The sequence below is a fragment of the Vipera ursinii genome, assembly GCF_947247035.1.
Source record: "Vipera ursinii genome assembly, chromosome: 8".
Taxonomy (NCBI): Eukaryota; Metazoa; Chordata; class Lepidosauria; order Squamata; family Viperidae; genus Vipera; species Vipera ursinii.
This window is the reverse complement of record NC_139519.1, coordinates 2,094,660-2,237,151: the sequence shown is the minus strand read 5'-3', so window position 1 is coordinate 2,237,151 and position 142,492 is coordinate 2,094,660. Positions and strand designations below refer to the sequence as shown.

Sequence of the window (142,492 nt, the reverse complement as noted above, 5' to 3'; positions counted from 1 at the left end):
TGTCAGCTCTTGCCAGTGGTGGGATTCAGATATGTGAACAACAAGTTCTCTGTGTGGATGCCGCTTCCAGAAGTCCATTCTGGGCCTGGCAACAAAAATTAGTTACCGGTTCTGCTGAACTGTTGCAAACTGGCTGAATCCCACCACTGATTCTTGCCCACATTTAACTAACTTGCTACTCAGAATATTATGGGGCATTTTGTGAAATGCTTTGCTGAAATTAAGATGCATTAAGCCTACAGCTTTCCTAAATTTAATCAAAGAAGATACTAGATTAATAAGCAACTTTGGCAAGACCAGTTCTTTAGAGATCTGTGCTGCCATCTTGGCAGATCCCCATGAAAAAGGAGACATCTGCTCTCCTCCAGTCATCTGGAGCTTCACCTGTTGTCCAGGCCTTCTCAAGATAACAGACAAAGGTTCTGCCAGGGCAACAGCCAGTTTTATCACCTGAGAATTCCATTCATCAGACCATGGAGATATAAAGTCAAAATTACTAATTTATTTATGATTCAAATTTCTGGGCTGCTCAACTCAAAGGACTCTGGACAGCTTCAAAACTTAAGAACACAGTAAGCTACTTAAAACAGTACACTATGTAGTATTAAATAAGCATGGCAGTTGAGGGGAGGGAACCATCAGAACACAACATGACCACCACTAGCCGCCCCCCATCCAAATCAACCAGCCCCAGGCCAGGAGAAACTCCAGGTTTTTAGCACCACCAGAAAATGGGCAGGAGGAGGTGGCAGGCTGTCTTGGGGGTGTGTGCTATTCCCCGGGGGAAGTGCAGTGACAAGAAGGCCCAACTCTGACCCCACTCGATGGCCTTGTTTAGCTGATGGCACTCAGTACCAGATGTGCTACGGAGCAGACATCGCGAGAGACAAGCTTACACTCTAGTCTAGGCCATGCTGGCCTTTCTGGGTAACAGCCGGCATCTATCAGGATGCTCAGAAGCCAACCGGCACTCAGCGCAGCTCACGCAGAAGGGCTGCTGCCCGGCCACAGTGAGATTTGCCCATCGCTGCCCAGGCTGCCACGTTCTGGATTAGTTGGAGCTTCTGAGTGGTCTTCAAGGGCAGCCCCATGTAAAGCTTGCTGCAGTAGTTCTGACCACAGTCTCAAGATTCAGTCCTGCCCTTTCATTTGGCTCTTCACAATCACCTGCTGAAACCCACACCTGTGGTTGGAGCAGACTGCAGTGAAGGAGGAGGTGACTAGTTTTCCCTTTGAGAGTTTTTGCCACCTTTGCTGAGCAGCTGATCTTCCTTTTCTTTGGGGCACATCTGGAGAAGCCTTGTCTGCTATTTTTAGAGTGTATGCACACGTGCCGCAAGCGCGCACACACACACACATGGTCCATTGTGAGCATTAGGTTTCCGTACATTCCTGCTACAGCCCCAAGCTAGCAGCATTACATGCGGAGTATCTTTTTGGAGATTCGCCCCTCTGTACACCTGCAATGAGCGCCCTTCACTGGCGCTGGGAGCAGCCGCACATGAGAATCTCCTGCCTTGGTTTGACTCCCGGTGCAGAGCAGAAAAGCTTCTCCAGGCTGCAAACAAACTGGACCCAACTGGGTTCTGCACGGAGGCTCTTCATGGCCCACCAAAAATGGCTTGAGTCAAGATGTCTCTGAGTAGGCGCCGGAGACAGCCTTTTCGGGCTGCCCGCGGCTCAGCTGTGTACTTTTCACCCGAAAACAGCGCCGATCAGCTGTTCGGGTGAATTTGAAGCCCCCTCCTCGGGAGAAGAGGAGGGGGTGAGGCCCCAGGTAGGGGTCGAGTTCTCCGGGGCCGCCTGAGCTTAAAGCTTGGGCGGCTGAAGGATCGAACTCCCCCGTAGCCTGGGTCGCTCCCAGCTGGTCAGTGTCTCTGCTCCGGATTTCTTGGAGCAGAGCCAGGCGTTTGCGACCACCCCTGCCTGAAGGAAAGACTCTGGAATAAAAGGAGCAGGCAGAGCGGTACAAGAGGAAAAGGTGAAGAGGATTATTATATTTTACTCTCGAGCTTAATGGACTTTTTAAACTTAAAGTGAAAGTGCGTCACAAGTGAAAGTAAAAGATGGCGGCTAAACCTCCCTCAAAAACTCTTCGGAGTGCTGGAACTTCTCCGGTGCAACAGACATCGTTGCAAGCCTTGCTTCCTCCTGCTGCATTGACATCGAAGGATTTACAAGATGCTCTTGAAAAGCATGCCCAGGTAATTTTAGAAACATTGGGTGATAAATTGGCAAAAATGGAGGAGAGAATAGAAGAGAGGATGGAAGAGAAATTTAGTGCGATGAGGGTAGACATTTTGTCTACAGTGGAAAGTGTGGCTGAATGTGTACAAGGTTTGGAAGAAAAAGTGGAAGATTTGACTCAAAAAAATGCTGTACTAGAAGTAAAGGTATTGGAGAATGAAGACAAAGTGGACAGAGAGTTAAGCCTTGTTCAGTTTCACCAGATGCAGTATGCTATCAGAATTAGGGGCTTAAAAGAAAATATTAAAGAAGATTTAAAGCAGCTGATTTCTGAAGCCCTGGAAGCTGTATTGGGTCAGCCAGCATCTGAAATAAAGGGATGTATGGATAAAGCTTTTCGTGTAAATTCATGGATTGCCAGACAGAGGAAGTTACCTAGAGATGTGGTGGTTTATTTTACAAAGAGAGAAATCAGAGATGAAGTTATTCAAGCTGCCTATGATACTAAAGTAGTAGTTGCTGACCAAGAAGTTTTGGTTTTAAAGGAAATTCCTCCAAAGATTTTAAGGAGAAGAAAGGATTTTGCATTTCTTGTGCAGGAACTTAAGCAACGTGATATAAGGTTCAGATGGGAGATTCCAGTTGGGCTGGTGGCGATGTATGAAGGTAAAAGATACCGTCTGGTTACTGTGGCACAGGCGCGTGAATTCTACAATAATGTCTTAAAAGCAACCCCACTATCACTTCTGGAAGCGGCAAAGGGATTTGGTGAAGAAAAACCTCATGAAGCTGAAGATGGTCAGACAGAGGAGGATGGTGCTGGAGGGGATCAAACTACAACTTTGTTGGCTGATGTTGGAGAGCTAAGGGTGACGTGTGCTGCTTTAAAAAGAGCAAAACAAGTAAAAGAACAAGACCAGCAGAAGTTTATGGAACTTTCAAAGCGCACTTACAGCGAGGCAGTGGGAGGAGCACGGCCTAAAGGAGACAGGGCCATTGAAGAGGTGCTCCAAAAGCTTCGGGGCGACAAGAATGGCAATTAAATTTTTGACTTGAAATGTTAATGGATTAAATTCGCCTCAGAAGAGAAAGAAAGTTTTTTTTATATTTAAAACAATTTAAGACTGATGTTATATGCTTGCAAGAAACGCATATTAGGGCTATGGACCAAAAGTTTTTACTGAACTCAAGACTGGGTACGCAATTTGTTGCCTCTGCAATGAATAAGAAAAATGGAGTGGTTGTTTATGTTAAAAGTGCTATAACAGCGGACTTAATTGAAGCAGATAAGCATGAAAGATACGTAATGATAGATTTGTTGCTAGAAGGTAAAAAAACGCTTTTAGTTGGACTGTATGCTCCTAATCAACAACAACAACAGGCTGACTTTTTTAGCTTACTTCACACAAAGCTTACTCAGTTGGATTACAAATCGTTTATTTTTATGGGGGATTGGAATGGCGTTTTGGACGTACAGATGGATAAGGCTGGTTTTTTTAAGCGTATTCCGTGTCATGCCAGACTGCCTAAGTCTTTTTTTGAAATGAAGGATGATTTGGAATTGCGAGACATTTGGCGTGACACACACCCGCATGAAAAGGATTATACTTTTTTTTCTGATAGACATCAATCTTTTTCTAGGATTGACTTTATTTTGCTGACTAATGATTTTTTTTCTAGGATTAAGAAGGTAAAGATTTGTGCAAGAGCTATTTCTGACCATAGCCCAGTATGGTTAGAGATTAATAAGGATAACAGAGATAGGTGCTCGTGGCGTGTAAATGAGAATTTGTTTAGAAACCAGAAAAATGTGGAAGAGTGTAAACAGCGAATGAAGGATTTTTTTGAAATTAATATGAATAAGGATACTTCTATGGATATGGTCTGGGATACTAGCAAGGCCTATATGAGAGGAGTGTTGATATATATGAACAACAAACATAGACGTACTTTGGAAGCTAGAAGGAAAGAATTGGAGAATGAATTTAAGGAAAAAGAGAATGTTTTGACTTTGAATCCATTGGATGTGAAGACTAAGGAGGCTATTAAGCTATTAAGAGGACAATTTGATAAATTAATGGCTGATCAAGTGGCAACCAATTTGAGGTTTGCCAGGCATAATACTTTTTGCAATGCTAATAAGCCAGGTAGATGGCTAGCTTATAGATTAAGGAAAAAGCAGAGGGCTTCTAACATAGACAAAATTGAACACAAGGGAAAAATGGTGTTTCAACAGGATTTTATTAAGGAAGCCTTTGTGGATTTTTATTCTAAATTATATGCTAAGGAGAAGATTAATGAAAAAGACATTGATGAATATTTGGAGAATGCTAGCATCCCGGTGCTTACACAAGTACAAAAAGAGGAGATTAATCAACTGATTACAGAAGAAGAAATATTTACAGTAATTAAGGAGTTGAAGGTTGACAAAGCGCCAGGTACAGATGGTTTGACTGCGGCCTACTACAAAAATTTACAATTAGAGATGGTTAAACCGTTAAAGGAATTGTTCCAGACAATCCAGAGAGGGGGAAAGGTGCCTCCATCTTGGAGAACTGCCTTTATCTCTCTGATTCCAAAGGAAGACCAAGATGCTACTCAAGTAAAAAACTATAGACCGATATCACTATTAAATACAGACTATAAGATATTTGCTAAGGTGTTGGCTAATAGATTGATGAGGGTTCTGCAACGGGTGATTCATGGGGATCAAACTGGGTTTATTAGTGGTAGGCAAATGAAAAATAATGTGAGGCATATAGTAGATGTGTTGGAATTTTTGGAAAGGAACAACCAGATCCCTGCAGCGCTAATTTTTTTAGACGCTGAAAAAGCTTTTGATCAATTGAATTGGCAATTTTTGATGAAAGTTTTAGATAAAATGAATTTTGGGGATAAATTTTTGCAACCAATTAGGGCATTATATCAAAAACAAACAGCCCGAATAATAGTTAACAATAGCCTGACAGAAGTATGTAATATTGAGAAGGGCACAAGGCAAGGGTGTCCGTTATCGCCCTTGTTATTTGTGTTAACATTGGAGATATTATTGGTAAAAATACGAAATTCGGAAAGAATTAAGGGTATACAGATCAGAGATCAGGATTATAGATTGAGAGCGTTCGCAGACGATCTGGTTGTTACAGTGACCCAGCCGGAGAGCTCTGTTGTGGACCTGATGGAGATAATAATGCAATATGGGAAGGTTTCTGGATTTAAAGTTAATGTACAAAAAACTAAAATTTTGGATAAAAACATGACAGCATCGCAAAAGGCCCTTTTAGAAGGGTTAACTGGATTTAAGATTGTCAAAAGGGTTAAATATTTGGGGGTGTTTTTGTCGCCCTCTAATACAAAATTATATAAAAATAACTATGAAAAATTATGGGGAAAAATCCAAAAAGAAATGGAGAGTTGGGAAAAACTGCAATTGTCTTTGTTGGGGCGAATCGCAGCAGTAAAAATGAATGTCCTGCCTAAATTTTTATTTTTATTTCAAATGATACCGGTTCTTAAGAAAGATTCTAATTTGGAGGAATGGCAGAGAGGTATCAACAAATTTGTTTGGGCAGGGAAAAGGCCACGAGTTAAACTTAAGATTATGCAGGATACTCGTGAAAGAGGTGGTCTTAAAATGCCTAATCTTAAATTATATTATGAAGCTGCTGCGTTAGCAGGTATAAGTGATTGGATTAATTTGACACAAGAGAGATTATTAAATCTTGAGGGCCACGACTTGCTGTTTGGCTGGCACGCATATTTGTTGTATGATAAGAAGGTAGATAATGTGTTTAGAGTGCATATTTTAAGACAGGCATTGCTGAGAGTTTGGAAGAAGTACAGACATAAGCTAGATTGTAAGATACCATTGTGGGCAATTCCAAAACACGCAATAGAAAATATACATGCTGGTTTCAAACATGATGTGACTACGTACAAGGAGATTCTAAGCTTGGAAAGAAATGTTTGGTGTTTGAAGCCATACAGTCTCTTGCGAGACGAGAAGATTGTTCAAAATTGGTTTCAATATACTCAGCTATGGGCCAGGTGGAAAGAAGACCAGAAAAATGGTTTCACAATGACTGATGAAAATCTGATAAAGCAAATTAGAAATCAGGGACCAGCACATATTAAACGGATATATCTTGCATTGATAGAGATTGATTCAGAAACAGAACTTGTTAAGGATTGTATGATAAAATGGGCCCAAAACATTCAGGAAGTTATCACAATGGACACGTGGGAAAAGATTTGGGTGACGAACGTAAAATTTACACAAGCTCAAAATTTAAGAGAGAACTTTTATAAAATGTTTTATAGATGGCATCTAGATCCTAAAAAGCTTGCAAGTATGTATCCGAATTATCAGCCAAAATGCTGGAAGTGTGGTGATGAAGATGCGACATATTTTCATGTATGGTGGACTTGTAAAAAGATCAAGGTTTTCTGGATAAAAATTTGGTGGAATATGCAGAAGATTTTTAAGCAAAGGATAAAGTTTTGTCCGCAACTCTTCTTGTTGGGAATAATCACGGATGCTACGGTTGTGGACACTAAGTTGATGTTAAATTTAATTACGGCAGCAAGACTTTTGATAGGTCAGTATTGGAAGAAAGAGGAACTGGCGACCATAGAAGAATGGACTTTAAAGGTTTCTGACCTGGCAGAGATGGCAAAGATTTCGGCTTATTTGAAAGATCACTCGCAAGAACGTTATATTATGGAATGGAGAAAATGGATTGAATATATCCAGAACAAGTATAGGGTTAAGAAGTTTCATGTAGCATTTGAATAAGTCTTCTTTCTTTCTTTTTTTTTTTAGCTTCTCTATATATATTTAATATTACTAAGGTTTGTCTTATCCTATATAAGCTAGAGAGTGATGGATTTTAGAGTTTATGGTTGTTAGTATATGGTTGTTTACGATTTTTTTTTCTTATGTATACCTTGTATTTAGCTCTGGGAAGTCGGGGGGGGAGGGGGGAGGGGGGAGAGGTAGGGGGGGAGGGAGAAGGGAGGGGGGGACTGTTAAAGATAAACTGTATGTTAAAACTTTTCAATTAAAAAAAAGATGTCTCTGAGTAGGAAGAAAAGCAAAAGTTTCCAGGGGCTGGAAGTTGTTCCTTCTGCTCCTGCTCCTTGTCTGCCAGAAGGATGTTTGCCAGTCAGTGTCCCCCACCCCCGCTCAGGAATCCTGGCTGGAGATGCACATATTCAGATCAACTAACTAAAAGCAGGGATGGTCCCATGAGCCCCCATCTTATGTACATGTGAGATTATATAGGGCTCCCTCCATCACTCTGCCAGGGATCCAGCATGGGCCAGACACAAACCAAGTGGCTGGGTTTGTGAAACAGGCCAAGATGCCACCCCATTCCGCAACACTCCCCAGCCAAGTGGATTAACAGTTGGCTTGCACAAGATGCCCAGTAATCTGCCCCCAATTCAGCAGACCTGGTTTAAGCATGTGGCGTGGCTAAAACAGAACAGTACATATTAGAAGAGCGGGGTGGAGGTGCCTGGCGGGGTTGTCCAAAAAGCCAAGATTGTGGATGCAGAAATGATGTCAGCCTCCATCTTCGCCTGCTTGCTGTCAGCTGCCATGGCAAGGGGGGAGGAATGGAGGGAGGGGAAGGGAAGCGTGCTTCAGACTCTGCCTTTTTACATAGTGGCAGCACTTTCATTGCATCCATGTGACTGCCCTCTTGGTGATTTGGACCACCCTCCACCGACACCACTGAGATCTGAGCAAAGAGAAGGAACTTGATCTGTTCATAAATGGGCCGCCAAGGACTCCGTGGAGTTGAGACGGAGTCAGGGGCGTCTCCTTTGCTGCAGACAGGGGCTCCTTCGGGACCTGATCCGGGGGAGTGGCGGGAGAGAGAACAAAGGGAAGCTCCAGCTTTGTCTCTCCCTGAGGCCTTGAACCAGCTGCAGAAATGGGAAATCTGTCCTTCCCCAAACTGGTGCTCTCCAGCAGGGGCATCCCAGAGGGGTGGTCCGAAAAGTCAGCATGGACAGATTTGCTTGGAGAAGGTGGCTTGAAGAGCCACGCCAAGGTGCCCTCTGGAGCAGGACTTCTCTGTCTCAACAACTCTAAGAAGCGTGGACCTCACCAGCGTCCGGTGAGGGAGTTCTGGGAGCTGAAGTTCTCGCCTCTTAAAACGCTGCTGAGGTTGAGAAACGCTGCTCCAAAGAGGGCAGACGGGGACATTCAGAGACCCCATGAATAGACTCAGACTTGGGCCAAAGGAATAGTTTTGCCATGACCGTTTCTCCCTCTCCCTAACCAGGGCGGGACGGGTGGGTCCCACGGAGCATGAGACAAGGCTCAGAGCAGCCACGTTGGGTAGGCAGGCACTTCCCTGTGGAGAGACCGAGGCCTCACTCAGCTGGCTCGGAAGCTTCAGGACTTCCACTGACCTTGCTCCTCTCCCGGAGGGGCCCTGCAGATAACAGCCCAGCTTTTCTGCCTGGGGTTTTTTCCTTGGTCAGGGGCCACTTCCAGCAAACAAAGTCCTCTTCGCTTCCTTGACAAACCCTGATTGCAGAAAAAAGGCCTGGATGGTCATTCTGGAGGCCACAGGGTGGCCCTAAACGCTGGCCAGACCAGGGAGGCCAACGCAGGGCAGCCTTCAATCTGGCTCTGGCTGGCAGGAGATGCACAGATACCAAAAGGAAATCTGTCCTTTTCTGGAAGGAGCAGATGCTGGGAGGGAGGCAGGGGGGGTTCAAGAGTCAGGGGCCAAGGATGACATCCGTCTGCTAATCTCTGCCAAAACAGAATCCTAACCAATGGGACCTGCAGGCTTATTGGGGGCGCTCTCCATGAAATCCTGCAGGGTTGGGCTCATAGAGATCAAGAGGGCGGCCATGATGGCAGAACTGAAGTTCTGCCAGCTTTTTGTGTGCGCCAGGTATGCATCAGGCAGAGCTTCAATTGCTCCTTGTGGCTGCCATTTTGACTTTTTTGATTTACTCTGTTGTCACCCTAGTTGCCACAGTGTTTGCATTGCTTCCCAAATGGCTGCCATGGATTGAGTGGCCAAGAAACATCCATTTAGCAGAAGGCCAAAGGGGGGTACCTCCCTGCCCCCCAATCTGGGATGCTCTATCATCCCAGTTTATCTTTTTGTGGGGTCAGAAGGTACATATCAAAACAAAACCACCAGGCCACACACACACACACACACACACACACACACACACACACACACAGAGAGAGAGAGAGAGAGAGAGAGAGAGAGAGAGAGAGAGAGAGAGAGAGAGAGAGAACCACTTTGCACAAACTGGGGAGTCCCAGTAGCATCCCGCTGGAGGCTGGCTGACGACTTCCTCTTGCATGATCAACCACACCATGATTCAAGGGCTGTCATTCGCAACCACACTGATGTTAAAACAGCAAAACACATGTTGTGATGTCACAACCCTATGCCCTTCCCTAGTATCTCAGTGTCAGAAGTCCCATTTCATCACTTGCCCCTCGTACTCTCTCACAGCCCCCCATGAGTCACGGCCGGTGGGCTGCAGCTATGCAAACAGGACTGAAAAGCCCAGCTTAGCTTCCAGCGTGGATCTGCGCAATTAAGAAGTGTGAGGTTGTGAGCTCTGTGAAGTCTTGACTTCGCCCTCCCCTGCCTTCCGATCCCCGCAACGGGGAGAGCACCACAGAGAAGGGGGGGTATGGCCCCCCTGCCCCCCCATGCAGGAAAGGGGGGCCAGCAAAGGGCACCTGGCAGACCTCCCCCAGCAGCCCGGGGGGAGCAGCAGGGGGCAGCCTCGGGCGGCCAAGAAGGAGCCTCTGAGCTCCTCTTGCTGGGGCTGGAAGCGGGTTTTGTGTTCCCACCAAGAAAAAGTACAGGTCATCCTCAACTTACAAGAGTTCATTTGGTGACCGTTCAAAGTCACAGCATTCCTGGAAAAAGAGACACGACCGTTTTTCACAAGACCATTGCAGCAACTTCATGATCTTGTGATCAAAATTCGGATACTTGGCAACTGACTCACATTTATGACCCTTGCAGTGTCCCAGGATTGTGTGGTCCCTTTTTGCGACCTTCCGACAAGCAATGGGGAAGCCAGATTCACTTAACCATCGTGTAACTAACTTAATAACTGCCGTGAGCCACTTAACTGTGACAAGAAAAGTTGTCAAATGGGGTAAAACTCCCTTAAGTAATGTCTCGCTTAGCAACATACATTTGGGGCTCAGTTGTGGTCATAATTCAAGTAGTCAAGGGGAAGGAAGGCAGCCAGACTGAACAGAGTTCACACAGCACACAGCCACGACTCAGGGAAAGAGAAGCTGCCATCCTCTTGGGAAAGGGGAAAGTCTAATCTAGTCACACAAAAGCTTGGTTGCATTAACTTCCTCCCTTCCTTCCTTCCTCCCTCCCTCCCTGCACCTCCCTGCTCTCCTGTAAGCATGTTGTATAAACCAAGCTGTTGAGTTGTGGTTCATAACCATTTTTGTTCTAATAGTGTGCAAAATCTAAAACTGGGTTAATTCAGTAACCAGGTTAAGCATGTCAGATAAATTCGGTCCTAGTTTGCCAAATCCCAAGTGAGAACAGAGCCCTCGGGGTTACAGGAAAGAAACTGGCAGGTCACAGGCTACAAGTCCTTTGACTCCATTGAAAAGGCCATGGTAAGTTCTATAAATCTGCTCCTAGAAATCCCATATTGGTCGCAGAAATAATATTTTAGGCCCAGACAACGCAAGTGGAGGAATGGGGGCACAAAACAAGCTTCTTCCCCAGGGGCCTCACCTGGTACGTGTTCCGGTTGTGATCACACAGTGCATTAAGCTAGAATATGGTTCACACAACTGATCTAGGCTGGAAAACCCAAGAGAGCAACTAGATATTTGCAGCCTGCCCAGGCAGCCCCATGGTTGTGTGAACACAATGATTGGGCTCTATTTATCACTTAATTGTACAAATGGTATTGAGGCATGTTGTACAAACGTGGCCGCACAAGGACTGCTTGACACAACAGCCTCCAGATGGGTAAAATTAGGCTGTTAAACTCGAATGTCTATAGAACAATTGCAGTGTTAGAAAGAAAACACAGATGCTGAAACTGCACCGGAAGGACGGTTGGAAATTCGTTCCTTTCTGAAGGGCCTGAAAGACCCTGCAGGGCTGATCCACTGGCTGGGATCCAGGACCCCCCCTCCCCCCTGACCTTTTCTGAATGGAACAGAATCCCCCTTACCTCTTCTTTCACTCCAAGCCAAAAAGGGCTTTGTGGAACCTGCCAATCCTGGCTCCAAGAAACATCATTTTGAGACAGGATTAAGGTCTTGCACTGCCCCACTGCTTTGGCCCCCCTTTGAGGACACTCTGTGCTGGTGTGTGTGTATATGTGTGTGTGTGCGCGCACGCGCGCGCACAGTTTTACCCAGGCCAAGCTGAGCTCTTCTGACACTTGACAGAGACCCTTCATTCAGAACTTGGAAGGGGCAAAAAAATATATCCAATGATGGTTCTTTGCCCCAACAGTGAGACTGACCACCTCAGCCCTGAAGAGGGGATCCCTTTGCACCCCAATTATCTGCTCTGGAACTACAGTTCACATAACTGAGCCCAAGTGTGATTTCTTTGATGTTGGCTTAGTGTGATGCATGAGCTATTCAGAGCTGAAGAACTTAGGCAGCAAAAAGTTTAATAAAAAATCTAATCAATAATGGTTTACTTAAAAATATGGTTTGAGCAAACCATTAGCATGAGAGCCAAAGCCGGGCACAGCAATAAGATACACATGCTTCCTTTTACTCATCTGAAAACTGTCACGATCCCATTCTAGGCATCTCTACCTCAGTTGGTTTGGATGGAGTTCTACTATTTTGTGGAACATCTTAGATCAGCCCCTTCCACAAAGGCTGCCCAACTCATCTGGTTCCATCGGCCAAGCGATCTGTGCCCACCACAAAGGATGCAAACAATTTTGATTAACAGATATATTTTGGACTTCCAAAAATTCCTGGGGGGGAAATGATGGTCAAAATTATTTTGGGGTTTCCCCCTAATGAAACCTAGCATCACCTTCGGTCAAATAAGATGCCATTAAGTTCTCTCACGTCATCTGAGAATATAGTGTGGTATCCCAATGGCTTGATTTTGATTGTTAACCCTTTTTGCCCAGTGGAGAATTCTGTGGGATGGAAATGTTTTTAGCTGTCTTGTGACCTGTTTGCTTTGCTTGTTTGTATTTATTATTTTCTTATTTATTTATTAAATTTATGTACCATCCATCTCATCTATTTGCCTAAAATGGATTGCTTCTGGAAGGCTGTTGAATTGTGTACATTCATGCAGGTCTTAAATGTGGAGGGTCAGGTCAGAACTGTCACCTCATGAAGCCTCTGACTAAATAAAGGTCTCTGACTACATGAGCTCTGACTTAAAAGAAATGTGTGATGAGATGCACATTGTGGCCCCAAAAGTTTCCCTGAGGTTGTTCCAGCATCAACATGTGGTGGGTTTGTTTTTGTTTTGCTGCAACCGATCCTGAACAAAACACAGCAAAGTGATTTTTACAAAGGTCATTAAAATTTAAATTATTACCATCAACAAAGCTGTGTGATGTAACAAAGCTAAAATTAAAAAACAGGTTTGGACAGTAGAAACCCAAAATTAAAAACAGAGTAAACATCTCAAAAATAGAAATTAAAATATGCACTGGATGAACACAGAAACCCAAGTCCAACCAGGTGCAGCTTCGTGTCTCTCGCAGTTTCGCCAGCCAGAATGGCCAGGAGGAGAAGCTCCCCCGACCAAGAGCCAGGATTCTGCATTGGCTGCAGCAGGGTTACTCCATCACAGCCGTTTTCAAATTTCAAACTTTAAGATGTGCAGATTGCAATTCCCGGAACTCCCAGCCTGGCCTAGCAGGGCAATTCTGTGGGTTAATGTTTACACATATTAAAGTTTGCCAGATTTGAAAAACTCTGCTCTATTATATCACAGCAGCCACAATGGTTTCTGACAAAGGAACTTTAAAAAAAATGCACGTTATTCTGACCAATCACTTTTCATCTCCTACTTCAATTTCAGTCAGCGTTGCTCTGTAAGTGAACTTTCCCTTTCCTTATTGGAGAAGGAGTTTGTTGCAGGTAACCTCAATTTAATGACCATTGGTTTAATAACTAAAAAAAGTGAGTCATGACTGGTCCTCACACTTACAACCTCCAGCAGCATCCTGGGTCATGGACAGCTGGCCAAGCACGGGTAGCTCTCCAACCAGCTCAGATATGAAGGACCCTGGCCCACCCCAGACGGTGAGAAAGGACCGCTTTGGGGATGAGCCTGTCCGTCCTTCAAAGCAAAGCAGGAAGACCCTTGGCTGGATGCTTCACCTCCAGATAAATGCCTCCCCCCCCACACCTTAGCTCAGGTGTGAGTATCCACAGAGGCCTCTTTGTTAGGCAGTTTCTGCCTAACAGTTTTTATGATCAAGGAGGGAGGGAGGCCTCATTGTGCTAAGCTTTGCTTTCTGATTGTTTATTTAATGTAAATGCCACCTGGATGCTCCATTCTTTTATTCATTATTTGTGCAAGCCAGAAATAGTCTGTTCACACAATCCACCAAGTCAAAAGTTCTGCTCTGAAGCGACCATCTCCTCTTTGGCCTGACATCAGGTTGAAGTCAGAGCATTGATCAGACACGTGATATCGTGTCCCCACCGAGGTCCCACCCAGAATCAGCATTACGGGATTTTTGCTGAAGGAGCTTGGGCAGGAGTCCCCTGAGCTGCCCTGGTACCTGCAATTTGTATCCCAAACTCTTCACTTTTTCTGGGACCTTGACCAACCTTTCACTTCTTACAACAGTGGAACCTCTGTGAATGTTTAAACATTAAAATTTTCTAAAAGAGGCTTCTCATTTCCTTTTTGTTGCAAAGCTGACCCAACCTTAATTTTAACTGAATGCAACTTGCCTTTTAAGATGAGTAAAAAGCTCAGATTTGTTTTTCTTTTATCAATTCCCTTAGAATGTACCCCACTGACAAGCGAAAAATCCTTGAAGATTTTTCAAGTGGGGCATAAAAGCCAATTCTATCATGGCTACTGCACCGCTTGAGCCTCGTGAGTCTGATGGCAGAGTTGGGATAGTGCTGGTGTTGTAGAGGAGAACAAGGGAGACGGAATTGGCTGTAGAAACAAGAGAAGAAGGCAAAAACAGCCATTTTATTTACCTTTTCTTACAAGGACTTTGATGCCTCCATTCAAGAGCTATTCAGCAAGTCTGCCTGCCTGGAGAGAGAAAGGGGAGGGATACGAAGGGGTCACATCCTTTATCCCACCTGGGCTCAGAGACCATCGGGGTTGCCCAGAGACCGAGTAACTCCAGGAGTTGCACTTTCATGGGAGCCAGTTGGGTGTCATGCTGAAGCCACCAGGCTAGAAACCTGGAGACTGGGAGTTCTAGCTCCACCTGGGAGTGGAAGCCAGCAGGCGACCCTGGGCCAGTCATCTTCTCTCCTTCCTGGCAAGGAGGTGATGGCAAAGCACTTCCGAAAAACCTTCCTAAGGAAACCGCAGGGACTTGTCCAGCCGGTCTCAATGTGACTGAATGGAAGAAAAAAACGAAACCCTGACTTTGAAATTGGAATAAAGATGAACCAGGCAGAAGAGAAGAGCGGGACTCAGCCTATCCCGCCAGCATTCGCTCCCTCCCGCAGGGGGCCCCACCAGTGGCCTACTGAGAGGAGATCCGGGCAGTGTCCTCACCCATGGTGGCTCCCCTGAACATGGATCAAGGTGGGCTGCCCAGTCCTCAAGCCTTGTGGCCACTGAGTGGCCTGTCCTCAGGGAGTTGCTCTGGGCTCCTTTGGAAGCCCGGTAAACCAGCAGCCAACCCCAGGTCCTGTGACAGTGTGTTCAGCTGGCAGGTCACACCCTGGGTGGAGAAATACTTCCACTTATCGGTTTTAATCTTCTCCTAGTCAGTTTCCTTGGGTGGCCTCCAATTCTAGTACAATTGCAGATGGAGAAAAACCTGTCCGTTCTTTTGCCCTCGGTCTGTTGTACACATTCACACCTTGCCAAGGGGCAGGGCTGGCCTTAAAAACAGCCTGGAATATGGATGAGTGTCCAGCTTGGGAAATGAAGCTGCTTGCTCAAATGGGGCCTCATTCTGGCCACGGGAACCCACAGATCTCCTTTGGGACACACGCCCACAGGTGGATGATTCCCTTGGAGGATTTAAGGAAATTATTGTTTATTGCAGCTGCACCTGACACCGAGGCTTGAGATTCTCAGCCTCACACCCAGTCCTGTGCAGATGTCTCAGCAGCCGGTCAGTTGTTCCTCTTGAAGCAGATCCACCAGGTTGACCCATCAGGGAAAATAAAACCAGGGCAACAGCAAAATATCCAACCAGATGCAAGTGCAGCTTTGATTTCTTTTTTAACACACCTACTGAAATGAATTTGGCATCAACATTCCTTCCCCAGTGGAAAGGGACGGTGGGAGTTGCCGTCATCTCTTGTTTCTTCTCCTGCTCAAGGAGCGAGCAAGTCTTGAAATCTGGAGAGAGAAGATCTCTGTGACCTGCTTAGCTGAGCCAGCCAAAGACATTCGCCCCGAGGATCTGGGAAAGATAGTTTCCAGAACAAATCCACTACTTATCCTTTCCAGGATTTTTCCCAGGTCAGGCTGATTGGTCTGTAGATTCCTAGATCCATTTCTCCCCCCCCCCCCCCAGCTCTTTTCCAGTCCTCTGGTGGTTCCCTGGTGCTCTTTGAAAGAATATTGTTCAGTGGTTCCGAGATCACGTCCGGCAGCTCTTTCAGAACTCTGGGACGTAATGCATCTGGTTCTGGTGATTTGAACTCATTGAGAGCGAATAGGTGTCCTCTTGCCATTTTCTTGCCAGTTTTGACTTGCAGTCCTGTTTTGTGTCCTATAGTGCTGCTTTTGGTAGGCTGGGCTATTTTTTCCCCTTTTGTATGAAGACAGACGCTTCTCCCTGCTACTTGTCACCACCTTGCCATCTTCTCATTAGTGAACCAATCATTTACCTGAACATTTTTGTTTTTTACGAGCTGAAACTTTTTTATCGTTATTTTTGGCATTTCTTTCCAAACTGTATCCTTGAAGTTTCAGGCTATTTGCTGGTATTGTTTAATAAGTTTCCAATAGACTTCACCACCTGTTTTATTTAAGAAAAGAGAAAGTTTCACTGAGTCCCTTGGAAACATGATAGGTCCTCAATTATTTTGGTTTTTTTTTCCTTGTATGTTTATGTGATTCATAAATATTCTCAGATGCAGCACATTTAAAATCTCCCATCTGAATTTTGAAGACATTCAACTCTTTTACATTCCTGCACTTCTTATTTGATCTGGGTTTCAAATGCGTTGGTTTGCTGAAATAGCCAACCTCTTCTCAACTTCCATTCCTTCCTGACTGCGAGACTTCTAGGGCTCACTGATATTTAGTTGCATCCCTACTTCCTTCCACCCACACAATATTTCCTGTGCAACTGGCTGCCATACAACTCCAGAGTACGGTAGAGCAACCCCCAGGCTCAACAATTGACAAAATATTGTTTTGCGACTCTCACTCCCCCCCCCAAGTGTATCATGAGTAGTTGTGGCTGAACAGTTCAATTTTTGTCTCATCAGCCCAAAGCACTTTGTTCCAAACTATTTCAGGCTTATCATGGTCTCCTCTTGCATGTTTTAGATCAGTGTTTTTCAACTTCAGCAATTTAGCATGTGTTAACTTCAGTTCCCAGAATTCCTCAGCCAGCATTTCCCCAGCCTTGACCTCAAATTTTCCATGTAACCTCCATTTCTTAATTAGGTTTCTTATAGTTGAAATTGCCTGCTGGCAGCCAGGAAACACTTAAGGCTCTCCCATGTGGTAAGAGATAATTATATTTGCTTTTCAAGCTTTCAGGGAATCTTGATGGTTGTCAAAAGTAGTCATAAACGTTACAATCCGACAAATTAGAAGGATCAGGGTTCCCCTTATGGAATTGCCTTCTCCTGTCTAACTGTCGTCCCAATCAATCACCTTCGGGTGCAATAGGAATCCTTTTCCAATCACTCTGCACTTACCACACACACTTTCCAATTTTCAGTATGCAAACAATGCACATAAATGATTGAAGTAAGCATTCAAATTTGCAGAAAAACAGGATAATTTTATATCATAGAGAGGCTGGTCAGATCACTGAAAGGTACCACTTGTTTTGCCTGCATGAGTAATTTGGTTGGTTGGTTTGGTTGTGGCTTACAGCAATGTGTCATCCAACTACTGTAAGAATGGAGCCATTATTGTTTGTGAACTGTGATCCGTGGCTTACTCTGTTGTGTGAAGCAAGTCTCTGTGGCTCATCCAACCACAGTTCATACAATCACCCTGGAAGAAGGGAGCTGGTACGCAACACAACACATGGCTTTGGGCCAACCTCCTTACACTCACAGCCACCTGGAAAGAATAATCGTCCGTTCAAGAGAAGAGGTAGCATTGCAATGAGACACAGAGCGCTAACATTTGCATAACAAGTTCCTTATTTAATTCTTCCTTTTTTTAAAAAAATACAACAAAGTATTATGAAAAGTGTATTTCACTCATTTAAATATCCATTAACTCAGCATATTAAGGAAGAAATAGCAACCAATCACATAAACATCTTACATGAATCAAATTAATTTATCCACACAATAAATTAAAATATTAAATAGTAACCTTCAGTGCAACATATACAGAAGAAAAAAGTGTAACCTTGGCTAAAAATAAAACTTCAGTTTGGCTATGGACCAAATTAAACTTAAATTGTGAAGACAGAGTGTTAATTTCTGAGTCAACACACAGAATTAGGAAGAGGCATTTAGTGGCTGATAATTCAGCCTAATTCAAATGCACTTGATGAAAAATGGGCTGTTTTGCCTCAGCAGAAAACTTTTGAGAATTTTACTCCCCCAAAGCCTTGATACTTCCATGCTGAGCTTAGCATTGATCAATTCCACAAGTCCAGGTCGCATCAGCTTAAACAATTGCTAGCTGAAAGGGTGCAGTTTATTTCTAAACAGCATCACAGAACAGAAACCTGGAGAAGCAGAGGCTCTTTCCTCCCCTCGAAAGGGAAAAGAATCCTGTCCTGGACAAACTGGTTCACCATTCGAAGTATCAAAAGCATAATTCAGGACAAACGCAGCCTCTCTGCCACGGATGCCCTCTGAAACTGCAGCATCGGGAGCTCCTGAACTGGGTCTGGTAGGAATCAAGGTCTCCTCAAAGGCAATTCTCAGCTAAGCCAATGTGACTTTGATTATGCCTTGAGGGGTAGTGCAAAAGGCCGTGCTCTTTGGAATGCCTTTCTTTCTTTCTTTCTTTTTTACTTATTTGGGAAACTCCCAATTTATAGATTGGTTGTTGAGAAGCAAGGCTAGGAAAGAAGGGGGCGGGTTTAAAACCTCAATTATTTCCCCTTTGAGAAAGGTCAAAGAGGGAATGCCATTATAATAAGGCAGAAAAAGAATTGATCCACTAAAAGTAACGGAAGCATTTGTCAGCCAGACAACTTGAGAAACAAAAATATTTGTCCCTATTTCATTTCTTTGTCATATGGCCACAAAGTTTACGGCATGAAGCTTCAATCAACATGCCAAGCCATCCGTTTGGGAAAATGGAAGCTGAAATCCGGCAAATATGTCTTCTTTCCATCAGCAAAAGAAAGAAGGTGTAACTGGTGCTTCGCAGTGGAAGTTTTGGCTTGCATGTAAATCAGAATTAATTGATGGCCAATTCAGAATGGCTTTTTAAACATTTCTTAGATCTATTACCATCTTTCTCACTTACTTCTGCCCTGGAAACTAGGGCATTTGTCCTCACAGGCCCAATCCTTTACACCTTCATGCAACTGCCAAAGGCCTGGCTTCAGAACAGAACTTTCCACAACATCAGGACTCCTCAACACCCTCAGGGCTTCTCAGCCTTCACGAGAAGAACTCAGCTTCCAAGATTCCCATCCTACCTCACACTCGCACTGCTTTCCCAGATCTATCTCACTCTTGGAACCAAACCCTTATGTCGTGCCTGGAGGTCAAAACATGCAAGCAACTGCACAATTGTGGAGTGTTGTCCGCAGTCCTTGTGACTTGGAGGAATCTTCTATCTCCCAAGACACTGCAACACTTAGAAATCCCCTACAAGCATGTAAACCTAGAAACAGTGCAGTGTTTTAAAAACACCCCTGCTAAAAACTGATTTTAATTAAACTTCTCATCTAACTCAAAGGTGTTTAAGTCAGTATTAAAAAGAAGCCCAGACGCACCTCTTTCAAGATCCCATTTCTACCTGTCATGTGATAACTAGGGCTTCTATGGTCTGTTGTCTTGTTGGAAAAAAAGTAGCAAAGCCGCCACCCAGTTACCCAGAGACCCAGGGGGCTGGGGAGGCAAAGAGGCTTTCTCACTTGGCCAGCAGCAATGGCTCATAGGGATGGACGGAGGCGAAGCACTTTTGCTCTCTTCTGGCTGAAAGACGGTTGGCCAGTCTGCCCCCCCCCCACCCCCCACCCCGCTCATTTTTTTTTATGCTTCAGGATGCTACAGAGACACTTTGGGAAGGCTTTTTCCACTCAAAGAACACTTGCAGCTCACAGGGAGGGTGGCACTACAAACACGGAGCATCCTTCCGTTGGAGAGGAGTCAAAGACGTAACAGATGTGCAAATCAAAGCCAGCCCTTCAGGTTATGTTGGATCAGGGCTCCATTAAACCTTTTCCAAGACAAACCAGATACATTCCCTTCCTTGAACAAGCTTGTCCTTTGGTGCTTAAAGTAAATATAAAGCTGCCAATTGTCACTATTCTCTATTTCGACTAAAGAGAAGTCTTGGAGATTTGCTGGTTGTCACAAACAACGCAGAAGTTTAGTCAGAAGCTACAGCAACCGTGCTGCTCCTTTAGCAAAGTTCTGGATGACCAGCATTATGGTGGAAGATTAGGAGAAGGCCTCAAAAGTTGCACTAAATTGGCTTTCAGGTTAAATCCCTGGAAACTGTCTTGTCCGTATTAAAGTTTTTCTCAGAATATTGTAGGCCTCCCAGGTAGAGCGCTGCACTGTTGCCATCCGTGGAACTACAGGAGACCTGATTTCTGTCAGACAACTGCAAAACAAGCAATTAGGTAAGTTCATACCAAAGAAACCTCTTTATTGTGGACTAATATTTGCGCAGCAACAGAATACTGACCACACAATGGGAGGATGACCATCGTGCCTTCAAAAGGGATTATTTAACAGAATAACATAGTTGGAAAAAGACTTTGGAGATCTTCCAGTTCAACCGCTTTGCTCAAGCAGAAGACCAGACAAAGATGTGGCAAGCAGGTCTTCAGACAAGAGAGCAGATTTTCCCATTCAAAAAGAATCTCCCTCCGAAGAACGTTGGGTGGAGCAGAAGAAGAGGAGGCCACGGTATCTCCTTCCCCAAGAACTGTTCAGGCCATTTGGCCGACAGAGGTTTGGCTAAACCATAAAATGATCCAGTGAGGAAAATCTTATTTTCTCCAAAGGAAGATATCAGATGCTAGTCAAGAATTGGGTCAGGGACTAGGCAGGTTAGCCCTGCTTACAACTGTGCCCACCAGCATCGATGTCAAAAGAGTCTCTACAACATTGCAGGGCAAGTTAATTCCCAACTCGGCACCACCCCACGACCAGACCTCCCCCCTGCCGGAAGGCTGTTGCCTATGGAAGCCCCATCTGTAGGAAGACTGTCCCCTCTGGGGCAGGAGGGGGAAGGCTGGGGCTCCGTCCTCTCCAAGCCCCCCCCCCCCCCGAATCAGAAGGCATCCTGGTCTGCTCACTCTGCAGCATTCGAGGCAGGGCCGGGAGATCTGGGATTTGGACGAGCCCAGCGCTCTGTGCCTGAAAAAATGTGAATTCGGCTCTTGGGAATTCCTGTTATATTCCAGTTCTGTCGATCAGAGGAACAGAACTATAAAACAGGGACAGCCTCGTGGTCTGCTGAGGTGTGTTTTGTGGGCAGGGATTGGGGACTGGTGTTTTTCATACTAAGTGTTACAAACCACGATTCTGTCTCTGTCTCTAATCCATCCCTCTCTTGAGCCGAGCACTACTCCTGGGAACTCCACCGATACTCTCTCGGCAGAGCCGGGAGGGGGCTCCCCTCGGATGGTCTTCCCGACCTCCCATCTGGCCTTGCAGGCCTGGTGGTCTCTCAGCCAGGAGGGGGTAGACTTGGCCCTGCTTAGCTTTTAGGCTCAGCCAACATGCTCAGGTGCAGGGAGCCCTCTGAGGACTCCCCACAGAGAGCCCCCACCCCCGCCCCCCAATCCCCTGCCCTGCAAGCTTTGCGCTCCTGCCTGGAACACCGCCGGATCCTCAGGGCTTTCCTTTCCCTTCTGCTTCAAAGCCAGAATGCTTGAGTGCCAATCTAATTCCTTTATTCTAATTCTTTATTCCCACCAAATAAAAGAACCAGGATTTTATTGTCTGATTTACCTGTCTCTGAGTGGCAGCAAGACGTGGCCCCCTTCAGGAGCCCGGTGGGTTTCTCATGCCTGCAAACCATCGTCCTGCACCACTCGCAGTGCTTCCGTATCCTGCAGCAACTAGAGAAACACACACAATGGTGGGTTAATCAAACAAAGTTTGGGCCAAGGACGGGAATGGCTGGCAGGCAAGGAAGGAAAGGAAGGAGCAGAGAATCAGTTTCCGGAGCAGAAACAACGGGGTACTTGTCGGGAGGCAGCCTCTGCAGGGCTGGGGACATGTGGCTTCAGCCTGTCTGAAGCAAGACTTGTGTGCAGGGTCCCGCAGCCCCTGAGTCTGACAACAGCATGAAAGCCCTTCAGTCCAAGACTGGAATCCCAGTCTTTTCAGCAGTTCTTCAGCTAACCCAATACTGACAGCCAAATTTGGTGGACTGACCCCAACCCCCCCCCCCCAAAGAACTAGGCTCTCTAGAACCACTTGTCCTCCCAGACTGCTCAAGGAAGCCAAGCTGCAATCCTCCGAAAGCCGAGGATTCTGCCACGGGCTCTGGCCCAAAAGAGAGCTCTGCTGTACACGGAGGTTCGTGCCAGGCTCGGCTCTTCCTCTTCTTTGCCAGCCCCAGAGAAGCAGCCAGCCCAGGATGTGCTCCAGCAGGCAGGCGCCGTTGTGGCCAAGAATACTTCAAGAGGGAAGCTGAAAGGAAGGGCAGGTGGCAGCCGTGGCCAGGAGGGCCAACTTTGCCCAACTCCCTGTTGTGCGCCAGTGAGGCCTTTCCTGGACAGGGAGGCTCCATCACTTGTCATCCCGTTTGGAGTACTGCAACGTGCTCTACATGGGGCTACCCTCGAAGAGTATCCAGAAGCTTCAACAGGTACAAAATGCAGCCCCGCAGGCAATTTTAGGTGCCCAAAGAAGGGTGTGTGTAACACTCAGCTCTGTGAGCTGCACTGGGTGCTGCTTTGCTTCCGGGTCCACTTCAAGGTGTTGGTTGTGACCTACGAAGCCCTACTTGGCCTAGGGTGAGGTTACCTACGGAACCATCACACTGGCCTGTCCCACCCGGTCAGGAGGGAAGGTGTGCTGCAGACCCCATCAGTCGAAGAATTTCAACTGGGGGGTCTAGGAAGAGGGCACTCTCTGCCGCTGCCCCCACATTATGGAATATTTCCCTCCCCGCAGAGATGAGGCCGGCCCACCCCTCTCCTGGTCTTCTTCAAAGGAATTGAGACACAGCTCTGCAGCCTCACATGGAGAGCCCAGGGGAGCACCCAGCCAAGGGGCTGGTGAGTGCCCTGAGACCCCTCCCTCTGCCTTCATCAATCTGTTTTTAAAAACAGTTAAATTGCCTTCTCAAACATTTTTTTGCCAATTCAAAATTTCTTCTAACTTTATAATCTTATAATTTTAAAGTTTTAATCCCAAATAGCAATAGCACTTATATACCGCTTCACAATGCTTTACAGCCCTCTCTAAGCGGTTTACAGTCAGCATAATGACGCCCCCCGGAACAATCTGGGTCCTCATTTTACCGACCTTGGAAGGACGGAAGGCTGAATCAACCTTTGAGCCACTCAGGATCAAACTCCTGGCAATGGGAAGAGTTCAATACTGCATTCTAACTACTGCGCCACACAGCTAATATTTTAATTCTAATTTTATGTGTTGTTTTATTTGCCACTATTGTACTGTACACCGCCCAGAGTCCCTCCTTGAGGGAGATGGTGGTCTAGACACAAAAAATATCAAGGAAGAGTGAAAGAGGTCAGGCGTCTCCTAAGATGAGACCCTCAGACTGGGAAATCAGCCACTTCAGCCATTCTTCCGTATCACACGGCAGAGACTTTGAGTTTAATGGAGGCAGTCCAGTTGTAACACACACGTTGCCATCAGAACAAAAACAACCTAACTCACAATGCCACCATGAGAAGCTACTCAAGGACATTTGGCTGGTTCGGCAGGGCAGGCCTGAGAGGCCATTCAGCAAACATCCCCTTTCATTCATTCACAGAGCAGACTGAAGAGGGAAGCCACCGGGAACCAAAGGCAGGCCCACAGACACACGCTGCCCCTCTCCTCTCGTCCTGCTTGCAGAAAATCCTTGAAATGGCTTGCAAATGACTTACGTTTCCAGGAGCTGTTCCTTCGGAAGGACCCAAACTTTAAATGCCTTGACACAGGGCGCCTACCTCTTTGTCAGCAAAGGAATCTGTCAGAATCCATTTATATTTCATTTCTAACTATCTCCTCTGAGCTAACCCCAAATCTCATCTCCCCCTGGATTCTGCCATTCCCAAGGAGGAGAGGGAACAGGCATGGAGCTTTATGGCTTTCACTTCCTCCCTTAAATGTAACCTATGTTTATTCTGCCTGCCTGCTATCCATCACAATATAATCAATTGCTTTCTCACTAAGCATTCCCTCTCATCTTACGGGCAACTAGGAAAGGGGGTGGGAAAGGGAGAAATACAACCCTCCGGAATCTGGTTTCTTTCTCGGAATGAAGTGTGAGGGGGATGGAAATGATCCTGCTGCAAACGGATTGCTTACTCTCCCACGATGGGCTTTCCATCTGGAGCTTGGCTGATCCAGGACTGCCCAGATGAACTGTGGGGTGGGGCTTCCTTGGGGACACTTTAAAAATATCGATCTGTGAAGGGATTCCTCAGATCCTGTCTATTATGCCTGCTATCTCCTACTTCTTAGTAAAAGTTCCTACTTGGAAAACCTTGTCTCCAAGAGTCCTACTTTCTTAAGATGTGGGCTGAAGGGGGTTCTGACAGAATTACTTATCATTTATATAATGGACACCAGTGGAATGAAAGCAGAAAAATTCACACTGGCTGCTTAATCTCCCAGCCTGCTGTTCTCTCTGCAGAATGTCCTAGCTCTGTGATTACCTAAAAACACAGACTTGATCCATCTCTAGATTACCCTTTGCTAAATATTTTAGTTCAAGCAGGAAGTGAGAACAGAGACGCCTGCGTTTTGTGCACTTCATAGCTTATTAAATGTTGCTGACAATTACAGCCTGGGTTTAGCATTAATAGGCACTGCAGCATCTCACACAGCTATTCCTATCGAGAGAATTAGAACTTCTAAGTACAAAGTAAGATTTCCAACTAAGAGTTTGTGACTTCAAGGAGATACTTCTTGTGGGAGCTGATCAGCAGCCAGTGCCCAAGCACAGGGCAACCAAACATTCATTTCATGCAATTATGTGCACAAAATATTTTGAGTTGCAAACACTCCTCTGCAACAGGCTATCTTGAGGGCCAGTCTGGCTGTTTGGAGCATTTTGGGATGTTTTATGCTCAGAAGGGCTGCTTGGCCTCCCAGAGCCCTGCCTCAAGCTTGAAAGCCACATCTGCAGCTGTTTTGCCCTCCAAGCAGCTGGAAATTAGAACAAGCTGCATGTAGCCCTCTGCCCTCCCCCTCCTGCTGCAGGCAGATTTTAGTCACAAACCAGGGTTCAATGTAGGCAATGCTTGGGAAGACAATCACACAGTAGTCTGCCCGATGCTGCATTTCTCCAGGTCGAGCCCCTCTTTCTCCTGCCCCCTGGCACTGTGGGGTCTGCCCTGTGTCAGAGGAGCCTCCTGGCCAGCAGCTCTTGCAAAGAGGTTTCGGCAGATGCAAATTCAAATCAGCATTCCACATAACTATACTTACTGTATCAGGACACAGACCATGATAACGACAATGGAGGCGACGACAGAAACCACCACCAAGGCAGTTATGGTTTGTTTCTTCTGGGCGGCAGCCACCACTGCCAGGAGATCGGCATGCTCGCAGCGGGCTCCCATGTACCCAGAATGGCACCTGCGCAAGGAAAATGGAAGCCAAAGCCTCATCTTAGGAGGGGAGGGAGGGGAGACCACCAGCTCAGCTCATTCCAACTGAAGTGGGATTTGGCTGCCTTCGCTGGCCACGGAGCAGGCAGACGATCTGGATTCCAGGCCGCAACAGTGTGAGAGGCTTTGGAGGGGATCAGGCCCCCCTGTTGCTCAGGGCCCCGAGCCAGATTTAAGCAGCCTGAGGACCTCTCCGGTGAGGGAGAAGCAGCGGAAAAGCATTTGCCATCAAATCTGTCCTCAGCCTGAACGCCTTTTATGAGACTCCATTTCTGTGTGGGCTCCTCTCCTCTGGTCAGTCTTTTTAAGTCTTAGAAACATGTAGTCACAGGACTGGAAGGGACCCTGGAGGTCTTCCTGTCCGACCCATGGCCAGAGACCTGATGTCATCCTGGGCAAATGGCTGTACGGGATGCTATAATCCAAATGTTGAAGATATACAGTATTGTCTAGGTGGCGTTTCTCAGCCTTAGCAACTTTAAGAGAAGTGGACTTCAACTCCCGGAATTCTCTAGCCAGGAATTATGGGAGTTGAAGGCTACACCTCTCAAAGTTGCTAAAATTGAGAGGCCAGGGGCTAGCCCAGCTGCCGAACATCAGAGTTGGAGAAGCTGGTCTTAGTTAACAAGCCTGTTTTCCCTCCTGCCTCAAAGTGATCACGACAACCTTTTTAAGCTGGAAGCTGAGAATCTTTGGTCATCTCAGCAAACATCCAATGCCAGGGCAGTCTTGCAGGGGGTCCCGTGCAACAAGTAGGCAAGTCCTTCCGTGCATCCACAAATACACACAAACTGATTTTCAGGGCAAGGGAAGCAGGAGCCAGGCTGCTTCCTTTCGTCCCGGGCGTGAGGTTTGAAGGCTGTTGCCTCTGCTGAGCCTCGAGAGAAAAAGAGGTGGGCACGAAGGGGAAGGCAGAAAGGAGGGGAGAAGCAAGGGACCCCGTGGTCAGAGCAATGTTTAATTAGCTTCTTAATTAGTGTTTCTCAAGAAAAAGATTGGACAGATGTTCCAATTGGAGTGTTAACTTTTGGTGCACAGAGATAAATTAAATTGCTGAAGGAGTATTATGGATCAGGCACAAACCAAATTCCTCAGCAGTGTTGGGCCATTTCTGCTGTGGGGCGCTGTGGGGCCCTGAGTGTCAGTGAAACTCCCCTTTTAGGGTGCAAGAGCTGCAGGTAAGTGGCCCTTCTCAGGAGACCCTCTTTCCCTCCCGCAGGGCCTCGGCCTTCTATGTCCAGGGGCCTCTGAGCTCTCCACAATGAGGCTCCTGGGGCTCTTTCCATTCGCTCTGCTCCCCCTCTAAAGCTCTTGGATGCACCTGCGCAGGCACTTCAGAATGCAAAAGTAAACACTTACACACAGGTGGGTTCTTCTTCTTGCACCAGGAATCTGCAAGTCCCGTGGAAACAAAAAGTACTGTGGGCATCTGGACAGTTGTTAAAATGGGACCTCACTGCAGCTGCCACCGGGGGACCTAAAAGTCCAAAAGGATTTATTAATTTTCACATCTATATTAAGACCAATTCAGAATATCTTAAAAAAAGCATTCCAACCTGTTTTCTTGGGACATTCTTAATTTCTTTAGAATATTTTCAGATTGCTCAGAACGTTTTATTCAAGTGTACTCTATGATAAACAGTGAGGTTTCTTATTACACCCATTTTATAGTCAGGAAAATAAGACCATGTGAAACCCCAGCTCTTTCAAGGCCAAACCATGATTGATCTATTGCAAAGATGGTTTTCAACCCAAGCACTGGATGAAAGTCTTCTCCTCTGTGCCAAGAAAATTCCCCTCTATTCTTAAAAACATCGCTGCTGCTGCTGCTGCTATTGTCACTCCATGATCAACTACAGTCTGCTGCTTATAATGGATTCATATTTTCATCAGCATAACACAAAATGAAGACTTATATGTAAATCAGTGTAATGCCCAATGTTGGGGCATTCTGGCAAAAAATAATCTGGCTTTTTTTTAATCCCCCAGAATCTTAATGCCCATCAAGCTGATCTTGATGCAGAAGACAGACTTAAAAATGATAGCAATCTGAGCCCAGGAATTCTTCTAGAGGATCAAAATGAATAAAACTCATAATTTGCCAAGCAAAGATCCTGCTCACTTCATTTTGGTGCTTTCGTTCTGTAGAGATCTAAGCAGGGAACGCTCAATTTGTTGCTATTTAAAACTCTTTATTAATTTATTACCAATAGCTAAGAGATCCACTACTAGATCTAAATCTATACCTTCTTCCTGTTATAACTACCAAGAGCACATAAAATGCCGCATCAAGTATATTTTTGTAGTAAGAAACCTTACTATTAACTAAGAATATTATCTAGATCTAAGGAGAAATTTCTTGACAGTGAGAACAATCAACCAGTGGCATATCATAACTCCAGACGTTGTGGGGGCTCCATCACTGGAGGTTTTTAAGAAGAGACTGGAATGGTAGAGGGTCTCCTGCTTGATCAGGGGGCTGGACTAGAAGACCTCCCAGACCTCCCTTCCAACTTGGTTATTCTGCATCCTGTAACTCTAACTTTTCTGTGTATAAGGAAGGCTAGAGTCATACAAGACACTCGATCATATACTATAAGAATCAAATTTGGTGGAGTGATTAAAAGTATCAGGCTAGAAGCAAAGAGATCATGAGTTCTAGTCCTGCCTGAAGCACGAAGTCAGCTGAATGATTTTCGGCCAGGTCCTCTCTCTCAACCCTAGCAAAAAGAAGGCAGGTGCAAACCACCTCCAAAAGTCCTAACCCTAGACAACTGCAGAGGCTGGTTCAGGCAGTCACCAGGAATCCAATCATTGTCATCATCACACGACCGCATTTTGGGCACCTGGCAACCTGTTCACACTTACAACCAGTTGCCAGGCACCTCGCAATCATGTGACCGCCATTTGCTAGGTTCCCCAGAAAGTCAGTGGGGAATTGCAGGCTGTTGCTGCGCCTCCGAGTGGACTCCTCTCATCTCTGGGAACGGGCTGAGTCGCCTGCAGGTCTGGACCCCGCTCCTGTATCTCACGGAAGGAGTTCACCCTCACATGCGGAGGGGAGTCGGCCTCTCCAAGAGAGCAGAGGACGAAGGTCCAAGCAGCGGTTTTCGCTCCATGCAGAAAGGCCGTCTGAGAAGGGAAGACGCCTGGGTGCCTCAGGCCACGCACGGGTTTTGAGAGGGAGGATTTTCGGCTTCTGAACAGTGAGGCAGCCCGGTGAAGAAGGGAGCCACGGGGTGTCTCAGGAGCCAGGCCCGAGAGCCTTTCCCTCCAGGGCTGAAAATCCTGCTTGGATTTTCAGCTTCTCTGGCTTTTCCCCACCCTCCCAGAGTACTCCTTATTTGGGGCTCTGTCTCTTAATGGCATATGTCATTGTTTAACGACCACAATAGAGAGTGTCAGAATTGCAGTCATGAAGTGAAGCAGTCATGTGGGCAGTCACGTGGCATCTCACTTCACAACCAATTCACTCAACTATTGAAATTCTCATCCAAATTGTAGCTGTTAACCGAGGACTACCCGTACAAGAAAATGGGGTTATATCCCAGCTCAGACTGCCTCGTGTGAATTGAAAACAGAGGGTGTCTTTGGGGAGAAGGAAAACGCCCTGCAGGCACCAGAGTCCAAAGCCCGTTTCATCTTGCCTGCCTTGAGACCCGGTAGCTATGAGATGCTACAGTGAGGTTAAACTTTAGCATCCCAGGAGCAGGAACAGCTGCTCAGCCCAGGAAGGAACTTCCCCATATTTTTCTCAGGCCAGTGGGCTGAGAAAGAATGCACTGCGATCAAACCACATCCATTTGCAGGAAGAGGATAATGGAGCGTGACATCAGTCCCAGCCCTAGAAACCATGTGTCTTGAAACCCCATTCTGAATTACTTCCATCTTCAGCACTGCTTTCTACATCAGATCACCCAACTGCCCTATCAGGAGCCACCTTCCCAACCCGTGAGTCAGGCATGCCGTTCCCTTTGCAGGCATTACTTAACTCTTCACGAAACACTCCAGCAGGTGCAACCAGGTGTTATGCAATTACCCAAAAGTTGCACCAGGCTTCATATTTCACAGGAAGAAAGCTGCCAAATGGGGATCCTGAGAACTTGAGCACCGCTGGTGGGCGGCTCTGCCTCCCTTTTTATTATCCTTGACAACTGGGAGAGACAAACCTCACCCAAGCGGCCTTTGGGGAGCACATGTTCAGCAGTCAGAGCCTAATTCCTAAATGCTCCAAGTTGCAGATCAGAGACATTTGCAGTCAGAAATCAGTCAGTGCTCGGTGGCGATAATTTCTGAAGCCTAAATTCTTGACTTCCGGATTCCAAGGAGGAGCAGCATTAATCTTTTCTGCCGGGAGCTTGTGATTTTCTTTGATTTGATTGTGGCTGTCCCAGTCCAAAGGACTCCCACTGCACAAGCTTTTATAGATCGCAGCCTGTTTCATCAGACGCATCCAGAACACAACACGGGGTTTGCGAGACCCACCTAAAGCAGCAAAGTCTCAGGGTGAAAAAGGAGATGGAGGCAGCCTGTCCCTCACCCACCACCCACAGCCGAACAACGGGCGTCCCCAGGAGGTCTGTGGGTGCAAAAAAAGCAAGACGGTTGTTATGGCAACACACAGGCAGGGCCTTGACTGTGCTCCCCCAGCCACGGCCGTCTCCCTTTTCCTTCCGGGGATGTTTCATGGCACCCTTGTACCGGCCTGGGAAATGTGCGGCTCCTGGCTCAGGCTGGAGGAAGCTGCACCATCTTCTCCCCTCATGGCCATCTGGCAGCTCTCAAATCTCTCTGCTCCTTCCCCACCACACTTCAAATCCATCAAAAAGACAGCACCCCTTTAAGAACAGGGAACATCCCACAACGGGGGCTGCAGTGGGTACAGCACAGTCTCATGGGAGACAGATGAAGAAATCCGTAACTCTCCTTTCTGCCCATTTTTGGGTCTCGCAAGGATACAAAGCAAGCGAGGAACGGGAAACCCACCAGTTTCAAGCATTCTTTCTGTTCCAAGCTAAATTAAACATATAGTGGTAGCTCCTGACTTATGACCACGATTGAGCCCAAAGTAGCAAGTTCTGCTGCTAAGCAAGTCAGTTAAGTGAGTTTTGCCCCATTTTATGATTTTTTTTGCCACAGTTGTTAAGCAAATCACTAAGTTGTTAAGTGAATCACATGTTCATTAAGTGAATCCTGCTTCCTCCATTGATTTTGCTTATCAGAAGCTGACTGGGAAGATCCCAAAGGACAATCACATGACACCAGTTGCCGAGTGCCTGGATTTTAATCACGTAACCATGGAGATATAGCAACAGTTATATGAAAAACAATCATTTCACTTTTTCCAGTGCCGCTGTAACTTTGAACAGTCCAGTGGCAGTCTAGTCTACCCTACTGTGTTTCCCTGAAAATAAGGCCCACCCAGAAAATAAGCCCTAGCATGATTTTTTTCGCATGCACCTAATAAAATCCCTCCCCCTCCCCCCAAATAAGCCCTAGTTAAGAACCTGCCCACTCCGTCCCACCATCTGGTTGCTCACTGCCACAACGGGGCAGGAGGCTGTGCGGCGCACTGGTGCCGCCACAAGGTGAGGTGAGGCAGATGGTGTGTGTGTGTGTGTGTGTGTGTGTGTGTGTAGCTGCTCCATGCACCCTGCACCTGTGCACCTCAGGGCCCCCGCAGCCAGGCCACTCCCCACTTGGTGACCATTTCAAAGACGGGGGGAGTGACAGCGAAAGGCCTCTGCCATCACTATGCAACAGCCGCATCTGCTGTGCACAGCCACAGGGCAGTTGGCAGCTGGTCACAGCAGCACAGGCTACGGAGCGTCCCTGCCGTCAGCCCTGATATAAATCTCGTGGCTGTATGGGCAGAGCCGTGAAGGGGGCCAGGGGGCCGAAACCACCAGCCCAGGGATTTGGCAGAGCTGCTGCCATTGAAACCATACAATACAGGTTACAAATGGCGAGCAGGCAGTGTGAGGCAGAAGCAGAACTGCAGAACCCAAGCGGCAGGCCAAGGAGGCAGCAGCAAAGCAGAGGTGGCAGGGACCGTCACTTGCCGTGACTCCACCCTGGCTCCGAAACGGTGGAGGGGGACCTGGTAAGGGGACCAAGCCTCCTATGCCCATCCTCCGTAACATGGCAGTCTGGCTCAAGTGGGGATTGAAAGGGAACAGGCGGCCAGGTCACTGAATGGGCGGGAGGTCGCCGAGCAGGGAGTCGCCTGGCTGCGTGGGCCCTGAAATGCACGGTATGGAATGCCGAATGTCATGGTGGCAGCATCGACCTACCGAACATGCTGCTTGGCCCCCTCCCTCTGCCTGCCAGACACTCGCCAAAGCCATGTAAGACAGGGGGGGCACGCTACACCCAGCCTGCAGTGCGGGACCTCCACCATTCCTCGAAAATAAGCCCTAATGGGTCTTTTGAAGCAAAAAGAGAGACCGGATCTTATTTTCGGGGAAACACAGTACTACCAAAACCCAAACCACAATACGCTTGTCAGAGCACTTAATGTTATATCTATTTATGTAGTCTACTTCAGTGGTTCTCAACCTTTTTTTTAGCCACAGACCCCCTTTAGACACCTTTTGTGGACACAAACCATAGCCACAGAACTCCAAAACTCAAGATTTGTGTTATAACATTTCTTCAAGCCTTCGAGGACCCCCGGTGCCAGATTGCGGACCTCACGGGTTGAGAACTACTGGTCTACCTTGCAGCCGTTTATTCTCCAGGGAAACACGAGCAGGGAAAGGAACGAGCCCGCTTTGTTGCAAAGCAAAGGGAGAGGATTAGCCTCCCCTTCCTCGGGGATTGCGACAACGCGTATCGCTTACTTTTATTCATGTGAGAAGTTCTCCTATGCCCGTCCCCAGCCCCAAATATCCCCGATTCTCCCCAAAGATTTGCAAACAATATTCTGCCTTGCCTATTAACCCCTCTGGAAATCTCTGTTCCGTTTCTAAGCCCCCTCAAGTTCCTGTTCCCATTAAGGGGGAGCAGACCAGGCAGCAAAATTAATTGAAGCCATTTCCAGCACCCGGTTGAATGTCGCCTGGAAGAGATTAAACGGCTTTGAAAGGGGCATCTTGGAAAGTCAAAGGGGGGCTTGCGCTAACCCTGGCCGACAACCCAAAGGGTCCCCCCAGAACCCAGGCAGCATAGCAACACGGGCCATCAAAGGCAGAGGAAGGATGTATTTTTCCACTCAAGAAACCTAATTGGAAGATGAAAGATTAGTCCAAGGATGGACTTGAGTTAACATTTATTTATTATTTATTTTTCACATTTTTGAACCAGCTATCTCCTTTAGAGAGGGTCTTTGGGGGGGGTGCAATAAAATGTTAAAATATAAAATAGTATAAAGGTAAGAAGGAGGCAAGGATGATTAAACTATTACAATTATATAAAAGGCGAAGGGAAGCGTCTCCAGGCACCAATGAGCCACACAGCTGCCAGCTCCTGTAAGAACCCCTTGAGCCACGTCTCAAGTCTTTTGCGGAGGACCAGAAGAGTGGGGGAAGGCTGCCTCACCTCCAAGGGGGGTGTAGAATATTCCATAGGGCAGAGAAGGCTCTCTTCCTGGATCCCCCAGTCGGAGTTCTTTCACTGATGGGGCCTGCAACATGCCTTCCCTACCTGACCAGGTGAGATGGGCTGTTGTGATGGGACAAAGACGGTTCTGTAATACAGAGCTGCATTAAAAGGAACTGCTTGTAGGAGCCCTTAAAAAAGAGATGTCCCACTATTTGGGGTAGAAAAGAAGAAAAAGATTAAAAGAGAGAGACCTGCGTCAGTCTGTAGATGAAGCTTAAGCCACCTGATGCTCTTGCACGTCATAGCAGGGAAGCACAGAAGCAGTAATCTAGCACAGGGCTTTTCAACCAGTGGTACGGGTACCACCTGTGGGACATTGGCACCTGGCAGGTGGTATGCGACCATCCTAGAAAAGTGGTAGCGGGGGAGGGGAATGAGCTGAACCGGTGGCAGCACTGCACAACCCTGAGCAAGAGACAGCTGGAACTGCGGGGCTGTCGGGGCTCAGCGGAAGCGCCAGGATCAGTGCCAGGATCCAGCTGGAGCTCAACGCCGATTCTGGTGCTTCTGCTGAGCCCAGAAGAAGTGCCGATCCGCTGGAATGTTGCAGCATCTCCAGGTCTTGTGATTTACATTCAGATGCTTGGCAACTGATTCAAATTTATGACGGTCACAGTGTCCCAGGGTCATGTGAAGTGACCAAAACCTGCTGCAACCACCCAGCATATGGGGGGAATAAAAACCAAACACCCCCACCCCACCCCCACTGCCAATCCTCAACAGAAATGCTCACAATGAAAACCTTGGACAAGAGGAAGAGCGCCGCCGGGGGGGGGGGGCAGGCAGGTGTCTTGCTCGGCTGTGGCTTGGGGGGCACTTTTCTCAGTGCCATTGTAACTTCGAACAGTCCTTAAGCGAACTGTTGTAAGTCGAGGACTACCTGTACTTCATCACTTTTTTCCTTTTTTTTTTTTTTTTGGTCATCAATTTTTTGACACCTTGCTAGGCGACTGGTGGTACTCGGATGTTGCCATATCCTAAAAGTGGTACAGTGGGTGAAAAGTTTGAAAAGCCCTGATCTAGCACATTGGCCAATAGCCTCCTCCAAACCTGTTGGGCATCAAGGACTCCTCCTGAAGCACATAAGATGCCCAAGGCTGGCTTAGTCACCTGCCAAGCCGGGTTCTTGGGAGAACCACACGAAACCAAGCAGGACAACTCAGGCACACCGAGCTGCAGCTCTTCTGCGGGTTTGATCAGCAACATGAAGCTCTTTGCATTCTAAAATTCTGTTCATCAGATATTTTTTTTAAAAAAATCCATGTTTATTTTTATAACTTCCTAGAACAGCCAGCCAGCATGCTGACTGGGGAATTCTGGGAGTTGAAGTCCACACATCATCAAATTGCCAAAGCTGAGAAACACTGTTTACACAAATGAAATAGTTGATGTGTTTCCCCAAGCAAACAATTCCTGCAATTTACCTTCATTATTCCATGTCCTCCATGCTGAGATGAGAGAACAGGTCTTATTCCACCTGTCTGACATCCTTTCAGGTGTATGAGGCAACGGGGAAGTAGGTGGGGTTGGACCAAAGCAGGATGAAGTGGGGCAATTATGTCCTGATTTAAGTGCTATTTTGCTGTATCTTAAAGCTGCAAAGCCCTTCATGTTTTTGACATACGTAGTTTGCTGTCAAGGACACTGTATTTATCTGCTACTTTCAGCCTATCCTTATCATTTATCAAAATTATTTTGAATTTTATTTATTGCAAGTCCTTGAGGTGTAGTTCCTATCCTACAGAATTTAGGCTCACCTGCAAATCTCACGGATCTTCCTTCCATCTCTTCATCCAAGTCAGGAACAACAGTTCTTAAGAAAGGGGTACCTACGACTGAACCTCATGGCACCCCACATGACACCACTCCCCAATTGTATGCATGACCACCAATCAGGATGATTTTCAAGTCAGCTATGGGCCACTTGATTCCTGTGCCATCCCGTGCCCAGGCAGTTCTGGAAACGGGACCCGGAGTTAATATATCAGGTCAAAAATGTACCTGTCTAGATAGTTGTTCCAAAGGTGCTTTTGCTTATGGACATTTTGCTTCTCATCCAAAAAGCTCCTTCAGTTCAGTTCAAAAACCAAGGAAGTCCAGTTGCCTTTTGAAAAATCACCTTTGGCACAACCATGACCTGGATGAGTGAGAATCTCCATAGAATGTCTACATAGTTGCAAATTCATACCAAGAAATGGCTTTTAAGGTCCCAAAGCTCCACTTCAAGGAGAAATCACACAAGTTTTGTCAATGCTCAGCCTGAATCACAGGATCACAGAACAGAAATGAGAGGATCTTACTGGCCATCTAAGCTTACTTCGCCATAAAGCTGGGGATCCCATGGAAAGATGCGGCCGGTGATATGGCCATGTTGTTCATAATATGTTGGTGGGCAGTCTTCTGCATTTTACATTTTCTGGCTTACTGTCTTTAATTTGTTTTGTTGTTGTTTTGATACTCATGAGCTTTGTTTTTAATATTTGTGAGTCCCCAGAGACCCACATGTGAGAAGGGAGACCATATAAATGAATAGTTCGAAGTGCGTTTAGTGCAACAATGCACTGGAACAGGAGTTCTCAGCCTCTGGGATGTCTATATACTACTAAAATTCTTGTGTCTGTTTGATTGTTTGTAACCTTCAGTTGGGCAAAACAGTGCATCATGGGGCAACAATTTTTTAATCAACGTATCTCAGATGAGCTAACTTACAGAAGCTGCCCCAAATCCAGGACCCATCACTCACACAGGATTGAAAATGTCACCGTTGTGGCTGTCTCAGTGTTGCTGTCACGCCACCCCACTGTCGGGATCCCCATCGTCAGCCTGGCGCCTTGCTGGCATCCTGCCATCCAGGGGGAAGGGGGAGCCATTTGGGGCAATCCACACCTGTGTACCTAATGGGGGGAAAGGGGAGGGGGAACTGGCACGTGAAGACCAGAGCTGTATGTGTGCAGGGCATCTTCAAGGCCGCCTGGCCCAGGTGTGAAATTCTAAACAGCCTAAACTCAGATGTTGAGTTTCCCACAACACTGTGGCGATCCTGGCTTGGGTGCTAACGGATCGGATGTCGGGGGGAAGGATGGGGAACGGTGTGTTTGGCTCTTTGTACTGGAGAGTGGGAACCTGTTTCCGCCTCACCTTCCTGCAACCAGCGTCTTTAGAAAAAGTCATTTTTCTAAAAAGTCGAGAACCTGCTTCCCTAAATGATCATCTTAGGGGGGGGGGGCTGAGGCACAGTCAGCTGCAGTCACATGACCACCATTTCCAATGCTCTCTGCCAGCTCCCTACAAGGAACATCAATGGGGAAGCCAGCACAGTCACAATTCGCTCTCACTACCACTGCTTTTTGGCCCGCCCCTGGTCGTTCTGTTTTCTGTTTAGGCAAAGAAGTACCTCTGAAATGATGACCCAAAGGGTCAAAGGTCTAGTTGTCATCTAAAACTATGAATTTAATTTGTGTGCTCCCCCTATCCCCAAAAAGCCCCTGTAGGACCATGTTCTGCTATTGCTGACCATGCTAGCTGTTGGATGGGGTTAGGGTTGGCAGCCCTCGAGTTGTGCACGCGGAAACCAGATCTGCACACTCAAAGCTGGCTTGTTCACTGAACTTGTTCCTGGGCCAGGTGCTTCTCTGGTGGCAACTGATTGTGAAACTGCCCCAGATTATGCTTGAGTACTGCCCCAAGCAGCTCCACCAGGATCCGCTGGCAGCTCCACCTGGGCTTCTCTGCAGTTTTGTGTCCCACTTTGGGTCCTAGGCCCCTCTAGACAACCTGAGCATGATGGCCTTTCCTCCATTTTCCTAAAGTGGCATGTACTAAATGGCACGCTGGAAATCCCTCCCAACAAGAAGCCACTCCCTAATTCCCTGGGCTTGGAATGAACTTGGATGGCTCCTGGCCTCATTTGCGCAAGCAATCAGGCCTGCAACACAAAACTGGAGCTCTGTCAGAATTTGCTCTGGACATCGGTCGGACAAGCTGGAAGCTGGTTTATCTGTGCAATCAATGTGTTCTGATGGTAATCCTGGTTTGCTTCGATAGATCTAAAATGGCAATCTGTATTAAAATTGTTCAGGATCTCAGGGAATGGTAACCTTTGTTCTAGTGATTCTCAACCTCAGCAACTTTAAGATGCTCGAGCTTCAAGCCCCAGAATACCAGCCGTGGCATTCTGGGAGTTCAAGTCTGCATATCCTAAAGTTGCTGAGGCGGAGAAATGCAACTCTAGAATAGATCATTTATAAAGCACTACACTAGGAAGAGCTCAGGGAGAGAGACCCCATGTAACTCTTCCCTCCTGAGTATTGTTCCCAACCATTTTGCAATAAACTTTTACTATTCAATGATCTCGCAGACCAAACACAGCCAAAGCCAGAAGAAAGACCTTCCAAGCAGATGCTGCCAGCAGCAACTCTGCACACTATGTGCGGCTCAGCAAAGACCCTCACAACTGATTGCCTCTAAAATCTGTGTGTAAATTTATTAAACACACAGACAAGATAAACTCTGGCCCATGGTCCAGAAGAGCCACGTGAAATGAATTCTATCAAGACCCCCATTGCTTCATGCTCAGCCAGACAGGAACTAATAAATATAAAACCCAGAAAACTCCAAGGCCCTCTGTCTGCATTATTCCCCAACACCAAACAATAATTGAAGTGTTAATAGATATTTGATAAACTCAGTTTGGTTAAGGTGCTGGCCAAGAAAGCAAGATGCTGTGAGTTCTAGTCCCACCTTAGGATGCAAGCCGGCTGGGTGACCAATCGCGCTCTCTCGCTTCTCTCTGAGCTCAACCCACCTTACAGAGTTGTTGTTGTGGGAAAATAAGATCAGGAAGGAGCATTAGCTATGTTTGGCACCTTGAGTTATTTATAATAGTAGTAAAAGCAGGCTAAAAAGCTAATAAATATATAAGGGAATAAATATATTGGCTACGCTGTGTCAACATAGCACAGGAACAGGCACAAGGAGAGCTCAGCAGAGCCCATTCATGCAGTTCGTTTCCAGGGCCTAACATAAGCAAGAGAAAGTGACCGTTAGAAGAAACTTCCCATTTTAGGCAGGTCAAACAGACGGAGAACTGAAAAAAATAAAAGATACAAGAACTGAAGAGAGAGAGGAGATGAACCATGGGCTGTGGGCCAGCAGGAAGAAATTCAATGTTGAAAAAACAACGTGCCCATGGTCACACCCGCAAAAGACGTGTGACTTCAGAATCACCTTTCAAGCATCAGCAGCTTGTGCTGCGCAGTGGGGAGCTACAGGGCGATAATGTGGAGGTTTCTTCTTTGGCCAGGGAAGAGAAGGACAGACGCCTTTCAGACAGCAAAGCTGGTCCGGCAGATGCTCTAGTCTAGTTAGGAAAATGCACCCCTTCCATTTGCCAACGGCCGTTTCCACCCTGAGGAATTGGCACTGAAAATGAAGAAAAACAGCCCCTTTGATGTGGAGGTTGCAGAGCCTCCCATATTTTTCCCCTTCGCATCCAAAGTCAAGCTTAACTGCTAGAAAAGGGGTTTTATTCAACTGCCAGAAAGGAACTGCCCAACAGACACAGGCTGCTTTTCAACACGGAGCTGCATAAATAACGATGGTGCATGAATTGAGCCCTTGCAAGTCTCCAAGGCTCCTTTTCTTTGAACCTGGGCAAAGCACGAACCCCCCACCCCACCCCACCCCTACGTACATCGATTGTATCAAGTTACCAATATTTCTGTAGCCCTGGCCAGAAAAGGAAAAAGCTGAGAGGCTTATGGCCTCTCTTTCTCTCCCTCAACTGCCTTTCAATTATATCCTTTCATAACATCCACTAAACATCAGAGGGACCTTCGGCAGTGGAATAATGTCACACTTGTGGGCCACTGTACAAGTCAGGAGAAACAGTTGCCAAAGCGTAAGCTTGTGGGCAGCTACAACCACACGAGACAAAGGATGATTCAGGACTGGGGGGCTCCGATTGGAATCAGCACCACAGCTGGCATTTCTGCACATGCTCCCTTCCCCTATTTTTATTTCCTATTTTAAGGTATGTAGTACTTGGGAAATGACTTTAGTATATTCATGTATCTGAGAGTATCCCACAGTAATATTTGCAGAGGACAGAGCCAGGCCCTGGGCGGGGGGAGGGGATCAAAGGCCTGGAGACCTGCAACCCTGAGTGGGTAGATCTTGCCCAAGAAAGTGACTGGGAAGATAAAGAAGGGCAAAGTTAAAGAAGGAATTTTTAACATTCAGAACATCTAGGGATGCATTTTAATTGTGAAGACATTAAACTCCATATAAACACAATATAGCAATATTTAGTCCTAAATCATTTCTGATTTGATCCTGAACACATACACAGTTTCCCACGTGCTTTTTTGCAATATCGCAAGATTATTAGTCTCTGACTTTTCTTGAATACCAGCTTGGCAGCCGCCACCTGAGGAAGGAGGGCAGGGCATCTCTTGCAGCTATTCACTGAGAAAAGGAGGCGCCACCTGCTCCCTTAAGGCCACAGTGGCTGGGGAATATACATTTAGTTTGAGCCCCCTCTTAAACTGCAGTAAGGAAGGAGTTTACTCAGTAAGCCTCTCCCGACGTTGGCCTCACACAGACGTAGCAGAATTGGTTACTGTGGCCTCGGCTGAGTATTTGTGGCCGAACTATCACTTCCCCCGAAATCCCCAACACCACCAGATAGATTGTTTGGCAGGAGATGCTTATATAAAAAGTCTGTGTGATACTTGATACACCCTCAAGGGATCCTTCCATTTAGCCTGGAAAGCAGGAGACAACAACACTGTTTCAGACAGTCTTCAAGGGCCATCTCACAAAGAAGGCACTGCAACAGTCAAGGTTTGAGGATGCCAATAAATTGGAAAAACCAGATTTCCCTCATTCAGGAGTGCAACCAGAAGTATTTTTCCATTCTGAGTCCAGCCTCCAGATTCAGTGTCTGAATGATTCTGGAGATACACAGAAGCTTTGATGATGCTACTCTGAAGTCTGTAGAAAGGAGGATTGTTGAATGTCATTAAATATATTTGTAATCCTCCCCAGATTTTTCACAATATGGAAAATAAGAACTGCTCTGGGCAGCTAATTTTAAGCACTGTGCCATTGACAGGTTATCTGGCTGGTGATGTTTTACTGAGTCTTTATAAACAAAGTCTTACATTTTGAGTGTGTTCATGGTTCCTCGGGCACATGCAAAGTGCCAAGCGTAAAGTGGACTGCACATATCAGAAGTCTGGAGAATTCAATTTGTTTTGGGCGGCCTGGTATACCTGACAGGATGGAGATGCACTGACAATTCTTTACTACTGTTAAACCTCTCAGTTATAGAAGTAGATATAATATCTCAGCGCAGACGAAAAATTAAGGACTTTCTTCCTAGACTTGTAGACATGGTGGGAGGGTGCACAAAGACAGCCCCCTCCCCAGCTTGCTCTCAACTTGTCTGTTCTTTACAGTGGGTGTGGGTGTGAAAGAGAGAGAAGGATTATAAAAGGTATCTATAATTGTCTGGGTTCCTGGCTTTTGGCCAGAGCAACACACCCCTCTTGCTAGCATTGTTAGCTGCCAAGCACAGACTCTGTTTCCACACACACACACACTGAATAGGTTTTGTTAGCTTTTGTTACACACGGAATAGGTGACCCATTATTCGGGCACATCGTTTGCTGCTGCCCAGCCTTGCTGGGTTTTGCTCTGCTTCTCCTTCTCCTCTCCTCTGTGCTGGTGTGGGGGAGCTTGGGGAGGGCCATGAGAACAAGGTAGCCTTCATCTGGGAAGACAGAGGCACTCGCTCTGAGGCACTTTATGGGCAGGGAACTCCGTGCCTCCGATCCCAGCTCTGCCCAGTCGGACCTGGCAGCCAAGAGACCATTCGAGAAAGCAACGGACTAAAACGTGCAAAAGGGCCTAAAGCAGCAATCCAGGACCTGTGCAATTTAGCTTTAAAAACAAACAACAACAAGGGGAACCCAGGACATCCAAGCAACTTCAGATGGATGGAAAGGCAGAGAAAGAGAGGAAGGGGAAAACAGCTTCAGTTGCTGGGATCCTGCGTGGCCCCTCCCCACAACCCATCCACCCTGCAATCTGCCAGCCAGGATCTTCCGCTGAGGCTACCACCAGCACTAGGCAGGGAGCGCAACAACCGTGGCTCCCCATGTCTTCCCGATAAAGAATCCCTGAAAGCCGAGCCCATTGCCCCAGCTGGGCCCCGGGGGTGGGGGGGTTGAGGAGGAGGAGGAGGACAGGTTGAGGCTGCAGGACACACCCGCCCCAGCTGGGCTCGGAAAACCGCCCCTCCCTCCACCCAGAGCAAGGGGCTGAGAGGTTGATTAACTTGGTTTTATTTCTATTCTGTCCCTGAATGCATTATGTAGAAATCTACTTAGGAGCTTTTATGCTCATCTGCCAACTGCACGGAGACACTGAAGAGCCAGTTGGTTGGCACCTGAAGTCGACTGAGGAGGACATGCAGCTGACAAGTGCAAATTTAAATCATAGTGGTGTGGTTCCTTCAAGCAAAATTCATAGTTCTAAAAATAAGAGAAAAAGACTCAACTACAGAGGTTGAATTAGTCCCCTGCTAGAGCTCAAGGTGGGGAACCCACTCTTTCTGCACGATAGCAGCCCTGTGGGTAGGCTAACCTGAGACAGCGATAGCAACCTGTGAACCTTCATAGGCTTCGTCAAGGCTTGGTCCACTCAGGGGGTTCCCACGGTGTGTGTGTGTGTGTGGTGAAGTCAAGCTGGCAGTTGGGACCCCAGAGTCTGAGCAGCCAGCAGAGTCACCTTGTAGGGGAGATGGGTGGCATAATAAAGAGATGAAGCCAAACAAGGCCGCCCAGGCATTCAGCCTCTCCTCCCAGCCCCCGCCCAGCCCTCAGTCCAAGGCCTGATCCGACACCTTCACCCTTCGACCAAGGCGGCCTTTGGGGCCTTTCTAGAACATCCAGAGTGAGGCCAACCAAAAACACGCCTGGGCTTCAACGTCTGTCTTCTCCACCTCACGAGAGACCCCCAGGCCAGGCCACAGGGCAGCAGCACGAAGCTCCAGGCCTCCGGCCTAGGGACCCCCTGAAGCAGATGCAGATGGCCTGCAAGCCACAGCTAGAGCCGGGGGCTCTCAACGTTCCTCTCCAAGAGCCAGAGGCAAATCATGTCTCCAGGGGCAGAGAGGACCCTTTCCTTAAACTGCGCGTTTGCGCACATGCTTCTGCATCAATGTGTGTATTATAAAAAGATGCCATCGGTCACAGGCCAAATCTGCCGTCTTTAAACGTGTCCGGTCCTTCACTCCACAGGTAAAGCTCAACTGGCTACAACTCAACCAAGATTTGGGGACGGGGCGATCCTGCCACCCCCATCCTCAGTGCGGGCAGAACCAAATCAAAGTGTCACAAAGGCCAAGTATGCGTGAATCAGTCCTGAGCATTTTTGGATCAAAAACTCTGGTCAGCAGCTCAACAGAGACGAGCAGTCCTGAGAGGTTTGGGAAGGGAAGCCGTCCAACAGAGCAACAAGAGCTGGGGAAAGGCGTGCCCCTCCCCTCGGAGCAAACCCACATCCAGAGCATGTGTGGATGGGATGGCTGATGAAGGCTGGACATTAACTCTTAGCAAACACACAGATAACACTTCTGCGTGACCATCTCTCCCCAACCCGGCTCTTCAAATCTTCCAACAGTGCACCCATCCCCACTGTGATCAAGTCCAGCCAGGGTGCTGCTCCCCATTCTTCCCTTTTTCCCTTGAGTAGTCTGTAGATGCAAACAACCAGAAAGTCTGACCCCACCTTCGGGCTCTGCCTGGTCTTCTCTTACACTTTTAATGCTATGGAAAAGTGGAAGTAATGATAAATATATAACTCTACCGTATTTTCCGGCGTATAAGACGACTTTTTAAGCCATGAAAATCACCTCAAAAGTTGGGGGGTCGTCTTATATGCCGGGTCATCTTATACGCCGGGAAAAAAACCTTCGGATCTTTTCTCTTTTCTGCTGGGCGGCGGGATCACTGGGTGAATGGAGGTAGGCATGGCGACCCGTGGTAAAGCGGCTGACGGCAAACGGTGAATGGGTGATGGAGGGCAAACTCTCGTCAGCTTCTGGGGTGGCTACTGCAGCTGCTGCCGTTGCTTTCTCTAGGACTGGCCGTGCTAGCGCTGACAGGTCCCTGATGAGAGGAGCGGGACTAGCCCGCGCCCGTCGTCTCGGGCAGCCGCTGCCGGGGGTGACTTTGTCATCCTTCCCCAGCAACAGGAAGTTTTCTTGAGTCCCTTGCCGCCGCCACGGCCGCCGCCTCTTCGCAGAAACACGACTCCCGCTCGGCTGGAGCCCTGGGCTGAATGGAGGCAGGCGATGGCGACCCGTGGTAAAGCGGCTGACGGCAAACGGCGAAGGAGGGCAAACTCTTGTCAGCTTCTGGGGCGGCTACTGCAGCTGCCGCTGTTGCTCTCTCTAGGACTGGCCATGCTAGCGCCTCCAATGCTGGCCATCAGGTCCCCGATGAGAGGAGGGGCAGGCAGTCCCCAGAGGCGCCCCGCTCGACCGTAGGAAGGGAGCACCTTTGCTCCCACCGAGGCACCACCTGACTCGTGCCGACCAGAATTGCTTGCCCGGTCACACCTCGGCTTCGCGCACTGCCGCTGCCCGTGAATTGTCTCCAGCGCACGCGGCGCTCTTTTCAGCGTGGTGAGTCTGCCAATCAATCTTCGGGTTTTGGGCGGCGGGAGGGTGGGGGGAAAGAGAGATGGAGCGCCTCTTGTCTGCAGCCACTTGGCGCCCCTTGCCCGGAACTGAGAGCAGCAGCGCACCAGGCGAGAGAGCTCAGAGAAAAGAAGGCGAGGCGCCCATTTGGCGGGGAAGGAGCAAAGCTGGGCAAATCACAGAGCAGGCAGAGCAGAGAAACGTTACAGGGGAAAAGGGGGCGGGGTTTAAAAGGCAAGGCGGGCAGGACGTGGAGACGTTCTGCAGTTAGAAGTAACGAAGGAGCCTCCGGGCGCTTTCTGGATCGGATTGTGCAAACTGAACGTGCCACTACAGTCCTCGTGTTTCCCAGGGTTGCCTGTCGTGCCAGAGGTATTCCCTGTAGCCCCACATTCTTTAGCTCCCCACTTTCCTTAATTCGGGTGAATTTTGTGCTCCGTGGAGAAACATTAATACGCAAATGCCATTTGTTTAACCGCGCAAAACTCGGGGGAAACCTTGGTATTTGGGAACGGAAAGGCTTAAGCCTTTTCATTTCTGTTTTATGCACGGGCTGGGAGGGTCACGAAGTTTACCTCTTTTATTTATTAACGAGTTGTTAATATGCAGATTGTGTGCCAGGAAGTGAAATATTAAGTTATTAGCCCAAACCCTATAATTTAACATGAAAAGTAGGGGGTCATCTTATACGCCGGGTCGCCTTATACGCCGGAAAATACGGTAACTCTAATCCAGACAACCCTTGTTTAACAATCACAATTAGGACTGGCAACTTAGTAAAGTGAAGCAGTCACTAAGTGAAACATTACAATTTTACTTCAGTTTACCTTTGTGTTACTTTTGTGAAGACTGCAAATGCAGGCATTGGTTGCAAAGTTGCTTTTTCATCACCATCATAACTGCAAACAGTTTCTCTCAGAGGCAGTCACTAAATGAGGACTACCTGTATTTATGTAAAACATTACATTACCACCCTGAATAGCCAAGGGCAAAATTGGCATTTAGGACAGTAAAAACTTCCCACATATATTTTAACAATGCTGGAATCTGTGCCAAACGTCACCATTACCACACATTCTTCAAATGAAGCAGGCAAAGGTTTTCCAAGATCTCAGACTGTGCTCAAGGGTCCAGGTACTCGGGTCCCCAATCCCTGGTCTGTGGACCAGTAGCGGGCCATGGCATGCCAGCAACAGTCCGCACAAACAAGCAAGCCCCATCTGCGGAATGCAGGCATGCAGCAGACAAAACCACGCACCCTCCGGCCTGTGGAAAAACTCTCTCCCTGGTGCCCAAAAGGTCAGGGAACTCTGTGCTAACATATCAAGGCAGAGTAACAAGAAATTGTTTCCCTGTGAAAAACTGACTCACCTATTTTTACACCCCACACTGACGACCAAACGTGGGCTTGTAAGGAGTCCTTTGACATCTCAACACTAAGAAGTCTAAAGGCGTCATGGTGCCCCAATCCTGGGATTGCCTGCAAAGACTCCTCCCCTGGGCAGTTCAGTCCCTCTGGGGCAGCAAGAGCAAGGGCGGGCCACAGGCACCTTCCCCCTAACCCCCGTTTTCATCCCATCTGATATAAAAGGCTGGGTTCACAGATCTCTCCAAAGGAGGAGAGAGCCTCGAGGACACGCTCAAGGACCAAGCGTGGCATTCTTGCACTTATTTAGTGATGGGGCGGGCAACACTCCGTTTCACTGCACACTCTTCTCTCTAATGGCCTAGACTTTGCCTGGCTTCCCACGCTGCCATTCATGGCTTGCCCAGAGAGCATGAGGGCTTCTCCTTCAGAGACCCTTCCAAAGCCCTTTAGAGCTCTGGCTCCAGGAGTGAGTACGTGGCCCCATACGTGGCTTCCTATGTGGAAAGAAGAGTGGTTGGACTCAAAGTGCATGAGATACAAAGCAGTAGCATCTCACATATCGCACAAGAGTGTGGAAATCAATGGAAGAATAAAATAACAATTGTATTTCCTTACTACTCATTGAAGTCCCTCCTCATCCCCCCTCCCCTGCCCCAGCCTGACTCGGCAGCTGCAGCACAGCTTTCCCTTCCCATGGCTGCAAAACATCAGCAGAACCACTACTTGATGAGTAACAGAGAGCCATTTCAGCCAAAATTAGTGCTCCCTTTTGATCTTCTGGCTCCTGGCACTCATCCTAATCCTGCCACCAACATTATCAAGCAGCCCAACAAAGGCTGGCCAATTCAGACTCAGGAAATTGAGCTTGGCTTGCAGGATCAAGAGCGCCAATCAAACCTTTCCCTTCTAGGTGATGTCCCCAATCAGTACTGGGAGGGGGGGTCAGGACCCTTGAGTGTTGAAGTCAAAGAAGGCTGGGCTGAATCTATAGGCTCAGAGCTCGGGCAAACAGTGCGTGAAAGGACTATGAGGCAGGCAGGTGTGGGTTATCCCACCCCAGAACTCAGGAGATACCCTCAAGGCACCATTTGGGCAAATCCTGTAGTTCAACTGGAGTGTCTGATTTTCCTCTATAGGAGAGGAGGATAATAATGGAACGGAACGGAACATGATAGAATTGTAAGGGACCTTGAAGGCCTTCTAGTCCAGCACCCTGCTCAAGCAGGAGAACCTATACCATCTCAAAAAGGTGACTGTCCAGTCTCTTCTTAAAAACCTCCAGTGATGGAGCACCCACAATTTCTGTGGGCAAGCTATTCCACTTATTAATTGTCCTCACTGTCAGGAAGTTTCTCCTTAATTCCAGGTTGCTTCTCTCTTTGATCCGTTTCCAACTGTTGTTTCTCGTCCTGCCCTCTGGCGCTTTGGAAAATAAATTGACCCCCTCTTCTTTGTGGCAGCCCCTCAAATACTGGAACATTGCTATCATGTCACCCCTATTTCTTCTTTTCTTTAGACTAGCCAAACCCAAGTCCTGCAGGCGTTCTTCATATGTTTTAGTCTCCAGGCCTTTGATCATCTTAGTTGCTCTTCTCTGAACTTTTTCCAAACTCTCAACATCTTTTTTGTAGTATGGTGACCAAAATTGGCTGCAGTATTCCCGATGTGGTCTCACTAGGGTTTTATAAAGCGGTACTAATACTTCATGTGATCTTGATTCTATGCCTGTTTATACAACCCAGGATTGTATTAGCTTTTTTGGCTGCTGCTGCACACTGCTGGTTGAGGATGAGGATGAGGAAGTTAAGGCAGGCCTGAGAAAGACTCTGCCACAATTTTTCTTTAAATGACAGAGGACCACCAACTACTGACCCTCTCCCATTCACAACACTTTGAACTGCAAAACTAGAGGACCTGGTACCTTCAATTCCCATAAGCTCCAGGCAGTCTGGTCACTGGAAATGGATTGTGGGCTTTGTAGTTTAAGGCACTACATCACCTCCCACAGCACTACTGTATTTCCTACACTGCTGATTGTTAACTTGCGCTTAACAGAACAATTTGTGCTGCCAGATGTTTCGGTGACTGCAATTTAGTGACAGAAAACACAAGAGTCCAGAGAAGTGAGGGAGAGGGAGGGAGGGAGGGAGGGAGGGAGAAAGGGGGAGGGAGAGAGAGAGAGAGACAGACAGACAGACTCATCCTATGATTACTGTATGCACCAATATGATGTGAGGATCTTTACGAAAGTTGATGGCTACTTCCAAATCACGGGTTTTTTCATCCTAAAGATTCCAGATGTGGAGGCCCAATATGGGGATAGCAAAGATCCTGATGAGAGACAGGAAGCTGCCTCCTTCCTGTCCCCGTCAGCTGAGCCGTAAAGACAACTTTCACAGCCACCCAGAGAAGGGACATCATTGTTTCTTGGAATCGCCAGTGCTCAACTGGAGATGCCGCTTCATAGAATGACCAACTTGAAAGGGGCCACGGAAGACACTGAGTCTCACGTTATCATCCTTCCCAGAAAATGATTCCCTGGCTTTGCTTGAATGCCTCCAGCAAAGAGGTGCCTGTCCCCTTCCTTGGTCACTGATCCTACTGTTCTTATTTGTCTAATGCACGGCTTTTCAACCTTTTCACAGATTGTACCACTTTTAGGACATGACAATATTGAAGTACCACCAGTGCTTAGCAAGGGGTCAACAACTTGATGACTAAAAAAAGGGGGAAAGTACCGGTTTTAATTTCTTCAGTAATGGTTCCTTTGCTGAATCACTTTCCCTTTGCACTGACAAATGAATAACAAATTTACCCTTATGTATTAATATGCATCACTACCTTGCTATTCAGGTGGCTGGTCAGCCCTTCTTCCTCTCTCCCTCTCCTCTCTCTTTCTCCTCACTGCTGCTGGGCTCTCCTTCACTTGATCCCAGAAGCCTCTCCTCTTCCCCCATCGCCTTTTTCTCTCTCCCTCTCCCGCCAAAAACCTTTTATATCCTCTCCTCTCTCCCGCCTCGTCCTCCTTTTCCTTCCCGGGTGCGCCACTCTCTGGGGCCCAGGCAGAGTTCCAGGATCAGTTGCTACCCCAGTCTCCCTCCCCTGTGCAGCCACCCACTCCCTGGCTGGCTGGGGCACACAGTGCTGCTCAGTTGGAGCTGTGCGCACCAATCCTGGGCCCTTTGCTAAGCCCCGGCAGCTCCAGCTGAGGCTCTCACCCCAGGCCTGTCTGCTGCTCCCTGTGATAGCCGAGGCTGCTGGAAGCGCCGATCAGGTGGAGCTGCGTGCTCCAACCCAGGCCCTCAGCAGAGCCCCAGCAACATCGCAGCTCCAGCTGACTCTCCGCCCAAAGACTGCGTGCGGCTGCCCGCCACCCCCGAGGCCTCCGGAAGCACCTGGAGCCACGCGCGCTGATCCTGGGCCCTCAGCAGAGCCTCAGCTGACTCTCCCCCAGGCCTGTGCAGCGCTGCTGTCACTTCAGCTCATCCCCCCGCTACACTTGTCTAGGTTGCGTACCACCTGCCAGATGCCAAAGTGCCACCAGTGGTACACATACCACTGTTTGAAAAGCCATGGTCTAATGGACAATTAGAATCTTCTTCCCATTCCTTACATCCGCCATTCTACGTCCTGCACTCTCAGATGCAACAGAAGAGAGATCAGCCTTCTCGAGCTCTCCTTTCTGGATCCTTCTGCAATCACCTTTTTCACTCGGCTAAACATTCCCAGATCTTTCAAGCTCTCCTGGTCAGTTCCTGTTCTCTGACCATCTTCACTTTCCTTCTTTGAACCAGCTCCAGTTTCCCTGAACCCTCCTTAAAATGTGAGGTCCAGAAGAACCTGGTCAATTACTTAGTGGAAAAAATAACAACTTCAGTACATTAAAAGCAGAACCATCAACAGCAGAGTCGTGTTACCAAGTGTGTGAAGGCCGTGCCATGATGGAGGCAAACATACAATTAAAACCAAGTTGAAAGACAGGAATGTCACTTGTTCTTCCTCGCCACATAACTGCCAGTCCTGATGAAGTCATTCTGCCTGGTAGAAATGAGGACAAGAAAAGAAGGCGCTCCTTTCACAAGGTGGCCCCAGACGCTGCCTCCTCCGTTAGCAAAATGCTGCCAGAGAAATGGTGATGGAACAAATGCCGACACCGAGCGCTTTTCTCAGCAGCATCAGCTGGAAGCTGCCAAACAAGATGCCACTGAAGGCTGCTGTGAGAAAAAGCAACCACAGAGATGTCTTGAGCCGCACCTGCATATTTTAGCAATTAGTAAGCGGTGCCCTCCAAAAGTATGTTGGAGAAACTGCTAGAGTTTGTTTGGTAGAGATCAGGGAGATTAAGAGAGGAGGCTACGCGAGAAGCTGGAGGTTAGTGAGGACGCAGAAGCCCCTTCCCCAAATGAAATATGGGAAAGCTTCACTTGAGCATCAGACAGACTCACAGGTCTAAAGAGGTTGTGCAGGCAACAGCTGGATCTCTTGCTTTGCCCCTGACTGACCCTCAAAAGAGCCAGCCTGCTGGCTTTAGAGTGGCTTTATTATGGGCTGCTGGCCGCATAAGCCCAACAAAGTTCTCCGGGGCAGAGGTCTGCCACTGCAGCATTTGAGACCGATGGACATGAGACACTCTGAAGCATGTCTAGGAGTTTTCAGACAACTGCTGGACACGTGTCCTGAAAGGCTGCAATCGGATGCTGAAATTGTGGGAGGGGTTTTTAAGCACATGTCCAGCAGTTTTTGGGAAGCCCACTGCCATCTTTCTAATCCTGCAGGTGTGACTCTACGAATCTGATAAAATGTGTGTACTTCACTAACACACAAGTTTGCCTTGGCAGAAATGTACAGTAAGAGATATTCATTTAAGGATTCAGAGGAAATCCAATTACATTGGCCACAGTTCTTATTTAGAATAGAATAGAATAGAATAGAATAGAATAGAATAGAATAGAATAGAATAGAATAGGATAGGATAGGATAGGATAGGATAGGATAGGATAGGATAGGATAGGATAGGATAGGATAGGGTAGGGTAGGGTAGGGTAGGGTAGGGTAGGGTAGGGTAGGGTAGGGTAGGGTAGGGTAGGGTAGGGTAGGGTAGGACAGGATATAAGCTGGAAGGGACCTTGGAGGTCTTCTAGTCCAGCCCCCCACTCAAGCAGGAGAACCTATACCATTTCAGACAAGTTGACTGTCTAGTCTCTTCTTAAAAATCTCCAGTGATGGAATAATAATAATAATAATAATTTCATTATTAATAGAAGAGCTTTTTAACTTAGGATGACATTCTCTCGTAAGAGGCAGGGAGTGCTGCTTAGCTTCCGAGGACCACATATTTCTGGAACAAGAAATGTTATTTTCAGAAAGATGAGATCCTCAAAAAGATAAATTCCGCTATGGACAGCAATAATAGCCTCAAGAAGAACACACACTTGCTAAGAAGTAAGGCAAAGGCAAAAATGAAACAGTACCGGTAGTTCTCGATTTATAACCATACATTTAGTGACCCTTCAAAGTTATAACAGGACTGAAAAAGTGACTTATGACCATTTTTCACACAATTCCCATGGCCAGGTGTTCAGAGTTCAGGTGCTTGGCAATTGGCATGCATCTGTGACAGTTGTGGTGTTCCGGGGTTATGTGATCACCATTTGTGATCTTCCCAGATGGCTTTTGACGAGCAAAGTCAATGGGGAAAGCCAGATTCATTTAACTGTGGCAAAAAGATTGTAAAAAAGGGCAAAACTCACTTAACAAATGCAAAAGAAATTTTGGGCTCAATTGTGATAAGTTGAGGACCGCCTATACGGAAGTCCTCGACTTATGACTACATTATACTAGTCCAACTCTGCCCAAGGCAGGAGAGGCGTCTTTATACCATCCCAGACAATGCTTGTCCAGTCTCTTCTTGAAAACCTCCAGCGACGGAGCACCCACAATTCCAGGAGGCCAGCTGCCCCACTGGTTAACTGCTCTCACTGTTACTTCTAGGTTGGATGTCTCTTTAACAAGCTTCCAGCCACTGCTTCTTCTCCTGCCCTCCGATGCTTTCTCCCTTTTCTCTGTGACAGCCCCTCAAGTCCTGGAAGGCTGCTATCGCGTCACCCCTAGTCCTTCTCCTTCCTAGACCAGACATACCTAGTCCCCTTAACCATTCATTGTACAGTTTAACATCCAGACCTCTTATTTTTGTTGCTCTTCTCTGCTCTTCAAGGTCTCAATATCTTCTTTGTATTATGGTGACCAGAAATGGATGCAGTATTCCAAGTGTGGTCTTATCAAGGCATTACAAAGCGGTGCTGTCACTTCGAGTGATTTTGATGCTATCTGTGTTGATGCAGCTAGGATTGCATTGGCTTTTTTGGCAGCTGCAGCACATGGCTGGCTCATACTTAAGTGGTGATCCACCAGGACACCTAAATCCCTGTCACAGTTACTGCTGTTGAATGGACCAAACAGTCCATACTGTGGGAGCAGAAGGGGATTGTCTGGTCCCAATCGCTTGCTGAGATAAAAGCTGAGTTCCCTCAAGTTGCTGATTTACAAATGATCCAGAGGAAATCAGCTGCCCCCTAAAGCACATGGGGTTAAAGTCTTCTCCACCCACAAGTGGCCACAAGCCTGGAAGGCCTCTGGCTAGAGAGGACCAATGGGGAGCTTCAAAAGCTTGCTCTCCTCCATGCATCCAAGCCCCAGAGTGGCTGATGCTTAGCACACAGTCCCACCGGAAGATAAGAACAGTCGCTGGTGAAGTTTTAAGGTATCAGATCTTTTGATGCAATAAACTCACCCCTCAAGGCTGATGTTGTGTTCTCTAAGGCATGGCACACCGCCAACAAAACACCTACAAGAAGAAAACATCCAAGTTAAAAATAATCAAGCAGCTAATTGGAAATACAAGTTGACTTTTAAATTTTGGTTGTATGACATCACATTTTGGCAACATATTTTAAGAGATGCAATTTGGGTTTGTTAATGGCCAGACACATGTAGAATTCTGGGAGTTGAAGTCCACACATCTTAAAATTGTCAAGTTTGAAAAACCCTGCTCTAGAGCAAGTCCCATTGGCTGCTGTGAGCAGAGCAAGATAGACTACCTATTTCCACATCCACATGAAGCAGATGGCAATTCCATGACAGCAACACATTCTCTTCCTTTAAAATACTGATGAGGGGAAAATTATATCGGCATTCGGCACTTGAGCAAATCTGCTTTAAGTCCAAACAGCAGCTCTTGCTGTGACTACTTTCCAAAGTGGCCTCATATTTGCAAAACCAGTATAGTTATGTGCATATGCATACATTCCAACCATTTTTCTGGGCCCCATTTGCAGTAAGACAACAGACTTGTAATTTCAGCTGGGGAATGAGCTGGACTTGAGGGGAGGGAGAGATCTGGCAGGAAAAAAGAGAGGAATGTGGGTCAAGAGCTGTAAGCCACCCTCCGTGGCTACTTGCTTTAGAAAAGACATGCAATCTTTATGACCCACCTGACTCCTGGCTAGTAATGCAACCCACTTTTCTCAGAATCAGCAGCTTTTAAAGCAGTGTTTTTCAGCCTTGCAACTTTAAGATGTGTGAGCTTCAACTCCCAGAATTCACAGCCAGCAGGCAGCTTTTAGTAGATTGCTGTTCTCTCGCAATTTGGGGGTTGGATATTTATCAACATTTATACTTTGCTCTGAGGATCTAGTTGAAGTGGAGACATCTTAAAGTTGCAAAAGATTGAGAAACGCCATTTGAAAGAATCAGAGAGGCCCCGATCTTAAGATTCCCTCCCAGTCACCCACCCAAGGGCTTTCTTCTTAAAAAAATCCTGTTAGAACTTTTGTTTTCTCTGTTGTTTCTTGTCCACCAAAGGCAACAGCCTATAAACAAAATGGTCAGGGGAAATCCAAAATGTTGACATCCAAGTCCCAAGAGCAATTTCAGGTAAGGTTCTTCTCCCCTGGAGGAAAAGTATTTATTCATCTGACCTTCCCAAACACGGTACCATCCCTGGAGGAATCTTCCATGTCAGAGGATCTATTTTCCTTCCTCCATTTATAAATGTTCTGACACAACACCCAGAATTGAATCTTCAACACAACACAAACAACGTGGCCTAATTTGAGACTGAAGCCAAAATCTCTTCACAGGTTCTCCCTACCTTGCTGCAGTCTGCTGGAACTCTGGGCCACCCGTGCATTTTGCAGTTGCCACAGTTGGTTCTGAATGCAATTACTGAAAAACTGTTCATGCAATCTCCTACATCTTGCAGGGGGAATTAAAAGGAGCCCCTCGTGCAGGGTGTCAAACTGCCAGCCCGCAGGTCAGTTTCATCGTACTGAAGCCGCACCCACCCCACTGCAGGCAATGCAAAAAGAGTTGCAATACGTCGTGACACGTCACATGATGTGGCGAGTTTGACACCCGTGCCCTAGTGCAAGTCCTCAAAAAGGCAAACCAATTAAAGAGCGAAGGACCTTCCCACAATGGCCCTCTAAAATCAATATGTGCAATACAGCTTCCTAAGCTTGTCCAATTCAGGTCCTGATGAATTCTCTACTCAGCCAAACTCCAATCCTCAAAAAACTGAAACATTTTAAGAGATCTTGTTAATTAATAAAATTACTGAATGAAACTTCAACAGCAATAGCCTTAACTTCTGCTGGCTAATAATGGGGCTTTCTCTTTTATGGAAGGGCTTGGCCTGCCGGTGACCTCAGGGCCAGCCTGGAGTGGCCTTGCCCAGAGTCCCCTCTGACACGACCGCACAAGAGAAACCAGCGTGACTGCCTAGTGGAGGAGAAGGAAGCGGTGCCACAAAGCCATCGTCCAGGCTGGCATATTCTGGTTTCCGTTTGGAGAGTGGAGAAGCTCTTTCCACGGGGGTGTGGGCAGACGCTCCGCCACGGGCTGAAAGAACTTGGCCAAGGCCGCAGGGTTAGGCTCCAGCTACGCTAGACGGGTATAAAAAGCTGTACTTTGACCCCCTCCCCTCCCTGGAATTCTATGCCGCTGAGTCACCGTGAGATGGCAGGGAAGGAACCAACCCCTCCAGGCTGAAACTGTGACCTGCATAATCACGTCTGGGAAGACGCAGAGAGAACCCGAGGTGCAGGTTGCGCAGAGGTTCGCCCGCCCCTGCCTCCAGAGGCCTGACGCTGCTTTCCATCAACAACAGCCGGAAGCACGCTGGCACCCCAGGGTGGAGGAAGCACCTCCATCCACCCACCCACCCACCCACGGAGGCCAGCCAAGCCCACCAGGAAAGAGGCAGAGCAGCCTGAAAGGAGACCCAGGGTGACCCGAGAGAGGCTGAAGGCAGAAAAAGCACGTTCCGAAAGAGGGCGCTCTCCTGCAGTCTGTTCCAGAGGGAGTTTGCACCGGCTGTTCCAAGGTGGCAGAAAGCGAGGCCAAGGCCAACCCACCTGCATCTCCAGCCATTGAAAGAAGAAACTGAGGCAGGGAAAATCAGCAGCAGAAATTGACCCCAGTTTGCCCCTACTTTCTCCCAGAGAAAGCACGGTGGGGGCGGTATTTTGCATAGAGGTGCATATCTGGGACTGCCCAGGTCCATAATGCTTCACTTGCCACAGATGTATGATGAGCTAGGCCTCTGGATAAAACATGGCCAGCACAGGAGCACCTGGGGGGGGGACTCCCTCTGACTCAGCAGAATCCTAATGAGTCAGCAGAGGAATGGCGACTGAGTTTCCCTGCTTGGAGGGATGACACTGCTGATGGTCTGTCCTGGGAGGCCCCCAGAGCCCCTTCCCATTCAGCAGAATGGCTGAAATATCTCTTTCTAACCTGGCTTTAGCAGCCCCTCCCCCTCCCACCCCATGGAGGTAGACAGCTACATCTTATTCTGGTAAATAAGTCCTCCAATAATTTGGCTCCTAATAAAACAAGTTATAAAAACCAAAGTTCATTTCAATTTTTAAAAACAAGCCATATTTCTGATGGCTAGCTTCTTTATACTATACCCAACCCCCCAATTTCTGCTAGGTTTTCAAGATTTAAAGGGTGCCTTTCCTTCTTCAGCCATGAAATAAGCTTCCTTATTAAGGCAAGAATGATTAGGCCTCAACGGGGGCGGCCAGATCAATGGCAGAGAAGGGAGCCATTTTGGAGAGTGGGGGCCTCCAACTGTCACAACGGCACCTCCCAATTTTTTAACACTTCTGCGGGGAAGATATAGAAACTCCTCCAATTTATGTCAAATATACAATCCCTCTGATCAAGTATCTCCATGATATAATTATGCAATTGTACTATTTCTGACACACTACCCACTCCTTAATCACATGAAGCTTAAAAGGGGCCAAGTTAGCCATTAATCCGAAAATGTCAGATTCCATCCTGAAGATCATCCATCATATTTAGCTTCAGAGACTCCCGAAGACCCTTGTTTGCCCCATTGGTCTCCCCAAGGGCAAGGCGTTTTGATGGGGGGGCGACAGACTGTGGCCTCTTTTACCACAAGGAGGCCGTCCAGTGATTGCTGGAATCCATCAGTCTGAAGCAGAGATGCTTTACCCTTACTAGGTAAAATTATTAAGCACCATTTACTATGATCTAACACACTGCACAATTTTCAAACTTTCTAATGAGTATAGGCAACACATATGATGAACACTGAAACATAATCCAAGGCGTAGCCTCTCCATTTGATATCTATGTCAGAAGATGCTCCGAGATGAGAAATGATGACTACACATTTCTAGATTTCTTGAGAAAAGGGTGTGTTGCTAACCCTTATCCTGGACATTTGAGTTTTGTTCTTTTTATGCCTTACAACAGTTGCATAAGAAAGGAACAAACATCATGTTCCTCTTTTCCTTCAAAAACTATGGAAGGAACTACACTTTTTTGACCTGGAGAGGAGCTTAAGATCATATCTGATATGGTTGCAACTAAAAATACAAAATGGTGTTGTATTTCAGATTGTCATGATCAACTTACTGTCTGGAGGTCTTCTAATCTATAGGGAAGATCTCCGTGTTGGGCATCCTCCACCATATGGCAAGCACCAATGGGAGATGCAGCGCAGGATGCCAGATTAAGCAGGAGCAAAGAGCTTAGCAATAATGGTGTTAGTGGAATCTCTCCACACACCACAACAGCCCTCACAACAGTTTCAAAAATATTTCCATTACACTCCACTTTTTCATGCAAAGGGGTGCTTTGTTCCTGGCCTGAAGCTTTAGACCCCCATGCCCATATTTCTTCTAATCAAGTGGCACTGGATTATTTAGAAAAGAAAACACAGAATATAGAATCATAGGGTTGGAAGGGACCTTGGAGGTCTCCTAGTCCAGCCCCCTCCTCCAGCAGGAGACCTTATACCATCCCTTGTATACCATCCTTATGTTTCTATATCATAGAATCACGGTCAAATAGTTAATCCAGAGGCAAGTCGTTTCACTGGTTAATTGTTCTTACTATCAGGAAATTTATACCTAGTTCTAGCATTGATGTCTCTTTAATGATTTTCCTCCCGTTACTTCTTGTCCTGCGCTCAGGAATTTTGGAGAGTAGGTAAACCTTTTACCTGTGACAGCCCCTCAAATACTGGAGGACAGCTATCATGTCACCCCTCATTCTTCTTTTCGCTAGACGAGACCTAGTTCTCTTCACTGTTCCTCATATGGTTTGGCCTCCAGACCCTTCATCATGTTTGGTGGTCTTCTCTGCATTCTTTCTGGGGTCTCAGCATCTTTTTCCTGTCTTTTTTATTTGAAAGGGGTCAGCACAAGCCTTTCAGAAGAATACTTGCTTGAGACAGGATAGGAAGTAATTATATTCCAGTGTGTTTCACTACACAAACGAAATGTTTTACTGAGTTGTCACAATCAAGTTTAAGCCAAGTTGGCATAACAAACAGATCCTCATGCAAGAAGCAAAGAAGTAATGCAATCACCAAAGATATCTGGCTAGGATGAGAAACTGAATTCCAAGTTGATGATTTAATCCCACAAGGTAATTTAGATTAAAACATTTATGAACCAGAGGTCACTTGTGAGCAAAGCACTCTTTGTCTAGAACAGGGGGGAAAAGGGAGAACGTGAAGATTACAGCTTGCAAGTTTTCTTCATCAACCAACCTCAATTCAGTTCCTGCAAGAAATGCTGGTACTACCACCTCAGCTTTTCTAACCACACCATCTTGGCCTTCACATGTTGGGGTTCTCTGAAATGGGGAAGAAATTGGTTTGATCTATGGTTTAAGGTCATGGACTGGGGCCAGGGAGATTGTAAGTTCTAGTCCTGCCTTGGACACGAAGCCAGCTGGGGCACCTTGGGCCATCCTTAAGAAGGAGGATGCTGGGACAAACCATCCCCAAAATGCTGCCTTGGAAAAGTGCAAAGACTTGACCAGACAATTGCCAAGAGTTCAGAAGGACATGAATGCCCCCAACTCCTTTCTCCTACAGCGCTACACTACGTAGCTCTTGAGAAGACCTCAGTTCTTATCTTGTTTATATTGGATATCCTGACACTTCAGGCTCTGAGGCCACATTTTTCCCCCCACATATTTTGGGAGGCAGCCCAAGAGCCCTCCACAAGTTGTGTCTGTAAAAAAATGGAAAATTTACATGGGGAATAATCACATGGTGCCAAATAAAACTTATCAAGTTTGAATTAAAATTTAATGCTAAATCAGTTTTTGCCTAACTGCTTCCATTTAGTGAAGTGTGGCTCTTGAGTCAAAGGGACGCAAAATACAGGGCAGCTTGAAAATGTAAGTGCCAATTCCAAGTCACCAGTTAAGGTGATGGGACAGTGCTGGAAATAATGAAGACCTGTAAGTTCTGAGTAAGAGCAAGCGGTTTGGTCTAGTGATTAAGGTGGTGGGCTAGAAACCAGGAGATGGTGAGTTCTAGTTCTACCTTAGGCACAAAAGCCAACTGGGTGACTTTGGGCCAGTCAGCCCAACTTACCTCACAGGGTTGTTGTGGGAAAAACAAGAGGAAGAAGGGGTATTAATTTGCAGCCTTGAGTTACTTATAAAACTAATGAAGGCGGGGCAAACATCTAATCAATAAGCATTGTAAAGCACTGTGTTGAAAAGCAGGAGGTTAAGGAGAGAAAAATGGGAAAGGACCTCCTACACCAGAGGTCCCCAACCGTTTAGGCACCAGGGGCCAGTTACGTGGAGAGAAGTTTTTCCACAGAGCAGAGGGTGTGTGGTCTTGTGTGCTGCCTGCATCCCGCAGATAGGGCGCTGCTTGTTTGTGCAGCCGGGTTGCTGGCATGCCACGGCCCAGTACCGGTCCACGGACTGGGGGTTGGGGACCCCTGTCCTACACTCTTACTATCATCTCAGGAAGTCTACCACAAAGTACACCTGATCTATGGCTATCCTCTTTCTGGGCCACATTTTTCTCTGTTCCCTTAAAACTCATTGACATATAATCCAAGCCATCACTTCAAAAGATAAGATCTGAAAATACCAAGTGATCTGACGCTGGTCACGACAGCCACCCAAATATATGAAAGCAGTTAGTACATGATGGCTGCTTCCTGCAAAGGTTCTGAGGGCACTTCTAGACCACGTTTTTGGGCCTTCTTCAAGGCAAATAACTACGCGGGTAGCTCACAGTCCAGGGCAGGAGTTTGGGTGCAGGATGAGAGTAATTCTCCAACCTATTTTGTCAGAAACAAAATAGCAGCTGAAAAATAGCAACCAACCAGAAAAGGGATTTCAGCCCCTCCATTCTGAGGTCAGCAAGGTGACGTGGATCAGCAACACATGCCTCCCCCCAATGTTCTGAGGCCAAAGACATTTTTTTGAAAGCAAAGATGTGGCCCTGCCTGAAAAACTCTCCCTCCCGTGTCCTAAAGCAATTTGCACCAAAGAGGACACGGCTGCCATCTTTCCTCCACTTTGGAGCTCCATCTGTTGCAGGTGCCATGGCACTGGATGACTGTCAAGATCAGAGGCCTCTTGATGTTTCACCCCATGACAAAAAGCCCTTATTTGCTTGAAGAATCCAGGGAGATTCTCCTGAAATGCCCCACCTCCAACCAGGTCTGGCAAGCCACAGAGTGACCTCTTCAGCAGTGTTTAAGACAAGCGGATTCCAACTCCCAGAATTGCCTAGTTACCCTTGCTGGCTGGGGATTGGAGTCCACCCATCTTAAAGGCCCTGAGATTGAGAAACACTGCTCTACAAGGTGTAAAAGAAGGTATTCTTAGGACAAGGCAGACGGACTGTCAGTCAGCCCCCTCCCCTAATTGTGGAGCCCCTCAGCTCCTGCCCTCCCACTAGCAAGGCTGGAAGAAAAGAGAGAGCCATGTGCCCTCAGCATCCCAGCTCGACAGCTCTCTTTGGAGTAGTCAGCAAGAGAAACCAGGCAGTTTCGGTGGCAAGAAAGAATCTGCCAGCCAAGGGCAGAGTGGCTCATTCCAGGCCTCTCAGGACCAGAAAGAAGTGAGCCGGAGAAAAAGGCAGGATTCCCACAACAGGTTTTTCAGCTACGCTTCCTCATAGCCAAACTCAGGAATGGCTCCTCTGTTGAAAAGCAACAAGAGGCGTTCAAATTCTTTAGCAGGCGGGCAGAAGAGAATGCCGGAGAAGGCAGGAGAACTCATGGCTCTGAAATTCCCCTCAGCAATCTCCAGAACCCCCGCCAAACCACAGGGCTGGCAGTGGGCAGCCAACTACTAATTTTCTACAGTGGCTTTCCCACAAAATAATCCCTAAAAGTGTATTGAGTCTCTTCGGGTAGATTTATTTATGCCTGTCTTGAAGTTCAACCATCTCCAACCCAAGGGGACCAAAACGCCAGCCCCTCCTGTTCCGATAGCCATGAATAAATAAATAAATACGTAAATACTCAAAAGCTCGCCCACTCCCATCTGAGAAGGCCAGCAACCTGACACGGAAAGCAAAGTTGATGACATCAAGAGGAATTAGCATAACTCCGGACTTGCCTGAATTGGCTTTTTTCTCCCAACAGCCCAATTCCTCTTGCAAATCACAGGCCAGAGACTACTGATCTGCCAGGCCGTTCAGCCGCTCAGATGAATCTCTCCCAGGGTTGTTGGCCAACAAGCCTAAGTTTGAACTCAAAGTAACACAGCATTGTGATTTCTTAAAAATTGGTTTTATCAGGAAAAACCTCCGAAGAGTTGGGATAGCCTATATCCTGATTAAAACTTGCATTTTGCTAAAAGTTTAAGCAGACAACCCAACCAAAAAGCAGGGAAAATATGGCTTGCCCTGACTAGAATGCCTGGAAGCCATTCACGGCCCTCAACAGTAAAGGAAGCAGAAAGAATGACAGCGTAACTGCTGATCAATACATTTGTTGACATGGAGTTTATTTATTTGTAAAGTGTATCAGCCACCCACCTCTGTGCAAAAATTCTGATTTGCTCCTTCTTATCGAAGATTAGAAGCCCTTAGCTTCCTTCTTCTTTCCAACATAAAAAACAACTAGTCAGAAGAAGTGTTCTGGGACACCTGCCTTTTATACAGTCCTTGACTGACAACCAGTCAATTAGAGACTTTTTGAAGTGACAAGAGGACCCCAAAAGGTACTTATGACCTGGATTCAAAGTTCTGACAGTCACATGATTGCATGTTGTATGTTTGGCAGTCGGCCTGGTCTTACAGCTCTTTAGAATCACAGGGCAGGAAGGGACCTTGGAGGTCTTCTAGTCCACCCCTCTGGGAATGTAGCAAACAGATGCCTTTAAGAACGCAGACATCACAAAGACCCCACCCAAGAAAGTGCGTTTGGCTGCACCTGCCCACTGCAAGCTGTTTTACACCATCCCAGGCTTAGTTAGTTTTTTCTGCAGTTGAGATGGTTGCATAGACCAAAAAAGTTTGCTTAGTCCATGATCCCACATGCTAGACTGATTCAAGAACAGGCTAAGTCAATAGCCAAGTTAAGCTTGCTTGTAAGAAAACTGCTGTGATGCATGCGGTCCGCAACAGGTGTTGGAAAACCTATGTACCGTACACACCACACGTTGGCAAACCCATAAAATCATAGGAACAGACATTAGTCCCACTTTGTTATCAATCCACACATACAAGCAAGACCATTTCAAAGTACAGCGCCATCCAAACAGGGCACCTGCAGTGAGAGTCAAGAAAATCAAGATAGTCTCCGCAATTGTGCAAATGAAATCCGCCCCTTTTTTTTATATGTATCACATGCACAGCACCTTAGAAGGAGGTATGGTGATCATCACTTGCCCCCCCTTCCCCCTCTACAAGGCAGTACAAAGGCAATGTCCCATGCTTCTGGCACTCTGACCTTGTGGCTGTGCTGATGCTTAGAATGAGCCAGGCTGTTGTGACGGTTGAGCAGCCCAAGAAAGTGAGGTCTTGGCCATTGTCCGGCTTCTTGCTCACCCAGCCATTTTCAGGAGATGATCAGGAAACCTCTTCCCAGAGTGGGCCCTATAATATTAGATGAATGCATAGCTTCCTCTGAAGAAGGACCAGCCTCTTTATGTAACTACTGAGCAATTCTAACTCTAGACAAACATGCAGCTGATACTTGCACCCTCTAAGAATTATACCCAAATAATGAAGGGATCTTGCACATTGCAAAGATATCCGATTTAATCTACTGTAATCTGTTTAGGAGACAGTGGTGTTCATAATACCTGCAGTTCTTGCAACACAATAGCCCAACACTCCTTGGGGTACTAGCTCAAGAGCCTTCAGCACTGTGCCCAAGACATGCTGGGAACATAACTCCCACAATTCCAGTAAGCACAGCCACCATGTCTAGAGTCAGAGGAAGCAGAAGCTGGATTCTATCGTTTGCTTCTTAAGGGAGATTCATCAGATGATTATCAGGCTTGTGCAAACAGCCCATTGCTGACAAATAGTTTTCAAATACTTGAAATATTTGAAGAAGTCCAACTGAACCTTGTCTCTGATGGCCATCATTCAACGATGGGTGAACTTGGAGCTGGTCTGTGTGTACATCTGAAAACTGTTATACCATCAAAACATTTTTTAATTCCAGAACTAGACCAGCTTCATTTTGACCATGATTAGCCTCGTTCCACATCAAGCAGACCGCATTTCCAGATGGGCTCACTCTTGAACTTTACTCCTCTCCCCAAGTGTTGCCTGAGAGCCCTGCTCTGCCCATCCGCAGCGGTGCTCAGGGCCTGTCAACAAAGCAGCATTCTCCAGCCTGTAATTTTGCAGCTAGACCTGAAATATGTTTACTCAAAAATGGTTCCCACTTAATTCACGGCAGTTAGGAAGTAAGCAGGCTGATAAGTCTACATTAGGGATGCTTAATGAGGGTGCCTGGAGGCCAGGACCAGGAATGTCTCAATGCCATTACTCTCCTACGTCCTGTGCAAGAATGGCAGCACTGCAGTGACTCAGGGCAAATCTATTTTTGTTGAAAGCTCCTTAAGGGAGAAGTTTCCAAATTGCAAGGAAGCAAGTCCTGGAGTTTCTAGATACAAAAATACAAAAAACAAAACCAACCAAACCCTGAAAGGACAGCTAGCCTAGAACGAGCAGGACCATCCAGGGCACATTCAGAAGCTCTGCCCGAGCCCAGCCCACCCTCCACAAGACTTTCCCCAGCGTGGCGCTCTCTGAATGGGTTGCCACCGTAAAGCCCAGAGCTTCCACCAGCACAAGTGGGGCACGGGCATGGGGATCCCCTGGAGGTAGAACATGTGCTCGGGGTTTTGGCCTTCCCAATGCAGCCGTGGCTGTCTCCCCAATCAGAGGGAGATATGAGCGCCCAGAGATGTGGCTGACGGGAAAATAATGCCAGCTAAAGCTTTGACAGCACAGGCCAAATGCGCCAGAGCACTGCAGGGCCACGTCTCGATCTGCTGACTCCAAAGCGCAGGAGAGGCTAGGACTGGGGGGTCTCTACTGTAATTGTGAAGGCATCTTCCTTCACGCCTCCCTGCCCTTGAAACTCAGCCCTGAAAGCCAGGATTTCTTTTCCAAGACCAGAGGGATACGAGCTCTGGATTGCCTGTCAAAGTTCCCAAAATAGCACCTCTGTAATTATCCACCTATTTCACATTGTTTAAAAGAAAAATTAGCCTGGACAGCAATGATAGAAAGAAAAGCTCCCTGGTTTGCAAAGTCACCTTAGAAGGCTCTAAGTTTAAAGGAAGAAAAACACCAGGTGATACACAGACAATTACCAGGATCAACTCTTTCCAATATCAAATGGTTCAACTGCCAAATATTGTAGGAAAAATGAAGATCTGCTGATCTAGATTCTCTCTCTCACACACACTCACACACACACACACACTCACACAGATAGATACTGGAAGCACAAACCAAGCAAGCTGAGAGGTAAATAGTTACAATTCACCTAGTGAATTGGTGCCTACAAATCCCAGAATTCCAATTAGCCACGGATTGCAAAAGGCTGGAAAGCTGTGAGCGCAGTTTTCCCTTTCTTTAAAGAAAAGCAGGTAGTCCTCATTAAGGCGGAAGATTCTTAGCTTCGCTTCCCCCTTCCCGGCGTTTCTCTCGAACCCCGAAGGTCTCCCCCGGCTCTTCTGGCCCCAGCCTGGCTGCTTCAGCCGCGCCGACCAACCGCTTTCTGCCCAGGCTCCCGGGGCGGGCTGGCAAGGCGGGGGCCCAGCGAGCGAGCGGGGCGGCCGCTTCGGAGGGGTTCGAAGCCCGAGCCGGAGACCCCCAGCCGGCAGAGGCCGCCCGGGAAGCAGCGGCGACTTCTGGAGAACTTTCCTCCCGCGCCGGGCTCCGGGTCCCCGCGCGGGCGCACTTACCGAGCGTGAGCAGGGCGACCTCGGCGGCCGCGCCGGCCATCGTGGCCCGCCGGTTGCGCGGAGCGTTGCGGGAGCGGCGCGCTCACCTTTCCAGCCCGCCCAGCATGCCGAGAGCGAGGCTGCCACCTGCGGCTGCGGACGCTCGGCTCGGCTCGGCTCAGCTCGGCTCTGCTCGGCCGGCCGGCGGCTCGCAGGTGTGCGGCGCGCCCCGCCCCGCCCCTTGCCGCCCCGCCCCCGCGGCTGGTTGGCTGGCGCGGCGGGGGAGGCCGGGTGGGCGGCGCCCCTCCGAGCTGCGGCTGACACGCGAAGCCACCGCGGCGACGGAGGGGCGTCCCGCTCGTCTGGACGCGCCGGCGCGGGTCTCCTGTCGGGCCGGGCGCATTTTTTATATAGTTCAGTTTTATTTCCTTTCACTGTTAACATTAACTTAATTACTTAATTACTGTTAACAGACTTACAGACAATTTGTTGAGAACTACTTCTTTTAGAAAGTCTTCAATTTTTTTTCCTTTCGCTTGATCTCATCCCAAATGCTTCATGTTTTCTCTCGCCTCTTCTTTTAGGGTTCGCTATTATAACTTCTCATAAAAGCTTATAGGCGTCCCAAAGCATTCTTAAGTCAGAACCTTTATCTAAACCGTTTTCCATGCATTTTCTTTTTACAGTCTTCCACTACTGCTTCTCTCTCTAGTTACGTTTCCTTAAGTCTTGCTCTGACAGACCGGGATTCCCTTTTATAGACCAAACTCGGTTTGCGATTGGAAGACGTCCTTGGCAACATCTCTATTTAAGAAACCAATTCTCTGAAATCCTCCTCGTGTCTGTTTGTGAAAGGGGCCTGTGTCTTTCCCAAAAGTGGCTGCGCTCTCCTGAACCACCATTTTTCTGTCTCTGCATGTCCACCAGTCCTAAATTGCCCATCAAATCAAGGAAAACTTCTGGTAATTTGGCTGGATATTTTTCTCAAGGACTCTGCACAATCAGTCATCAGTCTTGTTGCCTAATTCGTTCACCCTTTCCAATACCACCTCGGTTCAGTAAATGGTGATCTGTCTTTCAGGTCTTCGAACAATGCACTCATCAGTTATGATTCGGATTGAATGTGGTTTAAACCCAAACCAAACATATGGCTTGTTGCCCCCCAAAACCATTGGAAATGGAAGGTGCCTCAGCTTTGGGTGAATTTCTGAGTTGCACAAAATGCTGTGATTCAGATACGCTCACCAAACTCTTCTAATGAGTTTTGAAAAAACCTAGGCCTTTGTTTCTGTGTACTGTGTTGTTCCATATTGCATCACCAATATCATGACTAATGCAGCCAAGGAGCCAAAAGGCACCAGCTCTCCTTGCCTCTCATCTCCATGCACTTCCTGTGCATAGATATCAAATTTATTGCAAAAAGCAGCAGGCATAAAAAAAACAGAAAAATCTGCTTGCTTTCTGATTGGAGATAGGATTCTTAAGCCAATGTGTATTCTGAGACAGATTAAAATAGGATTACAGCCCTGGCTTGATATAGTTGTGACATTTCAACAATAGCTTTGCTTAATTACTCCAAAAGAGAAGAGCTACATGCTTTTGATCATTGTTTCCGGTCTCAAGTGTGCTGTAAGCAGGAATGAAAAAGTTTTGTCTTCTTAGAGGTGAGCTGTTCTTCAGTCCTGAAAGTTGCCTTTCTGCAGCTGTGCAACCCTCTCCAGGGGGCTCGAGTTCTGGATTCAAAAATTGGGGTGGGGGTGGGGTGGGGTTGTGAGTCAGCAAAGGTTATCCATGGCTAAATGTTGTGGGAATGCAACCTGGGAGTTCTTCAAGTTGGGGAAAGGACGGACTTTTGAAAATGTCGAATAGGTGGTGCGCTGCTTCCAGACTTCAGTGACTTTAAGAGGGGTGGGCCTCAACTCTCAGAATTGCCCCCTCCCTGTGTTGACTTAGACTCCAACCCCTGGGTGCCTGGCTGTTTGTCCTGGCCACCTACAGACAGTCCAGCCAACAAAATGGTCTCTGAATTCCTAGTTGAGCGCCAGAAGAAGAAAAGCAGTTCCCTCAATTCCTGTGTTTAAATCTCCAGACAGAGCTGCCTCTTGGCAAGAGTGCCACCAGGTGATTTCTGCAAAGGAAGACCTCTGTGTTAAAGAAACCAGGCTGGGCAGTTCTTAAGTGGACAGAACAATAGCTGTTGATTCAAAAATAGAAGACCTCCCATTTCTTCTTCTTGATCGTCCTCCTCTTCCCTCTCAATATCAATTACCATGTTTCCCCAAAAATAAGAGCTTAGTGACTGTTCGAAGTTACAATGACACTGAAAAAAGTGCCCCCCAAGCCACAGCCGAGCAAGACACCTGCCTGCCTCCCTGGTGGCACTCTTCCTTCTGTCCGAGGTTTTCACTGTTGTGAGCATTTCTGTTGAGGATTGGCAGTGGGGGGGGTGGGGTGGGGGTGTTTGATTTTTATTCCCCCCCTCTGCTGGGTGGTTGCAGCAGGTTTTGGTCACTCCACATAACTCTGGGACACTGTGACCGTCATAAATATGAATCAGTTGCCAAGCATCTGAATGTAAATCACAAGGCCCTGGAGATGCTGCAACATTCCAGCTGATTGGCGCTTCTTCTGGGCTCAGCAGAAGCACCAGGATCAGTGCTGAGCTCCACCTGGATCCTGGCGCTGATCCTGGCGCTTCCACTGAGCCCTGACAGCCCTGCAGCTCCAGCCGTCTCTCGCTCAGGCTTGTGCGGTGCTGCCACCGGTTCAGCTCATTCCCCTCCCCCACTACCACTTTTCTAGGATAGCCACGTACCACCTGCCAGGTGCCAATGTACCACAGGTGGTACCCGTACCACTGGTTGAAAAGCCCTGTTCTAGACCATCCTCAAATTTTATGAATGCATAAAAGTATAAATGGCATCGCCTGGCCCTCGCCTCACTCCAGTGCAGACAAGATGCTAACCTTAATCACTGAATGAAGGTAGAAAAGTAACATTGAATCATATCCATAAGATATACTAGGCAGCCGTGCTCCGCAGTGGGGGAGGTGAGAAGCAGGGAAGAGCACAGGTGAGGAGGTGCTCCTGAGGAGACCTGGGGCTGCACCTGGGATCTGCTCCCTCAGCCCCCCTCTCCCACCGGCCCCCCTTCCAAGCTGAAAGGGAGCGCTTCTCCATCCAGCTCCTCTCTGGCTCTGGAAGCAGAAAGGCAAGTTGGGCAGAACCAAGAGCAGCCTGGGAAATGCTGTCCTTTCCTCCCCACCTGTCTCAGGTGTGACTGGGCTCCCAGGAATGCCAGGTATTTGGCTGCTGCCTTGTGGGAGGGCGTCCTGGCCCTTTGGCATCTAGGAGACCACAGGGAGTGGGTGGTGCCCAGGCGCGCCCCTCCCTGCCCCAACTGTGTCCCCAGAACAAAGGACATTTCCTTCTGGGGTAGGATGGGCCAAGGAGCAACTCCTCAACCAGTTTCCTCATTAAATCCCCAACAGCCGAGTCACAGGCAGGTAGAGGTAACCCTCCCCCCCACACATACACACCCCTGGGAACTTAGTGAGCTACTTGCACCATTTCCCCCACAAAGGGAAAGAAAGCCGTGTCGTGCAAGGAAGGGAAGGGATTCCTTCAGGCAGAAGAAGGGCCACAAAGCAGCCACAAGAGGAAGGAAAGGAGGGAGATGCATCCAGCGCCCAGAATGCTGCTGGGTGCCGCTTCCACTGGAATCCACCACACCTGGCACACCACCAACCGCAGCACCTTAAAAATTAAGTACAGAGAAAAGTACTGTAAATTTACAGTACACATATAGGTAAAACATTACCTTATTATAGTCTGTTGCTGTAGAGATAAAATATAAGATTCATCTAGGATAATGTAGAATAACAGAGTGGGAGGGGACTTTGGAGGTCTTCTTGTCAAGCAGGAGGCACTTTGCCATTCTGGACAAGCCACTGTCCAATCTCTTCTTGAAAACCTCCAGTGTTGGAGCAGCCATGACCTCTGGAGGGAAGCTGTTCCACTGATTAATTGTTCTGACAGTCAGGAAGTTTAGTCTAGACTAGGCAGTTCTCCAGCCATTCTTCGTATGTTTTAGCCTCCAGTTCCCTCATTACCTTTGCTGCTTTTCTCTGCACAATTTCTAGGGTCTCAGCATTTTTTTGTATTGTGGCAACCAGACCTGAATGCAGTGTTCCAAGTCTGGCCTCACCAGTGTGGTATAAAGTGGCTTTACTTCCACTTTATACTGCACTAGTTCTATCTATGTTGGATGGAATTGTGGTTCCTGTAATGTATTGGCCTTTTGTATATGTTGTAAGTGTTTGCTCTTGTTGCACTGACTGCTAATTGCTTGCATTCAGTTGCTAAGTGCTAGTTCACCTGTATGTTGTAACGGTTGCTAGCTGGCCCAGACTAGTTGTCTCCAGCCAGCTAAGTAGGTCTTTGGGCGGGAAACCTATGGTTCAAACCTATTGTTCGCCGCCTATCGGCCAACCATATAAATAGCTGCACAGCAGCTCCTATGTTGCTTCTGTTCTGTTTGACCTTCAATAAAGCATGTTGCTGTTTTGAACCTTCTGTCTCGCTCAATGCCTGCAAAGAACCAGCTACACAACAGTTCCTATCTCTGCTGTTTTATTATTTTAACTTTAACTGTGGGGTTTTTTTTAATGTAGCAATGCAACATGCACACAGTCAAAACAGATCCAGGTGAATCTCAACAGACATTGGGCCCTATCTAACAATACAGAGAAAATAAAGTCTTAGACTTAGGCAAGAAAAAACAAAAGAACACATACAGATTAAGTGAAACCTGGCTTAATAGCAGTAACTGTGAGGGGGATCTTGGAGTCTTAGTAGACAATCAATTAAATATGAGCTAGCAGTGTGTGGCAGCAGCCAAAAAAGCTAATGCAATCCTAAGTTGCATTAACAGAGGGACTGAATCAAGATCACATGAAGTGTTAATACCCCTTTATAATGCCTTGGTAAGACCACACCTATAATACTGCAATCGGTTTTGGTCTACTGCAATCTTGAGACTCTAGAAAGAGTGCAGAGAAGAGCAAGTAAGATGATTAGGGGACTGGAGGCTAAAACATGAAGAACAGTTACAGGAACTGAGCATGGCTAGTCTAGTGAAGAGAAGGAGGGGGGGGAGATGATAATAGTCTTCTAATATTTGAGGGGTTGTGTCAAAACTGATTTGCACTTTCACCTATATTCTGCTTTGCTTGCAGTTGGACAAAGAAAAGGGGGGAGGGGGATGGAATGCAAGGGTGGGGGAATTTGCATCTGAGCATCACCGGTTCCCAGGGGACAGTGCAGATGTTTTAGTGTGGCTTGCTGGTTCCCATAACAAAATGAACAGAAGTGATTGGTGGATGTAACGGACTGTGGATGCCCCATAGGGAAAGCGGGGAAAATTAACGATGCTAGCTTTTGTGTGGGAAACCCAGAGCTGGTTTTGCTTCGTCTATGGCTATGCCAATATGGTTTATTCAGTAAAGTTTATACTCTTGGTAAAATAATGTCTCAGGAGTTTCTTTTTCTGAATCCGCCAACTGGACAGTTGACAGTAGTCTCTCTGTGGTCGACCATAAATACTTTTTTGTGTGTGGGGGGGTTGTTGTAATTTTGAACAGTCGTTAGTTGAGTTGTTGTAATTCGAGGAATACCTGTAATGTGTGGTGTATGCTTCTGGCTTAGTTGGTCAGATAAACCTAGGCTACTTGATCTGTTGATTGTTCAACAGATTGTGTGATTCCAAAAAGAGGTTAGTAACAAAGTTTAGGTGACTGTAAGAACCCAATGGCCTAGTTGGAAATTGCCAACTGATTTTAGCCTCATGATAAAGTCCCTCAATTGAAATACTTCAAAGACTTTCCTTGCAACTGAGAACTCAACCGGCCATTGAGAGCTGAAAGGAGCTTTGGGGAGAGACTCCTTGTATCTTACACCTCCCAGGCTGCATCCCATGGCCATCAGGTGCAAAATGGGCTGTGTCCACTTTCTTCCGTTTGTTCAGCCAAGGCACGAAGGTCCTGCTATTTTCTGCTGTGCCTCTGCATCGCACTTCTTCCTTCTCCTGAGCCGCTCCCTCCCGGCACCAGTGGGAAGAGCCTCTTAAAGGTGCACGGCCTTGGCAGTCAGCGACCCATGGCTTTTGGCAAAGTCAATATTTAGCCAGCTCAGCTCTCATCTTACAAGGTTCTTTAACGAAATTCTGTTTAGAGGTGGGGTCACTGCCAAGAGGTTTCAGACTGGGCACATTTGTATGGAACATTACCTGCAAAGTTGATGAATTTCAGTCATTTAGAAAAAATGCTTTTGAATTTGAAAGCTGTAGCACTGTCTATAGAGCGCTCTAGTGACAACAACAAAAAATGGTGTTAAGACTCCATCTACTTGCTGTCGTTTCCTGTTTCCTTGGGCTACAGTTTTTCCTTAAATGCATTCATCTTTAGCTGCTGCTTCTGGCTGCCTTCACATAACCTTCAGAGAAGAAAACCTTAGTTAAGAAGAACACCCAGAGGCAGCCTGTGAGACAGCCTATGACCTCTCTGAGACCAGCAACCCTGAGACTCATAGGTGAACATGACTCTTTACTCCTAGGAAAGACAGAAGTCTCCATCCAAACCAAACACAACAAAGAAGAAACAAGAAGCCAGGAAGGATAAGAGAAGAATGTCACTCAAAGGCTGGAGCTGAACAACCAATTTCACATCCTCCTCCTGGAAGGAAACATGCAGACACCTGGAGGAGAGTCCTCATCAGGTGTGCCAGGGACAAAAAGTAAAGTAGCTAAGAATTTCCCCAAAACTCTGAGTCTTGTATGTCTTGGTGATTGGTGACTCATTTCTCAGAGGGACAGAGTCATCATTTGTAGACCAGACAATTTTTCAAGGGACATGCAAAGATTGAAAATGTGACACTAAGACTTACTAAAATTACCATCCCCTTCTCCTTCTTCATGTGGGGATGGATGATACAGCAAAGAGCCTGAAAAAAATGTGTAAGGAACAAGAAGAAAGAGACTCTGGAAAGAGTGCAGAGAAGAGCAACAAGAATGATTAGGGGGTCAGAGAAGAAGGGTAGAAGGAATTGGGTGTGTCTAGTCTAGTGAAAAGGAAGACCAAGGAGACAAGCAACCTGGAACTAAGGAGAAATCTTCCGACAGTGAGAACAATCAAGCAGTGGAGTGGGTTGCCTTCAGAAGTTGTGGGCGCTTCATCACTGGAGGCTTTTAAGAAGAGACTAGACAACCTGAAACGGTGCAGGGTCTCCTGCTTACATGGGAGAGTTGGACTGGAGGATCTCTGGGGCTCCTTCCAGCTCTATTATTCTCTTCTGTTATTTTTTATTCTTTCTATGATTACGTATATGCATCTCATCAAGCCCAAAGAAACTCTGGGATAGTGTCTCCTGCCATGGGTGGGGGAATTGGACTAGGAGACCTCCAAGCTCTCTTACAGCCCTCTTATTCTGTGTTCTAGGCTCACTGGACAGGCATGCAGGTCAAAATAGGTAAGAAATTGCTAGAAGAACATTTATCCACTTTAGATGAGTGACGTGGGACTAGAAGGCCTCCAAGGTCCCTTTTGTGTTCTCTATTTAGTTCAAATCTCTGGGATCAGATGGATTACATCCCAGGATACTGAAGGAGCTGGCAGATCTGGCCTTGGAACCACTGAATAAAATCTTTCAGGACTCCTATAGCACAGAGAAGTGCCGGGGGGGCTGAGAAAAAACCAACGTGGTTCCAATCTTTGAGAAAGGTGGGAAAAGGAGGACCTAGGAAACTATAACTGATTAGCATCAATACCCGAGAAAATCCTGTAAAAGATAATCAAGCAATGGATTTCTGAGTTCCTACAGATGAACAAGCTGATCGATAGAATCTTGTTCTGGGGAAAAAAGCATCTGAAAGCAATTTTCCATAGTTAGGGGGGGGTTAGCCCTCCCCCCAGAAAAAGGTAGCAGTTTAAGTGTTTTGGAGAAACAGAGATGTCTACAACATCATTGTTGATATAACAGAGAGAACAGAAAAAAGAAAAGTTTGGGGAGTTTTAATTTTTTTCTTTTTTTATATTTTATATTTTTTTGGAGAATATTGGATCAAACTTGGTCTAAACCAGACATATCAAACACAAGGCCCGGGGGCCAGATCCGGCCCGTGAAGTGGTTTCATGTGGCCCGCAAAACCATCCTGGAAACAGTGAGGGAATGGCCCCCACTGCCTTGGCCCTGGCCCAGAGACCCTCCTCCTGCCAGAGACCCTGAGATCTGTCCCACTCCTGCCCAGGCCCCCATAGGCACCCTTGATGCCAACGATGTAGAGCTAGCCACGCCCACCCAGCAGGCCATACGCACTCTAGCCACACCCACCCAGTAGGCCACACCCACCCTGGCCATACCCGCCCGGCCCCTTGAGGGCAACCGCAATGCTGATGCAGCCCTCAATGAACTTGAGTTTGACACCCCTGGAAACTAACTGGAAAATTACAAAATGGGCATCTGAGGACATCTAGTGGCAAGAGCAAAGAACTACACTAAACCATTTACTGAACTTATCTAATATTTTGTCTAGAAACTTAGAACTCGGTTAGATGTCTGGACATAGTTTACAGTTTAAACTCATTGATGTTCCTGACCTTCAAAGTCCTGTGGATTATAGCTGAAAAGAGAAGAGAAAGATATATTGTGTTGAATATAGTCTTAATGGCTTGGTTGAAGGCGGGTGTGGGGAAAAAGCCTTAGATTTTGAAAAAGGAGTTGGGGGGGTAGAAATAAAATGAGTGTTCCGAATTTAAATAAAACTGATAAGAAAGCGCCTTCAGCCCCATCCTCCACCTCAGCAAGCCCGGTGTATCAGAGATCAATTGAAACAATGCTCCAACAAGAAAAAGCTAGCAACTTCCAGAAGGAGATGCAAGCGACATTACAAATGATCAAGAAGCAATTTCCTCTCACAAGTAAGATACAAGGAAAAACCATGACAAAAGACAACCATAATAAAATGAACCAAAAAATTAACAATTGAAAAGCCCTCCCCTAGAGCGGGGCTTTTCAACCAGTGGGATAGGTACCACCTGTGGTACATTGGCACCTGACAGGTGGTATGCGACCATCCTAGAAAAGAGATAGCGGGGGAGGGGAGTGAGCTGAACCGGTGGCAGCACCGCACAAGTCTGATCGAGAGACGGCTGGAGCTCGGCACTGATCCTGGCACTTCTGCTGAGCCCAGAGGAAGCACCGATCAGCTGGAATGTTGCAGCATCTCCAGGGTCTTGTGATTTACGTTCAGATGCTTGGCAACTGATTAATATTTATGACGGTAACAGTGTCCCAGGGTCATGTGAAGTGACCAAAACCTGCTGCAACCACCCAGCAGATGGGGGGAATAAAAACCAAACACCCCACCCGACCCCCGCTGCCAATCCTCAACAGAAATATCACAACAATGAAAACCTCGGACAGGAGGAAGAGCGCAACCTGGTGGGCAGGCAGGTGTCTTGCTCGGCTGTGGCTTGGGGGGCACTTTTTCAGTGCCATTGTAACTTCGAACAGTCACTAAGCAAACTGTTGTAAGTCGAGGACTACCTGTACTTCATCACTTTTTTCCTTTTTTGGGGGGTCATCAAGTTTTTGACACCTTGCTAGGCGACTGGTGGTACTCGGATGTTGCCATATCCTAAAAGTGGTACAATGGGTGAAAAGGTTGAAAAACCCTGTTCTAGATTACTCAAGTGGTTTCATGCACACTATCCTGATAAACCTGATTGATGTGTTTGTTTTCCTCTCTTATCCTTCCCTCTTTTCTTTTCCACGTGGATTTGTTGTTCTATTACAGGGGCTGTATGTCTGACCCCTCTAGTACTGCTTTGCTTATGTACTCATTTTTGGGGTCTGCCATTCTGGTGGGAAGGGGCTGATTGCTGGGGAATGTATTTGTTTTGCTCTGCTTTTTCCTCTGGGAAGATGCCTCCCTCCATGAAAAAGGAATGTGGCCTGAAGACATCTGCCTTATCTCCACACAACAGAGCCTGGGACCGTTGGGAAATAAGAACTGAGAGAGACTTTGAGACCATGACAAAAGACAACCATAATAAAATGAACCAAAAAATTAACAATTGAAAAGCCCTCCCCTAGAGTGGGGCTTTTCACCAGGCGCTAAATCACCAGGTTCTCAAAACAAAATAGCACCTATGGATTGGCTGGATTTCAAATGGATGGTTGGACACTGGAGATCTTCAGATCTTGTTTTTCTCTACTGCTATTACTAACTCTCAATAAAAGTTCCTTTTGAAACAATGCCTGTTTCAAGAATTCTGCTTTCTTAATGGATTGATTACATCCAGAATAAATATGGGACTAAAAAGTTTCATTTAGCATTTGAATAAGTGTTGATGTGATATTTATATTGCTTGTAGTCATTTTATAAGAGTTAAAGTGCGATAGACTTAATAACTTATTGTTGTTAGCATATGGTAGATTATGATTGTTTTTACTTTTATACCTTGTATTTAGCTCTGGGAAGTCGGGGAGGGGGGAAGGGGAGGGGGGAGGATTGGGCTGGGTTGGGAAGGGGTGGGTGGGTTGGGAGGGGTTGTTTTGTTAAAGATAAAATGTATTGAAAAACTTTTCAATAAAAAAAGAATTCTGCTTTCTTGGGAGATCTAATTGAGGCAGATCCTCTCACAGTTTCTGGCATTAAGCCAATTTTCACCTAATCTACTGTATACCTATACAATTGGTTTTTCTTAAAAAGGTAAAGGTTCCCCCGCACATGCGTGCTAGGCGTTTCCGACTCTAGGGGCCGGTGCTCATCTCCGTTTCAAAGCCGAAGAGCCAGCGCTTGTCCGAGGATGTCTCCGTGGTCATGTGGCCGGCATGACTAGACGCCAAAGGCGCACGGAACGCTGTTACCTTCCCACCGTAGTGGTCCCTATTTTTCTTGCTTAAGGGTAAAACCTTACTTGTCTTCTGGGGTATTGGCTATTCCTGCCAGCTTAGTGTTGTCTGCAGATTTGATGAGTTCCCCTTCTAATTTCCTCATCTAAATTGTTTATGAAGATATTGAAGAGTATTAGGCCTAAACTAGAACCCTGAGATACCTCATTGCTTACTTCCCTCCACGTGGATGTAGTTCCATTAAGGACTACACAATGAGTGTGATTTGTCAGCCAAATGTCTATGGAGACTGTCAGTCATCCAGGTCATAGTTGTCAAAAAGATGCTTTTTCACGAGGCAACTGGCCTTTTTTTTCTTTAAAGACATTTGGCTTCTCATCCAAGAAGCTTCTTCAGCTCCAACTAGGTGATCGGGAAGTTATACTCCTTGCAGACAGCTGGTAATTTGCATTCTTTTAGAGTTGTTGAGGCCACTTGGAGGTTTATCTGTCATCAGGGTCACATGAGTAGTGAAAATTGAACAGCCTTCTTTCTCTCAACAGAGCCGGAGGGATACAACATCATCTATCACCAGTCTACAATCCAGTCCTTTTAACATTTTCAAGAAGGCTTCACACATTGCTTTAATTGTGTTCTGTTGCTTGTGTCTGTTTTATATTGAATTCCAATATAACAAGGTCACTCTCCTCTAAAGTTCCTACAACTTCAACCCCCTCTATCACTTCTCTGTTGGTAAGAATAAGGTCCAGTATAGCTCTCCCTCTAGTTACCTCCTCTACCTTTTGGGTGATGAAGTTGTCAGCTGCCACTGGGCCTTCTTGTCTAAGAGCCTGTGTAACTGCGGCCTTGTGTGGGAGGAAGGCATGGTAAAAATTCAGGAGTCCCAAGAAGGCTTGAAGCTCCCCCTTAGACTTAGGGCAGGGAGCCTGCTGGATTGCCTTTAGCTTTGAATCCACCAGGTGAATGCCTGCGGCATCTATGTCGTAACCGAGGAACTCGATCAAGTCTACCCCAATCTTACACTTCTCTTTTTTTAGCTTCAGCCCCGCTTTGCGGAACCGCTGAAGGCCGGCCTTGAGCCATTCTGCTAGTATTTCCCTTGACTCCCCGGCGATGAAGACATCATCAAATTAGGGGCACACCCCTGGGATTCCTTGAGCGTACACTCCATCACTCCCTGGAAAAGCCTGGGGGCAACTTTGACCCCGAATTGGAGACGCTTAACCCTGAAAGCCCCCCTGTGGGTGACAATTGTCCGAGCATCTGCCATGCTGTCGTCCATGGGCAGCTGCTGGTAGGCTTGCACCAAATCTAATTTTGTGAAGATGTGACCCCCCTGCAGGGATGCCAGAATGTGGCTGACCACAGGCACCAGGTACGCATGTTGTTGAAGTGCACGGTTAATCATGCACTTGTAATCTACACATATGCGGACCTCCCCATTGGCCTTAAGTGGCATAACTATGGAGGTCTCCCACACCCCACTATCAACTGGTTGTAACACCCCCTGCTGCACAAGCTTGTCCAGCTCTGCATCTATTTTGGGTTTGAGGGTGAAAGGCACTCTCCGAGGCTTGATCCGTATCGGGGTTACTGTAGGATCAACGTGAAGGGCAATAGCCGGCCTCTTGTATTTTCCTAAACTTGGGCTGAACACATCAGCAAACTCGTGGCAAACTGCTGACAAATCCGCGGCTTGCATTTTGTGGATGCCGGTCACATGGATGCCCAAGGCATCAAACCAATCTAAGCCAATGAGGCTTGTGCAATGTCCTTCCATGACTATGACGTCTTGTGGATCATCAACCCCCTTGAACTGTACGTGGAGCGAGGCCTCGCCCTTGATCACCACACAGGAATTTGGGAAGTCTGTGAGCAAAAGGTTTGACGGCCTGAGCTTGGCTCGTCTGCCACTGCGGCTGCAAATGTGCTGGAAGGTCCCTTAGGAGATAATGGATAGGGCTGACCCTGTGTCCCATTCCATGCTGCATGGAACTCCCTGAAGCTTGACCTGAAGTCTAACCTTCTGTTTAAGGGGGCAATGGGCACCAGTCCTGTACACACTCCTCCGGCTGGAGCAAAACCCTACTCTGTGTTGCCCCGGGGCACCGGTACCTCTCCTGAATGTGTCATCTGGCAGCCCGTCTCTTTGGTGACCTCTGCAGATGGCAGCAATGTGGCTTGCAGTCCTAGCATCTATGGCGACCTCCACAGCCCATGCATCGAGGTAAGGGAACTGCCTTGTCAGCTGGCCATGGTCCCCTCTCCGGTTGCTTCCTCAGCTGGTTGATTTCGAGATCCAAGTCAGAACCTTCTGCGTGTTCAGTGTTCTTGTGGTGGACGGTTTCTGGGCTGTGTGTGTTCATGGAGGGCCACAAAGCTTTAACAGCCCCTCTGGCGGCTTCATTGGCCATCACCTCCTTCAAGGCGTCTTGTAGTGAGAGGGTCTCCTTTGTGAAAAGCTTCTGCTGGAGCTCTCGGTTGTGTAGGCCGCAGACTCGCCGGTCCCTCAGTCTTTTCTTGAGGTTTGCAAAGTTACATAGTCAATATGTCTGTCGGAGGGTGGCTATGAACTCAATGGCGGACTCTCCTGGCTGTTGCTCCCGCCACTCAAATGTGTGCCTCCACGCTATGATGGATAGTTTCGGCTCGAAGTGGTCCCTGAACTTCTTCAGATCCGTGTAGGTGACCGACTCGAGCAGAGCAGGGGAGACCAGGTTCTCGGCTATATCAAAGGTAGTTGGGCCGCATACGCACAGGAGTGTCGCGGCTTTCAACTGGTGTTCGCTAACCTCATTAGCACGGAGATAATTCTCGACGCGAGAGATGTAAGAACTCCACCTCTCGGGGTGTGCCATGTCGAATTCCTCCAGTTTCCCGACTTTCGCCATGGTGAGTTGCTTCTTGCTCGCAATGCCTTGTGCTGCTGGCTTCTGTGCTGGCCCTAGGATGGATCCTTAGGGTGTGGTGGTCTCCAGCGTGGCTTGCTGACAGACCGAGGGGGGGGGAAACATAGTTCCTGCCAGGCTATGGTGCCCGGCTTCACCCCCTAGTGGCTTCAGGCTCTCATGATTAAGCAGCACATCCCACCTTCGTTGCCACTGTTAAGTTCTTGGTTCAGTTAGGCATTGACGAGGCAGAGCGGTGAAACAGCAAGCATGTTTATTAAGTAACAACAGAAGCAGCTCTAATGGCTGCTGAACAGCTATATATACGGTTCACCTGTAGGCAGCAACCAATAGATTTAAAGTAACAATTCCCACCCAAAACATCTTGGAGACAGACAGTCTGGGTTGCAGCAACAAGAACCGTTAAGCAATCATTCACTTAAGTACAGCAATTAAGGACACTACATTGTGCAACTGATTGCAGCAATTAAGTCCAATACATTATAGAAACACATCCAGCCGGCTCTTTAAAAGCCCTGAGCAGATTTCGGCTCTTTAAAAGCCCTGAGCAGATTTCTTTTGGGGAAAAGCATGACAAATCTTTGTCCCTGGGAAGCAGATTTGGTCTCTGTGGGTAATGGTGACACGCTGGTGTCTGCTATTACCCTAAACACAGATTTCTGTATATCTGTGGAAACATGAATAACTCTGGAGAGAGTCTTTAATATTTTATTTTTTCCCCTCCTACCTGCTGTTGCTTCAGTGAGTTCAACGAACAAATGATACTGATCTGCTTCCCTCCAGCAACTGCTGGTGACCACCGAAGTCTACAAGAAGAGCGAGTGCCGATGTGATCCTTTCACCTTCTAGCAATGGAGAACCAGCCCAAAAAGAGAGGGAAGCCCCCTGAAAGCGATATTTCTCTGGGGCTGCAAACTGACGGAGCCACTGCAGGGCTGATTTAGTGTGTTGCGTTTGAAGATAATGTGACGGTTGGTGTATGTGACCAGCAGATCAAAGCCAACACTGACACCTGTCTATCACCAGGAATCCTTGCAAGAAGAAATAATAATTGAAGAAATAGTTGTATTCTAAAGAGTGACTTTAAGTTCCGAACTTAAGTAAGCTGCTAGGGACCTACACTTTCATACTTTGTATGTTTTGGGTCCATTCAGGAAATTCAAGATTGATGGCTTAAAAAAGCTACAAGAGTGTTGTTACCATTTCTGCATTTCCCAATAACAAAATACTTAACCTTTTAAAATGAGCTAGCTATGAAAACAGTTTTTGGGAAACAAACAGCTTACAAAAACTGTAAATGAATTACATATTTTTTAAAGGACATGGAAAAATATTTGTGCTTACATCACCATCTTTGGCAAGTTCCCTGCCACACCGCCTATTATTTGCTTCTAGTTCCTGTGTATTAATCTCTTGAGGCCCTGAACATACAAAATAACTTTCTATAAAATGGCATTCTATCAAAGGAAAGCACAAGAAAAGTATTCTAACTGGTTGCACACAGATCTTAAGACCTGAATAAATTCACTATTCACCAGGAACTTGTCTTTTTAAGTGTGCTGAAATCCCTTCCGGCCAAAGGACCACCTAGGAACATCGTGATGGGGTAGCCAGCACCCCTGGCATGCACTCCCAGAGCCGAGTGGGACGGTCTGCACTGGCCGCATTTCCACGCCCGCATTTCCCCAGCAATGCTTCACCAACACTCCTGCCCTGCCTGCCACTCCCAGCCGATTTGCCGAGGGACTCCTGTCACTGCGAGTTTTGCTTCAGCGGGCCTCCCGGTGGCCAGGCGGGAGAAGCGGCAGAGGCAACAGCCCGGCCAGCGCTCACTCCCATCGGGGCCGGACTGCCTGTGCACTCGCATCCCAGCCCATTGGGGGAGTGCTACGGCCCCGCCAGCAGCCACAGGACAGTCAGGAGGGGTCCCAAAGGGAGTGCAAGTTGCGCCCACAGCCGGAGCCTCGGTGGCCCTGCAGCAAAAGTGCAGCCGGTGGCCCCTTCCCCCCAGGAGACCCAGGGCATGCTCCAGGACGATGGGCGGGGGGGTGTCTCCCAGGCAAGGTGAATGTTCTTTGGGGAGCCCTCTTTTTATCAGCTTGCTTTTTATAGGTCTCAGAAGTCTTTTTTAAAGCAGTTTTCGTGTTTCTCCAAACTTCTTCCCACCCCCTCACCCATTGATCAAGTGTCTGGGAAGCAGAGGGCATTTGAGGGTATTCAGGTATTGGGCTGAACTCTTTTTCCTGTGGCTACTCTGAAAGGTGCATAGCCAGTGCTGCTGTGAACAGAATTATTGTAAGCCACCTCTGCAAAAGGGAGGAGGTCGGTCCAGTTTGTTTATTGGTATGAAACATAACATCTGAAATATTGCTCCACCATCTGTAAATGAATTAATGAAATAAGATAAATTCTGCCACTCCAGAGGACTATACCAAGAATTAACCTCTTTGTTGTTGTTAGTTGCGAAATCGTGTCCGACCCATTGCGACCCTATGGACAATGTTCCTCCAGGCCTTCCTGTCCTCTACCATCTTCTGGAGTCCATCTAAGCTCACGCCTACTGCTTCAGTGACTCCATCCAGCCACCTCATTCTCTGTCGTCCCCTTCTTCTATTGCCCTCAATCTTTCCCAGCATTAGGCTCTTCTCCAGTGAGTCCTTCCTTCTCATTAGGTGGCCAAAGTATTTGAGTTTTAGCTTCAGGATCTGGCCTTCTAAAGAGCAGTCAGTGTTGATCTCCTCTAGGACTGACCGGTTTGATCGCCTTGCAGTCCAAGGAACTCGCAGGAGTCTTCTCCAGCACCATAGTTCAAAGGCTTCAATTCTTTGGCGCTCAGCCTTTCTTATGGTCCAGCTTTCACTGCCATACATTGCAACTGGGAAGACCATAGCCTTGACTATACGCACTTTTGTGGAAAGGGTGATGTCTCTGCTTTTTAGTGTGCTGTCTAGATTTGCCATGGCTTTCCTCCCCAGGAGCAAGCGTCTTTTAATTTCTTGGCTACAGTCCCCATCTGCAGTGATCTTGGAGCCCAGGAAAATAAAATCTGTCACTACCTCCATTTCTTCCCCATCTATTTGCCAGGAATTGAGAGGGCCAGATGCCATGATCTTGGTTTTCTTAATGTTTAGTTTCAACCTAAGTTTTGCACTCTCCTTCTTCACCCGCAACAAGAGGCTCTTTAGTTCTTCTTCACTTTCTGCCATTAGAGTGGTATCATCTGCATATCTTAGGTTGTTGATTTTTTTTCCGGCAATCTGAATTCCAACTTTTGATTCATCTAGCCCTGCCTTTCTCATGATGTGCTCTGCATATAAGTTAAATAGGCAAGGCGACAGTATACAGCCTTGCCGGACTCCTTTCCCAATTTTGAACCAATCAGTAGTTCCGTGTCCAGTTCTCACTGTTGCTTCTTGACCCGCATATAGATTTCTCAAGAGACAAATAAGATGGTCTGGTATGCCCATCTCTTTAAGGACTTGCCAGAGTTTGTTATGATCCACACAATCAAAGCCTTTAGCATAGTCAATGAAGCAGAAGTAGATGTTTTTCTGGAACTCTCTAGCTTTCTCCATGATCCAGCGTATGTTGGCAATTTGATCTCTGGTTCCTCTGCCTCTTCGAAATCCTGCCTGTACTTCTGGTAGTTCTCGATCCACATACTGCTGGAGTCTAGCCTGTAGGATTTTAAGCATAACTTTACTAGCATGAGAAATGAGTGCAATGGTGCGATAGTTTGAACATTCTTTGGCACTGCCTTTCTTTGGAATTGGAATGTAAATGATCTTTTCCAATCCTGTGGCCACTGTTGAGTTTTCCAAATTTGCTGGCAAATTGAGTGTAGCACTTTTACTGCATCGTCTTTTAAGATTTTGAATAGCTCAGCTGGGATACTGTCACATCCACTAGCTTTGTTGTTGCTCAGCTTTTCTAAGGCCCACTTCACTTCACATTCTAGGATGTCTGGCTCGAGGTCAGTGACCAATTAACCTCTAGAATCCTCCTTTTTCCTCTCTATTGGCCCAGATGGGTAGAATATTTAGAACCCAGAGCTAAACTTCAGCTGATTTAGTCCAGATCATTCGTTAGGGTTTTTTTCTGGCAGATGTACTAATACATAATGCTTGACTACCTTATCTAACCAAAATAGGCTAGAACAGGGGTGTCGAACTCAATTTCACTGAGGGCCACATCAGCATTGTGGTTGCCCTCGGAGGGGGAGGTTGTGTGTGGCCAGGGTGGGCGTGGTCTACTGGATGGGCATGGCTGGAGTGCATGTGGCCTACTGGGTGGGCATGGCCAGTTCTACATCGGTCATGTCAAGGGTGCCTATGGGGGCCTGGGCAGGAGTGGGACAGATCTGAGGGTCTCTGGCAGGAGATGGGACCAGGGCAAGTGCCAAGGCATGGTCCACTGGAGGAGCCTTACTGTTCCTCTCAGGTCATGCGGGGGGGCTGGACGGTGGCACGGAGGTCAAATGCCCAGCCCAGCGCTCAAGCACCCACGGCACTAAGCCCAGCCCCACTTCCCCAATGGGGCGCTCAGCTGCAGTTACCTCCTCCTCAAGGCTGCTGCTGCTGTGCTTGTTTAATTTAATTTAATTTAATTTAATTTTATTAAATTTATATACTGCCCTTTCCCGAAGGACTCAGGGCAGTTTACAGGGTATTTAAAATCAAACAGTACGAAATACAAAAGTTAAAAAACAATTTAAAAAGATTAAATTATCCCTTAACTAAAAACCTCAGTTAAAAATTCTCAGCCTGGGCCGGAGAGCTCAAAGAGCCAGGTCTTCAGGTCCCGGCGGAATGAACGAAGGTCAGGGGCGGTCCTAAGCTCCACGGGCAGCTGGTTCCAGAGGGCAGGCGCACCCACAGAGAAGGCCCTCCCCCTGGGTGTTATCCGCCGGCAATCTTTTACCGGCTGCACCTTGAGAAGACCCTCCCTGTGCGAGCGCACTGGACGAAGGGAGTTTGATGCTGGCAGGAGGTGTTCCCTCAAATATCCCGGACCCAGGCCATTTAGGGCTTTATAGGTCATCACCAGCACCTTGAATCTTTAGCCAGGTTGCTCATGATGGGTACGAGGGCAAAGTCAAGAGGGTGGCCCACTCCCTCTCCATGTGAGGAGACCTGGCTTTGTATCCAAAGCTTCCTTAGCAATAGGATGGGAGACCCCCCCAGGATAGGCCAGAGGGAGGGGGCAAGGGAATGGTTAAAGGGCAGCAGGGCAGGACTAAGGCTGGACTTCCCTCAGACCCTCCCTCTCCTTCCCTCCCTCTCCTTCCTTCCTTCCTTCCTTAGAACAGAGTGCTGGGAGCCTTGGTGGAGCAGTGGGCTAATGCCTCCTTAAGCAACACCAGCTGCCTGCAATTAGTGCAGGTTCGCATCCCACCAGGCTCAAGGTTGACTCAGCCTTCCATCCTTCCGAGGTAGGTAAAATGAGGACCCAGATTGTTGGGGGCAATAAGCTGACTTTGTAATAATGCCGCTTGGGGGCCCCCGAAAGCCCTAATAAGCCGGCATATACATAGAATAAAGGCTATTGCTAAGCACATTGGTTTGTGCTTAAATTGTAAGCCGCCCTGAGTCTTCGGAGAAGGGCAGGATATAAATGGGATTTTATATATATATATATATATATATATATATATATATATATATATATATATATATATATATATATATATGTGTGTGTGTGTGTGTGTGTGTGTGTGTGTGTGTGTGTGTGAGAGAGAGAGAGAGAGAGAGAGAGAGAGAGAGAGAGAGAGAGAGAGAGAGAGAGAGAGAGAGAGAGAGAGAGAGAGAGAGAGAGAGAAATGTTAACTATTTAGATTACCTTGCTGGGCCCCAAACATGGGGCAAATCTTTATTTCCTGTTTTCAGCCTTATCTCAAAGGCCATCGAACAGGCTGTAGTCACACCGGACAGTTCATATATTTGTGTAAATTACTAACAAAGAATTAAGGGAGACTGAGATGCATTTCTGACTGATGAAGACTAATGAGTCAGAAATGCATCTCAGTCTTCCTTAATTCTTTGTTAGTAATTTACACAAATATATGAACTGTCCGGTGTGACTACAGCCTGTTCGATGGCCTTTGAGATAAGGCTGAAAACAGGAAATAAAGATTTGCCCCATGTTTGGGGCCTAGCAAAGTGTTGTGACTCAGGGCCAGCCTGTGGGTCCGACAGTCGGCTCCGATGTATCGGATGACTCAGACGAGGGGGAGGAGGGAAACGAACCGGCTGATGATGGTTCGGAGGCTTTGCAGAGCCCTCAGCCGGGGACCTCTTCTCAGCTGCGTGAGCCCGAGAGTGCGGAGGAAGATGACCCACAGCTGGCCCTGTTCAAGGACGCCCGACGCAGGAGGCAGTCGAGCAGGAACAAACAAAGAAAGGTTGTGGGACTCCTCGGGAGGAGGCACAGGGAGACCACGCCCTGAGCTCTCTATAAAAGGAGTGTTTGGGGAGGGGCTGGTTGCTGAAAGCAACTTTTCCGCTTGAGAAGATAAGCTCTAGTGTTTTTGTTAACTGCGTAATAAATCTTGGCAGAGGCCTTTTAGCCTTGGACGCTCTCCAGTCTCTTCTTTCTGAATAGGGGTTTGCCTTATTACAAGGCCAGAAGAGGGCTGGTTCAGAACACAAGGTAATCTAAATAGTTAACATTTGACACATATCTCTCCCCTTGCAGAAAGCTAACAGAGCGAGAGACCCTGTGGCTCAAGAGGTAAATACACTGCCTAACGTGCAATCAGCCCAGGTTCGAATCTCAGAAGGGTATGTCTGACTGATGAAGACCAATGAGTCAGAAATGCATCTCAGTCTCCCTTAATTCTTTGTTAGATCGCCTGGAAATGGCCAGCACATGGCCCTCGCCTACTTCATGTATCCAGCTTGTTGGGCTCTGGGGGAGGGGATGCCATGAGCAGCATGAGAGTCAATGTTACCTGCGCAATGCTGCCCAGCCCCCAGCCTGCCCAGTTTTGGCAGGCAGCAGGGCGCTCTCCTTACAGTGCTGAGAGGCTGAGCTGGGTGGCACGAATCTGAAGAGAAGTGCAATGCTGCCCAGCCCCTAGCCTGCCCAAAGTAGGCAGGGCCATGTGCTAGCTACTTCCAGGCAATGGTGCATTTCTTCATTCCTCACAAAGGGTGATACCTTCCCAGCATGTACCCAGGGGGCAGTGCTGACGTGGCAGGGGCCGGTCCTTCGCTGTTTCCAGACGGACTTGTGGAGCTAAGCCTAAATGTATTTCAGCATAGATAACCACCATGAAATTGTACATTGGCTCCCAGCTGGCCTGGGCCAGGGCCAAGGCAGCAGGGGCCGTTCCCTCAGTTTCCAGGATGGCTTTGCGGGCCACATGAAACCACTTTGCAGGCCGGATCCAGCCCCCGGGCCTTGTGTTTGACATGTCTGGGCTAGAAGAAACTATTCAGCTGAGCTAGGATAAGGTATAGCATGCTTAAAATGATTTTACCTATTATTTCTTTGATACTGTAATTGTCACATTCTTACTCATGAGGGCTGTTTCTCAGTTCAGATGAGAACATTTAATAATGGCCAAGCAGGGGTCATGGGAAATAAACAGATGAATCACTGCAATAAACTGGCAGGCAGCCTAATTTACAATGGTTTTGTGTTCTGCATAATTAGGGTTGAGATCTTGAACTACACATTAGGAAATGACTTGGGGTTACAATTAAGGGATTATAAATAACTCCTTATTTTTCCTCTTGCAAATGAACATATTTGTTTGTTTCTTGTATTTGCTACTAAATATTTTGTGGTTAAATGTTTTTTTTCCCTTTTTCCTTGACTTACAGCAAAATTGTTTCTTCCATTTTCAAATTTTATACTTATATAAACCCTGATTGTGGAGGTGGAAAAATGTTATTATTCTGTGATTTATTTTAAAAATGTAATATATCCATCAAATTAAACTCCTGCAGATAAGCGTGTGATACTTTCAATCTACTGGCATTAAACACAGTTAAAACAGTGCTGCAGTCTAATTAAACTGTCATCCATCCCACTTGGTTTAATTAGCAAAGAAAGACTCCTGGTTCATTTTTTTCCCAAGGGTATACTTTACTGAGAACAAAGTGGTTACAGATTAGAGCAGACAGAATCTGTTGGCTTGGTGCAAAAATGATGTAATTAACTTCCCAAATATCCAATTAAAAATTCTCATGTTGTTCTGGAAACAGACCCTGTTCATGCCTTTCCCATCTCCGCATTCCTTTTGCTGACGTTGTGCTTGATTGGTGCCCCTCACAATCAGGGCTGGCTCTGCTCTGCTTCAAACCTGACCCCTCCAGCCACCCACATTCCAATATCTCCCCCTCCTGCCGTTGCAGGTGTCAGGCTGGCAAGATGCAATGCAAAGCAAGTAGCAGAATGGCAGTCATGACAGAAACATATAAAACTCGAACAAAATTGCCAACCATACTTATCTGATCCATCACTAGAATAAAGTGATGGACAAACACACAACCTATGCTGGGAATACATAAAGCAGAACGTAATTCTTTTCTTGTACTTGATAATTTGTTATTACAGAGGTCAACAACTGTTGAGCAGCTCTGACACGCACTCAGTACCCAACTGCAAGGACTTTCCAATCTGGCATCCCCAAAATGTTGGGATCTGGATGCCATCAAGAGGGAGCTCACGGTTCCCACAAAGAAAAAGGCATTCTGGAGGGGGTGAAAAAGCACCCCACCCAGAAGGAGCACACTTGCCTGTCAAAGCGACGCCTGTGTTCCTGCTGCCCCCGGTTGCATCATGGAGAATGAGGCACCAAGAAGTCTTCAGGGTGAAGGCTTGTTCCTAGCACAGAAGCAGGAAAGGGGAGCTAGTGGCAGTGAACTGGCCACACCAAGCTGGCTGTGGTGAATGTCTATGAAGATTCTCCATCATCCAGGTCATGGTTGTCCCAAGGGTGCTTTATCAAGAGACAACTGGGCTTTCTTGGTTTTTCTTTGAAGATGTTTCGTTTCTCATCCAAGCTCTCAGAGCTGAAGAAGCTTTTTGGATAAGAAGCGAAACGTCTTCAAAGAAAAGCAAGTAAGTCCAGTTGCCTCTTGAAAATGGCCCTGGTGAGTTATCCTACATCTATCCTTCCTTAGCAGACTCTTTTGCATCACTCAGTCCTTGCTGTATCATCTGGCCAATCGTGTGGAGCTATCAGTGCATGTGAGGGGGGGATGAGGTAGCATTTTTTGGAGATTGGGGGCTCCCTTCTTGGAGACAGATGCCATCCTTGCAGACCGAGTGGTGTCCTAGTGAAGGTGCAATGCCTAGTTTAGCTTCCATTTGGCTATCCTTAAAGAAACATCTTCTGTATCTTTGCTGAGAAGCAGGTTGAGCATCAAGCAGTCCAACAGCAGATTTTGTGCCTTGACTGCTCCATACTTAGAAGCGTGCAGCAGCTCCTCCTCCCAGCCCCTCATTTGGAATGCCTTTGGGCCCTGGGCCCACTGAGCGTGTGTGCCAGTTCTAGACCCGTCCTGTGTAAATTGCTGGAGAAAAGCAACACTTAATTATTTCCAGAGCTCCAGCGAGAGGAACTTTTACTGCAGAAGGTCACTGCACGGTAAACAATCTCTGGTGATTTCAAAGTTGTCCTTAGTGGGGTTTGATTCTCCCCAGAATAGCTCCTGAAGGTGCCATCTAGAAAGTCTCTTCCCTTCCCCCCCTGTCCAAGATCTACAAGGGCAGGTGCGGATGGCAACGGAGACGCTCGGCTTGCTCTGCCTCACATCTGCTCCTAGCAAAGGAAGCCTTGCCTGCCCCCCCCCCGTCTAACTGAGGGATGACTGCAGAGCAAGCGGTCTATGAAAATCTACTTATGCTGCCCGCCTGCCCGCTCTTATCCAGCACCATCTCCACCCCCCAAACTATAGCACTTGGAACTAGGACTAGGAACAGCAAGAATGGCAAAGAAAGTAGAGAACCAGAAAGACCGCCATCTTGACTGAGACGAACGTGGATTAGCACAGAATTCACCAAATACTTGTCTGACCATCAGGCGCTGGCCACTGGCTCCACAGGAAGCTCCCACCAGCAGATTCTGAGAAATGCTAGAACAGCATTGAAGGACACCAGCCGGGTGGTGGGCCATTTAACATACTCAAAGATGAAGGCTTCCTGGAGAAGAGAAATCCAGCCCAAGGAGGAAATCTAGCTGACTGTTGATGCTGGAGCACTTTTCATCAAATCGGGTGGGGCAACTTCAGCTAAATTGAGGCCGGGCAGTTCGAGGGGGGGGCGGGCAGGCTGCTTCCAGCCCAGACGGCCCAGGAACGGCTCAGCGGGACGAGCTGCCGCTCCGAAGATTCCTGGCCTGGAACCAGTCCGGCTCTGCTGCCAGGAGGCGCCTGGCTCGGAGCGGCCTTCCGTTCCCAGAACCGCTTCGCGACCGAATTCAATTCCAGTCCTCCTGGAATGATACCAGGAGCCCCCCGAAAACCCCGCTAGAGGGGGGCCTCTAGTTTAGTTTCACGGCCTCTACCGCAGTCCAAAGCGGCTCTCGGGCCTGATCCGGACAGGCGGAGCCCCGATCTCGGGTGCTGGATCGGAGGACGGGAGGGGGAAATGCCACCGCTCTCGCCTCTGGAGCCCAGCGGGACCCGCCGCCGCGGAGGCCCCGAGGCAGAAGAACGCCGCTCCCGACGGTCAGAAGTTAAGGAGGGCGGGAAGCAGCGGTCCCTGCAGCCCAGGCGGGGCGGGCGAGCGGCGGCGGTCTTCCGCTCGGGGCTCCTGGCCGGCGCGACCGTCCGCGGGCTCGCGGCTCCGCCAGGGCTCCGGGAGGCGGGGAGGGCGGCCCTCGGCCTGCCTCGAGGCGAGCGCCGCGTCCCGCCCCCCGAGAGCTCCGGAGGGGCGGCGAGCTGTCGGGCAGCAGCGGGTCCCGCCTACTCCTGCCCCGCGGGCGGCCAGAGGACGTGCTCCGGCTGCTCCCCGAGGTCCGCTCCCGCCGCTGCAGCTCCCGGCGCCGGCCATGGTAAGTGCGGAGCTCCGACGGCTGCCTCTTCTGCCCCGGGCGCGGCTCTCGCGCGGAGCGGAGCCTCGTTCCTCCGCGCCCGCTGCCCCGGGGACTTGTGCGGGCTCGACGGGGCGCGGGGACGCCCCGCCTTCTCCTGGCCAAGAGGCCGTCTCGGGTTGCCGGCCTTGGAGGCTCTCAGTCTGGCCGGGTATTTCTCGGCCGCGGCGAGATGGCCTCCGTGGCCTCCTTGCGGGGACGGCTCCTCGCGGTGGGCTCCTGGGCGGCCCTGGCCCCTCCTGGCCTGTTCAGCGCGGCCTTTGGCGGCCCTCCGGTTCCAGGGGAAGGCAGCCGTCAGCCCGGTTCTGCCTCGGGAGGAATTTCCTGTAGGGAGGGTAGAAAGACCGGCTCCACTCTGGTCCCTGCCGGCCTTTGGAACGCCCCTAGACGGGACGATCCAGCTGGCCTTGCCCCGGGAACCCCCGCAGGCCCCTCGGCCTCCCTTCGGGAAATGTCCCGACGCCTTTCAAGGGTGGAAAGCCGCATCTGAGAAAGCGCTTTCCGCGGTCTGGGGCACGAGGCCGGCCAGGAGGACGGGGCGTTTGCCCAGCCGGTCTCACTGGCGAGTGGGCAACTGTATGAATCGATATAACTAATTAAACGGCGAATAACCTTTGGAGGGGCCGCTGTCTTGCCGTCCCTCTGGCTCCGGAGACCGAGCTGGCACCCACCTGATGGGGGTAAAAGGCAAATGCCCGGCGGCAGCTTTTTGCCTTTCACTTTTTGCTTTTTGCCTTTTGCCTTTCACTTCCTCCGCTGCAAAGAGCCCGGCGTGCCCCAGGGACTCTGCTCCTCTTCCGCCTGCATCAAGGAGGTTCCCCCAGTGTGAAGAAAGGTGCGGGGCAGGGAAACACCCAGTGCCCAAATGCGGAGCTCAGCCCCTTTCAGATCCCCCCTCTCCTGTGGGGTGCTCAGCCTGAAGCCCTTAGTTCCCCACTTCCAGCAAAAACTGCCTGTCCGAGTGGCTTTTGAGTTGTTATGATTAAAGAGGATAACAAATAATTTAAAATGAATTTAAGTAAAATTTATTAATTCTGGCCCTACTGATTTTTCGTATTGCACACCCTCAGCTTCCTTGCAGTTTGAAGTGATAAAGAGGCCACTTGGTGCTTTTAATTAGCCATATTGGTGTACTTATGCAAGTTGTTAGACACCTGGTGGGCACCAGATTTCTACCCTCCCTGCCTCCCACCCCAATCATGTGCAGGAAAACAATGGGGATCCAGGCCCTGCTCCAAAACTATGCTGCCTCAATACATGGCACCTGTGGGGCCCAGCATCACTATTGACTCAACTGCAGCGAGAGCTCAGCGTGAGAGAGAAAGAGGGGATGTAGTTTGTCTGAATGTGTTCAGAGTATGTTAGTGCTGAAGGTCAAAGCCTCTGGTTCATTTCTCCCCCAGGACATTATTAATGATCGAATCGTGGGATCTGTGGCTGTCCTTGCTCTGGATTGGCTCTAGAGTTGGTCCCACTGGGCCTACCCTGGCAGTACCTGGCACTGACAATTCAGAGGTGCTGCGACTGGAAAAAGCCTTTCGCGCAGCAACCTCAGGTTGAGCTGAGTTTTCCTTCCATTGTATGAGTCCAGAGAATTGTGATATCAGCTTTCAGTCTCCACTCCTTGTCCACAGCCTGCACCTCGGGGCTGGAGCCCTGTGGAATCGGCCTCTGCCCATTTCCAGGGAAGGGAGCCTGTTCAGCCAAGGAATAGAATAGAACAGAGCTGGAAGGGACCTTGGAGGTCTTCTAGTCCAGCCCCCTGCTCAAGCAGGAGAACAAGTGACTGTCTTCTTAAAAGCCTCCAGTGATGGAGCGCCCACGATTTCTGGAGGCAAGCTTGTTCCACTGGTTAATTGTCCTCACTGTCAGGAAGTTTCTCCTTAATTGCTTCTCTCTTTGGTCAGCTTCCAACCATTGTTTCTCATCCTGCCCTCGGTGCTTTGGAGAATAGTTTGACCCCCTCCTCTTTGTGGCAGCCCCTCAGATACTGGAATACTGCTATCATGTCTCCCCTGTTTCTTCTTTTCTCCAGACTAGGGAAGGAGGGAAGGCAGAGAAAGAGCAGCTTCTGGAGGCTCCCTGGCTTGTGCCTGCTCCTCCCTGGCTGTTTGCAGAAGTGAAGCTCTGAAATGCACCTTTCAGGGGCTGCTGCTTCTCTGCTGCTCAGTTGCTTCACGGGTGCAAGTCAAATAACGGAAACTTCTGGCTGCCTTCAAATGAATCTCTCCCGCCCACAGGAAGCCCCGCATTTCAGACGCTGCTTCCTGGCAGAATCTCCCCGGGGCTTTCCTTGCCTCCTGTTAACCAAATACCCGAGGAGCTGGCACTTCCTTCAGAACGAGACTCTCAGTGGGAATATTTGAAAAGTTTCCAGCAAGGATTCCTGCACACACTTTAAGGCACTTTGAAAACACATTCTCTGCTATGCAGCACAAGATGGGATCACAAAACAATTTTAAAATTGTTAATTTAAAGCAAAGGTACAAAAAAGTACTATGCCTGGTAACAAAGGCAAAACCTCTTTTGAAGAGAAGAGAGAGATTAGGAAGCGGGTTCGGTAGCAGAGCTGGACCAGCAAACATGCCCCACCCTGATGCAGAAGTACACGTCCTGACCTGCTTGACGGTGCTTCTCAGGCTTCAGGAAAACACAAATCCTGATACAGCGATAGAATGACCAGCTACTGACCTCAGTCGGTTTTCACTCAAGTCAATTTGGGGAAACAGATGGGAGAGCCACGCACCCAGTGCGTGCAACTATCTCTCTGGCTTTCTCAGCTACACCTCTTCCCATAAGCTCATCTCCACTTCAGTCCCACAAAAGAGTTTTTCATTTCTTGGCTCCAGAGACCTTGATGGACTTCCATCTGCATCTTCACCCACAATCCAGATGAACGATGTCAGTTTATCAAACAAGTTCATTTCCTGGACCTTTTGGTGAAGCTGCACGATGGGCATAAAAGTAGTGCCATAAATGAAAAAGTCCAGCTACCACCCTGAACACAGTGAAACATCAAATCGGTAGCCCAATCCTGGCAGAATAACCGAGTTGGAAGGGATCTTGGGGATCCTTGAGTGCAACCCGCTTCAGGAGAACCTAGACCATTTCACCTAACTAACCACGTAGCCTTATTGGGCCAAACTTGTTAAATAAAGCATTTCTCAGTTTAGAATATCTCTAATGAGCAAAAATATCAAACAGATCAATCAATCCAACAATAATTTATTAGAAGTCTCATCCAGAACAGAAAACTATGGAGCTTCACTTTTTGTTGCCTTTGTGCTTATTCCACTGAACAGCCATCTTGTAGGGCTGGGTTGGAAGACCATTTTGGTTCGCGGGCCCACTGAAGTGTTGAAGCCAAATGCTGGTAGGCTGGGGGAATAGAACTTGAGAGAAGAAACTTATTTTAACAGAGGATTACTACCAGAAATGCTGGGCCAGAAGGCCAGCCAGGCAAGTTAAGGCAAGGAAGAGTCATTGCTGAGCTCTTGGAAAGAAGAACTGAGCTTTACTTGAAGGCAATTTTACTTTATTTCAGTAAGTGGCCATGCTTGACCTACTGTCAAGCAAGTGGGCAACGTACAAGTACAAATCATATTAAAGGGTTTCTTTTAAAAAAATAATGGTGCTCTGTTGAACAGTGTGCAGTGTTTTTCATTTAATTCCCAAGAGATGCCTTTGATCACACAGGAACATGAATGTAGTACAAGAATGCAAATCTGTAAAGCAGCTGCATTTTCCTGGGACCTCTTAGCAGCTGTGAAAGTTTGTGTCCAGGGTAAGTGCCGAGTCCCTGAGAGGCTACAAGGTTCGGTTGAGTTTGTGGGAATGTTGAGGTTCTTGACAACTCAAGAGGAGGCCCTTCCCTGAAGCTTTTCCATCCAAGGCTTCAACTTTGAGTCCACTGTGAGAGGTTCCTTCCCGGGCACAGAATCTGCCCTGCAGTTCTTTGGCAGCCCGCCAAAGTTCTTTTCCTTGGAAAGCCCCAGCCCCCCCCCCCCCCCCGGCTGGCTCCGAGACCTCCTCTCCTGCTGTTGCGCTTCAGCCTTGGCTTGGCTGCCCTCTCTTCTCTGGCTCCTGTCCACAGAGTGCGGAGGAAGGTTTAGGGAAGGCCGGGGTCGGATGGCCAGTGCCAGAGAAGGCTTTGGTCTTCTTCCCAGGCGGATTGTCAGTCGCAGGCAATCAGTAAATATTGTTGGGTGTTTGCAGCAAGACAGCCAAGTGCATGGATAAAGAGGGTTTTCAGAAGGAGCGCCATGGCAGGCGGCTGCAGCAGGTTCAATAGGAACAGTAGTGGCAGGCTGTTGGTTCCAGAACCCTTAGGGGGACAGTTTGCCCACATTGCAAGTGATGCAATGAGATTGGGGTCCCCCTTCTCCTGCCACCTGGAAGGCAGGCAAGGGAGGGAGGGAGGGAAGGACAGAAAGTAAGTGATTTGTTGTCTAGTTGAAATAAAATTCACAAGCCAAAACATCCAAGAGAAAACAATGGCAATTTATTTGTACCTCTTTGCAAAGGGGGTGCTCCTGTGCATGCAAGCAGTGGACACACCTTAAATCTTCAATATTTATTTATTTTATTTTATTTTAATTCCATTTATATCCCGCCCTTCTCCGAAGACTCAGGGCGGCTTACAAGCTTAGCAGTATCCAATATCCATTCTTTATATTCTCCATTGCCATTACAAATTTACCTCCCACCTCTTCTTCATTGGCTTTGTAATCATACTGTAATCATGTTGTCACAACCTATCCAAAGCTCCTAAAGGGAATACGAATTTCCTTTTATGGTTGTTAGTTCCTAGGGCTTGTCTCTAAAGTTGCTATCGTATCAATAGATTCTGGTTAGGATTCTGGTTAGGACCGGTTTTCAGCAGAGACCTTCCTAGATGCAATTCTCAAGTTTCAAGCTAAGCTCATGAGATTAAAATGTATGCAATGTATTTGCTTCACAAGCCTGCATGTCCTCTCACAGTTCTGTAAAAACAGTAAGCTCTTTTTCCCACAATCCCTCCTTTTTCTTTTCACAATCAGTATTGATTTTACACTCATATTTCTCGAAATTGTTTCAACATTCTTCCAGCCTCTTCACTCTCATCTTTCATTTTCCATCCAACCAAGCAATCTTTACAACTTATCACCATCATTGGTCCAAGCTGCATACAACAACAAACCATCATTCCAGTTATCAGTATTAAAATTCCCAACACTATCAATTGTTTTACCCATCCGGCCAATCACTGAGTCCTTCCAAGGGATTCCAGCCATCCCTCCCTAGGCCCTAGCCGTTTCTTGTAATTCATTTACTTGTTCATGATGTTTCTCAATTAGCTCAGAATAATCAGGTACTTCTTCACTAGTATTATGTATCCAAGTGCAACAACTATGATCAATTCACTCTGCACATAGTCTACAGTACTCACAGCAGCGGCTAAGCTCTCTATTTCTAATTGCTGCCTTAACAACGTAGTCCTCACTATTTTTAATTCTTCACTTAGTAACATTATATCACTTTGAGTTATGTTTATTATTTCATCCATAATATTGGTGTAATTATTTATTCTTTTCATTATTTCCCATCCCCATCCTGTAAATGAAGGGGCTAAAGTCCACCATCTGTCCTCAGTTTCAAACAAGTTATCTTTTTTTTCCTCCTATTTAACAAATATCTGGGATGTTCTGGTGTGAATACATGTGTCTCATCCTGCACCTCCATTACCGGCACCAACTTGGCAAGGTAACACCATCGGATTCTCCTCATGTTTGTATATTGGAAACATTTGTTTTCACAACAGTAATGAATGTTATTTCCCACACTAGGCATTAGCAACACCGTTGTGCCTTTCTGATCCTGCATCCTGGCATTGTTCACAGCCTCCAAAGCGTGGAACCACTGATGTGGCAGATCATCTCCAGTCCAATTCAGATAAGCCTCATACAAAGATTTTTTCTTGGATGATTGAAACAAACTTCTGGTGACACTTTGAACATTGAACTTATCAAAGGTGCCGGGAGTCATGGTGACACTGACTACAGTACTTCCACACCAGCCATCTCCAGTGGTTAAAATTCCTCTGATGCACCAATCAGGGACATATAAACTTCCCACTATCTCTTGTATCTGTATTTCTCCCAACTGTCTGTCTCTCCCAACAAAGTTTCCATAATGGATACTTGGAGTACTCATTAAAATCTGTGAGATATTAATAGGAACCGCTACCATTGGAATCTTCATTGTCTTCTCATTCAAATGAGAACATACCCAACAACTGGAGTGTCCTGATTTCCTAGCATAAAGATATTTCAAAGCTAGCCAAGCATCGGTTGGTTTGATATCCATAACTTCCATATTCACATCATAAAATGGTTCAGTATTTTCTATAATGTCAGTAACAGGTACAGCAGAAGGAGGAGGAGTGGCTTGAAAAGCATTTTTTAATTTGTTGCCATCTCCACCCTTCATCCGAATGCAGACCTTAACCTGCTCATTCAAATTATTGCTAGTAGTAATAATTACGTCATCCCACAGACACCATTTAGTGGCAGTATATATCAATATACACTGAGGGGGCCACCGTTTTCTCAGTTTATTAAGTAATTGTTGACTGAAAACTCTAGAAATTGGTGCTTTACCTTTCACTTCTGAGCTGCATTTGCATTGTGTTCCAGAACTTGCTGGAAGTGTTAGGACTGGAGTGAAAAGTAGGCCATACAATAACAACAGCAATATCCCCATCTTTCTCTAAGCAAGGAATATTACAACAATCAACAGTTAACAAGATGATAACAGTGATAATCAGTAATACAATTATAATTGTAAAAGAACACACTCAGGAACTGATATTTCTTCTGACTTCTTTCTTCCAAACACACAGAAAAGTAGAAATCCAAGTGCAATTAACAAACCCCAAGTTACCCAAAATTGCCAAGATTCCAGCATCAGTTTAATTCGTAGAGGATGTTCAGCTGGTTGAACAGTCCAGATGGCTGGTTCTTCCACTGGTCCCTTCATTTGGGTATTATGTGTCCATCCCTTCTCTCAGGTTCTCAGAGCAGTTTCAGTGGTTAACAGCACTTGGTATGGTCCCTTTTAAGTTCATTATAAGGACAGATATTATAAGGACAGACTGCATTTATATCCCACTTTTGTTATTTTTACAAATAATTCAAAGCAGTGAACATATCCATCTTCCTCCTCCTATTTTCCCCACAACAACCCTGTGAGGTGGGTCCAGCTAAGCGAGAGGGACTGGGCCAAAGCCACCCAGCCAGCTTTTATGGTTCAAGCGGGACTTGAACTCAAGGTCTCCTGCTTTCTCGTCTGGTGCATTAATTACTAGAGCAAACTGGCTCTCAAATGTTAAATGTGTGGTATCTGGAGCATGCTAAGGGAAAGATAAAATGCAACAAATTAGCAAGAAATGTGTGTTTGGGATGTTTAAATGCTCTGCCTCCATTAGCTTTGCTCATCTTCTACTGGAAATCAAGAAAAATTGTGCAATGCACGGGTGACCCTCCAACAGTTTTTCTTTCCAGAGGAAGGTCCCTTCTGGAGGAGGTTCACCTGGGGTGCAGAAGGGCGGCTTGCACCCTGAGCAGACCTGGCTGCTCTCTCATGAGAATCCAGGGCTGTCACATTGGCGTGAAAAAGGCATCTTCAGCTCATCTGCTTTAGCCTCCCTGGCACTGGGCAGCTGCGCCTTGCGCCTCTCAAGGAGCGTCTTCTTGAGCCCCAGCCCCTCCTGTCCCACCCTATGACACCCTGTCCCCTTCTGCAGGGCGAGAACCAGCTGGGGCGATGCCAGCAAAAGGCTGAGGAGGTGACGGAAATCATGCTAGACAACTACACCAAGGTGTTGGACCGCGAGGGCAAGCTTAGTGACCTGGATGAGCGGGCTGATGAGCTTTGTAAACAGGTATGGAAGGTGATGTGGGGACTGGGTGGGGCACCCAGGAAGACCAGTGTGCTGCCACCACGTGGCTGTGTGGAGAAATGTGGGCGGTCAGACCCTCCTACCCTATGATGTATTTCCTTTTCCCTCCCCTTTCTGGGATGGACTTCCTCCTCCTTTGTCCCTAGAGAGTCCATTCTCTTTTAGCCTGAAGACATGGGGTAACTTGCAGACTCAATATGCTGTTCCTGGGAATACTACCATTTTCTAACCTTAGAGATACCTTGGAAATATCTTGGAAATGCTGTACAAAGGTCATCTGAATGCATCCACCTACTGTATTCAACTGTACATGCAATAAAGGTATTTCTATATGATAAAAGGTGTCTCTACAAGTTCAAAACTATCTGGAGAGATCTGTTAATGTTAATGATATCTGTTATACAGACCATAGAAATCTTAACAAGAGATTAATTAAAGTACAACAGCTTCGATCCAGAATAGTTAGAAAATGGCATTAAATTCCTCTTGTCTGCATATTCCTGCAATCAAGCATAGTTAGAAAATGTGTTTTAATTCCTAAAATCTGCAGCCTAAAGTCTGTAATGTTTTCTACAATCAAACTCAGTCAGGAAATGTAATTTGAATTCTTTCTATCCGCTTCTAAAGTGTGCATGATTCTCTGCAACTAAAGCTCAGTCAAAAGGTGCTTCTATAAACTTGCATGCCTACAGTAAAAAGGAAACTGAGTAATTCATTGTTCTCCAGCTGATTCTGCAAAGAGCAGAGCTGTGTTGTCACGATTCTGTTTGTGTGGATTGATGTTTCTTCCTGTTTTCCTGAGGAGACCACTCAAAAGGCTTGTTAAAAATTTACTGCCTCCTTGCTTGAAATGCAATGAATCTCTCCTGAGATCTGTCTCCAACGTTTCTAATTACAAAGAGAGACTGTGTTTGTAAGCTTGAGTTTTGTGAAATCAAGATGCAAAATTAGAAATTCCTGTCTGTCTTCTACTAAAGAAAACATTGCCTCTCACCTAAATTGTCTGAGAAAGTTCAGAGATTTACTGTTGCAAACAATTGGTTTCAGAGCTGAATCTTTATTCAAGGAGGATAAAAGTTTGTTTGTTTGCAAAACCCTTTCTCTCTGGCTCAGCCATAAAGTAGGCAATAAAAGTGTAATAAAACCATAAATTGTCATGGAAACCAGGCATCTGGTGGAAGGAAGCCACTGCTAGTCTTTACCCCCACCTTCGGAATGCCAGCTAATGTAGCAGCTTGCAAGCTTGGTTTTATGCTAAGGCAGGCAGCGACCCCTGGTGGCCAAATTGAAACGCTTAAACTGTCTGCAAATTTGAAACGCATGCAAGCTATGCAAGCATTTTATTTGGATAAGCAAGTGATTTATCGTACTCTAGCTATAAACTAGGAACAAAGAGCAAATTAACCTTCATCAGACACAGTTTTATAGCCTACAGTTGGTATTCTTAATACAGACAGGAAGTCTTTCGAGAGTTCCAGACCGGCTCACGACTAGTGGTCATAAAAAGGAACAATTGCCTCACTTTGCATCCAAATTCAAGCTAGAGACAATAACAGGCTTGTATCCAAACAGCGACCTCTAGTGGTCAAGGGGTGAACTTCGCTGAAGTACTCACCTACACAAGCAGCATCCCAGTGGCTGCTCAGCAAGTAAAAGGCTTGTCCTCAGGCACGTGTAGAGTGCCCCCTAGTGGTCAAAGGGTGAACTTTCCTGAAGTCCCTAACCATGCAGAAGGCACCCCCTGGTGGTCAAAGACTGAAGTTCACCGAATTTAGTCAAAATTAACTAGGAAGTTTTCTGTATCTGTCCTAGCCATGGCAGGGTGTCCCATTGATCCAGAAGAGCTGGTTCAACCAGACAACCCTGATTTGCACCAAGAAGTTGCAAGACCCAAGCGTACAATAAAACCAACCCAGAAACTCATAGAAAATTATGAGGCAATTAAAGATGAACTTTCCAGTGGTCTGTCAAAGCTATGGGACAGAACCGCACACGCCATGACAATTTTGCAGAGTCTTAAGGGCAATCCTGCTGACTTGACAGACTCTATAGATCGCCTATCTGCAGCTTATGAATATTACCAACGGCAGTATGCAAAATACATAGGTTTTTTGAATGACTCTAATGTAGATGATTCCTTAGCAGAATTAACCAAAATTGAGGATCTGAACCAGCAAAGAGATCTCCTAGTGCAAGATGCAATGAATAAGGCAAAAATCCGTATTGCTGAACCGCAGGATACCAGATCCCATAGAACCACATCAACTAAAGTCACATTACGCTCTGCTAGATCCTCTCACTCCAGGGCTTCAACGATATATCACAAGCTACTAGAGGCCCGTGCGCTTGTAAAAAAAAAAGGACGTGCTTGCTTCCTTTGTCAGGAAGGAAGTTGAAATAGAAGCCCAGAGAAAAGTCCGTCAAGCAAAGGAGGAAGCCCAAATGAAAATTCTGCAAATAGATAAGGAACAAGCAGCTGCCCTGGCAAAGCTGAAAGTCCATGAACAGGCAGCAAAGAAAAACACCGATGTGGAGTGTTCCATCCCAACAGTAGTGGAAGATCCGATGGAATGCACCAGTCAATACGTGTTAAAGCATAATATTTGCAACGATGCAGAGCCATCTTCCACATTGCCTACAAACATCACAGAGACCCCAGAACTGCAAATGTCTGTACTCCTTCAGCACCACAAGTGCATTCTCTGCACTTCCCACTCACCACTCAGAGACCACAGAACTGCAAGGGCCTACACCCCTTCAACAACGCAACACAGGTGTGTCAGCTGTGCTTCCCACAAAGAGCACAGAAGCCCCGCACCTGCCAGAGCCTACATCTCTTCAACGCCCAAAAGCAGATACATCAGCTGTGCTTCCTACAGACAGCACAGAAGCCCCAAGCCTGCCAAGGCCAGCACCTCTTCAACGCCCAGAAGCAGGTGCGCCAACACTTCAAACTGCACCACCTCTTGCCAACGACAACGTAACTTCCAGCAATGATCAACGGTTGAATCGACAGCCAGCACAAGCTTTAGAGAATACACCGCAGCTGAATGCCTTTACAACATCACTCTATCCTGGTGCACCTCATCCTTATTCACCAGAGAACCTCCACACCCAAGGGGCCCAACAAGTTTCTTTGGCATCAAGGAGTGAGGGGTTAGACCGTTCTGACCATGCCAGGTACATGATTCGACAAGAGCTTCTCAACTCTAGCTCCTCAAAGTTTAATGACCGTCCAGAGACCTACAGATCCTGGAAAGCAACCTTCAAAGCTGCTATTGCTGATCTCAACTTCAACTTCAGAGAGGAACTCGATCTACTCTTTTCCTTCCCCCCATTCTCATATTTTTGCAGGTTCATAAGTCACCATGCCTGGACGAACAATGACCCCAGCTTCAACTACCCTGAATCCAGTGTGCCTGCTCCATCACCATCACCAAGGTATGTTAACACAGCAGCTCAACACAAAGATTCACATGGAGCTGTGTCTACAAGAAAGACGGACATCTCACCTCCTATATCATCTCCTCCTCAATGGGGTGATTCAGGTGGTGGCAACTCACATCCTGTACCATCTCCTCCTAAATGGAGTGATTCAGGTGGTGGGGATGAAGATCCCAATCGTCAGTGTCCTATTCACAAACTGCCTCACCCTCTTAGAAAATGTCATCAGCTTAGAGCAATGACTATACAAGAGCGGAAAGAGGTTCCTCAAAACTTGGAACATGCTACAGATGCTATGCTTTATATGGTCATTTATATAGTCAGTTTGCTAAAAATTGTAAAGCCTTTGTCAAGTGCACAGAATGCGATAGCGACAAACACGATACAGCTACGCATCCTGCTCCACTTCCAGGCAATCCACAGCAACCACCTGTATCCAACCCCGCTTCAAATTATGGGGAGCAGCATGGCGGGGAGCAACAAAGTCACTCTCCAGTCACCAACGTTTCTCCTTTACCCTATCTTCAAGTTAGAGACCTTGTTCTGTTTAAGGAGCAACGACCTCAAGAATCAAAGGGCACCAAAATCTTTCATCAGACCATCGCAGAACTTGTCCTGCTTTTGCCTCTTGAAGACTGAACTCATTGTTTTCCTTGTTGAATCCTGACTTCAAGAAGAAAAGTGCCTTCAACTTGATCCAGACTATTGAGGCCTGAAAAGGCAATTGTTGTTATTACAATATATATGCATGTTCTTTTATATCTTTCAGGTCTTGAACACAACAAGCAAAACCTCAGCCTGAAAGGGCAGTTTTTATTATTGCAATATGTATGCATGTTATTTCTTATATATCTCAGGTTTCTATGTCTTATATATATCATGTTGATTTTTATATCTTTCAGGTTTTATACCTCATATGTATGCATGTTTATTTTATATTTATCAGGTTTTTATGTCTATCTTAGATTTATTACTTATATCTCAGGTGTTTATGACAATTAGCAAACTACAAATGTGTATTTGCATTTGTATAACTATCGTTATACGTCTTTATATGGTGGTATTATGTAAGACCAGATGGGGAGTGTGCTGCCACCACGTGGCTGTGTGGAGAAATCACAATGTGGGCAGTCAGACCCTCCTACCCTATGATGTATTTCCTTTTCCCTCCCCTTTCTGGGATGGACTTCCTCCTCCTTTGTCCCTAGAGTCCATTCTCTTTTAGCCTGAAGACATAACTTGCAGACTCAATATGCAGTTCTTGGAAATACTACCATTTTCTAACCTTAGAGATACCTTGGAAATGCTGTACAAAGGTCATCTGAATGCATTCACCTACTGTATTGAACTCTACATGCAATAAAGGTATTTCTATATGATAAAAGGTGTCTTTACGAGTTCAAAACTATCTGGAGAGATCTGTTAATGTTAATGATATCTGTTATACAGACCATAGAAGTCTTAACAAGAGATTAATTAAAGTACAACAGCTTTGATTCAGAATAACCAGCAAGCTCTTTGTCCACAGCCTGGCAAGGGCAGCTGGGCCTACCTGCCAGTTGGAATTTCAGTGGGGTCAGGTCCAAGGAACATAAACCAAGGTTGGAAAGGGCCTCAGATGTCTTCTAGTCCAACCCATGGCTTCAGTAGGAGACCCTATATTATTCCAGACAAAAGGTTGTCCAACCTCTTCTTGAAAACTACTTCCAGTCAAAGACCACCCACAACTTCTGAAAGCAAGCAGTTCATTGTTTTCACTGTCAGGATTTTTTTTCCAGAATTCTAGTTTGTATCTCTCTTTACTAATCTTCCACTCATTACTTCTTATCCTGTCCTCAGGTGCTTTGGAGAATAGGGTGATCCCCCTTTTTTCTATGATAGCCCTCAAATATTGGAAGGCTGCTATGATGTCACCTCTATTCCTTCTCATTAGACTAACCATACCCAGTTCCTGCAACCATTCATATTCTGAATCAAGACTGTTGTATTGTGATTACTCTCTTGTTATCACTGTTAACAGCCCTTTTCCAGATAGCTGAACTCATGAAATACCTTGATCATCCAGAAATACCTTTATTTGCATGTAGCGTAGATTACAGCATGATAAGGTGAGTTAGGAGATATTGTACAGTATTCCAAGGTCAGAAGATGGTAATAACTCCCAGCGTCTGCACGTGGATCTGGAGCACATATCTGCTGGTTGTCACATGTCTGCCGGTTATGGAGGATATCGGGCACAGAGCCAACAAGGAGGAGGAAGTTCATCCCAGAAAAGGGGAGGGGAGAGGAAATACATCATAGGGTAGGAGGGGTTCTGGCTGCCCACATTGTAATTTCTCCAAAACGGCCACGTGGTCACAGCACACTGGTATTTCATAATACTACCATATAAAATCATATGGTAGATATTCAAATGCAAATACACGTTTATAGTTTGCTTGTTGTCATAAAACACCTGAGAGATATATAAGAGATAACCTGAGATATATACAACATAAAAACCTGAGAGATATAAGAAATAAACATGCATACATATAAGACATAAAACCTGAGAGATATAAAAATAAACATGGATACATATTGCAATAATAAGAGCTGCCATTACAGGCTGCAAATAGTCTGGATTAAAGTACAAATAACTTTTCTTCTTGCTGTGCATATCAGCATCTCGGGTCAACCAGACTATTCCATCTCTAACAATGGTGGGTGAGGTGTTACCCCCCGTTGATAGGGCTCGCAACTTGGACGTCCTCCTGGATTCACGACTCAATTTTGAAGACCATATAGGAGCCGTGACCAGGGGGGCTTTTGCCCAGGTTCGCCTGGTGCGCCAGTTGCGACCCTATCTGGACCGAGATGCCCTACGCACAGTCACTCATGCGCTCGTGACCTCCCATTTAGACTACTGCAACGCTCTCTACATGGGGCTGCCCTTGAGGACCACTCGGAGGCTTCAGCTGGTGCAGAATGCGGCCACGCGAGTCGTGATGGGGGTCTCCCGATACTCCCATGTAACACCTCTACTCCGCGAGCTGCATTGGCTTCCGGTTGCCCTCCGGGTGAGATTCAAGGGATGACCTATAAAGCCCTAAATGGCTTGGTTCCGGGATATCTGAGGGAGCACCTGCTGCCGGCATCAAGTTCCCTTCGTCCAGTGCACTCCCACAGGGAGGGTCTTCTCAGGGTGCCACCGGTAAGAGATTGCCAGCGGACGACACCCAGGGATAGGGCCTTCTTAGTGGGGGCGCCTGCCCTTTGGAACCAGCTGCCAGTGGAGCTGAGGAGTGCCCCCGACCTCCGTTCATTCCGCCGGGACTTGAAGACCTGGCTCTTCGAGCTCTCTGGCCCAGGCTGAGGATTAATCTTATTTTAACTGGGGTTTTATTTATACAGGGACAAATATAATTTTTTAAAATTTGTTTTTAACTTTTGTATCTTGGTTTTTTAATTACCCTGTAAACCGCCCTGAGTCCTTCGGGAAAGGGCGGTATATAAATGTAATAAAATAAATAAATAAATAAATAAATAAATAAATAAATAAACAAACAAACTAACTGGGAAAGGCGACGAATTCAGTCTTCAAGAGGCAAAAGCAAGACAAGTTCTGCAATAGTCTGATGAAAGTTTTTGGTGCCTTTCGATTCTTCAGCTTGATGGTCCTTAAACAGAACAAGGTCTCTTACTTGAAGATTGGGGTGAAGATGAGACCTTTGTGACTGGAGCGTGAGCCTGTTGCTCCCCACCATGTTGCTCCCTGCCATAATTTGAAGCAGGGTTGGATACAGGTGATTGCTGTGGATTGCCTAGAAGTGAAGCAGGATGCATAGCTGTATCGTGCTTGTCGCTATCGCATTCTGTGCACTTGACAAAGGCTTTACAATTTTTAGCAAAATGGTCATATGAAGCACAGCACCTGTAGCATATTCCAAGATTTTGGAGAACCTCTTTCTGCTCTTACATAGTCTTAGCTCTAAGCTCACGACATTTTCTAAGAGTGTGAGGTTTTTTGTGAATAGGACACTGACGATTAGGATCTTCATCCCCACCACCCCACCACCACCATTGAAGAGGAGATGGTACAGGATGTGAGATGCCACCACCTGAATCACTCCATAGAGGAGATGGTACAGGAGATGAAATGTCCATCTTTTTTGTAGACACAACTCCACGTGAGTCTCTGTTGAGCTGCTGTGTTAACATACCTTGATGATGATGATGGAGCAGGCACACTGGGTTCATCGAAGTCGAAGCTTGGATCGTTGTTTGTCCAGGCGTGGTGGGTTATGAACCTGCAAAAGTATGAGAATGGGGGAAAGGAAACATTATTGCGTAGTTTGGAGTCTGAGCCGTGCCGTTTCCAGTCCACCTGCAGGCAGTATGGCAGTTTTGACACCACTGGATTGACACCATGGGAGGTGTCCAAGTAGCTTAGACCAGGTAGACGTGGGTCTGTTTTTGCCAATTCTATCTCCATGAGGAAATCATTTAGTTCCTGGAGCTTGAGATTGTCTTTGTTGCCTATCTTCGGAAAGTTTTGTAGTTTTTTGAATAGAGCCTTCTCTAATGCTTCTGGGCTTCCGAAGGCTTATTCAAGTCTTGCCCACGCAGTGGCAAGACCTGCGTCTGGAGAGTCAACATGCACTGATCTCAGTCTTTTAACACGATCTGTAGATCCTGGCCCCAGCCACTTTATGAGTAGATCGAGTTCCTCTCTGGCGGTAAGGTTGAGATCAACAACAGCCTTGAAGGTTGCTTTCCAGGATCTGTAGTTTTCTGGACGGTCATCAAACCTTGAGAGGCCGTTGGCGATGAGCTCTCGATGAGTCGTGTGTCTGGAGTAGTCAGAATGGTCTGGTCTTTCACTCCTTGATGCCACAGAAACTTGTGGGACCCCTTGGGTGTGAAAGTTCTCTGGTGAATAAGGGTGAGGTATACCAGGGGAAAATGATGATGCACGAGCGTTCAGCTGTGGTGTAGCTCCTAAGGCTTGTGCTGGCTGTCGATTCAATCGTTGTTCATTGCTGGAAGTTACGTTGTCACTGGCAAGATGTGATGCAGTTTGAAGTGTTGGTGCACCTGTGATGTGGGGTTCAGGAGGTGCAGGCCTTTGTAGGCTTGGGTTCTGTGTGTTCATAGGAAGCACAGCTGACACACCTGCGTGGTGGCGTGGAGGAGGGGTAGGCCTTTGCAGGCGTGGGGCTTCTCTGCTGTTCGTAGGAAGCACAGTTGACGCACCTGCATTGTGTTGCTGAAGAGGTGTAGGCTCTTGTAGTTCTGTGTTCTCTGAGTGGTGAGTCAGGACAGCGTTGTTCGTAGGAGGTGCAGAAAATGGCTCTGCATCGTTGCAAACATTATGCTTTAGGACATATTGACTGGTGCGTTCCATCGGATCTTCCACTTCTATTGGGATGGAACAATCTGGATCGGAGCCTTCCTGCATTGCCTGTTCATAGACCCTCAGCTTTGCGTGGGTAGCTGCTTGTTCCTTTTCTACAGTTGCAAAAAAAAGTATGTGAACCCTTTGGGATTATGTGGAGTTTTGCATGAATTGGCCATAAAATGTGCTCTAAATGTCATGTAAGTCACAACAATAGAAAAACACAGTCTGCTTAAAATAATACTACACAAACATTAGCTGTTGTCATGTTTTAATTGAACATAAGATAGAAACATTCACAGTACAGGGTGGAAAAAGTATGTGAACCCCTAGCCTAATGACTTCTCCAAGAGCTAACAGGAGCCAGGAGTGAGCCAGCCTTGACTCCTATCAGTGTGATGATATTGGATGTGTTGCTGACAGCTGTCCTGCCCTTTAAAAACACACACCTGTTTTGGGTTTACTGGTCTCAAGAAGCACTGTCTGATGTGAACCACGCCTCGCAGAAAAGAGCTCTCAGAAGACCTACGATCAAGAATTGTTGACTTGCATGAAGCTGGAAAGGGTTACAAAAGTATCTCCAAAAGCCTTGATGTTCATGTGTCCACGGTAAAACAGACTGTCTACAAATGGAGAAAGTTTAGCACTGTTGCTACTCTCCCTAGGCGTGGTCGTCCTGTAAAAATGACTGCAAGAGCACAGTGCATAATGCTTAATGAGATAAAGAAGAATCCTAGAGTGTCAGCTAAAGACCTACAGAAATCTCTGGCACATGCTAACATTTTTGTTGACAGATCTACAATAAGGAAAACATTAAACAAGAATGGAGTACATGGGAGGACACCACGGAGGAAGCCATTGCTGTCCAAAAAAAATATTGCAGCACGTTTGAAGTTTGCAAAAGAGCACCTGGATGTTCCACAGCACTACTGGCAAAATATACTGTGGACAGATGAAACCAAAATTGAGTTGTTTGGGAAAAACACACAACACTATGTGTGGAGAAAAAAAGGCACAGCACACCAACATCAAAACCTCATCCCCACTGTAAAACATGGCGGAGGGAGCATCATGGTTTGGGGCTGCTTTGCTGCCTCAGGGCCTGGACGGATTGTTGTCATTGATGGGAAAATTAATTCCAGAGTTTATCAGGACATTTTGCAGGAAAACGTACGACCATCTGTCCACCAACTAAAGCTCCGCAGAGGATGGGTGATGCAACAGGACAATGACCCAAAGCATACAATTAATTCAACAAAACAATGGCTTCAACAGAACAGAATATGCCTTCTGGAGTGACCCAGTCAGAGTCCTGATCTCAGCCCGATTGAAATGCTGTGGCATGACCTTAAGAGAGCGATTCACACCAGACATCCCAAGAATATTGCTACACTGAAACAGTTTTGTGAAGAGGAGTGGTCCAAAATTACTCCAGATCGTTGTGCAGGTCTGATCTGCAACTACAGAAAATGTTTGGTTGAGGTTATTGCTGCCAAATGAGGGTCAACCAGTTATTAAGTCCAAAGGTTCACATACTTTTTCCACCCTGCACTGTGAATGTTTCCATCTTATGTTCAATTAAAACATGACAACAGCTAATGTTTGTGTAGTATTATTTTAAGCAGACTGTGTTTTTCTATTGTTGTGACTTACATGACATTTAGAGCGCATTTTATGGCCAATTCATGCAAAGCTCCACATAATCCCAAAGGGTTCACATACTTTTTCTTGCAACTGTATTTGCAGAATTTTCATTTGGGCTTCCACCTCTGCTTGGCGAGCCTCCTCCTCTGCTTGGCAGGCCTTCTCCTCTGCTTGGTGGGCTTTCTCCTCTACTTGGCAGGCTTTGCTCTGGGCTTCTATTTCAGCTTCCTTTCTGGCAAAGGAAAGAAGCACGTTCTTTTCTTCTGCAAGCACACGGGCCTCTACTAGCTTGTCATGTATGGATGAAACCCTGGAGCGAGAGGATCTAACGGAGCGTCCTGTGTGTCTACTTGATGTGGACCTATGAGATCTGGTCTCCTGCAGTTCAGCAGTACGGATTTTTGCCTTATTCTTTGCATCTTGCACTAGGAGATCTCTTTGCTGGTTCAGTTCCTCATTCTTGGTTAGTTCTGCTGAAGAAGCATCTACATTAGAGTCATTCAAAAAACCTATGTATTTTGCAGACAGCTGCTGGTAACTCTCATATGCTGCAGATAGACAATCTATAGAGCCTCTGAATTCAACAGGATTATCCTTAAGGCTCAGCAAAACTGACATGCAGTATTCAGTTCTGTTCTATAGTTCTGACAGATTACTGGAAAATTCATCTCTAGTTGCCTCATAATTTTCTCTGATTTTCTGGGTTGGTTTTATTGTACGCTTGGCTTTTACAGCAGGATCTTTGCGCAAATCAGAGTTGTCTGGTTGAACCAGCTCTTCTGAATCAATGGGACACTCAGCCATGGCTAGGATAGGTACAGAAAACTTCCTAGGTATTTTTAGCTAATTCGGTGAACTTCACTCTTTGACCACCAGGGGACGCCTTCTGTATGGTTAGAGACTTCAGGGAAGTTCACCCTTTGACCACTAGGGGGCACTTTCTGTGTGGTTTTAGACTTCAGGGAAGTTCACCCTTTGACCACTAGGGGGCAATCTACACGTGCCTGGGGACAAGACTTTTACTTGCTGAGCAACCACTGGGGTGCTGCTTGAGTAGGTGAGTACTTCAACGAAGTTCATCCCTTGACCACTAGATGTCGCTGTTTGGAAGCAAGCCTGTTATTGTCCCTAGCCTTCACTTGGACACAAGGTCAGCCAAATTGTTTCTTCTTAGGACCACAAGTTTGTAAGCCGGTCTGGAACTCTTAAGGAGCTGCCTGTCCGTATTAAGAGTGTCAACCATAGGCTGTAAACTGTGCCGTTAACGAAGCTTAATTTGCTCCTTGTTCCTTTCTTTAGAGCTAGCGAGACTCAGCTTCACGTGCAGTTTAAATTTGCAGACAGTGTAAACATTTCAGTTTGACCACCAGAGGTCGCTGCCTGCTTTGACATAAATCCAAGCTTGCAAGCTGCTGTATTAGCTTACATTCCAAGGGTGGGGGCCTCTTTCACTGAGCAGTAAACCAAGGGCTTGGTTGCCAAGGCAGTTAATTGTTTTATGACCTTTTTATGGCTTCCCTGAGCAGTCTTTTGAACAAAGGATTTTAGCAAACTGGCAAACCTTTTTTTTCCGTTTGAGTAAAATTCAGCTCTGAACACAAAAGTAAGTCTCTGAACTTTCCAGTGAAATTGGGTGAAAGACAGTTTTGGAGAAGACAGACAGGAAGTTTCGATCCTGCATTCGATTTTATAAACTCAAGCTTACAAACACAGTCTCTCTTGCAATTAGGAACGTTTGTAGCATTCAAAGTACATCTTAGCAGAGTTCATTTGCATTTTAAGGCCTCTCCAATTACTTAAAACGCTGGCTAGTGATTCACTGGCAAGGAAACAGTAAGATTTTAACCAGCCTTCTGGCTGGTTTCCTCAGGAATACAGGAAGAGACAACATTGACAGAAACTCAATCCTAGAAACACGGCTCTGCTTCTTGCAAAATCAGCTGGAGAATGGCGAATTACTCATCTCCTTTTTATGGCAGGCATGCACTATTTCGAAGCACCTTTTGACTGAGCTTTGCTTGCAGGTAACATGCACATGTAGGATTGCAGACATAAGGAATTCAAATTACATCTTCTGACTAAGCTTGCTTGCAGAAAACATGCATACTTTAGATGGCAGACAAAGGGAATTCAAATTACATCTTCTGACTATTCTGAATCAAGACTGCTGTATTGTGATTACTCTCTTGTTATCACTGTTAACAGCCCTTTTCCAGATAGCTGAACTCATGAAATACCTTGATCATCCAGAAATACCTTTATTTGCATGTAGCGTACATTACAGAATGATAAGGTGAGTTAGGAGATATTTATTTATTTATTTTATTTTAATCCCATTTACATCCCGCCCTTCTCCGAAGACTCAGGGTGGCTTACAATCTAAAGCACAATGTGCTTAGCAATAGCCTTCATTCTATGTATATGCCTGCTTATTAGGGCTTTCGCCCCCCCCAAGCGACATTATTACAAAGTCAGCTTTTTGCCCCCAACAATCTGGGTCCTCATTTTACCTATCTCGGAAGGATGGAAGTCTGAGTCAACCTTGAGCCTGGTGGGATGTGAACCTGCACTAATTGCAGGCAGCTGATGTTACTTAAGGAGGCATTAGCCCACTGCTCCACCAAGGCTCTATTGTACAGTATTCCAAGGTCAGAAGATGGTAATAACTCCCAGCGTCTGCACATGGATCTGGAGCACATGTCTGCTGGTTATCATGTCTGCCGGTTATGGATGATATCAGGCACAGAGCCAACAAGAAGGAGGAAGTTCATCCCAGAAAAGGGGAGGGGAGAGGAAATACATCATAGGGTAGGAGGGGTTCTAGATGCCCACATTGTAATTTTCCCAAAACGGCCATGTGGTGGCAGCACAATTCAACATATGCTTTAGCCTACATCCCTTATCATCTTTGTTGCTCTTCTCTGTACTCTTTCTAGATGTCAAGTTTCCCACGGATGAGCTCTTCAAAGGACTCTGAGGCATTGTTTACCTTAAAAGTCTTTTATTAGAGCCCTGTAACATCAGCAATGCTTGCTGGAAGCTGGAATCTGAATTCCCCTCCCCTTAGCACAATAATATTAAACACAGTTCTCCTTTCATTGCCGTCATTAATCACATTCTCCAATTAGTTTGAAGGGTCAGTTTTCCCTTCTGTTAGACAACCCACCAAGTTCTTATCTTCTCGTATTTCAAAACAGCCTTGAGAGACATTCTTCCTCTACCCTCCAGCACCAACTGATTCTAGCTCTAAAAGTAACACACGTTTTAAATATGAAATAGCTGCTTCTTCATCTTTTGTCAAAGCAAGAACATCCGATGTTAGCAGCGTTGACGCTAGAGTCTCAGCAACTTTTTAATATTGTGGTGTCCAGAACTGGACACAGTATTCCAAGCGTGGCCTCACTGTCCACACTATAGAGTGCTATCATTTCCCGTAATCTTGATGCTATCCCTCTGTTGATGCATCGTAAGACTGCATTGGATTTTTTGGCACTGTTGGCTCATACTTAACTGCTGCTCCACTAGGTGGGACACCTAGGTCCCTCTCACAGTCACTATTGTTGAGCCAGGTAGCACCTATTCAATATCTGTGCATTTTATTTTTCCTGCCCAAGTGTCAGACCTTACTTTTCTCACCACTGAACTGCACTTCGTTGGATAGGGCCATGTTCAAGTCTGTCAAGATCCTTCTGGATATTGACCCCATCTTCTAAAGTGTCCGCTATTCCCCCGCCTTGTCTGCAAATCTGATGACTTTCTCTTTCATCCCCTCATGTATATTATTGATGAAGATATTGAAGAGTACCAGGCAGAGGTAGCCCTCTGCATGCTTCCCTCCACTGAGGATTATATGTTGAGCCTGGTTTGTCAGCCAGTTGAAACTCTGGTAGGGATGCTGTGTATCCCGCATTTTTCACTTTCCAAGGAGTAGGTTGGGATCTACTGTTATCGACTGCCTTACTCAGGTGGAAGTCAACTAGTCCAACAGTATTTCCCTGATTCACTAATTAGCCACCTTGTCAAAGAATACAATTAGGTTTGTCTGGCGTGATCTTTTTTTAACAAACCCATATTGGCTTCTAGTAATCACTTTGCTTGTTTCCAGGTGCTTGAAAATCCATTGTTTGATTGGATTCTCAGTTATTATTGACAGACTGATTAGTCTGCAGCTTCCTGGATCCATTTTTTCCTGTTTTTGAAGTTTGTAACCACATCAGCTCTTTTCTTGTCCTCTGGGAATTCCTGGTGCTCCAGGAGCTTTGAAAGATTTTTTTCAGTGACTCTCAGATCGCATCTGCCAACTCCTTCAGAGCCCTGGGGTGTCATTCATCTGGTCCTGGAGATCTGAATTCATCTGAAGGGGAGAGAGATTCTCTTATTTTCTTGCATATTTTGACTTGTATTCTTATTCTCCTTCATAGTATTGCTTTTGATGTTTTTTCCTTTTGTGTAAAGACAGATGCTGAGAATGAATTAAGCAGTCCCATTTTCTCCCTGCTGCCTGTCACCTCCTTGCCAACTTCTCCCATTAGTGAACCAATAGTTTTCTTGATTTTTTCTTGTTTTGTCATGTTGAATTTTTTTTATTGACATTTGTAGCAAGTCTTAGTTCGTTCTGAATCTTAGCTTTCCTGACTTCATCTTTGCAGATTCCAGCCATATGCTGGTATTCTGCCTTAGTTATGTGTCCCTCTTTCCATTTTTTGTACTTCTTTTTGTCTCTCAGTTTTTCAGAGTTATTTATGCAAGCATACTGGTCTCAGTGATATTGTGTTAGACAGAGCTTTCATAATTCCATTTTTCAGTTTCCCAAGTGTCTTGAGTTGTTTTCCCGGTTAAAATTTGCATCCTTGGAATTCTTCCTAAGCTTTCTCTTTAAGCTTTCTTAAGTCCAAGATTCTAGTTTGACTTTGTTCTATTGGTTCTGTGTACATTGTATTGAATTCCAAAATGACATGATCGTTCTCCCCCAAAGTTTCCAGAACTTCAACTGCTCCTATAGCTGACCCTCTGGATAACATTGTTGTCTGCTAGGAACCTGTTTGATCTCCTACTAGGTGCAGAGTTTGTCTCCCAATTGATAACAGGGTAATTAAGTTCCCCATCACTACTGTAGCATGCATCCTGCACCCTTTAACTGATTAGCAAAATGTCCATCTATTTCCTCTGCTTGGTTGGGAGCTTTGTAGTCGGAATGGGACAACTTGCTGTGACCAACTCACCGCAGCCAAATCACTGCAGGGACAACTCCACATGGGACAATTTGCTCTGCACTGAGCGACAGCGTCCGTATGCCCCGACCGGATCTTTCGTGTTTTGTAACACCTTGTATTTAACTTGCTTTTTTTTTTACCTTGCCACACAAATTTACATAAATCTTTCTGCCATTGTTTAAATCAGGGGTCCCCAACCTGTGGGCTGCGTGAATGGCTGGCCAGTGTGCGTTTGTACGCATGCACAGAGCCCCTCTTGTGGGAGCATCGCCACAAACATTGGCATTTGCAGCCTCACTCGTGCGAGCAACAGGTGTTTGTGCACACACGTTTACCCCTTCCACAAAACCATCCCTTCTTTCCCTCCTCTCCCCCGCTCCAGGCCGCCAACACCCAAAGGTTTAAATGATACATCCATTGTTAGAACAGGCATTGTCTGGAACACAAATAGCATGCTAGGTAAAACGTTAAATTTTAGTCACAGAAATTCTTCCCAATAGTGAGAATTGTAGTTTTTCCCATCTTAGCATATCCTTTCCAACTTCTTAACATTTTGAAAAAATGTTTTGTTATGATTTAATGTGGTCAGTTAAAACAAACTGATGGCATTTGCCTTATTCAGCCTGGCTGATGTTCCAATGGTTTGAACCTCTGGCTCCAAGCTGTAAAAGCAGCTTCAACAAACACATAACATTAACTGGAATTATTAGTGTTGTAATGCACAGCAGTAGGGTCTTACTCCCTCTTAACAGCCTTCGGTGTTGAATAAAATAGATTTTGCATCTCCTCCAAAAAGGTGCCAAACCACTCTGATTAATTAACATCCACAGCTTCTGCCATTAATTTCCTTTCCTTTCCTTATGGGTTTGCTTCTCCTGGAAAAAGACCATGAATTCTGTAGGGAGCTGAGTTCCCCTCTGCCTAACCATGTGCAGCTCTTGGGCCCAAATATGCCCTTTCAAAGCCACACCAGCAATGACCGGGTTGTTGACCACCTCACTTCAGTCCACTTTCCTGTTATCACCACGGAAGGGGCTGCTAGAAGCCTTATAGCGGACTCTCAACCAGGCCTTGAAGTCAGAAGTGGGGCCAGAGGCTGTGAGTAGCTTTCAGGCAGGTACTTGCAGAGAAGTGTGACTGGGCTGAATCTCTCCTCACTGTGGAATTTGTGCCTGGTCTTCTAGGCTGGCCACTGGCCACTGGCCACTTCCCTCAAGCAGGCAGCCATTCCAGGGCAGAAGCTGGAACACGCGTCTTTTCAGCCATTGGCTCTACTAATGGCTAACCTTCATGACGTGGGCAATTCCCATGGAAGCCACGGAGAGACCTTAGGGCCAAAGGCCCATGGCCACAATGGACCCCAAATTTCCATTGATAAGCAAAACACTTAACTGAATTGTGCTCCTTTATGACCATTTTGCCACAATTGTTAAGCTAATCACTGCAGTTGTTAAGCACATCTGGCTTCCCCCATTGACTTGGCTTGGTGGAAGCCAGCTTGGAAGGTTACCAATGGTGATCATATGAGCCAGGAGAGGGGAGCTGTCGTGAATACATGGCAGTTGCCAAGTGCCTGAATTTTGATCATGTGACCATGGGGATGTTGCAGCAGTCTGACATGTGGAAAAGTCACTTTTTTCAGTGCCGTTGTAACTTCAGTCACTAAACAAACGGTTGTAAATTGAGGACTACCTGAATTTACTGGAATGAGATTACAGCCACCTCCAATTGGGTTTTTTTTAGAGTTCTGCTTTCACCAAGACAACAAAGACACTGGCCCAGAAGAAACGCTGGGAGAATATGAAATTCAAGATCATCCTGTTGGCTGTGGTTGTGGTGGCTATTCTGCTCATCATCTCAGCCATCACCCTCTACTTCACTCTCTCTGGATCTGGGAACCAGGTGGCTCCAGCAAAGACCAGCACTGGTGGCGACTGATCAGCTGAGCTTTCAGGGGTGCAGGGCATCGGGGCTTTGCTAGGACCTGGCAGTAGCCTCGACCTCATTTCTCATTGTGGCAAGCAAACTGAGAAAGGAAGCAAAGGACACAGCCCTCTTGACGTCCACGACCTCAACACCAATAAGGACTCTCTGTGAGTGAGTGGGAAGGAAGCCGGCCAGCCAGCCAGCCTCCCTGCTTGTGTACTTCCTGCTCCATTGTCCCAGAGGAGATGCATTACTCCCAGCAGCAAGGCCTTGTGCACTGATTTCTTGGGCTACAGCAATCAAACCGGGCCCAGGCCTTGAATCTCCTGCCTCCAGCCGTCTGGTTAGAAAAGGCTCTCCTCCCACTGCTGCCCAGCTGTACTTGGGGAAGGGGCTTGCCCTCTTCTGCACCTAGGACAGAAGGTATAGGTAAAGGTAAAGGTTCCCCCGCACATGCGTGCTTGTCGTTTCTGACTCTAGGGGCCGGTGCTCATCTCCGTTTCAAAGCCGAAGAGCCAGCGCTTGTCCGAGGACGTCTCCGTGGTCATGTGGCCGGCGTGACTAGACGCCAAAGGCGCACGGAACGCTGTTACCTTCCCACTGGAGTGGTCCCTATTTTTCTACTTGCATTTTTATGTGCTTTCGAACTGCTAGGTGGGCAGAAGCTGGGACGAGTAACAGGCGCTCACTCTGTTACACGGCCTGCCAAACTGCTGACCTTCTGATTGACAAGCTCAGCGTCCTAACCCACTGAGCCACTGTGTCCCTTCAGGACAGAAGGTATATCCCACCACAACTGACACTTGTGACCTGTGGGGGGGGGGTTGCTTGGCTGTACCATTCTTGTGGATACTCTCAATTGCACACATTTTTGGTATAGGAAGGTTTCAGGATTTTTGAAACATTGAGCCTCTTAGGGTGTGTTTTGCCCTTTCTGCCTTAAATTGGTGGGAAGCTGCCCCTGGTTTTCAGCCCAGAACGTGCCCTGAAGTCTCCCGTCTCCTAGGTCTTGTTTTGAGGCCCCGAAGGGCCCCCGACGAATTTGGCCCGCTTACGCTCGGCGTGGAGCGGCTTCTCCTGGGACGGGAACTCTGAGCGTCCGAGAGCTGCGCGAAGCCCACCGCCCTCCCCGGGGAAGCCCCGGCCCGCCGGCTGGACGCGGCCGGCCAGGTTTAACTTCGCTGGAGGGAGAGCCCGAAGCGAGCGACGGCCAGCCTCCCCTCGCCTACGGCTTGCCGCCACCACCACCCCGTCTTCTTCCAGCCGCCATTTGCGCCCGCGGCTCTTTCGCCAGCGCTGCCTGGCGAGCCCCGCCGATCCCCGAGCAGCCCCGACGGAAGAGGCCGGCCCTGGAAGGGCCTCGGGTGGGCGTCGTGAGCGGAAGGGAGCCGCTCGTGCGGCGCTGCGGAGGCCGAAAGAGGCGACGGTTGGCGGTCGGGTCAGCGGCGCGTCGGGACGCTGCGCTCGCATCCGGAGACCGGCCGGCCTCTCGCGCGGCTGGCGGGGTCGCCTGAAGCCGGCTCTCCGCCCCTCCCGGGGGCGCTCGCAGCCGGAAGCGCCTCGGTCGCGCAACGGGGGCCGCTTCTGCGCTGCCGGCCAATTGCGGCGGGGCGGGGGAAAAGCCGGAGGCCCGCCCGGATTGGCCGCCTGCCGGGCCGCCGGCCGAGGAGGGCGCGGGCGGGACCGGCCTCCCGTCGCGGCCATGGCGTCCTACTTCGAGGAGCACGACTGCGAGCCCGGAGCCGCGCCGGAAGAGCGCCTGCCGCCGCGCCGCGCCCTGCTGGAGCTGGCCAGGTGGGCCCGGGCGGGGGCGGCCGGGCCGCGAGCCCAGGAGGGGCCCGGCCGGCGGGCTCACGGTCGACTTCCGCACCTCTAGGTCTCTCTTCCGCGGCCTGGAGATAGGCGCGCTGCAGGGCGGCGACTGGGACCACCGGCTTCCCCCGCCGGCCGCCAGACGGGCCGTGGAGGGCCTGCCCGAGGTCCGCGTCAGCGCCCCGCAAGCAGGTGGGCGAGGGTCGCGGGCGCTGGGCGGGAGCGGCTCCCCCGCGGGCCTTCCGGGAGCAGAGGCGGAGTCCCGGGGGCGCTTGCGGAGAAGCGCTCGGCTGACGGGGCGGGCGGCTGCAGCCGGTTTGACGCCGTGTTGTCTCTCGGCCCTCCGCGCTCAGCGAAGGGGCTCCGGTGCCCCGTGTGCCTGCTGGAGTTCGAGGCGGCGGAGGCGGCGAGGACGATGCCCTGCCAGCACCTCTTCCACGCCGGCTGCCTTCTTCCCTGGCTCGGAAAGGTGAGACGGCGGCGGGGAGAGGGGAGGCCCCCCCCGCGCAGGTGCTGAGGCCTTTCTCCCTCCAGACCAATTCCTGCCCGCTGTGCCGCCACGAGCTGCCCACCGACGACCAGGAGTACGAGGAGCACAAGGAGGAGAAGGTGAGGGGGGGGCTGGCCTTGGACTGCCTGCTCTCGGGCCGCTGGGATGTAGCTTGGGAGGGCAGGGCTCACACCCGCCTCGGTAGCAGAGCTCTTGCGTTCAGCCGGAGCCCGAGAGCCAAGCGACTCGTCTAATCTCGGTGCTGCAAGTCCAGCGCTCGCTGGGTGATGTGCTTCAGTTTGAGGTTTGCAGGGTGAACTCCTCTATTTTAATCTGAAAGGCTCGGAAGCAGCAGCAAGTGCACCGGCTGGAGTATCTCCATGGTGTGATGTACACGTGACCCTACAGTGTCGCCTTCATCATCTGGGGCAACAACCGCGGGGATTTTCCCAGTTGCAAAGGACGGGAGCAGCTTCCGGGGACAAGAAACGCCGCACTGGCAAGTCCTGTCCTCCTCCTCCTCCTCCTCCTCCTCCTCCTCCAGAGTGGCATGCAAACCTTCTCGGTGCTTTTTCTAAGCAAGTCCCCAAACGCGCAGAGAGCTCAGAGTGATTTTTGAACAATAAAAGGTAGCAAATGGCTTGTTTTCAAATGGTTGTTTGGCATTGTTGGGGCAGAAATGAGAGGAACTACCTCCCAAAATGGGCTATGTGCAAAAAAAAAAGTAGTATTCAGTTTCTCTCCACTCTTTCCCGTGTTTTGTTCTTATGTCACATCTAGCCATATTAACTCCCACTCCTAGCAAGTGCCCAGCGTAGGATTTGCGGCAGGCTAGAAATTATGCTGTTCCACCTGGGGAAGATAGAAGACAGGCTGGCCAAGGAAAAAAACCTTGTGAAGGGCCATCTATCTAGAAAATATGTAATAAACATAAAAACGTTAACATGCATCATACTCTATAAAATATATAGGACACCCTACACAATTTACAATCCCTGGGTCAGGAAGCCGCCTTCTGTTGATTAAGCTGCATTGCAGAGCTGTTGATTTGGCTGCTTCTTACTCAACCCAACATTTGGGTTAATTGAGGGCAACGGGCAGTATCCTTCCAAGTTTCCTCTGGAGGACGAGGTGCCCAACACAACCACTGTGGTCTGAGCTTAGAGACCATCTTACATCAGCAAACCCTTTTCACTTTGCAGAACAAGGAAGACTTCTGTCAACCAACTCATATGAGCAGCAGGAGGAATTTAGCTGTTAATCTAGGGAACTGAGATGGGACATTTTCCTCTGCAAAAGTATGAGTGGGTTGTGTCTATGCACTGCCCAGATGTTGAGCTAGGTTTTGGTGTGGGCAACATCTGCATTCACGAAGAGATCCTGGAAAGCAGAAGGGTCCTCAAGGCAAACGTCACTTGACTTTCTGCTGCTCTGGGGAGGGCTTTGTGGCATGGAAAGTCCACCCCCCACACACTTTGCAAAACAGAGATGCAGAACACAGAAACAGTCATACACCACAAGCAGTCTTCCTCTGATAGCTCTTTTTATATTTCGTTTACATAGGTAAAAGATACAAAACAGTTCTACAAAATATCAAACCGCTTTACCCCTAGCTGAAGAGAAAGGAACTGTATGATGTTGGGGGTTTGTGAAAATAGTGGAGGTGGTCTTTTTTCCATACTTCAGGTTTATTTTCCTGAAAGGCCTGGAACAAGAGGGGTGTATTTCCACCAGCATGGGACATCCCCAAATAGGTTTGCTTCTGCAGCTTAAGCATCTCTTGCCTCGAAAGGAAATGGGGTGGCAGCAAGGCACAATTTTTGCCAGAGGAACCTGGATTCTTGGGTACCCCGACACGCACAAGAGCCCTGTTTTGGCTTGGAGGCACTTCCTGGAGGATGGCAGGAGATCCAGCAGAGAAAGCGCTTCAAGGTGACCTGACGCAAAGGTGGGCAAAGAGATCCTTGGGACATCTCTGGATGTTTGGAAAACAAAGTTCTCAGATGGGCTAGGCAGCCATATATTCTTTAAAAAACCATCTTGGTATAAAAAGGAAAAGCCAGCCCGCCAGAGCAGAGGAGAGGGCGGGATGGACCGGCCCTCCCTCTCGCCACCCTCATATCATGGCAATGCTCTCCGGGTGGCAGTTCAGGTGGGCAGAGGGGCTGCTGCTGTCCGGCAACTTGCAGCCTCGGCCACTGGAGTGCTGCAAGGCAGCAACCAGGGTCTTGCTGGAGACGGCACCAAACTCGTAGCTGAAGGTCCCATAGAAAGCGAGAATGTCGATGACAAAGACCCACTCGCAGATGGCGGCCAGGTGCTGCAGGAGGAAGCTCTCGTGGGTAAAGAAGGCACCGCCTGTAGTGGGGTCAAGGCAAGGTCAGAAGAAGGTGGCCTGGCCCAGGGGATGCCAGGTGCCCAAGCAAGGAAGTCAAGGCTGGTGCCCACCCAGGGACTGAATTGGGGCAGGACACAATTCTTCTGCACGGGGGAGAGGGGCGCTTCTGAGAAAGCACGGGAGCACAAGAGGTGGGCCGATACGTAACTTCAGTTGGAGGAGAAACAAGAGAAGGGGGCTCCGGGCCACAGGGCCCTCTCAGACTCTCCCCAACCAGCAGGTTGCCATAAAAGGATACTGAGGACAAGAGCGATGAAGGCCGTGATGGAGAAGAAGAGACGCAGATGGGCCATCCAGAAGTCCAGGGCAGAAACGGCCATGTGATAGGAAAGGAAGCACTGGAGGCAGACGAAAAGCAGACCAGCTGGGAAGGCAACGCCAGCTCCGATGTAGTGAAAAGATTTGGCATTATCCACCTGGAGGCAGCGGGAAGCCCAAATAGGATGGATGGTTCTTGTTGGGCCTCTGCCCAAGCCAGCTCTGCCTCAGCGGCACATTGGGCAACTCAGGCAAGGATGCCCAGCATGAGTCTGGCTCCAATGAAGCCGCCAAGGGCAAAAAGCAGCCATTCCCTCTCCGGGAACACAAACATCTTGCAACATCAGCATGAGAAACACAGCAATAGGTCAAACGGCTAACCCAACTGACATCCACTCCACCCTGGCAATGCCGAACAGCCCAGCTAAAGAGGTGTTCAGGTTGGCCATTTTCTGGCAGCTCTGCATTTGCAAAGGCCTCCCTTGTGGCGTGTAGCAGACCGGCTCTGGCCGCTAGGGCAAAGGCAGTGTTACAGCAGCAATTATTGCCTTATTCAAACCAAAGGAGTCAGCTGCTCAAGCTTTTGTTGAAGGATGGGAACGAATCTGCAGTGTGGTTCTCTCTGCTCCACAAAGGCCAAATAGCCAAGAGGTCCCACAGGGCCAGGAAGCAGAAACAGCACACAGCAACCCTAACCTTGGAGACAACTGTCCTTTCAACCAACCTGAAAATTCCCAACCACCACCAGGCCAGCCGCGTTGGTGCAACCTGTGATAAGGGCTGCTGTGTTTATCCCGGAGGCCTGTCTCTGCTCTAGGAGTTGCCCATAGCGCAGGAAGCAGATGATGGCCACTGGGAGGGGAGAGAGAGAGAGAGGCGTCAAACCCAGCATGCAAAGCAGAAGAATAAAGCTGTGGGACCTCATGGGAATGACCTTCCCAAGGACAAAAAGCCCATAGGGACGTGCACAACATGGCAGTCAAAACCAAGCAAGCCATCTTAAGCCTTAATATGTTGCATGACTGACTTATCAAGACAAGCCAAAACTTGGCATGATGTTGAAACCAGACCATGCAAAAAACATGGTTTTATTATTATGAATTCTAGTGAACTCAACAGTCCAATGAAAAGAAAAATGGGAGGAGGGTTAGAGAAGGATATGGATGCACAAAGGGAGTGTTTGATCTATATGTTGGCGGCCACATGTATAGGAAATAGAAGGTGGGTATAACTGAGGAAAATTTTTAGCAAATAATACCATTTGGAGACCTTCAGACTAAAGAACGAGGGGAACCTGAGCTATGAGAGAGACTTTAAAAACAACAGAAAGCATATTTATTTGGGGGCCATGTCAATTACAAAAGCCACAGACTGGAGCTTGGAGAACAGGTTCAGTCAAGAGGGAGTGGAGACTGAGCAGAGCTTCTCAATCTCTGCCTTCCTTCGGTCTTCTCCCCAAAGGGGACTGCGGTTCAAGCAGACCTAAGAGATGGTCAAGAAGGAGGGACAGGAGTCTTCACAAAGCTTGTGGGCATCATTTCAGAGCAGGGGTTCCTATCTTTGCGGGGGGGGAGGAGAGTGGCCCTTGGCAACTGTGGGCCATTCTGTTTGATGCTGATTATTCAGCAGAATTCTGGAACTGATAAGGAACTGGTCTGCAAGCCATGCCAAGTCAACTTCATCTTCTCTGATAGATCAGTTTAGCTGACTAGGTAACCACCACTTCAGTACATAAACCCTCCCGTCCAAAACGTAGAGGAGAGAGTCAGCTATACTGGACTTAAGTTGCAGGAACTTTGGGGAGAATACTGGAATTCAACATAATGAAGGTACAAGCAATAGAACAAATCAAATCAGTGTCTCTCACTTTAAAACAGTTTATTTCAGCAAACTTAGAACATGGGAAGGATTCTATGGATGAAAATTTTAAAGGGGAAACTAACTCAAGATTAACTTGGGAAACTCTGAAAAATGTGGGTATAAAAGCCCAGTCTGGTACAATACCATTGAAAAAGAAAAATAAGAAATCCAAAAGAAACCAATATTCTGGGACATATAACTAAGGCAGAATACCAGCATATGGCCAGAATCTGCAAAGATGAAGTCAGGAAAGCAAAGGCTCAGAATGAACTAAGATTTGCAACAATTGTCAAAAATTGTTTTTTTAAAAAGGTTCAACATGAAAAAAACAAAAAAAGTCAAGGAAAGAATTGGTCTACTAATGGCAGAATATGGCAAGAAAATTATGGGAAGCAGGGAGAATGCAGAGCTGCTTAATTCATTCTTTGCATGCAAAAGTAAAAAAAAATAGGCAAGCAAATGGTAAGGCAACTCCTGTCCACCCTAGATCGACCAGGAACAGATGGATTACATCCCAGAGTTCTGAAGGAACTGGCAGACGTGATCTTGAAAACCATTGAACCATACTTTCAAAGATCCTGAAGCACTATGGAACTACCAAAGGACTGGAAAAAAGCTAATGTGGTTCCAATCTTTAAAAAATGGGGGGGGGACAGATCTGTTGTCCAGTGTGCTGCAGCTCCCCAAAAAGCCAATGCAATTCTAGGCTGCATTAACAGAGGGGTAGAATCAAGATCATGTGAAATGTTAGTATCACCTTACAATGCCTTGATAAGGCCATGCTTGGAATTCTGCATCCAGTTTTGGTCACCACAATATAAAAAAGATGTTGAGAACTCTAGAAAGTATGCAGAGAAGAGCAACAAAGATGATTAGGATGCTGGAGGATAAAACATATTAACAGTTGCAGGAACTGGGTATGTCTAGTGTCCAATGAACAGTAGGACTAGGGGTGACAAGATAGCAGTCTTCCAATATTTGAGGGGCTGCCACAAAGAAGAATGGGTTAACCTATTTTCCAAAGCCCCAGAAGGCAGGATAAAAGCAATGGATGGAAATTAATCAAAGAGAGAAGCCACCTGGAAAAGGAGAAATTTCCTGATAGTAAGAACAATAAACCAGTGGAACAGTTTGCCTTCAGAAGTTGTGGGTGCTTCATTGCTGAAGGCTTTTAAAAAGGGACTGGACACCTATTTGTCTGAAATGGGTTAGGGTCTCCTGCTTGAGCAGGGAGTTGGACTAGAAGACTTCCAAGGTCCCTTCCAACTCTGGTATTCTGTTACAGTTCACCCTCAGTTCTGGGAGCTCACTGGGTGAGTTTGGACCAGTTGCTCTCTCTCAGCTCAAGTTGCCTCTGTGGGAAAACAGAAGGAGGGAGCATTGTGTACGCCACCTTTACTCCTTATATCAAAGGGGAAAATATGAATCTAATCAGCATACAGCATAAACTTATATATCAGCAAGATTAATTTGAAAAAGAACAAATGGGAAATCCTACATTTGAGAAGGAACATTAAAAATATAAGTACAATACGGGAGAGACCATCCTGGATTGCAGTAGATGTCAAAAGGATTTGGGTATCTTGATCAATCACAACTTGGACATGAGCCAGCAGTGTGACGCAGTGGCAAAAAGAGCAAAGGCAATTGTAGGTTGCATCAATAGACATGTGTCAAGCTGAAGAGAAGTTATTGTAATACAAATCCAGAACATCATGTCCAATTCTGGGCACTGCATTTTGGCAAAGACTTTGAGAAAACAGTGGATTCCCAGAGGACAGCCACAAAGGAGGAGGTGCCTGGAATGCTTACCTGATGAAGGTAAGATACCTGCTATTCCCTCACCCTGCTTCCTGCCCAGAATTGTCCTTCAGGAAGCCACGAATATGCTAAGATGATTTAATTAACAGAGGAATTTTTGCTCTGGAAAGCCTTGCTATCTTGGATCAACAGCTGTTCACTGTGTGCAGGTGGCCAGTTGCCATCTTGCCACCAGCTTCTTCACATGCTAATGAGATTGGGAAAAGAGAGGGAAAGGAATGCTTACCCAAGAAAGCTCCAACGTTCCCAATAAGGCTGAAGAGGCAACTTTCAGGAGGGTAAGTGCCACATTTACTAAAGGGAAGGAAAAGAGCATTAGCACGAGACACAAGTCACCCTATGCATTTGCTTTGAACCCACCCAATTTGGGAACTGCCTGGCACCATATCATGATGCCACATCAAGAGCGGCTCATGCAGCCGCTGGCCCATCTTCCACGAGCTTCTTTCTACCTCACCTGATCAAAGGGACATCTTCCAAGGTGCAGCAGCTTTTGGGGTAGCCGTGCTTGGTAGAATCAGCAGAACAAGATTCGTTGTACGACCTGCAGCCATTTGGATAGATTACGTGGCATTCTGAGATGCTCCAAGAAAAAGAGACCCAACACCCTCCTCTCTCCCACTAGCGGAACGTCCTCCTGTTTTCCAGCACAACTCACCAGTTCTCAACAGGGCACACATGCTGGTTCACAACTGCCATGGCGTAGCTAGGAGCAAAATAGATGGTGCAAAATAGATGATAAGACAGCAATAATTGGGTAAGTTTGAAAATAGTTCCCTAATGTTTATGGAAGTCTGTGTTAGCCTCTCTCTCTCTTGGCTCTCCAACTGATTGCTCAAAATTTTCAATCAAAGCAACAATATCAAATCAGTTGAACAAACTCCTTTAATTCCCCCAGTACGTTTTTAAATTCCACCGAAATGGCAGAGAATGCGGCTTTCCAGCACAGGCCTCCCTGGGTGAAGGAACTCCCAAGTGGTTCACATCACCAGACCCACAAAGCGTTTAGAAGAAACCACTTTCACTCCCACGTGTCAGTTTAGCGAGACTGAAGGTTACAGAAAATGGCCAGGATTAGGGAGCATCTCTCGTTCACCTGCAACTGCCCATCTAGGCATGGCTTGCCAATCTTTCCTGAAAGGCCTTTCAATCGCTGACCCACTAGGATATATAGGCAAGATTCAGTACAGTCCACTACCTGGAGACTGGAGACCTCTATCCCTAGAAAAGCAAGCTACAGAAAATTTCCAGGAAACCACAAAACCTTATAGAAATTTCATTCTGGTTGTGCCATTTGCTCAGAAAATTGGCCCAGCTGGGGGTAGCACAGAAGTCAGGAACTTTGCTTTCCGAGCAGCCTTCAGGAGATCAGGTATGAATGTGACCTTTGCCTGACAACCCACGGCCAACTCTGGTTGCTTAAGTCTGCCAGATTGGTCCTTTGAGCATGTAGGTTAACAATAAAAAGTTCCACATTCGGTTTCTGCCCTCTAAAGATTTGGGCTTGGTCCATTTGAAACCAGGGTCCAGAGGAAATACTTTTAAAAACTGTTGCTGTAATCACCACAAAGTTCCCCACTGGGCTTGCATCCTTTTATTTCACCAATTCTGCATTTCAGCTCTATATTTGGGGTGCTCCAAATATAGAGCTGTGGAGCACCCCAAACCCATGAAGGTTTTCTTGATGGCAAACTTAGTAATATCAATTTTTTGCAAACAACAAACTATGTTGTTCTACCTAGGGCATGTTTTCCATATGATTCAATTACATCAATGCAAACACTTTGGACCAGTTTAGAAATGATTTGATGCCAGATAAATAGAAATGGGAGTTATCTTCTGTCTCACCTTGCTGATCTTGGCTGACCTACTGTAGCAAACTAGGCAGTTAGTCCGAGGGACTAACCATTTTTGAACCAAAGTACCTAAAATGGGTTAACTTACAGAATGCATCCAAAATTCAGGACTCATGACTCCCGTAAAATTAAAATTTGGCAAATTTTATGGAACATTTTATGACATAAATATTAACAAAGCAATTTTTGCCTTAATACAAAATGTCATCAAATATTTCCTGTGGTCAGCCCCTGATGTTTGACTATGTTATACGGTTTAACATGGGCTCCTTTCAAGACAGAGAGATTCCTGCTTGTACCTGTCACAGTTGAAAGTATTAAGAAATCTGGTGAGGAAACATCTCTGAAAGGGTGACCCAACCGTCATCTAGTAATACCTTGTCTAGTATTATTTAAAAAGTATACCAGAACTATTTAGGCTTTCCCCAGTGCAGTGTTGGCTATTTTAGTTCCTAGACCACGGTCAGATGCAAGAATTTAGTTCTTCCAAAGAATATAGCCTAAAAAGTTGTAAAAAAATGAAATCTAAAGCGTTTTTCTAATGTGATAAAAATGTCCTTAAAGATGATATTGATAGCTAAATCTAATTGGTTTACAAAATAAAACAAAGCTCCAATGATAGAATCACCTGCTAAAATCACAGAGATACAAAGTGAAAATAAAAAATTGGTCATAAACTGCCAGGTCCTGAAATCCTTCTTGTTTTCCCTGATACCTGCTCTTGTTTTGGGGCCTGCCATTCTGGTGGGAGGAGGGGGGAATTTGCTTTTGCTTGGGATAACTTTCGCTTTCTCTTTCCTCTCCTGCCTCTCTCCACTTGGTTGCAGAGCTGGAGAAGACCTTGAGATGTGCGCCAGTTACCCACACATCGTGCCACCTGTGGATTGGCTGGATTTCAGTAGGAAGTCATAATGTCCATTTCGTTTTAAATATTCCGTTTAAGTGGGATTTTCCCCAGATCTTGCCTTGACTTCCCTACTGTCACTAACCCCTAATAAAAGTATCCTTTTGAGACAATGGCTGTTTCTTGGCTGGTTAGCCGAGGTGGGTCTTTACATAAACTTTGAAATGTTTGGATGTTGGTTCTGGAGTGCTCCATATCTGCTTTTGGAAACCCAGGTAGAAGTATGCGTGTGTACATACAACTACTTACACACACGCCCACACAGCAGAAATTGAGACGAGACAGAGAGAGGGATAGATAGATAGATAGATAGATAGATAGATAGATAGATAGATAGATAGATAGATAGATAGATGATAGATAGATAGATAGATAGATAGATAGATAGATAGATAGATAGATAGATAGATAGATGATAGACAGACAGACGAGACACAGACCGATGTGGGGGTGCAAAAGGGTTATATAGTTTTAACATTTCCTCTGGAGGTTTTTTTTTAAATCAATTTGTATAGACACCCCCCTCACAATTTGTGACTCTGGTAGTTCACATAATTAAAAACAACCAAAAACATATATATAGAAAAGTGTTATTAAAAACAATAATGCCTCCTGAGCGGTTTAAAGCTGTGGTTTGCTAGGAAGCCTCAGCTGCCTCCACAAAAGAGGGGGGGTTCCCTTTGAAGAACCACAGTGGACCCTTTTCTTGAACTGAACTGAAATTTCCACCATGCAGTTCTGTCTCTGCCCCAAAGGCCAGGTCAGAAAAAAAACTTGTTTTGTGTGTGAGGGGGGGGGATGAAAGTTGCAAGCTACCCAGCAGCAGCTCCGGCACCACATTGTTTCCTATTGCAAGGCTGGGCCAAGCAGATAAATGTTGAGTCTGAATAATCAACTGAGGAGCTGCATTGTTCAATTTATTTATCAAATTAAACATGGCAATGTTGCTTAGAAAATCCCTTCCCACCTTGCATTTGCACAGGGCAGCAGCAACTTTCCTCCTTCAGATGTAATTTTGCTCCATGTAATGCTAAAGAGTAAATTACTTTGGAGGAACAAAAGTTCAGTTGAAAGATAGTTGTAATAAATAGAAACACCCCCCCTCCATATTCCTGAGGGGGGGGATATTTCCAGAGCAGCTTTTGCACAGGGTCCTTCCCTTCTCCCCTTCCCAAGGCTGAATGGAAAGTTCTTCTCAGTGGCAGCAGCTGGGTAAGGCAAGGACACAACCTGTTGCCGGCTCTTTGTGGGAAACAGACCAGGCTCTATGTTTATGCTGCAAGACAGAGGCCTCATGACGTAGGCATATCAATCAGGTCATCCGCAGGAGCAGGACCACCCCCCATTCAATCTGCAGTTTGGCAGAGACTGCCCTAAGCAACACCACCTGTTGCAATCAGCCTGCCTGCACGTGGGATGTGTGTTTGTGTCTTGGGCCAGAGAGCCAGTAGGGGTTATGCACTGCACTCACATCCTCCCAAGAGCATCACAGTAAATGTAGCCATGATGAGGGCAGGTGAGCCACATTAGGCAACCTGGCCCCAAAAGATCACGGTCTCTTTCCTGCTGGCCCACAGAAAGCGTGGGAAGCTCTGGCTAAGCCAGGCTGCTGGGGCAGGAGGAAGAAGTAGCCTCAAACCGTCCCTTCCAGAGGAGACATGAACATGAGCTATGGTGATCTGGCTTTAAGCCCCTTGTGGTCTCTGGCATGTTCAGTACCAAATGCCATTCAGAATGCAGAAAATCTCAACAGCCCTGTTCCTTCATGAATCACAGCATATACAGGTCATGATTTGGCAACACCTTTGCTAAGTAACCTTTTAGGAAGTAATTCTGCTAGCAGGAACCCAAGAGAACCGCTGACACAACCTCACAGCAGTACTTGGAGCTCCAGGAGCAGCAGAAGGACCAGACGGACGCTTCTCTGCAGGAGGAAACAAATCATGCGGGCTCCACCTCTCATGCATGACCCAGCCACAACTCACAACAGCTCTTACACAATCCATATTCCAGTGATTGAGAAGGTAGAGAGGCTGATAGGAAGGATGATCCACGCAGTCATTAGTGGGTGCAGAAGAGGGACCCTTAAGAGGAGGAGGGGGGAGAGAGGAGAAGGGAGGGGAGGGGCAGGATGGAAGTGGGAGATCCTGCTGCAGCCCAAGGCCTCCAGCTGGAACCAGGTGCTCCTAGAAGAGAAGCAGGAGAAAAAGATGGGTCAGTCAGTGTCAGCCCTTCCAGGAAATGACTAAAATAATTCTACTTAACGGAGTCTTCTAAGTCTGAAGGCACAAATCTCCCCCTCCCACTTTTAACTGTCAGGGCAGGTCCTTCCTAAGTTTCTTCTCTGGCCTCAGCCACTGGGGACTAGTTTTTCTAGGGCTTTATAAAGTGGTACTAAAACTTCACATGATCTTAACAGAGGGATAGAATCAAGATCACATGAAGTTTCAGTACTGCTTTATAATTCCTTGGTAAGACCAGGGCTTTTTTTGTCATAGACCGCACTGGAACAGAGTTTTGGTGCCTTTTTTCGATGGATTTTCCAGATTTGCCTTGAACAAAGTCCTAGTCTTTTAGATACACTAAACATTGAAGGGTTTTTTTTAAACTACAAAGGTAAACCTTGTAGGGTTGGCAAGGCGGGTTGTATGACGTATGTAAGTTCTGGCACCTTTTTTTTTTAACAAAAAAAGCACTGGGTAAGACCATACTTGGAATATTGCATCCAGCTTGGGTCTCCACTATATAATAATGATGTTGATACTCTGGAAAGAGTGCAGAGAAAAGCAACAAAGATGATTAAGGGCTGAAGGTTAAAACATACGAGGAACGGTTGCAGGAATTGGATATGTCCAGTCTGCAACAGGATAGCAGTGTTCCAATATTTGAGGGGCTGCTCCAAAGAAGAGGGAGTCAAGCTATTCTCCAAACCCCCTGAAGGCAGGACAAGAAGCAACGGATGGAAACTAATCAAGGAGAGAAGCAACCTAGAACTAAGGAGGAATTTCCTGACGGTGAGAACAACCAACCAGTGGAGTGGATTGCTTTCAGAAATTTTGGGTGCTCCATCACTGGAGGCTTTTAAGAAGAGACTGGACAGAATAGTACTATAGGGTCTCCTGCTTGTTCAGGAGATTAAACTAGAAGACCACCAAGGTCCCTTCCAAATCTGTACTGTTACGTTTCTGTTACTATTGTTTTTCTTATAAATCTATCAAGCAGCGTTTCCTCTTTTCAGTTTCAATCTTTCTAAATTATTTCATCATTTCTCAGTTCTGTCCAGGGCTGTCTTTAGGGTATGGCAAAAACAGTCATGTGCACAGGAAAAGTAGGCAGAGCATCAATTGCACCATCCTGGCCCCCGTCTTAACATTTTTGACTGTACCTTACTAATGCCCTGCAAATATCCCAGGCCTAAGCCATGTAGGGCTTTATAGGTAAGAACCAGCACCTTAAATCTCACCCGGAGGGCAACCGGTAACCAATGCAGCTCACACAGGAGGGGTGTAATATGGGAGTATTGGGATACATCACAACCCGCGCAGCCGCATTCTGCACCAGCTGGAGACTCCGGGTGGTCTTCAAGGGCAGCCCCATGTAGAGAGCATTGCAGTAATCTATATGGGAGGTAACAAGTGCATGAGTGACTGTACGTAGAGCATCTCGGTCCAAATAGGGGCACAACTGGCACACCAGGCGAACCTGGGCAAATGCCCCCCTGGCCACAACTCCTATATGATCTTCAAAACTGAGTCGTGTATCCAGGAGGACGCCTAAGTTGCGCGCCTTGAAGTTCTTTTGATCGGTCACATGGTGTAACAAGATAGTGGGTTTGTTGTCACTGTGAGTTGGGGTGAGGGGGCACGAAGGGAGGCTCAGCCAATCTCAATGTATACATAGTTTTACTTTGACAATAAAGGTCCATTCATTCATTCATCTATCGGAACCATGACAGCCACAGATAAGGAAGGAGAGATAAGAAACAAAAGGGGCTTTTCATCTAATAATTGGAGGTCTGGTTGCTAGGCGGTCAGAAAGCATGTGACCAGAATGGACCTATCAACTGGGTCTGGAACAGAAGGATGTGGCATATTTTGCAGGACAGGACATAAAAGTGTATGCTGAAATGATTCAAGTGTGGCCCTTTCCTTGCAGGTAGAAGGGTCCATGAGCCTTTGCAAATGCTTCAATAAAACTTGTTTTGTTTTCCAACACTCTTGGAATTGAATTTTTATTCCTCACAGTTGCATTAACAGAGGGACAGAATCAAGATCATGTGAAGTGTTAGTACTACTTTAAAATGCCTTGGTCAGACCACACTTGGAATATTGCATCCAGTTTTGATAACCACGATATAAAAAACATATTGAGACTTTGGAACAAGTGCACAGAAGAGCAACAATGATCATTAAAACGTATGAAGAATGGTTGCAAGAATTGGGTATGTCTAGTCTAGTGAAACCCCTTCATGGATTACTGCCTTGTCGTGGTGAAGGGGCTTGCATAATTCAATGAAGCTATGAGCTATGCCGTGCAGGGCCACCCAAGACGGAAAGGTCATAGCAGAGAGTTCTGACAAAACGTGATCCACTGGAGAAGGAAATGGCAACCCACTCCAGTATCTTTGCCATGAAAACCCTATGGACAGTACCAAAAGACAAAACGATATGACGCTGGAAGATGAGCCCCTCAGGTCAGAAGGCATCCAATATGCTACTGGGGAAGACCAGAGGGCTAGTACTAGTAGCGCCAGAAAGAATGAAGCGACGGCCAAAGCCGAAAGGATGCTCAGCTGTGGATGTATCTGGTGGTGAAAGGAAAGCCCGATGCTGTAAAGGTTTTTTCTCCATAGGAACCTGGAATGTAAGATCCATGAATCAAGAAAAGCTGGACGTGGTCAAGCAAGAGATGACAAGACTGAACATCGACATCTTAGGAATCAGCGAACTAAAATGGACAGGAATGGGTGAATTTAATTCAGATGACCATCAGGTATACTACTGCAGGCAAGAATCCCTCAAAAGAAATGGAGTACCCTTCATAGTCAATAAAAGAGTAGGAAAAGCAATACTGGGATACAATCCCCAAAATGACAGAATGATCTCAGTTCAAATCCAAGGCAATCCATTCAATATCACAGTAGTCCAAGTCTATGCCCCAACCACCAGTGTTGAAGAGGATGAAATTGACCAGTTCTATGAAGCCCTACAGCACATTATAGAACTAACACCAAAAAATGATGTCCTTATCATCATGGGGGATTAGAATGCTAAAGAAGGAAGCCAAAAGATAACCGGAATAACAGGCAAGTTTGGCCTCGGAGTACAAAATGAAGCAGGGCACAGGCCGATAGAATTTTGTCAAGAGAATACGATGGTCATAGCAAACACTCTTTTCCAACAACCCAAGAGACGGCTCTACACATGGACATCACCAGACGGTCAACACAGAAATCAGATTGACTATATGCTCTGCAGCCAAAGATGGAGAAGCTCTATACAGTCAGTAAAAACAAGACCAGGAGCTGACTGTGGCTCAGACCATGAGCTTCTCGTTGCAAAGTTTAGGCTTAAACTGAAGAAAGTAGGGAAAAGCAATAGGCCACTCAGGTATGAATTAAATCATATCCCTGTTGAATATACAGTAGAGGTGACAAATAGATTTAAGGAATTAGATCTGATAGACAGAGTGCCTGAAGAACTATGGACAGAGGTTCGCAACATTGTACAAGAGGTAGCAACTAAAACCATCCCAAAGAAAAAGAAATGCAAGAAAGCAAAATGGCTGTCTGAGGAAGCTTTGCAAATAGCTGAGGAAAGGAGGGAAACGAAAGGCAAGGGAGAAAAAGAAAGATACGCCCAATTGAATGCAGAATTCTGGAGAATAGCTAGAAGAGATAAGAATGCCTTCTTAAATGAACAGTGCAAAGAAATAGAAGAAAACAATAGAATAGGGAGGACCAGAGATCTCTTCAAGAAAATTGGAGAGATGAAGGGAACGTTTCATGCAAAAATGGGCATGATAAAGGACCAAAATGGCAGGGACCTTACAGAGGCAGAAGAGATTAAGAACAGGTGGCAAAATTACACAGAAGATGATGCAGTAAAAGTGCTACATTCAATTTGCCAGCAAATTTGGAAAACTCAACAGTGGCCAAAGGTTTGGAAAAGATCAGTTTACATTCCAAATCCAAAGAAAGGCAGTGCCAAAGAATGTTCAAACTATCGCACCATTGCACTCATTTCACATGCTAGTAAAGTTATGCTTAAAATCCTACAAGCTAGACTCCAGCAGTATGTGGATCGAGAACTACCAAAAGTACAGGCAGGATTTTGAAGAGGCAGGGGAACTAGAGATCAAATTGCCAACATACGCTGGATCATGGAAAAAGCTAGGGAGTTCCAGAAAAACATCTACTTCTGCTTCATTGACTATGCTAAAGCCTTTGATTGTGTGGATCATAACAAACCTCGGAGATGAGGTCTAGAGAGCTGTTGGAGATCCAGCCAGTCTGAGTCTGACCGATTGCGGTTAAGAACCTTTATGAGGTCTTATCTCGCGGCGATGAGGACAGCGAAGTCTAATTACTTCGCTGCCCTCATCGCGTCCGCAGATAATCGCCCGGCTGCCCTGTTTAGGGTGACTCGCTCCATCCTTAATCAGGAGGTGAGGGAGGAGCCCTTGCAGGGGCGAGCCGAGGAGTTTAGCTATCATCTGATGGACAAAATCGCTCAGATTCGAGCCGGTTTGGATTCTGACTGGGCAGAGACTGATGGGGAGGAATCAAGCGGTCTAGAGAATGTTATCTGGAGTGAATTCAATCCTGTGACCCCATATGAGGTGGACAGGATCATGAGGAGACTGAGTTCCGCCACATGTTTATTGTACCCGTACCCCTCCTGGCTGGTATATGCAGCCCGGGAGGAGACACGAGGCTGGTTCCAGGCAGTAATAACTGCTTCTTTGAGAGAGGGTGCCTTCCCTGCCACCTTGAAGGAGGCGGTGGTGAGGCCCCTCCTCAAGAGGCATGCCCTGGACCCAGCTATTTTGAACAACTATCGTCCGGTCTCCAACCTTCGCTTTCTTGCGAAGGTGGTTGAGAGCGTGGTGGCACTTCAGCTCCCTCTGTTCCTGGAGGAAACTGATTATCTGGACCCGTACCAATCAGGTTTCAGGCCCGAGTACAGCACGGAGACGGCATTGGTTGCACTGGTGAATGATCTCTGCCGGGCTCGGAACACGGGTTGTTCCTCTGTCCTAGTCCTATTAGACCTCTCAGCAGCTTTTGATACCATCGACCATGGTATCCTACTGCGGAGTCTCAGGGGGTTGGGAGTGGGGGGCACTGTTTTACAGTGGTTCTCCTCCTACCTGCTGGGCCACTCGCAGTCGGTCTTCTAGTCCAACCTGCTGCTCAAGCAGGAGACCCTTTATCTTTCTGGACAAATGGCTGTCCAGTCTTTTCTTGAAAACTTCCAGTGATGGAGCATCCACAACTTCTAGAGGTAAGCCGTTCCACTGATTGTTCTGTCAGGAAATTTCTCCTTAGTTCTTGGTTGGGTCTCTCTTTAATGATCTTTCACCTGTTACATCTTGTCCTGCCACTGGGGGCTTTGGGGAATAGGCCAACCTCCTCTTCTCTGTGACAGCCCTTCAAATACTGGAAGACTGCTATATATCTCTCCCAATGCTTCTCTTTGTTAAATTACCTAGTTCCCTCAATCATTAATTGTAATGGTTTAGCCTCCAGCCCCCTAATCATCTCTATTGCTCTTCTCTGCACTTCTTCCTGGGTCTCAACATCTTTTTTGATCACCCACATTCATTACCAAAAAATGAGCTGCGGAGAAGAGGCCTGAGACAGTAGCAGATCTGACGGGAAGACCAGCTGAGGAAGCGCCATGGCATCCCTCCGTGGGATGCACCATCGACAGATTGCTAAGGTGGCAGACATTGTGGAATCCTACCAGTATCCAGAAAGGGCTGGACTAAAAGACAGCATTGAGGCACTGATCACAGCCACAGAAGACCAGATGCTAAGCACCTGGTCGACAGAAGCAGGGGGCCACCACACCAGACAGCATCCAAGATGCAGACTGTGCAGAGCCCTTAGAGGCAACCCAACACTCGGTGGAGGCAGGAATGTGTCACTGAATGGTACAGCCAAGTAGCTGGCATTGTGTACAGGCACATCTGCACAGCATGTTCAAAGTCCGGGTGGAGATCCCAAAGAAGGTCATGGAGAATAAGGGGGAACTTCCAGATCCAGACAGAGAGGCAAGTAATAGCCGATCATCCGGACATCATGGAAGAAGGCAAGGACCAGAAGACAGCAGTGGTGGTAGATGTAGTGGTGCCAAGTGACAGCAACATCTGGAAGGAGGATGAGAAGATGGAGAAGTACGAAGGGCTGTGGTAGGAACTGAAGAGATTGTGGAAAGTGAGAGCCAAAGTGGTCCCAGAGGTGGAGGGAGGAGCACTTGGGGCGGTAACTCATGGGAGATCCCGGGAACAAAATCAAATCTATCCAAAAGAGTGCAGGGTTACCTTTAAACTCCCCTGCAGGTTGAGGAAAGCATATATTGCACAAAGGGGTGAGAAAGAGGTTTTTTTTAACTTTTCTGAAAGGAAACTGAAGCTGCTATAGGTTGCCTGCTCTTGTCAGTCTTACAGATTATTATAAACAAACCTTTATATATAGTCCATGTTCAAGAGTCAGCTACATATTTTTCTTGTGAAGCTTCCAAATGAGCCTTTTAGCACATGCTGGTGAAAGGCCATTATTGTAATTTCTCAGATGCCACTTTGTCACTTTCTGTATTTCTCTTTTGTTTTCTTTGAACAATGATTGGTTAGGCAGAAAAATCTGGAACAAAAATGGAAACTTCCCAGAGTTTCATAGCACTTATAGGCTCATTTTATAAAACTTACACTGGGATTCTATAAATTTATGTACTACACTCTTGCCTTTTGTATCTTCTTACTGGTGAGAAATGTTTTAGAATAAATAAAACAATTCCTCCAATATGAATTTGTAGCTTTTAATAAAATGTCTCCTTACTTTTGATAACAAATAGTTCAGTTCCTTTTATTACAGCTTGAGGCTGTAAACTTAAATGAGATTTATTTATTACTATTGACAGTTCTATGCTACTCTGCTCCCAGTAACTGAACAGCTAACACAAAATTAGCTTATTTTAGCATGGTGCTTGCAGAGCCTCCTCTCACAATTTCTCCCGCCTCTGGCAAGACCAAGCACACTTTAGTGCAACGCACACTGCTGCTCAGCTCCCCCCACCTTGCTGGGCTCAGACTGATCCTTGAGCAGAATCTGGCCAAGGTCCAGCATTTGCCTCATAACCAAGAGGTCATTCCTCCTTCACTTGCTGCTCCCACTTTCGATCAAGCCCTTCAGAGGACCTGTCCTTGATGAATTTATGAAATATCTTTTGAAAGATTTTGCCAAAATCTGGATTGTCTGATCTGCCCATTCTATTGGTAAAAATTTATACCCTTCTTATCTAAGAAACTCTGTAAAGTATACAGAGGAACATATGCATCTTTTTGTAACAATACTGTGAGTTAGATTAAGCTGAGATCACTCAAGTTTATTTCATGTTAGAAGATCAGAAATGGAATCAGCTGATAACCAGAACAGTTTCAATTCTTCTTACAGAAATTCAGATCCTTTTGCCTTTTTACTATTAGAGAACATACACAGAAACGTACACGGTGCCAACACATTTCTAAGCCTTTAGCCATATCATTTAGTTATCAGAATTTCACTCATCTGTGGCTTTTCTATCTTGTGTTAAATTTTAAAAAACCAGCCCTTAACAATGTAATTTGAAGATTAATCTCTACCATCCAGAGTTCCAGCAGAATTGCTTCGTTAATATGTCTGTTTCTTCTGGGTTCATATCCATGTAACATTTTATGAGTATGATCATTACTACAGAACAATAGAGGTGAAATACGATGTTCACTAAAATGTTTATTTTCTTATTTTTTACTATTAGTTGTAATGGTTTTACTATTAGTTAAAATGGTAAAAAATGTCCATATGCAGGAGAAAAAACACTTTTTCCTTCAGGGTCTTGGTGTTCTCCTATTTGATGACTTTTCACACCTCTCAATTTAACTTTACTCCACACATCATGGCCAAACCTTTAGTAGGAAGCCCTTCGAAGGCCTCCTTAGGCTGAGATTTCCTCCAAGAGCTTTGAGCTGCCAATTACATTCAAACACGCAGGCATATTTCTGAAGGAACATAACATTTGTCCTCCCTTTCATGGATCACTGCCTTGTCATGGCAAAACGGCTTGGGCAGCTCAGAGAAGCCAGGAGATAAGATGCCGCCCAATGCGGAGAGACCCCTGGGGAGAAGTTCTGACAAAAAACGAAGGGACACCCAGGGGTGGAAGGGTCCGGCGATGAAAGGAAACCCCAAAGCTGTGTACAGAACAAACTTGCATTGGAACCTGCAATGTAAGATCAACGGATCCAGGTAAGCTGGATGTGGCCAGACATGAGATGGCAAGACTGAACATCAACATCTTGGGAATCGGGGAACTAAAGTGGATGGGAATGGGCAAATTTAATCCAGATGGCCAATTTATCTCCTCCTGTGGCCAAGAACCCCTTAGAAGAAAGGGAGCGGCCCTGTCAACAGAAGAGTGGGAAAAGCAGTAACTGGGATACAATCTCAAAAACGACGGTACGATCTTGGTTTGAATCCAAGGTAAACCATTCAACACCACAGTAGCCCAACTCTATGCCACAACCTCTGATGCCAAAGAAGCTGAACTAGACCGGTTCCATAAAGGCCGACATCACCTTCTAGAACTAACACCAAAAAGATGTCCTTCTCATCACAGGGGATCAGAATGCTGAAGCAGGAAGTCCAGAGGTAACCGGAATAACAGGCAGGTTTGGGGCAAAATGAAGCATGGCAAAGGCTAACAGAGTTTTGTGGAGAGAACACGCTGCTCACAGCAAACACTCTTTTCCAACAACTTATGAGGTGACTCTACATATGGGTATCACCAAATGGTGAATTCCAAAATCAGATTATATATTTTGCAGCCAAAGATGGAGAAGCTCTATACAGTAAGTAGAAACAAGACCAGGAGCTGACTGTGGCTCAGATTGTGAGGCTCTTATTGCAAAATTCAGGCTTAAATTGAAGAAAGTAGGGAAAACCTTCTGGGGCCATTTAGGTATGACCTAAATCGTATCCTTTACAAATACACAGTGGAGGTGATGAATTGATTTAAGGGATTAGATCTGGTAGACAGAGTGCCTGAAGAACTATGGATGCAGGTTCGTAACATTGTTATAAGAGGCAGCAACTAAAACCGTCCCAAAGGGGGGGGGGGAATGCAAGAAAGCAAAGTAGTTGTCTGATGAAAATTTACAAATAGCCGAGGAAACGGAAAAGAAGGGACAAAGGCACATTACCCAACTGAATGCACAGTTCTAGAGGACAGCAAGGAGAGAAGAGGAGGCCTTCTTAAACGAACAATGCAAAAAATAGAGGAAAACAGTAGAATGGAAAAGACTCGTGTTCTTTAAGAAAACTGCAGATACCAAGAGGAAGGTTCAAAGTTGTCCGTGACAGGCGATAAAAATGATAAGAGACTTAACAAAAGCAGGAGAGATTAATAAGAGGTGGTAAGAATACACAGAAGAACTAGACAAGTAAGATCTTATTATCCCCAATAATCACAATGTTGCGATTGTGGACCTCAAGCCAGACTTCCTGGAGTATAAAGTCAAGTCTTAGGAAGCATTACCTAGCTGACCTATTTAAAATCCTGAAAGAGGGTGCTGTTAAAGTGTTGCACTCAATATGTCAGGACCCAGATTGTTGGGGGCAATAAGCTTTGTATTAATGCTGCTTGGGGCCCCCCCCCGAAAGCCCTAATAAGCAGGCATATACATAGAATGAAGGCTATTGCTAAGCACATTGATTTGTGCTTCTTAGATTGTAAGCCGCCCTGAGTCTTCGGAGAAGGGCGGGATATAAATGGGATTAAAATAAAAAAAAAATACTTTTTGGAGAACTCAACAATGGCCACAGGATTGTAAAAAGTTTGTGTTTCAATCCCAAAGGAGGGCAATGCCAAAGAATATTCAAACTGCCATGTAATTGTGCTCATTTCACAGGCTAGCAAGGTCATGTACCAAATCCTACAAGCTAGACTTCAGCAATATGTGAAGCGAGAACTACCAGAAGTACAAGATGTTTTGAAGAACTAGAGATCAAATTGCCAACATTTGCTGGATTATAGAGAAAGCAAGGGAATTCCAGAAAAATATCTACTTCTGCTTCATTGACTTTTTGATTGGGTGTTGTTGTTAGCTGCGAAGTTGTGTCCGACCCATCGCGACCCTATGGACGACGTTCCTCCAGGCCTTCCCTGTCCTCTACCATCTTCTGGAGTCCATTTAAGCTCATGCCTACTGCTTCAGTGACTCCATCCAGCCACCTCGTTCTCTGTCATCCCATTCTTCTATTGCCCTCAATCTTTCCCAGCATTAGGCTCTTCTCCAGTGAATCCTTCCTTCTCATTAGGTGGCCAAAGTATTTGAGTTTTAGCTTCAGGATCTGGCCTTCTAAAGAACAGTCAGGGTTGATCTCCTCTAGGACTGACCGGTTTGATCACCTTGCAGTCCAAGGGACTCGCAGGAGTCTTCTCCAGCACCACTGCTCAAAGGCCTCAATTCTTTGGCGCTCAGCCTTTTTTATGGTCCAGCTTTCACTGCCATACATTGCAACTGGGAAGACCATAGCCTTGACTATACGCACTTTTGTGGACAGGGTGATGTCTCTGCTTTTTAGTGTGCTGTCTAGATTTGCCATGGCTTTCCTCCCAAGGAGCAAGCGTCTTTTAATTTCTTGGCTACAGTCCCCATCTGCAGTGATCTTGGAGCCCAGGAAAATAAAATCTGTCACTACCTCCATTTCTTCCCCATCTATTTGCCAGGAATTGAGAGGACCGGATGCCATGATCTTGGTTTTTTTAATGTTAAGTTCCAACCCAACTTTTGCACTCTCCTTCTTCACCCGCAACAAGAGGCTCTTTAGTACCTCTTCACTTTCTGCCATTAGAGTGGTATCATCTGCATATCTTAGGTTGTTGATATTTCTTCCAGCAATCTTAATTCCAACTTTTGATTCAAGCCCTGCCTTTCTCATGATGTGCTCTGCATATAAGTTAAATAGGAAGGGCGACAGTATACAGCCTTGCCGGACTCCTTTCCCAATTTTGAACCAATCAGTGGTTCCATGTCCAGTTCTCACTGTCGCTTCTTGGCCCACATATAGGTTTCTCAAGAGACAAATAAGATGGTCTGGTACACCCATCTCTTTAAGAACTTGCCACAGTTTGTTATGATTCACACAATCAAAGCCTTTAGCATAGTCAATGAAGCAGAAGTAGATGTTTTTCTACTTCTAACATAGCTTTCTCCATGATCCAGCGTATGTTGGCAATTTGATCTCTAGTTCCTCTGCCTCTTCGAAATCCTGCCTGTACTTCTGGTAGTTCTCGATCCACATACTGCTGGAGTCTAGCTTGTAGGATTTTAAGCATAACTTTACTAGCATGTGAAATGAGTGCAATGGTGCGATAGTTTGAACATTCTTTGGCACTGCCTTTCTTTGGAATTGGAATGTAAACTGATCTTTTCCAATCCTGTGGCCACTGTTGAGTTTTCCAAATTTGCTGGCAAATTGAGTGTAGCACTTTTACAGCATTGTCTTTTGAGATTTTGAATAGCTCAGCTGGAATACTGTCACCTCCACTAGCTTTGTTGTTGCTCAGCTTTTCTAAGGCCCACTTCACTTCACATTCTAGGATGTCTGGCTCGAGGTCAGTGACCACCTCATTGTGATTATCAGGGACATTAAGCTCATTCTTGTATAGTTCTTCTGTGTAATTTTGCCACCTCTTCTTAATCTCTTCTGCCTCTGTTAGGTCCCTGCCATTTTGGTCCTTTAACATGCCCATTTTTGCATGAAACGTTCCCTTCATCTCTCCAATTTTCTTGAAAAGATCTTTGGTCCTCCCTATTCTATTGTTTTCTTCTATTTCTTTGCACTGTTCATTTAAGAAGGCATTCTTATCTCTTCTAGCTATTCTTTGGAATTCTGCATTCAATTGGGCATATCTTTCTTTTTCTCCCTTGCCTTTCGCTTCCCTTTCCTCAGCTATTTGCAAAGCTTCCTTAGACAGCCATTTTGCTTTCTTGCATTTCTTTTTCTTTGGGATGGTTTTAGTTGCTACCTCTTGTACAATGTTGCGAACCTCTGTCCATAGTTCTTCAGGCACTCTATCAGATCTAGATCCCTCAGATCCCTCCGCCCAATACGCTCCCACAGAGAGGGCCTCCTCAGGGTGCCACCGGTCAAAGAATGCCGACTGGTGGCCCCCAGGGGGAGGGCATTCTCTGTGGGCGCGCCTGATTTATGGAACCGTCTTCCGATTTTGTACTCCAATGCCAAACTTGCCTGTTATTCCAGTTATCTTTTGGCTTCCTACTTTAGCATTCCAATCCCCCATGATGATAAGGACATCATTTTTTGGTGTTAGATCTATAATGTGCTATAGGGCTTCATAGAACCGGTCAATTTCATCCTCTTCAGCACTGGTGGTTGGGGCATAGACTTGGACTACTGTGATATTGAATGGTTTGCCTTGGATTCGAACTGAGATCATTCTGTCATTTTGAGGATTGTATCTCAGTATTGCTTTTCCTACTCTTTTATTGACTATGAAGGCTACTCCACTTCTTCTGAGGGATTCTTGCCCGCAATAGTATACCTGATGGTCATGTGAATTAAATTAACCCATTCCTGTCCATTTTAGTTCGCTGATACCTAAGATGTCGATGTTCAGTCTTGTCATCTCGTTTGACCACGTCCAGCTTTCCTTGATTCATGGATCTTACATTACATTGATTGGGTAGATCACAACAAACTGTGGCAAGTTCTTAGAGTCTCAGACCACCTTAAGGATCTCCGGAGAAACCTGTATGTGAATGAAGAAGCAACAGTTAGAACCGGAGGTGGAACAACTGATTGGTTCCAAATTGTAGCAGGAGAAGGCTGCGTATTGTTGTCCCACTCGTTTAACTTACATCGCGCAAAATGCCAGACTGGATGAATCTCAAGCAGGAATTATATTTGCTGGGAGAAATGGCAAGAGCCACTCTAATGGCAGAAAGCGATGAGGGTGAAGGAGGAGAGGACAAAAGTTGGCTTGAACTCAGCGCTAAGCAAACTAAAGATCCTGAAGTGCAGCCCAAAGGCTTTGGCCACTAGAAGAGAGGACTCCTCGGAAGAGGCGGACGGCGGCGGCGGAGAGGCTTAGACGGGGCCATCCAGGCGACCACGAGGAGTCTGGGCAAACTCCCGGAGACGCGGGGGGGGGGAGGCGGACTCCGCTTGCCGACTCAGTAGCAGCTTCTCCGGCGGCCGCCACTCGCCCAGGCTTCTCCAGACCGCCCGCGCGCTCCCAGCCCTCGGCCGAGGAAGCTCCCCCAAGCCCTCCGTCTCTCAGCGGCGGCTGGAGCCGACCTTTCCGTCCCGCCGCCCTCCCACGCGCAGCGGCGGCTCGGCAGCCCCTTCCCGCCGCGCGGAGCGGAGAGCCGGAAGCGAGCCGGCCCCGTCCCACGCTCCAGCCCGGCCGGCCCCGACAAGGGGAGGGAGGAGCCGGCCTGCCCTCCCTCCCGCGGGGTCTCCCGAGCCGCCCGGCCCCCGCAGCGCCTGCTCCCCGCCAGCGCCGCCCGGCCCCCTCGCGCAGGGAGCCCGCCTGGGCAGCGGCCGTTCGCCGGGGAGGCTCTCGGAGGGCGGAGGCAGGGTTGCCGGCCGGACCTGCGCGGAGAGCAGCGGGCGCTTCCCTTACCGCTCGCCGCCGCCGCCGCCGCCCCTGGTGCCGGAGCCTCGGAGGCCAGGCGGCTGCCGCCCAGCTGACCGGGCGGGGCCCAGCCTTCAGCCGGCGGGGAGGGCGCGCGCGGGGAAAGCTGGGAAGAGCCGGCGCCGCTCGCCCCGCCGCCGCCTCGGAGCGAAGCCCGCGCCCCACCGGCAGCCTCCGGGCCGGGTGGCGCGGAGCCAGAGCCGGCGGCGCTCGGGCCGCCCTGCTTCGCCGGGCGGGAGCTCCCGGGAGGCGCCGCGCTCGGGCATCGCGGAGCGGCCCCGGCTGAAGGAGCGCAGAGGCCCCGAGCTCGGCGGGGGAGGATCGCCGGGGGTGCGTTGCGCCTGCGCTTTGCAGCCCCCGGCGAGAAATCCCGGCTGAGCCCTCGGTCTGCAGGGCCGTCAGCCCCTCCCGGGGACCCCCTCGAGAAAATCTCGGCTTCGAGTGCGAGGCTCGCTCCTCCCCCGCCCCCGAAGAAGGTAGATCGGGGAGAGAGGAAGGGGAGGGCTGGTCCCAAGCTGCTCCTCCCCCCCCCGCCCGCAGCTCCTACAGCCGAGCCGGGCGCGTTGCTGCTCGCTCGGGGGTGGGTGTTCCCATGCTGGCTGTGCTTGTCAGAATGTGCTAAAACGTGGTTTATTGAATCAATTTCTATAGCCACCCAACTCAATCAAGTTACTGTGGGCGTTTTACAATTCTAAAATTATAAAGCAAAACCATTTAAAAGACTTTAAAAATCCACAAAATAATAAGTATCACCAGCTGCCTGCAATTAGTGCAGGTTCGCATTCCACCAGGCTCAAGGTTGACTCAGCCTTCCATCCTTCCCAGGTAGGTAAAATGAGGACCC

At 47.1% G+C, this 142,492-nt stretch overlaps 4 protein-coding genes and 1 long non-coding RNA gene across 7 annotated transcripts; 3 read left to right on the top strand and 2 right to left on the bottom strand.

The window, feature by feature from the left end:
- Window positions 1–19,747: 19,747 nt before the first annotated feature.
- TGFA (transforming growth factor alpha) lies at window positions 19,748–64,149 on the bottom strand. The gene is made up of 6 exons (XM_083368280.1): window positions 63,942–64,149; window positions 51,988–52,041; window positions 26,878–26,995; window positions 25,337–25,486; window positions 21,674–21,783; window positions 19,748–20,315 (listed from the first exon to the last, which is right to left on the bottom strand). The coding sequence occupies exons 1-6, from the start codon at window positions 63,979–63,981 to the stop codon at window positions 20,308–20,310; spliced, it is 480 nt and encodes a 159-aa protein (XP_083224406.1). The 5' UTR covers window positions 63,982–64,149; the 3' UTR covers window positions 19,748–20,307.
- Window positions 64,150–79,363: 15,214 nt separating this feature from the next.
- VAMP5 (vesicle associated membrane protein 5) lies at window positions 79,364–115,375 on the top strand (the record flags this gene model as incomplete). Its single annotated transcript, XM_083368869.1, has 5 exons — window positions 79,364–79,798; window positions 88,241–88,744; window positions 96,567–96,704; window positions 114,144–114,749; window positions 115,107–115,375. 4 exons carry the CDS (start codon window positions 79,364–79,366, stop codon window positions 114,336–114,338), a joined length of 1,272 nt encoding a protein of 423 aa, XP_083224995.1. The 3' UTR covers window positions 114,339–114,749; window positions 115,107–115,375.
- Window positions 115,376–115,436: 61 nt separating this feature from the next.
- Window positions 115,437–117,267, top strand: RNF181 (ring finger protein 181). 3 transcript variants are annotated; one of them, XM_083368184.1, is made up of 5 exons: window positions 115,483–116,120; window positions 116,203–116,330; window positions 116,492–116,607; window positions 116,673–116,747; window positions 116,969–117,267. In XM_083368184.1, exons 1-5 carry the CDS (start codon window positions 116,029–116,031, stop codon window positions 117,026–117,028), a joined length of 471 nt encoding a protein of 156 aa, XP_083224310.1. In that variant the 5' UTR covers window positions 115,483–116,028; the 3' UTR covers window positions 117,029–117,267. The 3 variants fall into 3 exon arrangements, with proteins under 3 accessions (XP_083224309.1, XP_083224308.1, XP_083224310.1); XM_083368183.1 differs by lacking the exon at window positions 116,492–116,607 and having other exon boundaries at window positions 115,437–116,120; XM_083368182.1 differs by having other exon boundaries at window positions 115,437–116,120; window positions 116,203–116,607.
- A 363-nt stretch (window positions 117,268–117,630) lies between these two features.
- Window positions 117,631–128,084, bottom strand: TMEM150A (transmembrane protein 150A). Its single transcript, XM_083368181.1, has 7 exons — window positions 127,723–128,084; window positions 123,624–123,671; window positions 123,423–123,509; window positions 123,192–123,259; window positions 120,009–120,136; window positions 119,265–119,442; window positions 117,631–118,986 (listed from the first exon to the last, which is right to left on the bottom strand). The coding sequence occupies exons 1-7, from the start codon at window positions 127,785–127,787 to the stop codon at window positions 118,745–118,747; spliced, it is 816 nt and encodes a 271-aa protein (XP_083224307.1). The 5' UTR covers window positions 127,788–128,084; the 3' UTR covers window positions 117,631–118,744.
- Window positions 123,702–125,828, top strand: LOC310643686. Its single transcript, XR_014493114.1, has 3 exons — window positions 123,702–123,722; window positions 124,268–124,337; window positions 125,649–125,828. It is a non-coding gene; the product is annotated as an uncharacterized lncRNA (long non-coding RNA).
- Window positions 128,085–142,492: the final 14,408 nt, after the last annotated feature.

Bases quoted from the DNA above. Each gene is read 5' to 3' on its own strand.
- TGFA (XM_083368280.1), bottom strand. From the start codon at position 63,981: ATGGCCGGCGCGGCCGCCGAGGTCGCCCTGCTCACGCTCG. The intron at 25,487-26,877 runs GTAAGTGTTTAC...TTCCTTGCGCAG, and splicing joins GAAGAAGAACCCACCTGTGT to GTGCCATTCTGGGTACATGG. The intron at 21,784-25,336 runs GTAAGTATAGTT...GTGTTTCTCTAG, and splicing joins ATGGTCTGTGTCCTGATACA to TTGCTGCAGGATACGGAAGC.
- RNF181 (XM_083368182.1), top strand. From the start codon at position 116,029: ATGGCGTCCTACTTCGAGGAGCACGACTGCGAGCCCGGAGCCGCGCCG. The intron at 116,121-116,202 runs GTGGGCCCGGGC...CCGCACCTCTAG, and splicing joins GCCCTGCTGGAGCTGGCCAG to GTCTCTCTTCCGCGGCCTGG. The intron at 116,748-116,968 runs GTGAGGGGGGGG...TTAATCTGAAAG, and splicing joins AGGAGCACAAGGAGGAGAAG to GCTCGGAAGCAGCAGCAAGT.
- TMEM150A (XM_083368181.1), bottom strand. From the start codon at position 127,787: ATGACTGCGTGGATCATCCTTCCTATCAGCCTCTCTACCTTCTCAATC. The intron at 123,510-123,623 runs GTGAGTTGTGCT...AAATGGCTGCAG, and splicing joins GTGTGCCCTGTTGAGAACTG to GTCGTACAACGAATCTTGTT. The intron at 120,137-123,191 runs GTAAGCATTCCT...CTCCCCTCCCAG, and splicing joins GAACGTTGGAGCTTTCTTGG to TGGCCATCATCTGCTTCCTG.